Source organism: Rhamphochromis longiceps, linkage group LG4 (assembly GCF_057381845.1).
Source record: "Rhamphochromis longiceps isolate RC_006_pf linkage group LG4, R_longiceps_female_GT1.1, whole genome shotgun sequence".
In the NCBI taxonomy this organism is placed as follows: Eukaryota; Metazoa; Chordata; class Actinopteri; order Cichliformes; family Cichlidae; genus Rhamphochromis; species Rhamphochromis longiceps.
The window spans coordinates 38761004-38874248 of NC_140560.1; the positions used below are offsets into that span (position 1 = coordinate 38761004).

Below are 113245 nucleotides of genomic sequence, written 5' to 3' on the forward strand. Positions count from 1 at the left end.
GCTGCACGCGTGTGAAATTGCGCACTGCTGGCACGGTCTCTGCGCACAGAAAATCTGCGCTGTGCACATAAAAATCGAGCCTGAATTGAAGTTAAAATTAAAACGTTAACAATTCTGTTCTGCAGTGTTAGTCAGTAAGAGACTGGCTGCTCCTGTATGGGATTAGAACGATGCCACCTTATCCCATAGTCCAGCCAATGATGCGATTCACATTCGTATATACGCAGCTAATCAACGCGGTTGACAGGCTCTGACAGCGTCCTTATGTGCCGACACCGGTGTTTTAGCGAGCAAAGCTGATGTGGAGTGAAGCCACGTTAATGACAACGTGTACAACCATTGGAGATGTGAGCAGGACAGACGGAACAACTGACGGACAAAGTGTGGACTTTATACCAGTTTTTAAATTGTGTTGATCGGCCACGTAAAACCAGAGTTATGATAAAATATCTGCAATGTTTGTTTTTCTTCCTGAATACTGTCGTTGTTTATATTTACTGCGGGAAGAAACGGTAAAAACGGCGTTTTATAAGGAAAACGCTCGAAAGGCGAAAGCACTCTCCGCCTGGGGAGGGGGGTAGGAGTGACGGCGGTGTTTTGAGATGTGAAAAATTTGCGACGTTTAGTGCAAATCTTGTGTAGTTAGTGTGTAGTGTAGTCAATAGTTTTGTTGTGTGTCAGAACAATGAGGCGCCTGCTGAGTGTTACAGGTGTTACAGCAGTGACACATCTGCTGCTGTCAGGCCTGCAGGTATCAGGCTGTTGTTCTCCTTCATCTCATAGTGGACAGAAATTATTTTTGGAGCGGCACAAATAATTTGTGTGGCATCAGATTTGATGCAGAACAGCTGATTGTTCTGTAAATAGTTTGAAATGTTTATTTAAAAATCGCCTTGGCTGCATTTTTAGGTAAACAGCTGCAAAAAACTTTGTGGTTTGCATAATTCAGTTACTTTTTTGAAGAAGTAACTATATAATTAATTGCCCAACATTGGTCATTATTTACTGTATGTTGCAGACAGAGTTACAGACTCTCTCCCAGACCACAGACTCATAATACAAGTCAGAGCTTTATTAAAAAAAAAAAGGAAAGTTGTGTTTTCAAAATTGGAGTTCAAGTTATTTTTACTTCCAATAGTGTTAACATGCTGCACAGGTCATGAACAATTGTTAAAAAAAATTTCATTGTAAGTGGGATAAAGCAGTTAATTAAAAGTAGTCTAACATAAATGTAAATGCTGTAATTTCATTATTTTAAGAAACATGCAACTTGGATGGATTCGGTGCTGGCGTGACCACAATGACCACGCCTGCTGTTGCTCACAGTGGTCCAAGTGTCCGCTCAGGGAGTTTGCGCGATTGCTCAGACACATGAAACATTAGAGGGAACATTGCCTCCAAGGTATGTTCCCCAGAGGCGGAGCCAGACATTTGAAACACCCGGGGCTTAGCCCAAAGAGTAGTATGCATGTGGGATTTTTTTTTTTTTGGGGGGGGGGGGGGGGGGGGGGTGTAGAAATGACTGAAAGATTAATAGGCTCTGTTCAAAAAAGAATGACTTCATATAGGGAAAAATATATATCACATGTGCAGGACACCTTAAACTAGTTTTTTAATTAAGCAGCAAGGCAGAACAAGGTCAGGGCTGTATCAAGACACGAGGACTAAACCCCAATTCAACCAGACCCAGAACTGATCCGGAAATAAAACAGGACTACAACAGTTCAAAATCAGGACTACTGAGGACTTAACCAAGACAGAACCAGAATCAGAACTAGATGATAGCACTAAAAATCATCATAGACCTGCACTACACTTATTTTTTAATTCTACCAAAGTCCACTATTTAGATTGAGAAAAGTTTATATAATTATTTAGTCTTGTTGTGCAAACAAGCCTGCATAACTTAATAAATATAGAATTTGAAAAATAACAAACCTAAAAAGAAACACTAGGTACGAGATACATGAGGACCTATGATACGGTGATACTTTTGGTAAACAACCATTTGACTAACATGTGTGTCTCACCTGCTCTTGTTCATCTGTTCTGTCCTCGTTCTCCTCTCTCTCCCTCTTTGTGCTGACAATCATCAAATATACAGTTGAAACCAGATATTTACTCTTCAGATAAAAACACTTTTTTAATTGTAAGATCAAATCAGACTAAATGTTTATTTTTTTAGATTGATAAATATAAAAACATATTTGTTAACTTTAAGAGTAAAGAGAGAAACTGTCTGTATTTCTTAATTGCAAATGGCACCAAATTGTATTCAAACTTGAGCCACATTTATGGAGCTCCACAGTTCTGTTCCTGGTGTTTTGGTTGATATCTCTTGATTTTCCCATGTCAAAGAAACAGGCTCTGTGTTTTGCCTTATATGCATCCACAGCTGTGCCACCAATTTACTCACATGGACTCTACGAACCAATCAGAAGCTTCTTCAGCTCAGAATGGAATCGTCTGGAGTTTCTTATTAATTAACAATAAACTTAGTGTATATGTGCTCCTACATTTGATGAAAGTGATAAAAATAGCTCTGTCTCTCTTTATTCTGAAATTTAACTAATTCAAAATATATTTCAATATTTATCTAAAACAAAAATTTACTCTAAATTGATGTTGTGCAGTAAAACTGTTTTATGTTTTCTCCCTAAAGTGTATGTAAATATCTGGTTACAAATGTGAATATCCTGCTGTGTACTGAAATCCCTCTTGTTTTGCATAGAAATATACTGAACAACATACAAAGCATAATATATAAAATAACATTTACCTGAGTTTTTTCTTTGAAAGAAGCCTCGAATGTCCATTCTTATGTTTCAGTACATAACTGAAACCGATTTAGTCAGGGAGGGTAAGAACTGAAAATATGAAATAAACACACGTAAGCTAAGACTCTAAAAAAAAATAGCATTTGTTCGGCTTTTCATTTCGCCATTTGTTGATTCACTTGAAGAGCAAGTAACGTAATATTGGTCAAGTGATCAGTTTCATATCAATCTTTCGTGATGCACCGTCATATTTACATTATTTGTACGGTACGAATGATTTGCTTTGGTACCTGGTCAAACTTAAGCTCTCCTCAGTATGGCTGGCTCCGTCTCTCCAACAGCGCACTCACGGGCAGCAGCTGCCCCGCCCCCTCGCTCAGTCGCTTAGTGCCTGAGCTTGGATCATACCAATATCAGGGGGGGATTCACGCACAGTCGTAAATTCCCACAGTGTGCACTATGTGCTTCGAATATTGTGTGTACTTTTTGTTTTATACAGTTGTCAGCCAGGCATCTAACTATGAAAAAATTACACTCCAAAATACCCCGGGCTTCTGACAAAACAACCCGGGCTTAAGCCCCGTAAGCCACCCCCCCGCTCCGCCCCTGATGTTCCCTCTAAACTGAGCGCGTGAGCAATCGCACACTGCTGACATGGTCTCCCCACACAGAAAATCTGCGCTGCGCACACAAAAAAAAATCCAGCCCGAAATGGAATTAAAGTAAATACGTGTATTTATTTTATTTCGCTGATTCGCGATTGCTCCCGCGCTCAGTTTAGAGGGAACCGTCTTCATCAGGGTTTGATAGGCAGGCTCACCATCAGCCAACACCTGACTCTTTGAACCCCTAGAGGGCGCCAAAGGTTAAAAAGACAGATGTCTGTACACAAGAAAACAATAAACCTCAACAATGTTGTATAAAATTATGCAAGACATACAAAACAATCTGTGAAAAGGGCCAAAGGTCATACATTAAATCCATCCATTGTCGTTCGCAGGTCTAAACAAAAGACAATCCAGACATTAAAATTCTGCTTGTGCACAAGAGTGGCATCAAAATTTGATCCTATATAATAAAAAACAATAAAAAACAGAGCGTAATAGTATAAACTGGGATATTTTACTGGAATCACAAACTGTGTAGAGAAACAGGGTGTGTAAAACTGTAAGGTCCCCCTCCTCACTGCATCCTGCCCTGTAACATTTTCCACCCACTTCGGGTGTTATCGGTAACATTGCTGCTAATAACGCCCACTGAATGGACCAATAGCATCCCAAGTGGGTGAGTCTCTCCCCTAACTTACTTCTAAAGATCTGGGGTCCCATGTCATGCTTGGTAACAGCGGACCACCCAAGTCTCACCCTTAACCCCCAACATCGAAATGTGCTCAGGGCACTCGAGACGGCTCTCAACGTTTGTTTCATCCCATACGTCCAGTTAGGGAACAACAAGAATACGATTTTAAAATGGCCCATAAAGGTGAAGTTTTATCTGCAGTTAAACTATTAAGAAACAGACATACGAGGTGGAACCAAAGAGAGTTCATTTTAAAACTCCCACGTTTTCTCACTTCTCGTGAATAAGACAGAAGTCTTTCTTATCTGGTTACTTTTAAAAAATACTTTATTTGGCCTTTGTCAGCTTTATTTGATGAAGAGAGGACAGGAGAGCAGGGCAGAGAGAGAAGGGAGACAGCTCGACGCACTGAGCTAAACCCCCTTATCGTGTTACTTTATCAGATAATGATTAATCAGTAGATTACGGAAATACCTGATAGACAACTGTGAAACTGTGTGTCTCAGTCTTTGCCTCCCTGCGGCTCATCTACGCTTCTTAGTCTACCGAGCTGGACTTTTTTTTTCATCAGAGCCGCTTCACGACTCAGATTCTTCAAGCTGTTGGCGACCTTTCTCAGAGATTATGAGCCATGTTGACATGACATCATCGTGACATCATCACGACCCTCCACTTCCCAAAGCTGCTGTGTTGGACTGAGATCTGTGACGGTGGAGGCCATCCGAGTGCAGCGGCACGTTCAGGAACTCGGTCTGAGATGATCTGAGCTTTGAGACGTGGAGCTTTATGACCAAATCTCAGAAGGATCATAACGGGACAGACGTGGTCTAACCGTGGTCTAAGCCCACGCCATCAAACCAGCAGCCTGGGCGCTGATACAGGCAGGATGGAACGTGCTTCCAAACTCTCACCCGACCATCAGGAAACCTTTTTCACCTCCTGTTGTTCAGTGTTGTGGGTCTGTGTGTTTTCTGTCACGGTCCTGGGTCGGTGACCACGTGCTTTGTGTTTCTTGGTTATTTGTTGTTCATGGTTGTTGCTGTTGGTGTTTTGGTTTCTGTCCTTGTATTTCTAGCTGCTTAGTTCTGTAATATTTCCAGAGTTCTAGTTCTTAGCTTTTGTTGTTGACTTCCGTGTGTTCTGTGTTAAGTTTACGTATCTTGAGTTCAGTCAGCGTGTTTCCTGTTTTACTTTGAAGGTCTGCGTGTTATGCAGTGTTGGTCAAGTTACTTCAGTAACTAATTACTGATTACTTCCCCAAAAAAGTAATCCAGTTACTTTACTGATTACTTATTTTCAAAAGTAATTAATTACTTAGTTACTTAGTTACTTTTAAAAACACGATTTACAACCTGAAGAGGTGTCAAGAGGAAATTGTATTTAGTAGTCAGTATAATCTTTTTAGTGATATAAGTTTGCATATGGTAGAATACTGCATGTAGTGATTTGTATTAGGAAATATTCAACCATGTATACTTAGAGGCATATAATCAATTGTGTGTGATCTCTAGCAGGCTGCAGGCTTGGCGTGCACCCCAGGAATGCACCCCCACATCCTGGGAGCATGGGAGAGATCGTACCTTGTTTTATTGTTTTATGGCAGGATTAACGTAGTTACGTTTGTTTTAGTCTAAGTGCTTTAACTGCTGGACTTCCTCACCCTTCTCCTGACCAAGGATGTACCTTTTATGACCCTTTGATCAGCAGGACACACACACACACACACACACGTTCAATGGAGTATAAAATAAAAACCAGGGGCAGTGCTCAGGGCGAGTCTCAGTCTGGAGGCTGCCCTTGCTAGCAAGAAGTTCTGTGTGTTTCTCTTCTCTGAGTCTTTACTGAAGAAGTGTTTTAGAACATTTTCTTTAACAAGAGGTGATAAAGCGATAGATCTTTCAGCCCAATTCTACTTTTTCTGCATAATCCATCATACAAAATGTAATCAAATGGAAAAGTCTCTTTTTAAAACTTGTTTTATTAGTTTTAATCTTTTAACTTTATGCATCAAGCAAAGATTTAATTATATTCAACATTCTCTGACTTGAATAAATTAGTTTAACATTTAAACCTATTTTCTGCACATTCCAGCACATAAAATAAAATATTTTTTGTGTTTACACTCAGTCTTTCAAACAGATGCAAGTAAAACACAGCAGAAAATAAATAAAGTCACAGACTCAGCGGTCCTGTTGCTCTATTTTCACCTGTAAAGCAGGAGTGGGGTAGGCGGAGGTTTACCCTGGTGCAGGTGTGCCGCGGTCAGTGGAAGAATCCACGAGTTTCTCTGTGAGTTTCCCATTACGTCGTAGCTACTCGGTGCTTGCTCGGAAGTTTAGGGGTTTTTTCGCTGTAAAAAGAAGTTTTCTTCCCACGCACGATGGACACTAATGTTTTTGTCTCTTTTTATGGAATCAAACTCAAAGTAAGGTCAGCACTTCCACGCTTTAAACGCTGCACGCTCATACTCTCGCTGCACTCGATACGTTACTTGAATAAAGTAATCAGATTACAGTAATGTAATCCGTTACTGCCCATCTCTGGTGTTATGTCAGTGTATTGAGTTTTGCAGGCAGAACGACCCGAATGTTGCATTATTTTTATTGCGTTAAAATTAAAAAGTCTTTAATTATTGCTCACATGTGGGAGGGACTGGGAGGCAGCATATTTAATGAGGAACAGATTAATGTTGCACAGAGTTCATGTTAGTCTGAGAATGGCTCGCAGATGAGCCGCTCAAAGGCAGCTGCAGTTAGTTTGGCATCAGAGCAGTGGGGTCACCCTCAGGGGTCAGGGGTCAGGGATGGTGACCTGTGTGTTTCAGGTCAGTTTTTTCAGTCTTAAAGGTTAATTTTTAATCACTTTAATAATTCGTCAGGCATCAAACACGTGAAAACTGATTCTACTGTCAGTAGATCATCTTTAGGTGCAGAGAGGACTCAGATGTGTGTGCATCATCTGTCTACGTTTATGTCTTATCCCTGCACAGTTAGTGTGGAGGACCCACAACTCATTAAAGACATGAAAGGGCTATTCAATTCTATTCTATCAGAAACAGCACATCGTGTTTCATGTTTAAACACACTGCTGATCATCGGTAACATGTGATGGGAGCTTTCCGATGAAGCGCAAACTTCCTGCGGCTGGAAGCAGAATCAGTCATTCGAGTACTTTAGGGTAAAAGCTGCCTCGGCCTCGGCTCAGTGTCGCTCTGACTCTGCAGCTCGCTTCAGTTTCAGCGTCACTCGCCCCGCGCTTGGTGACACTGAGCGACTCGTCGAAGCTGAAGTGGAAAACGAAACACTCGCCGAGATCTCATTTCTCCACAGAGGAGCTCCACGCTTCCTTCCTTCTTTCTTTTCTGTCTAAATGTGACTGAAGCTGCACTTCCTGCCTCTCTGCTGCTCTCTCTTCTTCTCTGTAAACATAAACTGAAGCGTTAAACCGCTTCCTGTGACGAAACTCACAGGTTTTACTTTGATTCATAGACGCAAACACAAGGACGAGGACAGTTCTGTCCATGAACACTTACTGAGAAACTACAAGAGACATCATTGTTTCCATGTGACTCAAAGGGAACAAGCAGCAGGAAATCAAAGTGTTTGTTTGTTTCATGAAAAACTACAAACTGCATATTAATCCTTTATTTTCTGAATGAGAAACATGGATCATTACAGAGCAATCGCTTCAAACAGCACATCTCTGAACTGCGTCTCCGATTCAAATTCAGCACATAAGCATCAACAAAACCAAAGTGAAACCACCAAAATAAAACAACCATCCACCCATCGACCATCCATCCATCCATTGATCATCCACCCATCGACCATCCACCCATCGACCATCCATCCATCGACCATCCATCCATCGACCATCCACCCATCGACCATCCACCCATCGACCATCCATCCATCAACCATCCATCCATCGACCATCCACCCATCGACCATCCATCCATCAACCATCCAACCTTTGATCTGTATTTTATCTCCTTACTTTTGACTTTCGGCAAAACTCAGATGTTCACAAACTTTTGTGTTTAATGAGGAGTCAGCATTCCAATCATCCAATCAGAATCAGGCGATGACAGTGCACTTTATTTTTGAGTTTATAACTGACTGACCACTGGAGGAGTTTTACAGGACACACACACAAGGACAGAAAAGTGAGGAGAAAAACTGCAGGATACAGAATAGTCCTAACACCAGCTGGTTGACTGTGTAACAGTAAATTAACTACAGATTTTTCCTGGCAGGTTCGATAGCTCGCAGTTTAAACCAAACTGAGTTTTTTGGGGCAATAATGAGCTGATTCTCAATACTTGGTCAGTTTTTTAAGTATTTCACCAGCAAAAACAACATATAAGAGAAAATGAACAATAAGTAATTACAAAGGTCTGTGTTTGTCTAATATGTATCTGCTTTGATGACATCAGGCTACAGATTAGTACTTTTATTTTTGACTTGTTTGACTTGTTACCTCGTTCATTTACATCATTATTTTAAAAGTGTATTTAATTCTGTAGTTTTGTTTATTTTGTAGTTTTTCATTTAAGTTTCAACTGAAGTAGTTCTAGTTTTTATAAGACTTGAACATAATTATTGTTGCACTTTAACCAGCTGCACACTTCTGTCACAGTTTGTTTCAAAATCAAATAAACTAATGAAGCAGCTGACATATTTACAGTTTGTGAGTTTGCTTCTGTTTCTCCTTTGTGTAGATTTTATTGATATAGTTTTCCAAGTTTATAAAATCGTTTCATTGAGTTTCATTGTTTTTAAAACTTTTAATGTTATTTTAGTGTAGTTAAAAACATGTTCACATCAAGTCTTAGTTTGAGTGAACAGTAATGATCTTGTGGAGCTAACATCACATCAGAGCTTTTGATTCTTCTGCCCATTTGAAAACTTTTTGCTTTGACACTGCACACTGAAGTGTTACTGCAGTAATGTGATTACTTTTTGAAAGTGCTCTTTGAGACACGGAGCACTTCATTAAAGTGTCTGGGGCCTCCAGCTGACGACACATGTAGCTGACGTCAGCTGTCCATAAACTTTTGACCGTCAATGTTTCCATATGTTTTGTGCATCTCTGCTGTTGCTGGATTTCTTACCATGTTGAGTCAGCAGTTGCAAAGCGAAGGCTCGCGCGCCACCTCGCACCCTGAGGGGGTGGCCAGGATGCAGTGGGGCCTGAGGTTGGGAAATTTCCAGAAGTTCTTAGAAATGTTTAATTTTTGTTGAATGCATCAGAGTTTCATTTACTGCTTTCCAGGATGAAGCTTTATTTAAACCACAACATAACACAGACTCTCATCAGAACCACAACAACCACCAGAGGAAGAACCAGATCAGCGCAGACCTCCGACACCTCCAACACCTCCAACCCTGCAGCACCCCTGCCAACGGTGAGTGTCTCGACTCAGATATCAAAGCACTGAAGCAGTTTTAGATCAGCTGTGGGCTTTATTGATATCCTCAGATTAATCCTCAGACTTCTGGATTAAACATATTTCATTAGAACAACAGCTTGAAACCTGATGCCATTATTGATTTTCTATTGCTCAGTCAGCTGTTGAACTTTCAGTTACTGTTTCCTAAAATCTTTGATCATTTATGTCTGCGACAGCTTTATTTGTAATTTGATGAATGAAGTCTGCAGTTTGGATAAACATCAGCTGGTTTTTAACCCTGTGAAACAGAAATGTGGCAAATATGAAACATTTTTGTGTCACAGGGTTTCAGAGCTCTACATCATCAGTGCCAAAAAAAACCCCGATCCTTCAAAAAATACCAAGTGAAACTCAAATTTATAATGATTTTGTTCCTAATTAGTTAGAAGATTTAAAAGAGGTTTTGAGGGTTTTAATAAAGTTTGAAGACTTTTTAGCGTTATGCCCTGGCTGCCTGCGAGCTCTGTGCTGTTGAATGAAGTTGCATTTTGAACAATTTGGCTTCGGGTCCCTCTGTGCCGGTGATTAAAAGCCCCTGATGATTAGCAGTAAGGCGCTAACGAAGGCGCTTTAAGTTTCATTTCAGGGCCAAAGCTTCAGATAAGTGACTCATTGACTTTCAGGACTTTTCTTCTTCATTAGAGTCAGAACGTGAATTTTCCACTCATGATGCGAGACGAGAACGTCAGCTGACGGTTGGCGCCCGATCGGGTCTCGTAGCTCTGACGAATAATTCCACCAACGCTCCGAGGCGCGGCGGGAAAACCTGCTGACTGGAAAGAGTGTTGTGTTTTTATGTCTGATAGGAGCTGAGCGAGCGACACGTCACCTCGGCACACTACAAATACCATTCGCTCAAAGCGCCCGGTATCAGTCCGGCCGATCGCTAACAGGTCAGAGTTCAGCTTTGGTGACTGTAGCTACCTTTACTTCTCTCAGAGCTGTGATGTCACATCCCGTTTCAGGCATTTAGATGGGTAGTAAGCGTCAGGGAAACTGTTTGGGATGTTTTACGTATCTGAAACCAAAGATATGACCATAAATATGCGGACACGTCTAACTACTCACCGATGTTGTTTTTTTTTTCATAAATACCTGTTAATGAGCTTTACACCACTCCTCTAGTGACTCACCTGGCAGTAGAGGGTCCAGGTTGTGCTTTCAATCAGATTCTTAGTGGTTTGTGAGTGAGTCACACAGGTAGATGTCCTCTCATTGGCTGATGTGCTGACATCCAGCCCATCTGCTTCTCTCTGTTCCAGGTTACCTGCCGGCTCACACAGCACACACCTCAGACCAGACAAGGACCCGCTCGGCTCTCATGGCGCCCTCCACCGTCCTCCTCATTCTCTTGCCGCTCTTTGGTCTCCAGATGATGCTGGTTGCCAAGCCAACGCCGCGGTGCCGTCCTCTGACAGGAAGAGTGGTTACGGGAGCCCACCATCTACTCAACGCCACGGTAGGAACGGAAACCCTCAGACCTTAACATCAGCTGCTGTTCGTCGGTCATCTGTCCATAAAAATTTAGTGATTCCTGTTTGTCCTGTAGGGACCGAAATTTCCTCTCCACTGCCGGCCAGTCAACGCCAATATCTCCTTTCCAGACTCCACCCTCCCCACCACTGCAGCCAATCGATCTCAGGTAAACTTCACCGTGGCCTGTCGGCTCTCATAGAGCTTTGTTTTCTATGTCTGGATATGACCTGATTTCTCATTGGCCCACCTCAGTGTCCCCGAGTACTGTGGGTCGTCTACAAGTTACTCGAAGGCATGTGGCTGACGTACGAGGAACACGAGCTACCTGTGGGAGATGGCGGAGTCAACTGGGACGAGAAGAAACTCGAAGAATTCTTCACCCTGCAGGACCGTCTGCAGGATGAGGGTCGCTGTGTGAGTACCAGAGCCCATCTCAGTAGAACCGCCTCAGTCATTGTGGTCTCTGTAATCTGTAGTTTCTGTAGAACTGGTCTAAGGTCTGATGGTCTCTGTAAAACCAGCCTATGTAGAATCAGCCTGTGTAGAACTTGTCCCTGTAGAACCAGCCTCCTGTTGCTGTGATTTGACGGTCCGTGTCTCCGCAGCTGCCCTCGGACGAGGAAGCATCAGGTCTGCTGTCGTCGTACTTCAGTAACGTCACAGCAGTCATTGAGCAGCAGGTAAAAATTGATCTCTGCAGTCTGATTCATAAAACGTCACGAGTAATAAATATATTTTTATTAAATCAATTCAACATCAAATGAACGATATAAAATTATTAAAGATTTTATTAAAGCTTCGTCTTAATAAATGACATGTTTGAGTCACTGTGTGTGGACCAATGAGAGCTGAGTGTGCGTATCTTGTCGTGTCTCACAGGACAGTGCAGCGTGTGGTTGGGAGGCTCTGAGGAGAGATGTGATCTGGGTCCTAAAGTCCACCCAGCAGATACACAGGTCCTGCTTCAACTGGAGCCACGCCCAATGAAAAAATCCTTTGCCACGCCCACCAAGGAGTACTGATAATCATATATTTTATTTATACCTTTATTTATTTATATGTATTTATTATTTATTGTTTTTGTACTTTTTCTGATTTCATTTTTTCTTATTTTTTATTGTTCAAATGTTTCATTTCATCAGAATAAAGCATCAAAAAATGCACTCTCTTCTTTTCATTATTATTATTATTTTTATAAGTCTGGGTTAAACCGGGGTTTGGCAGGGTCTGTAATATCAGATGTAGGAGTGCAGCGAGGGTAAAACAAGAACTTTGAAATGAATGAACGTGAGGCTCTGATCAGCTGACCTGCGCTGCCGCTCTGATGCTCTTTATGGCTGACTGGAACACGCTCAGCATGAGTTGTGTGCCTGATTTTAAAACAGTCTATGCTTTTCATATGAAGCTGAAGTACAGCGACCTCAGCTCTACGTCTGCACCACGAACGCATCACAGGGAGGAGTAGAAAGGATGTGCTGAGGCTGTGAGCGCCGGTGTGATGTCATTATTTTGGTATTTCTGAGCGAGCCTCCGTGTGGTCACTGGAAGCATCACCAGCAGCACATGAAAAACAGTGAAAGTGAACTACAGTGGGGAAAAAAAGTATTTAGTCAGCCACCGATTGTGCAAGTTCCCCCACCTAAAATGATGACAGAGGTCAGTAATTTGCACCAGAGGTACACTTCAACTGTGAGAGACAGAATGTGAAAAAAAATCCATGAATCCACATGGTAGGATTTGTAAAGAATTTATTGGTAAATCAGGGTGGAAAATAAGTATTTGGTCAATAACAAAAATACAACTCAATACTTTGTAACATAACCTTTGTTGGCAATAACAGAGGTCAAACGTTTACTATAGGTCTTTACCAGGTTTGCACACACAGTAGCTGGTATTTTGGCCCATTCCTCCATGCAGATCTTCTCGAGAGCAGTGATGTTTTGGGGCTGTCGCCGAGCAACACGGACTTTCAACTCCCGCCACAGATTTTCTATGGGGTTGAGGTCTGGAGACTGGCTAGGCCACTCCAGGACTTTCAAATGCTTCTTACGGAGCCACTCCTTTGTTGCCCGGGCGGTGTGTTTCGGATCATTGTCATGTTAGAAGACCCAGCCTCGTTTCATCTTCAAAGTTCTCACTGATGGAAGGAGGTTTTGGCTCAAAATCTCACGATACATGGCCCCATTCATTCTGTCCTTAACACGGATCAGTCGTCCTGTCCCCTTGGCAGAAAAACAGCCCCATAGCATGATGTTTCCACCCCCATGCTTCACAGTAGGTATGGTGTTCTTGGGATGCAACTCAGTATTCTTCTTCCTCCAAACACGACGAGTTGAGTTTATACCAAAAAGTTCTACTTTGGTTTCATCTGACCACATGACATTCTCCCAATCCTCTGCTGTATCATCCATGTGCTCTCTGGCAAACTTCAGACGGGCCTGGACATGCACTGGCTTCAGCAGCGGAACACGTCTGGCACTGCGGGATTTGATTCCCTGCCGTTGTAGTGTGTTACTGATGGTGACCTTTGTTACTTTGGTCCCAGCTCTCTGCAGGTCATTCACCAGGTCCCCCCGTGTGGTTCTGGGATCTTTGCTCACCGTTCTCATGATCATTTTGACCCCACGGGATGAGATCTTGCGTGGAGCCCCAGATCGTGGGAGATTATCAGTGGTCTTGTATGTCTTCCATTTTCTGATGATTGCTCCCACAGTTGATTTTCTCACACCAAGCTGCTTGCCTATTGTAGATTCACTCTTCCCAGTCTGGTGCAGGTCTACAATACTTTTCCTGGTGTCCTTCGAAAGCTCTTTGGTCTTGGCCATGGCGGAGTTTGGAGTCTGACTGTTTGAGGCTGTGGACAGGTGTCTTTTATACAGATGATGAGTTCAAACAGGTGCCATTCATACAGGTAACGAGTGGGGGACAGAAAAGCGTCTTACAGAAGACGTTACAGGTCTGTGAGAGCCAGAGATTTTCCTTGTTTGAGGTGACCAAATACTTATTTTCCACCCTGATTTACCAATAAATTCTTTACAAATCCTACCATGTGGATTCATGGATTTTTTTTTCACATTCTGTCTCTCACAGTTGAAGTGTACCTCTGGTGCAAATTACTGACCTCTGTCATCATTTTAGGTGGGGGAACTTGCACAATCGGTGGCTGACTAAATACTTTTTTGCCCCACTGTAACTGCCATCACACTGATCGGCTCATATCCAAAGATCAGGATCACTTTACTGATTATGAGCAGAAGTAATTTTGGTAGTAGTAACAGTAACTAGAAAGCGAAAATTTCTGAAGAAATTTTAAGTGTGCCTATGCCGCCGCTAATCAATATAGTTTGCCATTCAAACGGCTACAGAGAGCAAAACTCAGAGCAGCCATTCTCCACCATGAACTATGGTAAAACCAAACACCGCTCGCGCCTCACAGATGACAGCTTACAGTTTTGTGTAAAGATGAGGTGACTTCGTACAGCCCCAATTTGTAGACGCTGTGCGCAGAAGTTCATAAGCAGACCCGACAATGTTTGCATGAACACACTTTGAAGCATTACGTTATGGACCACTTTTCACACATAGTTGCTGTACCCACACAGCCGGCTGTAGCTTTTCATCTCACAGCCCGACACATACACAAAAAAAAAAAAAAAAAGCAGAGAGAGCACAGACTTTACACCCGAGAGGCGTGATTGCAGATGCCGCTGAGGTGGGTCCACCTCCCCTGCAGCGGCACTGCAGACCACGCCCTGCCACACACATCAAACACGTAAAATAAATATTTATGCACTTTTCATTCACTTTTTGTTTTTTGTTATTTTTACACGACAGCGTGAGCGGGCCTGGGTGTCAGCCAGCCCAGCCTGGGTGTCAGCCAGCCCGACCTGGGTGGCAGCCAAGCCGCGCTAGCCAGCTAGCCGGCTAGCTGCCATGCGGCGGTGAAACGTGAGCGTGAGCCGGCCTGGGTATCAGTCAGCCCGGCCTAGGTGTCAGCCAAGCCGCCCTAGCCAGCTAGCTGCCATGCGGCGCTAGCAGTAACATCGTGAGAGATATGGGACTTCTTGATAAAATATGGGACTTCTTGATAAAACGAGCAGATATTTGAAGTTTACACCCCTACATTCTCGCCTGAAAATAGGGGAGGCTGTCATAAAGTTCAACATCAATAACTTAGCGCGCACAGCTGTATAGAAACTCCGTCGTGCTAGCTAGCACGCAGTACAGTTATTGTAACTGTCAGCACAACGAAAATAAACTACACCTAAACTCGGTTTATATCTGACCCAAATAGAGTGCAGTTAATAACGTCTTACCTGAAATTCAGTTCACCAGCCGCCTGCTTCTCCTGCATTGGGTTTCCCTTATCCACGATTGAGCTCCGCGTTAGCCACCACCGGTCGATCGGTGTTTCTTTCCCCGCATACGAGGGGAAGAGACATATACCGGTGGCTAACGCGGAGCTAGCTAGCCACCGGTATATGAACAACTCAGTTATTTTTTCCACATCGACCAGCATCATCGGCCCATATAAACGAAAAATAAGTCCAGCTAAGACAAAGACTGTTTGCGGAGCGATCGGGGGTGAAAGGAGTTAGAGACGCCTCACTGAAAGCCAAGCCTGGGTGCTTTTGAGCGAAGCGGCGCTAGCTAGCCGAGCTAGCTAGCCGGCTAGCAGCAACATCGTGAGAAATCTGTTGCTAATATGGGATGTTTTGACAAAACAAGCAGATATTTGACGTTTACACACCTACATTCTCACCTGAAAATATCTTAAAAGTTTACTTTGTGACCTAGAAACACAAATAAGAGGAATATATTAAACCAAGTGGCAGCCGCCATTGTTTGACTGGTAGAGGCGTGCTTTGAATTGTGGGATATGCAGTTTTCCACCAAGCGTACACCATTGCCGTTACCGTAACTATTCAATGCTTCGTGCAACCTTAAGAATTCCAATGGTTCCTGAAAGCACCAACGCTGTGCGCGCCGTTCGTATTGTTGTCATTATGGTAATCCAAATACGGGGACATACCACTAGAGTGAGCCAACACACCACAAATTAAGTGAGTGAGCAAACACACCACAAAGTAAGTAAAGTTTCACTTTCGTTCGTTCCCATTCATTTGAATGGGCAAAAACTTGCATTAAAATATTCATATTTAAAAAACTATAGAAGTAATAAACACCAAAAGTCATAGCAACTCATTCCAGCTCCAGCCGCACACAATGATATATCATATGTGAACCTTGTCTCAAAACTGTGGGGCGAGTTAAGGTCCAAAATTTCAGGCGGAAAAAGAATAATAATAATAATAATAAATCCGAGCAATAGTAATAAGTGTGCCTTCGCATAGGCACACTTAATGACATCAGAAGCAGAAGTATCATCTGAGATGTTTCCAGTGAAACTGTTGTGAGCTTTGACTGGAGCTTTCAGGTGAAGCTGATGGTGAGCAAGCTGATTTTTAACCTTTTGTGACTAGAGTGAGAGGAAGGTTTAAAGACAGAGGTGTGACCCGCTGTGATGGATGGCTTGGAGACAAAGTTAGAAAGGCTGACATGGTTTGCACATGTGCAGACGAGGGAGAGTGGATTTACTGGAAAAAGGATGAAGATGGGGCTGCCAGACAGGAGGACAGGAGGAAGACCTCAGAGGAGGTTGATGGATGTAGTGAAGGAGGATATGCAGAGGGCGAAGTGACACAGTATCTCCACCTACTCAGTCACATCATCCCTCAGCCTCCTCTGACATCAGAGTTGAGGCTCGGGTGTGAAATTTATGGCTTTCAGGGTTTCCCTGGGTCTTTTCCCATGTTGTAGTTGTGTGTCTTATTTCGAGAGATGAATTGAACGTCTATGGATTTCACGGCCTCGCTGAGCTTCTCTGGGACTGAACCCTGTGTGATGAACTGGCTCCAGGTCACAATCAGTGACAGCAGGTTTTGGCTCTGCAACAATGACCTTGTATCTATTTTAGTTTATGAACATCTGAAGCATCATCACAAACATTCCTGATGAATGAATGAAGCGCTGCTGAGTCAGCGCGTTGGCTGTGTTTACAGTCTCATCAGGTAATCGTCTGCTGACAGGTTGTGGTTTTCTTATTATACCGAGCTCTTACCTGAGGCACGAGCGTTCACATCCAGACATGCAGCATGAGTTGTGTGCCTGATTTTAAAACAGTCTATGCTTTTCATATGAAGCTGAAGTACAGCGACCTCAGCTCTACGTCTGCACCACGAACGCATCACAGGGAGGAGTAGAAAGGATGTGCTGAGGCTGTGAGCGCCGGTGTGATGTCATTATTTTGGTATTTCTGAGCGAGCCTCCGTGTGGTCACTGGAAGCATCACCAGCAGCACATGAAAAACAGTGAAAGTGAACTACAGTGGGGCAAAAAAGTATTTAGTCAGCCACCGATTGTGCAAGTTCCCCCACCTAAAATGATGACAGAGGTCAGTAATTTGCACCAGAGGTACACTTCAACTGTGAGAGACAGAATGTGAAAGAAAAATCCATGAATCCACATGGTAGGATTTGTAAAGAATTTATTGGTAAATCAGGGTGGAAAATAAGTATTTGGTCAATAACAAAAATACAACTCAATACTTTGTAACATAACCTTTGTTGGCAATAACAGAGGTCAAACGTTTACTATAGGTCTTTACCAGGTTTGCACACACAGTAGCTGGTATTTTGGCCCATTCCTCCATGCAGATCTTCTCGAGAGCAGTGATGTTTTGGGGCTGTCGCCGAGCAACACGGACTTTCAACTCCCGCCACAGATTTTCTATGGGGTTGAGGTCTGGAGACTGGCTAGGCCACTCCAGGACTTTCAAATGCTTCTTACGGAGCCACTCCTTTGTTGCCCGGGCGGTGTGTTTTGGATCATTGTCATGTTAGAAGACCCAGCCTCGTTTCATCTTCAAAGTTCTCACTGATGGAAGGAGGTTTTGGCTCAAAATCTCACGATACATGGCCCCATTCATTCTGTCCTTAACACGGATCAGTCGTCCTGTCCCCTTGGCAGAAAAACAGCCCCATAGCATGATGTTTCCACCCCCATGCTTCACAGTAGGTATGGTGTTCTTGGGATGCAACTCAGTATTCTTCTTCCTCCAAACACGACGAGTTGAGTTTATACCAAAAAGTTCTACTTTGGTTTCATCTGACCACATGACATTCTCCCAATCCTCTGCTGTATCATCCATGTGCTCTCTGGCAAACTTCAGACGGGCCTGGACATGCACTGGCTTCAGCAGCGGAACACGTCTGGCACTGCGGGATTTGATTCCCTGCCGTTGTAGTGTGTTACTGATGGTGACCTTTGTTACTTTGGTCCCAGCTCTCTGCAGGTCATTCACCAGGTCCCCCCGTGTGGTTCTGGGATCTTTGCTCACCGTTCTCATGATCATTTTGACCCCACGGGATGAGATCTTGCGTGGAGCCCCAGATCGAGGGAGATTATCAGTGGTCTTGTATGTCTTCCATTTTCTGATGATTGCTCCCACAGTTGATGTTTTCACACCAAGCTGCTTGCCTATTGTAGATTCACTCTTCCCAGTCTGGAGCAGGTCTACAATACTTTTCCTGGTGTCCTTCGAAAGCTCTTTGGTCTTGGCCATGGCGGAGTTTGGAGTCTGACTGTTTGAGGCTGTGGACAGGTGTCTTTTATACAGATGATGAGTTCAAACAGGTGCCATTCATACAGGTAACGAGTGGGGGACAGAAAAGCGTCTTACAGAAGACGTTACAGGTCTGTGAGAGCCAGAGATTTTCCTTGTTTGAGGTGACCAAATACTTATTTTCCACCCTGATTTACCAATAAATTCTTTACAAATCCTACCATGTGGATTCATGGATTTTTTTTTCACATTCTGTCTCTCACAGTTGAAGTGTACCTCTGGTGCAAATTACTGACCTCTGTCATCATTTTAGGTGGGGGAACTTGCACAATCGGTGGCTGACTAAATACTTTTTTGCCCCACTGTAACTGCCATCACACTGATCGGCTCATATCCAAAGATCAGGATCACTTTACTGATTATGAGCAGAAGTAATTTTGGTAGTAGTAACAGTAATGACATCAGAAGCAGAAGTATCATCTGAGATGTTTCCAGTGAAACTGTTGTGAGCTTTGACTGGAGCTTTCAGGTGAAGCTGATGGTGAGCAAGCTGATTTTTAACCTTTTGTGACTAGAGTGAGAGGAAGGTTTAAAGACAGAGGTGTGACCCGCTGTGATGGATGGCTTGGAGACAAAGTTAGAAAGGCTGACATGGTTTGCACATGTGCAGACGAGGGAGAGTGGATTTACTGGAAAAAGGATGAAGATGGGGCTGCCAGACAGGAGGACAGGAGGAAGACCTCAGAGGAGGTTGATGGATGTAGTGAAGGAGGATATGCAGAGGGCGAAGTGACACAGTATCTCCACCTACTCAGTCACATCATCCCTCAGCCTCCTCTGACATCAGAGTTGAGGCTCGGGTGTGAAATTTATGGCTTTCAGGGTTTCCCTGGGTCTTTTCCCATGTTGTAGTTGTGTGTCTTATTTCGAGAGATGAATTGAACGTCTATGGATTTCACGGCCTCGCTGAGCTTCTCTGGGACTGAACCCTGTGTGATGAACTGGCTCCAGGTCACAATCAGTGACAGCAGGTTTTGGCTCTGCAACAATGACCTTGTATCTATTTTAGTTTATGAACATCTGAAGCATCATCACAAACATTCCTGATGAATGAATGAAGCGCTGCTGAGTCAGCGCGTTGGCTGTGTTTACAGTCTCATCAGGTAATCGTCTGCTGACAGGTTGTGGTTTTCTTATTATACCGAGCTCTTACCTGAGGCACGAGCGTTCACATCCAGACATGCCACCACAAACCTTCAGCTGACTTCAGGTCAGAGGCTTCCAAGCGGTTTGTGTCCAAAGATCAGGCTAAAAGAACACCCAGGCTGACAACCTGTTATTAGACCCTTTCACACACAAACGGTCTCTACCTCGGGTCCAGATCCTGCTGAGACAGGGTCTGAGGTCAGTTTTCTAATCTTGGTTACTGAGCACTTTTTCAGCTTAGCTCAGAACCATGAAGTTGGAGCTTCATGTTCTTCTGATATTGTTCTACAGCTGAGACAGACACTATCTCTACTTTCAAGATTAGGCTTCAAACTTTCCTTTTTGCTAAAGCATATAGTTAGGGCTGGACCAGGTGACCCTGAATCCTTGGTCATGCTGCAGTAGGTGTAGGCTGCCGGGGATTCCCATGATGCATTTTCTTCTTCAGTCATCTTTTTCTCTCATCCATCTGCAGACTCACCTGTTTGCATTCAAAGATGGCTGCTTTTCTCTATGAGTGTGCTGTCTCTGTGTGTGGCTGTAATGATGTTCATGGTTAGTATGTCCAAAGCTTTATTTATTCACAGCACACAATGCAGACGTGACAACTTTGTCTGTTTGCTGAGGGCAAAGATGACAGTGTGAATGTATGGAGCTTGGAAAGGACGCGACTGGACTTCTTTCATTTGTTGAAGACAGATACTTCTTCAGTCTGGGACTGAAGTCTGGGCCTGGGACTCTCCACCTTTTAGTTTTGAACTGAACAAGCTTCCTGGATGAAATGTCTTTGAAAACCTTAAAGAAGGGGCTGGATTCTATGCCAGCAACCATCGGGTGGGACCTTCAACCAGATTTTAGAGCCCTTGTTCACGCCTGAGACAGACTGGATTATTATCACTGAACAGTTAAAATGAACTAGAAATCAGTAATCCCTGTTAATATACTGCAAACTTCACTTTCAACGCAACTCAGGTTTGTCATGTGGCCCCTTTTAAGAAGAATCGCCCACCCAGGTCAAATGTGACATCACTATGAGACATTTGGAATCACCATATAGCATTATCATTTTATAAATAATGCCAACACTGTCAGGGGGCTGGGCCTGTGACCAATGTTCCCTCTAAGCTGCGCACATGTGCAATTGCGCACTGCTGGCGCGGTCTCTGCATACAGAAAATCTGCAGGACAGACGGAACAACTGACAGACAAAGTGTGGACTTTATACAGGGAGTGCAGAATTATTAGGCAAGTTGTATTTTTGAGGAATAATGTTATTATTGAACAACAACCATGTTCTCAATGAACCCAAAAAACTCATTAATATCAAAGCTGAATGTTTGTGGAAGTAGTTTTTAGTTTGTTTTTAGTTTGAGCTATTTTAGGGGGATATCTGTGTGTGCAGGTGACTATTACTGTGCATAATTATTAGGCAACTTAACAAAAAACAAATATATACCCATTTCAATTATTTATTTTTACCAGTGACACCAATATAACATCTCCACATTCACAAATATACATTTCTGACATTCAAAAACAAAAACAAATCAGCGACCAATATAGCCACCTTTCTTTGCAAGGACACTCAAAAGCCTGCCATCCATGGATTCTGTCAGTGTTTTGATCTGTTCACCATCAACATTGCGTGCAGGAGCAACCACAGCCTCCCAGACACTGTTCAGAGAGGTGTACTGTTTTCCCTCCTTGTAAATCTCACATTTGATGATGGACCACAGGTTCTCAATGGGGTTCAGATCAGGTGAACAAGGAGGCCATGTCATTAGTTTTTCTTCTTTTATACCCTTTCTTGCAGCCACGCTGTGGAGTACTTGGACGCGTGTGATGGAGCATTGTCCTGCATGAAAATCATGTTTTTCTTGAAGGATGCAGACTTCTTCCTGTACCACTGCTTGAAGAAGGTGTCTTCCAGAAACTGGCAGTAGGACTGGGAGTTGAGCTTGACTCCATCCTCAACCCGAAAAGGCCCCACAAGCTCATCTTTGATGATACCAGCCCAAACCAGTACTCCACCTCCACCTTGCTGGCGTCTGAGTCGGACTGGAGCTCTCTGCCCTTTACCAATCCAGCCACGGGCCCATCCATCTGGCCCATCAAGACTCACTCTCATTTCATCAGTCCATAAAACCTTAGAAAAACCAGTCTTGAGATATTTCTTGGCCCAGTCTTGACGTTTCAGCTTGTGTGTCTTGTTCAGTGGTGGTCGTCTTTCAGCCTTTCTTACCTTGGCCATGTCTCTGAGTATTGCACACCTTGTGCTTTTGGGCACTCCAGTGATGTTGCAGCTCTGAAATATGGCCAAACTGGTGGCAAGTGGCATCTTGGCAGCTGCACGCTTGACTTTTCTCAGTTCATGGGCAGTTATTTTGCGCCTTGGTTTTTCCACACGCTTCTTGCGACCCTGTTGACTATTTTGAATGAAACGCTTGATTGTTCGATGATCACGCTTCAGAAGCTTTGCAATTTTGAGACTGCTGCATCCCTCTGCAAGATATCTCACTGTTTTTGACTTTTCTGAGCCTGTCAAGTCCTTCTTTTGACCCATTTTGCCAAAGGAAAGGACGTTGCCTAATAATTATGCACACCTGATATAGGGTGTTGATGTCATTAGACCACACCCCTTCTCATTACACAGATGCACATCACCTAATATGCTTCATTGGTAGTAGGCTTTCGAGCCTATACAGCTTGGAGTAAGACAACATGCATGAAGAGGATGATGTGGACAAAATACTCATTTGCCTAATAATTCTGCACTCCCTGTACCAGTTTTTAAATTGTGTTGATCGGACACGTAAAACCAGAGTTATGATAAAAATATCTGCAATGTTTGGTTTTCTTCCTGAATACTGTCGTTGTTTATATTTATATATATTTTTATAAGGAAAACGCCTTGGCTGCATTTTTAGGTAAACAGCTGCAAAAAACTTAGTTGTTTGTATAACTCAGTTACTTTTTTTAAGAAGTAACTATATAATTAATTGCCCAACATTGGTCATTATATCCTGTATTTTGCAGACAGAGTTACAGACTCTCTCCCAGACCACAGACTCATAATACAAGTCAGAGCTTTATAAAAGAAAGAAAGTTGTGTTTTCAAAATTGGAGTTCAAGTTATTTTTACTTCCAATAGTGTTAACATGCTGCACAGGTCATTAACAATTTTTTAAAGAAATTGTCATTGTAAGTGGGCTAAAGCAGTTAATTAAAAGTCGTCTAACATAAATGTAAATGCTGTAATTTGATTATTTTAATAACCATGTAACTTGGATGGATTCGATGCTGGCGTGACCACAATGACCACGCCTGCTGTCGCTCACAGTGGTCCAAGTGTCCGCTCAGGGAGTTTGTGCGTTCGCTCAGACACATGAAACATTAGAGGGAACATTGCCTGTGACCCAGCATTTTTATACTGAGAGAATGTTCTAGTGTTATTATTGTGAGCTGGTCTTAGTTGAGCTTTAGTTTATCTTTATTCCATCTCCTGGTTTCTTTTCCTGTCCTCTGTGTTTCACCTTTAGTTATGTCCGTGCTTTCGTCTGCTTTATCTACGTGTCTCTCGCGTGTCTCCCCAGTCTGTCATGTGTTTCATGTCTGTGTGTTGTCATGTCTACGTCCCATTACGTTTCCTTTTTTATTTTGAAGGGTCCAGTGTTTCCGTGTTCAGTGTGTTTATTTTTGCTTCCCCTGTGGCGTTCATGTTCATTTGTGTCGACTGTGTTTCCCAGGTGTTTCCACTTCTCTCATTACTCTTCTGTGTTTTTAAGTCCTCTGTCTCCCTCTGTTCGGGGTCGGGTCGACTGTTTGTATCAGGTCATCATGATTACGTTCATGCTGTGCTTCAGGTTCATGTTTCTTATCACAGTTTTTGCATGCACATGTTCTGATTCCTGTTCATGTACCATGTCATAGTTAGTTTTAGTTTATCCCAGTTTAGGTTTTAGTTTAGTTTTTCCCCAGCTCGCCTTGTTGTCTGTTTGACATCAGCCTTAATAAACGGCTCGCTTTTTTTATACTTTGTTTTCTCTGCCGTGTCTGCCTTTGGGTCCACGACACAACACCTCAGCTGCTCAGTCATGAAAAACACAGACAGCAAATTTTAAGCAGCTTCAAAGATAAAAGACATTTCATGAAAGTTTGACCTTATCTGACCTTGATGAAGAGGTCAGAGGTCACATGTGACATGATAATTTAAAGCTCTATACAATGACAGGAGCGTGGATGTATGTGTGTGGGGTGTCAGTAATTATAGCCGCTGACTCAGGTCGGTGCTTGTGATCCCACCAGACGCACCGCAGCGTGTTTCAGAAGCAGTGCTGCTAAAACTAGCAGCAGGTGTAATTTTCACCGCAGTCACGTCAGAGCAGGTGATGACAGGAAGGCAGAGCCAGGAGCAGAATCCAGGATAAACACTCCGGCGTGGTCTGCAGCGATGGAAGGTACAACAGTGTCAGAGACGTTCGTCTCACAGTCAGCTCAGACGCAGCGATGACTCCGACTCTGAGTCACAGAGCTCCATCAGGCGTCCATCCTCTGTCTGCCCGGCAGCACCCGGCAGGTGGAAACAGGTGGGACAACTCTCAACACATTGACTTTGCTGTGTGAAAATGCTGCATCGCTGCACTTCAGTACCTCTCAATACATTTTAAACTTAACCTGAATTATCAGACTGCTCAGGGCCAGGAAAACAAAAAATATACACGTTTAATCACTTTCTTTGCCCCCCCGAGTATAAATTCTAGATGTTCATCTAGAGTTTATACTCGGGGGGTTAAAGTAGGCTGTCTGAAGGTGCCTGTCAGCTGTGTTTGTGGTACCTTAGAATACAATTCAATTCAATTCAATTTTATTTATATAGCGCCAAATCACAACAAAAGTCGCCTCAAGGCGCTTCATAGATACAGAGAAAAACCCAACAATCATATGACCCCCTATGAGCAAGCACTTTGGCGACAGTGGGAAGGAAAAACTCCCTTTTAACAGGAAGAAACCTCCGGCAGAACCAGGCTCAGGGAGGGGCGAGGCCATCTGCTGCGACCGGTTGGTGTGAGAGAAGGAAGACAGGATAAAGACATGCTGTGGAAGAGAGACAGAGGTTAATAACAGATATGATTCAGTGCAGAGAGGCCTATTAACACATAGTGAGTGAGAAAGGTGACTGGAAAGGAAACACTCAATGCATCATGGGAATCCCCCGGCAGCCTACGTCTATTGCAGCATAACTAAGGGAGGATTCAGGGTCACCTGGTCCAGCCCTAACTATATGCTTTAGCAAAAAGGAAAGTTTGAAGCCTGATCTTGAAAGTAGAGATAGTGTCTGTCTCCTGAATCCAAACTGGAAGCTGGTTCCACAGAAGAGGGGCCTGTAAACTGAAGGCTCTGCCTCCCATTCTACTTTTAAATACTCTAGGAACAACAAGTAGGCCTGCAGAGCGAGAGCGAAGTGCTCTAATAGGGTGATATGGTACTACAAGGTCATTAAGATAAGATGGGGCCTGATTATTTAAGACCTTGTATGTGAGGAGCAGGATTTTGAATTCTGGATTTAACAGGAAGCCAAAACAGGAGAAATCTGCTCTCTCTTTCTAGTCCCTGTCAGGACTCTTGCTGCAGCATTTTGGATTAGCTGAAGGCTTTTCAGGGAGTTTTTAGGACTTCCTGATAATAATGAATTACAGTCGTCCAGCCTGGAAGTAATAAATGCATGAACTAGTTTTTCAGCGTCACTCTGAGACAGGATATTTCTAATTTTAGAGATGTTGCACAAATGGAAGAACGCAGTCTTACATATTTGTTTAATATGTGCATTGAAGGACATGTCCTGGTCAAAAATGACTCCAAGGTTCCTCACAGTGTTACTGGAGGCCAAGGTAATGCCATCCAGAGTAAGAATCTGGTTAGATACCATATTTCTAAGATTTTCAGGGCCGAGTACAATAACCTCAGTTTGATCTGAATTAAGAAGCAGAAAGTTAGCGGCCATCCAGGTCTTTATGTCTTTAAGACATTCCTGCAGTTTAACTAATTGGTGTGTGTTATCTGGCTTCATGGACAGGGGCAGAGACAGGTGAGAACTTTCCAGCGCTTGCGGTGAATTATCGCGAGGCCGCTGCCCTTCCCGGAGTTGCGAGGTATTAGATATAAACAAACTCAGATGGAGTGGAGTAATTAAGTGAAACAAAATCATTAGGCTGTTGCCTCGTTTCAGTCAGGCAAAAGAAAAATCCAACTTACGGTCCGAGAGGAGATCCTGGACGAGATGCCCCTTACCAGTAAGAGAGTGGATGATTAATAGACTGCAGTTGATGCTGGAATTACCATGTGTGACAGTAGGCTTAGCTGCCCTAACAAGGTGGACCAGCATGTTGTGGACAACACCCCGATCGGTTTTGCAGGGAGGATGACAAGTTTTGGACCAGATGGACACTATTGAGTTAGTGTCATTGGTATTGAGGTTTCGCTGGAACCCACGGTGGATGTACCTGCAGCGGGGCTTGAAAGCGATTGTACGTGTTTTGGTGTTTGTACGTGCTTTGTCTCTAGGGGCCACCGTAAATCTATTTTTATTTATTCACGCCACATAAAATGCAATAAAACAATTATAAAATACAAAAAGCAACTATTTAGATTTCAACTTTTAACTATTTAAATTTTCAGCTTTTTCTTTTAAACAAATTTAGAGTGAAACAACACAAAACACTGCAAACCAGTGGCGGCTGGCCCATAGGGGGCGCTCGGGCTCCGCCCCCCCAAATGTGGAGGAGTAAAAATATATATTTTTAAAAAATTCATCAATGATAGTTTTACTATGTGTGTGCCCATATACAGCCAGGCGTATTTTAACATTTTCACCAGCTGACTCATTAAAGTTCAACCAACAAACGGTGTTTTTCTTCTTCTGGGGCGCTCGTCAAAGCGCCCTTGATATGCAGCGAAATAGCCTATCATTAAATGGTTGCCAGGGGAAAATAATAAATATTTGACCTATCAGCGTCGCTGAATTAAATGGTTTGGGGGCGCTTAAAATTGCGCCCCTGCAGAAAACGCGCGAAGATTTGCTGTTCTAGAATTTTACCTCAGTCAGTAGCCTAAGTGAGCTATAAGGTCAGAGAGAGACGATGGCAGCGGTATTGTTAACGGTTGAGGCACAGCCTCCCCCAAATTCGGTTAGATCGCTTCTAACCTACCCTTTTGCCAGAAGGACAATGGCAGAAAAACTGCAAGTTAAAGAGTTGGGACCTGACAAGCCCGAAATTCAACTAACCCAGGCAACGAAGGAGAAGTCAAAAGCATACAACAGGACTTTTTGTCGGAGTTGGTTCCAGCGCAAGTCGTGGCTGACAGGCTGTGGAACAGCTAATGCACTTTTTTGTTTCCCGTGCATACTGTTCAAAAGTGACAAGTGTGATTTGACGTGGACACAATCTGGACAAACCGACTTAAAGCACCTCTCCGAACGAATCAAGAAACATGAAAGCTCACGAGTTCATATGGACAACAGTGTAAAGCTAGCTGTGCTAGGGAAAACTAGCATAGCGGCGCAGCTAGATGATGGACATCGGATTGCTTTAAGAAGGCACAACGAAGAGGTAGATAAAAACCGTCATATTTTATCTAATCAGTTTACAGTTGTTGTTTTCAATAGTTATTTTTCATTCATTCAAAAAAAAAAAAAAAAATCTGTTCATGTTCATTTTTACAAATCTATACAAATGGCCAGAATATGGTTGTTCATTTTAAATTTAAATTAAAATTGTGTTGTTTGATGTACTCATTAAATGGGTCATTTTAGTCGATATCATAAAAATTGCCCCCCCTGAGATTTTTTTCAGGAGCCGCCACTGCTGCAAACCACAACACAGTAAAATATAAATTAAAATGTGCAAAACAAAAAGAAGATGCACATTCTCTGTCATACAGGCCTGGCATGATTTTTGGGAGAATGTTTTCCTGCTTGGAACTGTATACATAGGATTCAGTGCATGAATAAACTTTCTGAATCCTTTATCATCCGCAACTGAAAATAGTTGTGGATGATTACTATACCTTTCTAATGTGACGTTGTTGTCCCTGCTCTCTTTCTCTCTCTCTCCCTCCCGCTCTGTTCCTGTGCTACTGCGAGTGTAACTACCGGCCCTCCCCCCTCCGCTCAGCGCAAAGCACAAGGCTCGCGTGCGGAGTGAAGCGGGAAAAAATGCGACAGAGAGAGGGAGGGTGAGAGAAAGAAAAAAAACACGGCTCCCAATAAGGAGCCGGCTCGCGTCGTTCACTTCAAAGGGTCGGCTCTAAGATCCATTTCGTTCGCAACCAACACATCACTAGTGCTTAGCTTGGTGCAGCAGCACGGGGTGCTGTGACTGTTTTAACCTCCTAGGACCTGTGTCCACATATGTGGACATCACATTTTGGGTTATTTAGACCAAACTACTCAATTTTGCTCTACAAGGGCCTGATATTCACTTACGAGGACATTATACTGCTACTGTTCTATCAAAATTTTAAACGAATATCCTCGTATGCGGCTCTTATTTTTCTTAAAAACAAAAATAAGGTAAAAAAAAAATCTGGTAATTCTTTGTTTTTACATTCATCGGGCCCCAATATGCCCAAATATCAAAGAGAAATTAAAAATGCATGCCATGGAAGAGTTCGGGTCTTAGGAGGTTGAAGCTAAAAATGGGCAGAAAAGTCTCTGAAAAGTGTAGTAACTGTGATCAGCCTTTTACCATGAAGCTGCTTGTACAACAATGGTAGTGATTTTTCAGCAGGAAGTGGAGGATTTAGATCATTTCTGGCCATGTTGTTTCTGTTCATGTTCTGGACTGTGATTGGCTGCTGATTCAGAGGAACTCATTTTCAATGAAAGTGCCTATGTTGAGTCCCTGAATGCACCATAAGAACAAAAATCCATCGAACAAAAACTACCCAGCACATCTGAAGGGATTTATTCAGTCCTGGGTGCGGCCTCCATGGGTTCGTGTGGATTAGGATCCACGTAGTCTTGGTTGAACATGACGGTGTCGGCTCCCAATTTGAACCTGTGGATGGCAAGCAGGCTCTGCAGCACCTGCAGACACACAGCATGCATGTTAGGGGTTGTTAAAAGCAACCACAATAATCAGATAAAAATTCAGAGAAATCTCTGTGTAAGGCCCAGGTGGACGATAGATGATAACAAGTAAGACTGGTTTCTGAGTTTTACAGCTGGGGTGGACGAGGCTAAGCATCAGGCTTTCAAATGAATTAAAAGTCTGTCTGGGTCTTTGGTTGATTAACCCTTTAAGACCTACCATAGAACCAAGTCCGCCAGAGCTTATATTATATTTTTACATGCTGTGGAGCCATTTTTTGGAGCATTTCAAGTTGCTATACATCAATACAACCATTATAGCCCAAATTTTAATAATATGTCTGCATTAAGTGCATAGTAATTACATAAGTTGCAAAAAAGTGCAATAAACTACAAAAAAATTTAAAATCGTTTTTGTTTTTTTAACATATATTTCTAGTTAGAGAAATTTAAGAGGCTTATCCCTCAAAACTGTAAATACAAAAAAGTTGCACAAACTAGTTTCCCACCAAAGGAAATTTATTTTAAGTGTCTTCATAGTTTTATTTTTGAGATACACCAATTTTCATATACTGCAGGAAAAACGAAAAAATATATTATAGTGCAAATTTGCAAAATAACAGCATATGCATCAAAATAAAATATTTCCACCAGTGCAATATGAGTCCTAAGCATCCCAGAAACGACACAGAAAGTCATAAAGTCAAACATAACTTTTAAAAAACACAAGTATAGGCTCATAAGGCCACGATGGTAAAAAAAACTACATTTCCTCAAAATGACGTCACTTCCGGTTTCGGGCAGGTCATGCCGGACATGCGATAGTTCACGCTGATGGACGTAGGAAGTGTTACAAACAGCTGATCGGATCGGCAAAGCGTGTTTCTGGAATATTATGTTTTTGTTGCTGCAAGTGCTTTTTATGCAGTTTTTGCAAAGCTATATGTGGAAGGAAACTGTGACCGAGGACAAGCTGATGGCATAAGATGTAAGTACAACTCCTCCGGTTTTATATGCAAAAAAAATTATTGCGCTAGCTTACGTGGTTGCACTGCTACCGGGATTTAAAAATAGTTACGCAAAACAGAGCGTGTCCGCTCCGACCGGCTCTAAAGGGTTAATAGGCTGGTGTGAAAAATTGCTGCCACACCTCCCCCTCGGCCTGTGCTTCGAGGTTTCTGGTAGTTAGAATGACTCGGGGGTGTTGATTCATTTAAACTAACATAATCATCCTGCTGCAAGCAGGTTTCTGTAAGGCAGAGTAAATCGATTTGTTGATCAATTATTAAGTCATGTACTAACAGAGACTTGGAGGAGAGAGACCTAATATTTAATAATCCACATTTCACTGTTTTACTCTTTGGTTCAGATGTGGATACTGTATTGTTCTTTCTTTGTGATTGTTTATGTTTAAGTTGTTTGTTGCTGGTTTTTAGTTACTTTGTCTGTTTGGGAGCTGACACAGTCTCTATGGAGATGGGTTTTTGGGGGGGGGGGATAGCAGGAGGAGAGAAGCTGCAGAGAGCCGTGTAAGACTGCAACTCTGCTTCCTGGTCCCAACTCTGGATAGTCATATTTTGGGGGGTTAAATAAATTTGTCCATATTTCTAGAAATGAGAGCTGCTCCATCCAAAGTGGGATGGATGCCATCTCTCCTAACAAGACCAGGTTTCCTCCAGGTTTGCCAATTATCTATGAAGCCCACATCATTTCTGGGACACCACTCAGACAGCCAGCAATTTAAGGAGAACATGTCTGTGAAGGTTCTCAGTCATCCAGGCCATCGTAGTCTAAGTAGCTGTCATGGTCCTGAGTCTGGGGACTGAGTGTTTTGTGTTTCTTTATATTATTTTATGTTCTTGTTTATTCTGTTATGTCTTGTTTAGGTTTGCTATGTGTTAAGAGTTTTGTTTTATGTCTGCCTATGTTCCCTCTGTCTGTCCATGGTGTCACTGTGTCTGCTCGTGAGTCTGTCTGTTAAGTTCAGTGTCTTGTCTGGTCCTCTGTGTCTGTAAGTTTCCTGTTTTATTCTGAAGGTCCTTGTCTTATGTGAGTGTGTTCAGTTTACAGTTCCCTTGCCACGTCAGCTGTGATTTCTCCGAGGTGTGTTCCTGTCCTGTCTCCCATCCCTTGATTACTGCTGCGTGTATTTAAGCCCTGTGTGTTCTCCTGCCTGTTGCTGGCTCGTCTGCGTTAATCTCCTCCGTCATCCTTAGTGGTTTCCCTGCGTCTGTCTGCATCTCTCTGTCCTTTTCCACGTTTGGTTATCATTTCATGGTTTGCTCTTTAGTTTTCCCAGTTTAGGTTTACCCAGTTCTGTTTTTCGCCACCCTTGCCTTGTATACTTTCCACCTCCTTTAATAAAGCTTCCCCACATCAGAAGTGCCTGCATTTTGGGTACTTTAACAATTCCACACAGCTCATCCTACGAGCCATGACAGGAGCTTGGAAAGAAAAGCGTCTGGACTTCTTTGAGTTGCTTGAAAACGTTTCACCTCTCATCCGAGAAGCTTCTTCAGTTCTAAGGTCAAATGGTGGAGAGTGCCAGATTTAAACCCAGTGGGAGTATCCCCCCAAAGAGGGACAAAGGACCCCCTGATGATCCTCTAATCACATGAGCCAAGGTGTAAAAACGGGTGTGGGTCACATTCAGCCAGGGTTTCGGGTGAGCTCATTGTGAAACCTGGCCCCACCCTATCATGTGATTTCCTGAGGTCAGAAGGCCCAGGATGTGAGTGGGCGTTAAGGCGTCTGGGGAGGGAACTCAAAACTGGATTATAGATGGCAGACAGTTGGTGTCGTAAGCCCCGCCTCTGTTCAAAGATGGTCGCTCACAGTGGACATAGATGCTTCTTTCACTCCTCTTTCAAACCATCTGTCCTCTCTGTCCAAAATGTGAACATTGGCATCCTCGAAAGAGTGACCTTTGACCTTTAGATGCAGATGGACTGCTGAGTCTTGTCCTGTGGAGGTGGCTCTTCTGTGTTGTGCCATGCACTTGTGAAGTGTCTGTTTGGTCTCTCCAATGTAGAGGTCTGGGCATTCCTCGCTGCACTGTACAGCATACACCACATTGTTAAGTTTGTGTTTAGGAGTTTTGTCTTTCGGGTGAGCCAGTTTTTGTCTGAGTGTGTTGCTGGGTCTGAAATGCACCGGGATGTCGTGCTTGGAGAAAACTCTCCTGAGTTTCTCTGATACACCGGCTACATAGGGGATGACAATGTTGTTGCGTCTGTCCTTCTTATCCTCCCTCGCTGGTGTCTGGTCTTCTTTTCTGTGCCTCTTTGCTGACTTTATAAATGCCCAATTAGGATAACCACATGTTTTAAGTGTTTCTTTTACATATAAAGGAAATCAGACCCAGATTTCAGACCCAGCAACACACTCAGACAGAAACTGTTTCATCCCAAACACAAAACTCCTAAACACAAACTTAACAATGTGGTGTATGCTGTACAGTGCAGCAAGGAATGCCCAGACCTCCCCAGACGCCTTAACGCCCACTCACATCCTGGGCCATCTGACCTCAGGAAATCACATAATAGAGTGGGGCCAGGTTTCAGGATGAGTCCACCCGAAACCCTGGCTGATTGTGACCCACACCCGTTTTCACACCTTGGATCATGTGATTAGGTAGAGGATCATCAGGGGGGTCCATTGTTCCTCTTTGGGGGGAAACTCCCACTGTGTTTAAATCTGGGACTCTCCACCATTTGACCTTAGAACTGAAGAAGCTTCTCGGATGAGAGGTGAAACATCTTCAAGCAACTCAAAGAAGTCCAGGCGCTTTTCTTTCCAAGCTCCTTACATTAAGGAGAACATGCGGCTAAACATGTCACTCCTGGTCTGATTGGGGAGGGGACCAGGGAAAACTACAGAGTCCGACATTGTTTTGGCAAAGTTACACATGGATTCAATATTGATTTTAGTGACCTCCAATTGACATAACCAGGTGTTCCGTCAATCGGCCGACGTGAATTATGATTTTACTGAATTTACGTTTACCCTTAGCCAGCAGTTTTACATTTCCGCCAATGTCACCTGCTCTGGCCCCTGGAAGACAATTGACTATGGTTGCCGGTGTCTCTAGCTTCACATGTCTGAGAACAGAATCGCCAATTACCAGAGTTTGACCCCCGGTGGGTGTGTCACCAAGTGGGGAAAAACTGCTACATACATGAACAGGTTGGTGGTGTACCTGGAGCTTCTGTTTAAGACTATGCTTCTTCCTCACCGTCACCCAGCCGCCCTCTTTCCCCAGCTGCTTGGGGTCTGCCGAGGAACAGCTAGCAGGACCTACGCTGTCTTTGGGTGCACCGCCTGCAGGGGCCTGGCTAGCTACAGGTGTATCAAGGGTGCAAAGCCGAGTCTCCAATTCAGTGATCTTAGCCTCCAGAGCTGCAAATATGCTACATTTGTTACAAGTATCCTTACTGCTAAAGGAGGCAGAGGAGTAACTAAACATCTGACACAATGAGCAGGAAAGTTCAGGAGGGACAGGTGAATAGGCCATGCTGCTAGCGACTTTGCTATGAGCTAAGCTAAGCTAGTAAAACTCAAAAGAGGCAGTGAGTGAATACTGTGAATGTAAATTAGCGAGTGAATGCACAGAGAGTGAGCTTTGGATAAAGCATGTTCCACTGTTACCTTCTCCCTCCACATCTCGTCCAGCTCTTTTCTGAGCCCTTGGTATTTCTCCTGCTTCTTGTCTTCCTTCTTTCTGATGTTGCTGTCATTGGGAACTGCTACATCTATCACTACAGCCGTCTTCTGATGTTTGTCTACCACCACTATGTCCGGTTGGTCAGCCACCACCATTTTGTCTGTCTGTATCTCGAAGTCCCACAGGATATTAGCTCGGTCATTCTCCACCACCCTTGGGGGCATCTCCCATTTTGACCTCGGGACTTCCAGGTTATACTCGGCACAGATGTTCCTGTACACTATGCCGGCCACTTGGTTATGGCGTTCCATGTATGCCCTGCCTGCTAGCATCTTGCACCCTGCTGTTATGTGCTGGATTGTCTCAGGGGCATCTTTACACAGCCTGCACCTGGGGTCTTGCCTGGTGTGATAGCCTCTATGGATCTTGTGCTCAGAGCTGCTTCCCGTGCTGCCATAATTAGTGCCTCTGTGCTGTCTTTCAGTCCAGCTTTGTCCAGCCACTGGTAGGATTTCTGGAGGTCCTCTATCTGTCTTCTGTCTGGTACATGCCATGCAGTGGCCTGTCCTTCCACGATGGCTCCTCCTCTTTCTTGGGTTTCTGCTGCCTGAGGTATTCACTGAGCACACAATTGGTTGGGGCCATCTTCCTGATGTACTCATGGATGTTTGTTGTGTCATCCTGGACCGTGGTGCTGACACTCACCAGTCCCCGGCCTCCTTCCTTCTGCTTAGCGTACAGCCTCAGGCTGCTGGACTTGGGGTGAAACCCTCCATGCATGGTCAGGAGCTTCCTGGTCTTGATGTCAGTGGCTTCCATTTCCTCCTTTGGCCAGCTTAATATCCCAGCAGGATCAGTGGCAGGGAATAGGTGTTGATTGCCCAGATCTTGTTGTTACCGTTCAGCTGACTCTTCAGGACTTGCCTGACCCTCTGCAGGCAGTGATTGCCCGTTTGCCTGTGGGATTCTCAGGTACTTGTAGGTATCCTCCATGTCCGCTCATTTCTGATTGCCCTTTCCTCTCTTCGATACTATCCAACTATACTCCATGAGTACATCAGGAAGATGGCCACAACTGACCATCTGTTCAGTGAATACCGAAGAAAGAAACAGGAGAAAGAAAAGAAGCAAGGGGTAATAGGAGGGGCCATCATGGAAGGACAGCCCACTGCACGGAATGTACCACCGGCAGGTGGCTGACATCCAGAATCCTACCAGTGGCTGGACAAGGGAATTATGTGGTTACAGTTGCTCCAAGACAATACAAGTAACAGACTGAACTAAATACTGCAATATATTACAAAGTTTAAAAATTAAAAGAAATAGCTCAAATATACAAATAACTCAATTATAAATATCTAGAATATTACAGAGGAGCACAAGATCCATAGAGGCTGGGGTCTATCACACCAAGACCCCAGGTGCAGGCTGTGTAAAGATGCCCCAGAGACAGTCCAGCACATAACAGCAGGGTGCAAGATGCTAGCAGGCAAGGCATACATGGAACGCCATAACCAAGTGGCCGGCATAGTGTACAGGAACATCTGTGCCGAGTATAACCTGGAAGTCCCGAGGTCAAAATGGGAGATGCCCCCAAGGGTGGTGGAGAATGACCGAGCTAAGATCCTGTGGGACTTCCAGATACAGACGGACAAAATGGTGGTGGCTAACCAACCGGACATAGTGGTGGTAGACAAACAGAAGAAGACGGCCGTAGTGATCGATGTAGCGGTTCCGAATGACAGCAATATCAGGAAGAAGGAACACGAGAAGCTGGAGAAATACCAAGGGCTCAGAGAAGAGCTCGAGAGGATGTGGAGGGTGAAGGTAACGGTGGTCCCCGTGGTAATCGGAGCACTAGGTGCGGTGACTCCCAAGCTAGGCGAGTGGCTCCAGCAGATCCCGGGAACAACATCGGAGATCTCTGTCCAGAAGAGCGCAGTCCTGGGAACAGCTAAGATACTGCGCAGGACCCTCAAGCTCCCAGGCCTCTGGTAGAGGACCCGAGCTTGAAGGATAAACCGCCCGCAGGGGCGTGCTGGGTGTTTTTATATATATATATATATATATATATATATGGATTGATTACAAGAAGGCCTATGACTCAATGCCCCACAGCTGGATACTGGAATGCCTAGAATTGTACAAGATCAATGGGACCCTAAGAGCCTTCATCAGGAACTCAATGGGGATGTGGCGTACAACACTAGAGGCCAACTCCAAGCCCATAGCACAAGTCACCATCAAGTGCGGGATCTACCAAGGAGATGCTCTGTCCCCACTGCTGTTCTGCATAGGCCTGAACCCCCTCAGTGAGATCATTAACAAGACTGGCTACGGATACCGACTACGGAACAGAGCAGTTGTCAGCCACCTCCTGTACATGGATGACATCAAGCTGTATGCCAAGAGTGAACGAGACATCGATTCACTGATCCACACTACCAGGCTATACAGCAATGACATTGGAATGTCGTTCGGACTGGAGAAGTGTAGTCGGATGGTAACAAAGAGAGGGAAGGTAGTCAGAACTGAGGGGATTGAACTACCAGAAGGCAACATTGCAGACATAGAGGACAGTTACAAGTACTTGGGGATCCCACAGGCGAATGGGAACCATGAAGAGGCCGCTAGAAAAGCTGCAACCACCAAGTACCTGCAGAGGGTCAGGCAAGTCCTGAGGAGTCAGCTGAATGGTAAGAACAAGATCCGGGCCATCAACACGTACGCCCTGCCCGTGATCAGGTACCCTGCTGGGGTAATAGGCTGGCCAAAGGAGGAGATAGAAGCCACTGACATAAAGACAAGAAAGCTCCTTACCATGCATGGAGGGTTTCACCCCAAATCCAGCACCCAGAGGCTGTACGCTAAGCGGAAGGAAGGGGGCCGGGGACTGGTGAGTGTCAGCACCACAGTCCAGGATGAGACAATGAACATCCAAGAATACATTAGGAAGATGGCCCCAACTGACCGAGTGCTCAGTGAATACCTCAGGCAGCAGAAACCCAAGAAAGAGGAGGGAGACGAGGAACCATCATGGAAGGACAGGCCCCTGCACGGTATGTACCACCGGCAGATAGAGGAGGTGGCTGATATCCAGAAATCCTACCAGTGGCTGGACAAAGCTGGACTGAAAGACAGCACAGAGGCACTAATCATGGCAGCACAAGAACAAGCTCTGAGCACAAGATCCATAGAGGCTGGGGTCTATCACACCAGGCAAGACCCCAGGTGCAGGCTGTGTAAAGATGCCCCAGAGACAATCCAGCACATAACAGCAGGGTGCAAGATGCTAGCAGGCAAGGCATACATGGAACGCCATAACCAAGTGGCCGGCATAGTGTACAGGAACATCTGTGCCGAGTATAACCTGGAAGTCCCGAGGTCAAAATGGGAGATGCCCCCAAGGGTGGTGGAGAATGACCGAGCTAAGATCCTGTGGGACTTCCAGATACAGACGGACAAAATGGTGGTGGCTAACCAACCGGACATAGTGGTGGTAGACAAACAGAAGAAGATGGCCGTAGTGATCGATGTAGCGGTTCCGAATGACAGCAATATCAGGAAGAAGGAACACGAGAAGCTGGAGAAATACCAAGGGCTCAGAGAAGAGCTCGAGAGGATGTGGAGGGTGAAGGTAACGGTGGTCCCCGTGGTAATCGGAGCACTAGGTGCGGTGACTCCCAAGCTAGGCGAGTGGCTCCAGCAGATCCCAGGAACAACATCGGAGATCTCTGTCCAGAAGAGCGCAGTCCTGGGAACAGCTAAGATACTGCGCAGGACCCTCAAGCTCCCAGGCCTCTGGTAGAGGACCCGAGCTTGAAGGATAAACCGCCCGCAGGGGCGTGCTGGGTGTTTTATATATATATATATATATATATATATATATATATATTAGTGCTGTCAAAATTATTGCGTTAATTGTTAAGATCAACGCGAAATGTTTAATGCATTAAAAAAAATTTAACGCTGATTTTGTTTTTTTATTAATTTCCTGTAATCTAAGACCTTTAAATTCATGAGCACCTCTGGAGGAGGGGGCAACAGTGTGCTATGCTGGCGTTTGGCCTGACAGAAATGATTAGAAGAAGAAGTGACACCATGCTACTATCTAGCTAACACTAGCTAACACACGCAAGCATGGACGAGGGCGGACTTTTGGGTGGAAAGTTTCTCTTTAAGAAGTTGCCTGATGGCTTGTTGGACAAAACGAGAGTAAGATGCACAATTTGCAAAGCTGAATTCAAGTACCACAGAAGCAGTTCATCACTGGCGTATCACCTGAGAGCAAAACACCCAACTGAATCCACCTCTACGGGACCTCGCCAGTCTACGCTTCAGGAGTATGGTGCTTGTGGACGAATAACAAAAAATGTGAGAGAAAAGGTAACCAATTCCTTGGTTGTTTGGATAGCTAAAAACTGCCGACCAGTTAGCATAGTAGAAGATGATGGACTGAGAGAAGTCATTCGTGCTGCATCAGGAGATGAGTGTTACAATCTGCCCTCGAGAGGAACCATTGTGTCGAGACTGCACACTTTGTATGGGGACCAGAGGGCTCAGCAGTCCAGCAAGCTTGTGCAAGTAAGGAATGTCGCTCTCACCGGAGACCACTGGACTTCGGTGAACAACGATAATTACTTGGGGGTCATGGCGCATTTTATTGATAACGACTGGACTATGCAATCGTTTGCACTAACAGTGAGTAAAACTGAAGAGAGACACTATGCTGAGGCGTGTGCTGACCATTTTCTGAATGTTGCAAACGAATGGAAAATCAAGGACAAGGTAACCACGCTTGGCACCGACAGTGCTCGTAACATGGTTGCAGCCGCCAGACTACTTCCATTTGAACACATGCCCTGCATGGCCCACATTCTGCAAAGAACGGTCACAGTTTCTCTTAATGACAGCGCATTTGAAAGGGCTCTGGCCAAATGTCGCAAGATTGTTGGACATTTTAAGCATAGTCCAGCAAACGCTCAGGAATTAAAGGCACAGCAAGCTGCACATGGACATCAAACAGAACCGCTTGTTCAGGACGTTCCAACAAGATGGAACTCCACCCTAGAGATGATCAAGCGGATCCAGAGAAACAAATTTGGGCTGACCACCATCCTGACTCAACAAAACAGCAAGGTGACTATGTTGACTGACCAGGAGCTTGACAGACTGCAAAAGCTGGAGGAACTACTGGAACCTTGCAGGTAAATCATTTTGTTTCTCATGATTGTGTGTCTATCTTTGCATTCTAGCTTTGTTTTCAAGTATGTTCTCCACCTCCACCTCTCTGTGTATTTTCATATGTAGTTTTTATGTTTGTCTCTGTGTGATTAATAGAAAAATACAGACTTGATCTTTCTATTGCAGATATGTTACCGAACTGCTGGGAGGAGAGCGGTATGTCTCTTGTTCCATGGTGTTGCCAGCCTTGTGTCATTTGTTCAGGATTATGGAGCCCTCAGATGATGACCCAGTCTACGTTTTGAGGTTTAAGAAGATTTTTACCACAGACCTAGCTCAGCGGAGGGACAGCAGCAATCTCACATGGCTGAAGATCGCTACTGCCCTTGATCCCAGGTTTAAAGATCTTAAATGCCTTTCCAAAGATGAAAGAAGAGAGGTGTGGGCATCAGTACATGACCTTCTGATGTCAGAGACGGATGCACACCAACCATCTGCTCAGACAACAGAGGAACCCTCACCAAAGAAGAGCAAGATGTCCATCTGCTTGCTGGGTTCTCCTGATTCAGATAAAGAGGAAGAGGAAGATGCTATAGACTGCTGTCTGAATCTGTACAAAGCAGAGCCCAAAATTGACATAGGAGAGTGTCCACTACAGTGGTGGTTAAAGAGAGAAGGAGCACATGCCAGGCTGGCACCTATTGCACGCAAGTACCTGTCAACCCCTGCAACCACAGTGCCTTGTGAGAGATTATTCTCACTCTCAGGTCACATCATTCAAAAGAAGCGTGCTTCTTTGTCATCAGACAATGTAAACAGAATAGTCTGCCTCAGTAACTGGCTGAGTGCAAAGAAGGACTAATCCAGATTGCTCCTTTGAAGTGAAAAATGTTCAACATTCTGGGTTTTCAGCTGTGTCTTTTTGTGTTTTAAATACTGAGTTTTGTGCACCCTTTATTGTTATGATATTCACTTTAACCTGTAGGCCTGGGTTCAGTCACTGTTGATGGCCTTAAAGGTTTTTTGTAAGTTTTCACTGTGTTAAAGATTGATGAAAACTATTAAAATTCTCTTTGAATTTCAGCATACATTCTTTGTGTTTATTCTGCATTTACTTCATTGTGTTGCATAAATGTCTGTTACAATCTTAAAATATAAAGAATAAAAAAAATGTAATTGGAGCCAGGCTATTAATAAAGTAATTGAGATTAATCGCAATTAATAACAGAAAATTGTGAGATTAGTTAGTTAATTTTTTTTAATCTATTGACAGCACTAATATATATATATATATATATATATTAGGGGTGCAACAATACTCGTATCGATATTGAACCGTTCGATACAGTGCTTTCGGTTCGGTACGCATATGTATCGAACAATACAAAATTTTTAATTTATTTTATCAACTTTCCTTCTGACGATGCTGTCTGTGTTGAGCGCTCAGTGGATCTGCGCTCGACAGTGCAGCCTAGGCGGAGTAGTCGAACGCAGATTCACTGAGCGCAGGGCAAGCTAGCGAGACAGAAGTTAAGCTCTGCTTGCAACATGGCAAATTGAACCTCCCTCACCCTCATTCAGATCTGGCGTTTGGAACTATTTTGGTTTTCATGTGACGTATGACCCTGAAGGTAAGCGCGTCATGGACAAAAGTAAAACAGTATGTTGGATGTGCCACGCAATGCTCAATTATATTGGTGGGAACTAGTGCGTTAGTGCAGTTAGCTCGTTAACGTGTTGGCCGTCCAACCCCCATGCACGGGGCGATCCGCGGTAGCTCGTTAACGGAGATTTGCCATGTTGTGGCGTTAAGGTCATTTCAGATTAACGCTGACAGCACTAGTGGGAACACAACAAATATGACTGCACATTTACTCCGACATCATCCTAGTGCAAAGACAAGTGGAAGCAGACAAAAACAACAAGCACGCCTGCTACTAACTTTACCCAAGTCATTTAGACAGCCGTTAGCACAGGATTCTCCTTATGGGGACCTGATATGTTTAATATGCTGCTGAGAATATTGCCCAGAAGAAGCGTATAGTATAGCTTTTATTTTGGAAAGAGACATTTCTCTGTAATAAACTCTGTTTTCCAAAGATGAGTGATTTCTCCATCAGATAGATTTATTTTTTTATTACTCTGTTATTTCAGCAACATTAAATTTAAAAACTGTACTTTTGAGTTAAAATATATATTTATAATTTTAATAAATGAGAAATTAAAAAGGCATGAACCTTTTTTTTTCTATCGAAAAAATATCAAACTGTGATTTGTCTGACTGTATTCTTTTTCCTTTTTTAAAATATTTATTCTTGTTCATCGGGCGATCGTGGCTCAAGAGTTGGGAGTTCGCCTTGTAATCGGAAGGTTGCCGGTTCGAGTCCCGGCTTGGACAGTCTCGGTCGTTGTGTCCTTGGGCAAGACACTTCACCTGTTGCCAACTGGTGGTGGTCAGAGGGCCCGGTGGTGCCAGTGTCCGGCAGCCTCACCTCTGTCAGTGCGCCCCAGGGTGGCTGTGGCTACAATGTAGCTGCCATCACCAGTGTGTGAATGTGTGGATGACTGGATGTGTAAAGCGCTTTGGGGTCCTTAGGGACTAGTAAAGCGCTATATAAATACAGGCCATTTACCATTGTTCTGTTCATTGCACATGTTATAAGGACAATAAAGATATTCTGATTCCATTACTGAAGCAGCGTGGAATCACCCTGACAGAGGACAAAAGGCAGAAACATCCAAACAGGAGCTTTGAATGTCCTTCTGGAAGCCTGGAGAGCTATTTCTGAAGATCCTCGTAGAGATGAGAGAGTTGCTTAGAGAGTTCAGATGGAGCTGAAGGATGAAGCTGCTCACACCAACTATTCACTTTCAAGCTCGTTAGAATCATTCAAACTCATTTACTGTATTCCACATACGTTTGCACAGGTTTCAATAAATCACCGCATCTATTCTTAGCTATCCTAAGAATGACTCAAGAGTTTTGCTTAGTACAGTAAGTTTGTTCTTTAGTGTTGCACATAAACCCGACCAGGTGACAGCCAGCAGCAGGGAGCAGTCCATTGTCTCTCCATGGACCATGCTTCTACTTTTAATATGTTAATCTTAATGTCACTTTATTAGATCTTCATACACCAAAGTACATGGTGATATCACATCACACACAACGACATCACTGCAAAAAGAAAACGCACAACATAGTTCATGAATGACTCAGTTACCGCAGCGACAGTAAGGCACTTAGAATAAGAGTTCAGACTGAGCTATGAGGAGGAAACAGAAAGCACATGAAGGCTCGCCCCTGATTAACTAAAAGAGACAAGTCAAGTAAGGTTTGAGTTTCAGGCAAGAGGAGAGCTGAACAGTTTGTTGTATTCTTCCTCAAAGGAGACTCTCTTCAGACGCTCCAGAGACAGCAGAGTGAGACCGCCCTACATACAACACGTCACATCACATGACATGAGGCACATCACATGACATGGGACACAACACACATACGACAACACAGACAGAAGGAAACAGAATCATATGAGTTGTTTGTTACATGTACACAACATATCTTATACATGTGCAAGGGTTTAAATATTTCTAAATAAACGTGTTTGTGCAGTAGTCTGACCAGCAGGTGGCAGCAGTGGAAGCCTTCACATACTTACCCAGGTGAAGATGGAAAAGAAGGAGAAAACAATGGTTGCTCTGGCTGCGTCGGCTCCTTCGTTCAGAGGATTGTCCTCTTTTTTAGAGACCTGCCACTGATTGGCCAGAAAACAGAAGCCCACAAACCAGATGAAGGCCCATAGAGCTGCACACAGCACGGAGGAACCACATTTAACAAAATGCACAAAACACACGTGCCTAATCCCACCGACTACAAAGCACAGGAGATGGACACTCACCTGACACTACAATGTCAGCCATGACGGCCTTCTTCCTGTCCTTCACGCCGCTGATCTGGGGGAAGTAAACATCCAGTGCCAGGAAAGCAGCGCTGCATAGGAACCCCAATGTTCCCATGGTGATGCCATAGTTGCAGGCGTTCTGGTTGCGGTTGAAGATGCAATACGGCTCCACCTCCTCTGGCCTGTTGACATAGCCCTCGTTAGCAACGCAGCCGAGGATGACGATGGAGAAGAGCTGGAGCGAGGAAGTAAAGTTTATTAATGAGCAAGTTTAAACACAGCTTTTACTGATCAAAGTGTACTGACCTTGTTAGAATGTAATTTTATATTTAAGGCTATATATCTCATAATTTGTTCGTTTTGCCTCTGAAAACACTACATCCACATGAACAGGATTTGGTATGGTAATGAGAGTGTCATCTCCACATAAGGAGATGTCTAGAAAGGCGCAGAGGAAGAAACATGAGCTGACGTCAGATGTCAAGGCCACGCTCAACAGTTTTGACCAATCACGTTAACGTTCTGTTTCTGTGACCCGCAGTAACACTGTTTACTGGCTGGGTGTGGGGCTCTTTCTTTCTTTTGGGTCTCCTGAGTGACCAAAGAGACACAGCAGCCATTTTTATCTTGAACCTTTATCTGCTTAATATTCTTTTTTATAAATGCACTTTGAGCATATTTGTCTTCTCTCTCAAAAATAAACCCAACAACCTATAAACATGCATGAAATTACATATTACATGAAAAAGCAAACGCAGACACGGAACCATTACCAGGCCATCAACAGAGGACAGCAGGGAGCAGACAGAGTTTCAGCGGGAACAGCCAATGGGAGATCAGTGGCTCAAAGAGAGAAATGGTGGATTCTTTGAGGCACACAGAATGTCTTTTTCCATGGCCTCTCCGAACTCCTCCCACACAGGAGTTTTTGCGTCGGCCACTGCCCAAGCCACTTTCTGCTAGGCCTGTCGGTACCTATCGACTGCTTTCGAAGTCCCACAGGCTAACCGAGCTCCATACAGCTCCTTCTGCATGATGGACTCCACCACCTTGTGGATGCAGCTCAGTGCAGCAGCTCCAGCAATGTGCTGAACATGGTCCATTTGGACTCAATGTCCTCAGTCTGCCTTGGAATGCTGTCGAAGCTTTACTGGAAGACGGAGGTGAAGATCCTGTGGACTGGGGTCTCTCCCAAGCAAAATCTCGGGTGTGGGAGGAGTTTGGTGAGGCAATGAAAAAAAAATAAACTGGAACATAAAAAAACCCAAATCTATTAGCAGCAACCAACCAACCCAGTGATGTCACACTGTGCTGTAACACAAGATGGCACTAATCACGGTTTAAAAATGTTAAGCACTTATTTTTTAGATCCAGCAGGGTTATCTATGTCAGTTTTTGAGAGCAGGACTCCTTGGTGTGAATTTGCTTTCATCAGAGATAGCAAAGTAGGAACATTCTTTATTTAAGTAGAAGTACGGCAGCACCATTGCTGGAGCTGCTGTACTTCTACTCGAGCTGCTGGAGTATTTTGAACCTGTGTTAAAAAATACTCCAGTAAAAGTTTAAGTACTGAAGCAACTTTTTTACTCAAGTAAAAGTTTAGGTTTAAAGTACAGATTTAACAACATGAGGACTTCCATGTGAGCTTTAAATGAGCATCCTTCCTTTGACTCTAAGCTCTCTGCTTCCTCTCCTCCTTTCTTATCTGTCTCCATCTCTGAGTGAACGTAGCTCTCTGTCTTTTCTGTCCCTGACAAATAAGCAGCTGGACGTTAGCTGCAACACACTGTGGGACAAACTGCACACACACAGTTTGTGTGTTTGCTGATGTTTGTTGAGCTGCTTTGATTTGATTTGACAGTGTTTGAGGTGAGCTGAGAACACTTTATCATCCGTGGTATCAGTCAGAATCAGCTTTCTATTTTAACCTGACTATTATGTGAGTAGCAGGTCACTGTTAACAGTTTCGGTGCTATGAATGGCTCTGAGGCCCGACTGAAACAGTTCCTGTTTCTCGCCTGAGCTGGGACCCGACTGCTGTTGTAAAATGAAAGTTAACTTAGCAACAGGACGGTATGTCCTTGGCATCAAGGTTTGATGTTTTTGTGCCATGGCTGGATTCTGGAAGCAGAGTGGGCATGATCACATGCAGTCTGATGACTTCCTCAAAGAAAGCACTGCAGTCATTAAAAATGCTATCAACACAGCGCAGCTCGAGTGGATACACGGCTCCTGTCACACTTTAATACATTTATACAAAGACAATCACAGTTTTGGAGAGTGTTTTATTTGTGGTCCTTGAATAGCGTCTGTAGATCTGTAAATATTTCACATCAGAAACCTGTTAATAAAGGAAGGTTTTCAGCTTTTAAACAATCAATCATGTACAGCTGGACCTAACAGAGCTCCATGTGACCTTTAACCAGCAAGCAGCTGTTACCCTGCAGCATACACCTCCCAGCTCCACAATTACCTCTTCCATCCTGTGCTATGGAGGCGTGGAGGACTGCATGTTTCTATCCAATCATGGCAGTCTCTCTCCTGAGCTGTCCAATCAGAGTGGCTGCAGAGTCAAACAGTGAGGTTTTGTTTGAGCAGTCTTGTGTTGAGCTCCAGGAATTTTAACACCAATCTCATGACTGAATCACAAAGGACTCTCAGGACCCAGCAGCCAGTAAAGTGACAGCTGACCCCAAACAGAGAGAGAACCGACCAGAACCAGAGCCCCTCAGTCACACATTAACACAAAGGCTGATCACTTAAACATCAGAACAGGCAGACATTTGTGAAGATGCTGATCTCCTGAAGTTTTACTTCCATCATCTCTCAGGTCAGAGGCACATCAGAGGAGGATGGACATCAGCAGACCAGGTGGACCCAGACTCACCTGAACTGGATCAGAACGACAGATCTAAGAGGTTCTGTCAAACCTCAGACTTCATTCAGAATTCGGACAATTCGGGACTCCATTTAAATTTTTTCTGCCTCACTTTGCTGGATTTACTCTAACCTGTCAGACATTCATCCCCCTGCTGGAGGGAGCTTAAAACACGTGTTGGGGAACATGTGGGGCATGTTTTGAGAGGAAGGCATTCAGGGAGGGGGCCAGGCACCAGCGCGGATGTGAGACTGTGCGTTCAGCAGATGAGACTCTGAAAGAACGTGAACTCACCTGAACGCTCTAAGATAAAACAGGTGAGCCTGTCACATGACACCACAGCTTCTTGGATCTGATTGGATGGCACCGTGAGACCTCTCAGGTTTGTCCATAACACTAATGATTGGTTTGTTTAGAGACCCATCTATGACATAATTATGACATCACAGGACTTACCCAGCACAGGATCCTAACGACAGTCTGCGGCTGCCTGATGAAGGTCGCAGGGTCGAACGCTCCGCCGGCCTTCCCCGCCCCGTACGCCTGGAAACCATCCATCCACTTCCTCTTCCTCAGACCACTGCAGTCCACCCCAACCCTCCAGAACCCAGCCAAGTCCAGTTAGTCGCAAACAGACTGGTTCCAGTTCACTGCATCAGGACAGGCCCAGTCAGGCCAGTAGGCTCAGTTGGTTTGGGTGTGCCTCTCTCTTCTTCTTCTCTGCTGTTATAAACTACTCTGTAATCTGTAGTAATCCTCTTCATCCTCCCTCACTGCACAACAGCCTTTAGCCCCCCCCGCACCGACTCACAGGGTGGCCACTGCTGCACCAATCAGAGGAAGCGGCCACAGCTATCCAACCATAGTGAAGGAGGCGTTACTCTGCCTGAGAGGAGGAGCTGCCTGTGAGGCAGAACTCAGGGTGGAAAACTACTCATGTCTGTCTCCTCTTTCCTTCCTTCCTTCCTTCCCAGTAGCTTTGTAAATCCCAGCGATTAGAGGTTTGCAGTGATGAACTCACAGACCGGGATATCATGGCGGCGGCTCTGAGGAAGACCTCCCATCTTCATTGTCCAGTCTGGAGATCAACCATCAGCTTGATTGTCCCTGATGGTGTGGTTGAGGGGTGGGGGGTAGCTGTGACCCCTGTGAAGGCCTCATTAATTAAAAGTACATCTGCAGAGCAACATCTGCTCCTAACCCTAACACCTCACTGAGCTCCATTCCTGACCTGAGTACAGCCCAGCCCCAGACCATCACCCACTGAAACATCTGGAGCTTCACAGAACCCAAAAACCACAAAAACATCTGATTTCAACCTGCAGAAGCTGGTCTCCTCAGTTCAATCAGAGCTGTGGCCTGAACAGCTACAAGTTTTTTATATTTAATGATTGTTTTGATCTTTACTCTTTGACCCTGAACCAGCAGCGATGCTGCAGCTGAGAGAATAAAGACTCCGAGTTTCCTCTCATTCGTTCATGTGCAGCTTGTTCCTGAAAGCAGGAAATGAAGCTCCAGCTGCTCAGACTGAACATCCATGTGATAGTGCGCTGATCCAGACCATGGTTCTGATCTGCTGCAAACACACACCTGAGTATCTGTTCAACCAATCACATTCATTCACTCTGATCTGCGACATACTGCAGCGAGTTCCACTTTAAAGTCTGAGCGCTCTGATGGGGGACGCTGTCAGAGTGGCTGTAAGCATCACAAGAACTTTTTTCTGCCTTGGTCTGTATCAGCTGTTCCTCTGATGATGTTGCCTTGTTTGATGTGAGCATGCTCACCACGGTGACCCCTGTTAACCCCTGAAACAGGCTTTAGGCTTGGTCAGACAGCACAAAGACAGCACAAGGTCAAGGTCAGACCTTGACCTTGACCAAAGAAAGCCTGGGTGAAGTTTCAGTTCAGGGTGACTGAGTGTCCTCACAACGGAGGAGAACAAGTGTGTGTGTGTGTGTGTGTGTGTGTGTGTGTGTGTGTGTGTGTGTGTGTGTGTGTGTGTGTGTGTGAGATCAGTGGGAGCTTCGTGTGTCATCTCATTCTTATTTCCTGTTTGTTTGTTTACAGATGGAGACGTTTGTTGTTGAGTTTTACTGAAAGTGAACTTTATTGATAAACATGTTGCAGTGCAGACATTTATTAAGATGTCGATCAATAATTAGAGCACCTCCCGCTTCATCAGTGATCATGTGACACTCGGTGTTATTCAGTCATAAGACCTTCAGACAAACACTGCTCATCCTCATCATCGTCTTCATCTTTGGGGAGAGTTCGCCTGAAGAAACCAAGCTGCACACACACACACACATTTTACATGTGAACACAAAACAAAGACGAAAACTAGCTGAGGCGACTTCAGCGTGGTCGTCACGGTGACTGAGGATACCTGCACAGGTACAAACTGAATTTAGTTCAGTAATCATCACATTACTGTGGAGCTGACAAACGGAATGTGACACGAACCGCTAATTAATCATAAACATCCTCCAAATCAGTGGTTCCCAAACTTTTTTTGCTACGACCCCTATGTTTTACAAGAACCCCCCAAACCACACTCACACACACATATTTTGTTTTCAAACTCTGTTGCAGTTTATTTCACACCTCAAACCTTTTGAAAACAGTTCAGCCAATAAAAGTCACTGCAATACGTTACAGATTGCTATTAAACAAGCCACAGAAAAACAAACCATCTTTATGGTGTAATTATTTTACATATAGTTGTTTTTGTTGTTGTTTTTTTACTGTGTAAGAATATTCAACAGTGCTATCAACACATTTTTAAATAATGTCTCTCTGTGCAAAATGGGTTTAATATAGTGCTGTCAGCGCTAACGCGTTAATGCACCTGACCCGTGTTAGCGCATCAAAATGGTCAAATCCCCGTTAACAAGTTTACGCAGTTTAGTCTGTGTGAGGGTTACTCGGCGTTAACGCATTAATGCAGCTTAAGCGCGTTAACGCCGTCATCACAACTAACGCGATTAACATTTAACTGGTCTATAACGCAGGAGACTCAAAATCACTGGAGGCAGTTTGTCCGAAGTTTGTTCATTCTGCGCTCCAGACGCGTTAAGCACATTAACAATTTTAATCGTGTTAATCGTGATGATCGCGCTAACACATTTAGCTGTGTTAACGGCGTATTAACGCGTTAATATTGACAGCACTAGTTTAAAAACAGAAACACCTGTGGGATACTGTTTGTCCGTGATTTGAACCAGGGGAACAAACTGTGGCAGGATCTGTGTTGCACCAAGGTACCGACAAAATGTGTTCCCCTGCCTAGCGAGCATTAGCACAGAGTGCGGATCCAGTTCACTCCGACTCCATTACAGACATTAGACGTGGGAGTAGTGATGTTTTAGTTTTGTGAAAAAGTGAAAATGAGTGTCGTTACATTACCTTTCAGTTTGAGGGTTACAACAGAAAGTGATATATTTATTGTTCTTACGTGGTATCCAATCGGATTATTTTACCTGATACTTATTTTTATTAGAGATGGACCGATCCGATATTACGTATCGGTATCGGTCCGATACTGACCTAAATTACTGGATCGGATATCGGAGAAAAATAAAAAATGTAATCCGATCCATTAAATATCACGAAAGCACCTCACAAAACTTGCAACACGCCGTAACTCACCTCAGAACGTTAGCACGTCGGAGCAGTATGCATCACGTGATACAGTGGCTGTGGCATGCAGGACCTGTCGGTGGTCTGGATAGCATGTGGAGCTTCGCTAGCAACCCGGCATTTCATCTCCGACAAAGTTATCCCGAGAGAAGTAAAGCAAGTGTGTAAGTCCATCTCTGAATGTTTGTAAAGCATTCCTGCATTAAGCTTAACAAGCGACTGCCTCTCCTGCTGCTACTTCAATCATGAAACTGCTTAACGATCAGCTGATCGGCTTTTCTGTCGCAAGTCCGTGTCTCTTGTTTGTTTTTGGCCCACTTTGCACCAGAAAGAGGAAACCAGCGGCTGAACAACAGCAGCACGTTTAAGCTTGATCAGCTGTTGTTAGAATTTATTTAATATTACTTTCTACTTCAGGATCTTTTTCTACGTAGCTGACGGCTGGTAACTGTGCAGGGGCGGATCTAGCAAAGTTTAGCCAGCGGGGCCGATAGGGCATTAACAGGGAAAAGGGGGCACAAAGACATACTTTTCTTTCTTATTCTCATTTAAAATGTCGAGCTTTTAATTATTTAATATTTATCTGAATCTTACACCCAAAGTTTTAATCTGATGTAAAATGTATAGAAGTCCATTATTGTATATAGTAACTGTTAAGTCTAATATACCCTAGTAAGCTATAGTACTTTTTCCTTTGGGAAGGTACCATCTGTGCAGTCTGCAATTTTGTTGAAGAAAGATGTTGAATCTATTTAATATTTCTTGAAAAATAATTGATTTCTGTGCATTTTTTTCACACTGCATCAAATTAAGGTTGATTACGTCGATTAAGCATCATGAGGTGGAGCGTGAGGGGTGGTTCCCTATTTTTTATTTATTTATTCTTGTTGTTGCTGGGAGTTGGAACCCTATTAGTTAGGTTGCTTAATATTTATGCTAAGTACTCTTTAAAATACCAGAATAGGGAGGATGGTGCAGGTTTGAGTTTATTAGATTGATCAGTATTGCTGAACTATGAAATATTTTTTTTGCATACAGGTATAACAGAATAGCTTTAGTGTAGTTGCTGTTTTAAACTTGAGTATGAACTTATACAAAATGCAGCAAGATATTTAAAAAACAGTTTTGTTGATTAAAAAACACTATATCGGATTCATATCGGTATCGGCAGATATCCAAATTTATGATATCGGTATCGGTATCGGACATAAAAAAGTGGTATCGTGCCATCTCTAATTTTTATCCTCCTGCAACTTTGCTGTATAAAGAGCTAAAACCTCCAAAGTTTCAGGAGTAGTTAGTCGTACAGGAAGTGTTTGTGAACTAAAAATCAAGAATGTGGGATACTTTCAAGCAACTTAAAGAAGTCCAGACGCTTCTCTTTGCAAGCTCCTTTGACTACGATGACCTGGATGACTGAGAACCTTCACAGACAATGTGGGATACTGTTTGTCTGTGATTTTGACAGCCCAGCGTGTGCTCTCGATGCAGGGGAAAGTAATTCTGCAGGGAGACCTACCTACCACGACAGCTGTTGTGCAGGTGAAGCCAAAGGCAAGATATGCTTCATCATATGTTCTAGTCTTTGACTTGGAAGCATATATGGAGATGCTTCATCCTCTGCTTTGTGTGGGAGCCCCCATCAAAAACCTGTCCATTATGCTAGCAGTGTCCAAGATTTCTTTTCTTTTTATTGTACATACCCCCCCCAAGTGTGTCAGAGCTCTAACACACACCTGACACACCGAAATTCACAGACAGGGAATGCTCAGTCAGACCAGCTGTGTCTCTGTTGAATGCTAGACTAGTCTGTACTAGAGATGGACCGATCCGATATTACATATCGGTATCGGTCCGATACTGACGTAAATTACTGGATCGGATATCGGAGAGAAATAAAAAAATGTAATCCGATCCATTAAATATCAAAAAAGCACCTCACAAAACTTGCGACACAGCGTAACTCGGCTCATAACCGTAGCACGTCGGAGCAGTGTGCTCACGTGAGAGCGGCTGTGTATTTGTAGCCTCGCTACCAAACCAGCATTTCATCTCCGAGGAAGTGATCCCAGAGAGAAGTAAAGTAAGTGTGTAAGTTCATGTCTGAATGTTTGTAAAGTATTCCCGCGTTAAGCTTAACAACCGATATATGAAGCGACTGCCTCTTTCTCTCTCTCTCTCTCTCTCTCTCTCTCTCTCTCTCTCTCTCTCTCTCTCTCTCTCTCTCTCCTGCTGCTACTTCAATCATGAAACTGATCAATGATCAGCTGATCGGCTTTTCTGTCGCGAGTCTCTCTTGTTTGTTTTTGGCCCACTTTGCACCAGAAAGAGGAAACCAGCAGCTGAACAACAGCAGCACGTTTAACCTTGATAAGCTGTTGTTAGAATTTATTTATTATTACTTTCTATACCAGGATCTTTTTCTAAAGTTGACGGCTGGTAACTGTGCAGGGGCGGATCTAGCAAAGTTTAGCCAGGGGGGCCGATAGGGCATTAACAGGGAAAAGGGGGCACAAAGACATACTTTTCTTTCTTATTCTCATTTAAAATGTCCAGCTTTTAATAAATAATTATCTGAATCTTACACCCAAAGTTTTAATCTGATGTAAAATGTATAGAAGTCCATTACTGTAGTAACTGTTAAGTCTAATATACCCTAGTAAGCTATAGTACTTTTTCCTTTGGGAAGATACCATCTGTGCAGTCTGCAGTTCTGTTGAAGGAAGATGTTGAATCTATTTAATTATTCTTGAAAAATAATTTATTTCTGTGCATTTTTTTCCACACTGCATCAAATTAAAGTTGATTACATCGATTAAGCATCATGAGGTGGAGATTGGGGGGTGGTTCCTTATTTTTATTTTTATTTTGCTGGGAGTTTGCAACCCTATTAGTTAGGTTGCTTAATATTTCTGCTAAGCGCTCTTTAAAATACCAGAATAGGGAGGATGGAGCAGGTTTAAGTTTATTAGATTGATCAGTATTGCTGAACTATGAAATATTTTGGGTGCAGTGTATTTTTTACATACAGGTATAACAGAATAGCATTAGTGTTGTTGTTTATTTAAACTTGAGTATGAACTTATACAAAATGCAGCAAGATATTAAAAAACTGTGTTATTGATTAAAAACACACTATATCGGATTCATATCGGTATCGGCCGATATCCAAATTTATGATATCGGTATCGGACATAAAAAAGTGGTATTGTGCCATCTCTAGTCTGTACATGACTGGCTGAGTAGTGGTTGATTGATTGATTGATTGATACCTTCCAGAAGATGAAACAGGGAATGCAGAGGAGGAGGAGCGCACAGATGACTGACAGAATGATGTAGCCAATGGGAACACTTTTCTCACCGTCTGGAGGACGCCACAATACTCTGAGCTGAGTCTGCACACACACACAAAGTTACCAAATTAGCACCTCAACTACGGAACTGTTGTGTGTGTGTGTGTGTGTGTGTGTGTGTGTGTGTGTGTGTGTGTGTGTGTGTGTAGTACCTGTGTGTGTCCACTGTCCGGCAGTAGCGGTTGGACCTTTGATGATGTGTTGATGACGTCATAAGATGCAAAGGAAACAAGCTCATAGTTCTGATAAGGAGTCTGTAAGGAGAAATGCAATAACATCACCACCTACACGTGTGTGTGTGTGCGCGCGCATACCTCTATAAGTGTATTTGTCCACAGTCGGGCTGAGATTCGGATAACCGCACTGAAACCCCGCCCAAAGTCTGTGACATCACACAAACCTGACACAGCCTGCCTCGCCACTGCTGCAGTTCTACACACATAAACATGATCAATCGATGATTGATTAGTGATGTTGAGTTGATAAGGTAATGTTATTGTTATGGATGTTGTGAGATGGTAAATGGCCTGTATTTGTGAGATCAGTAATAAAGTTTCTTCACCACATGAACAGTCTGTCTGTGTGAGTTTGGCTCCGCCTGCTGGACTGATGGAGAAACTGCAGACACACCCGAGGAGTTTCCAGCCAGCTGCAGGCGTGTGGAGGGAGAAAGAGGCATCAAATAAACTGTTTAAAATACAGAGTCCAACTACAACACTGAATATCAAAACTGGGAATTTTTAAAGTTTTCAGAGAAAACTTTTCTTATTTTGGATTTGATGCAGTGACTTGTTTCAATAAAGTTTCCAAGACCAGTGAAAGGTCTTAATGCTGCAAACCAAATACAGCATTGAAGGAAATATAAACAGGAAACGATAGACGAGCTGTGCACTGGTTAGAAACTAGAGGTCATATCAGGCTGCACCGGACCTCAGCACCTGGACCCGTTTCCTTCACTGCTCAGGCCAACAGAGACGCCAGGACATCAACATCATGCTTAGTGCTGGTACCAAAGAAAGCATCCCCTTCTGGCGACTTCAGAGCAGTTGCCTTGATGTCACATGTCACAAAGGTGAACCTAACACCGGTGCTTGCAGGTGAAATATGCTCTCGACTGTCTTCAGTTTGCCTCAGCCTCTCATGCAGGTGGATGATGATGTTATCTACCTGCTGCAGTGTGTTCACTCTCACCTGTGTAGTACTGCCTTTAACACCGTCCATCCACTTAGAATGTGCATCGCCATATCACGTTCAGTGTGTGAATTTTAGAGTATATGTGCACGGTGTTTATCATGAAGACAAGATGAGCAGAATATGAAAGGCAAGGCAAGGCAAGTTTATTTGTATAGCACAATTCAACAACAAGGTGATTCAAAGTGCTTTACAGAGACATTAGAAACAAGAACAAATAAAAAGCATGATTTAAAATTTATTAAAACAAGCAAACAAACTAACTAACTAATTAACAAACAAACAAAACAGTATATAAAATCAAAACAGATAAAATCAGAACAGTAGATAAAATCAGTAGTTAAATGTAAGTTTTGAAATTTAAGCTTAAAAGTGTGGATTTGGTGCTTTATTCAAATGCAGCTGAGAACAGGTGAGTCTTCAACCTGGATTTAAATAAACTGAGTGTTTCAGCTGATCTGAGGCTTTCTGGGAGTTTGTTCCAGATATAAGGAGCATAAAAGCTGAATGCAGCTTCTCCGTGTCTGGTTCTGGTTCTTATTCATAGCCTTTTCCTTTTTTGTTTTCTTTAGGTCACGAGCAGTTGTCCAAGCATTTCACTACATATCGTACTGTGTATGACTGTGTACGTGACAAATAAAATTTGAATTTGAATTTGAATTTTGACTCTGGGAATTGATAAAAGACCGGATCCAGATGACCTGAGGGATCTGGAAGGTTCATACTGGGTCAGGAGGTCATTGATGTATTTTGGTCCTAAACCATTCAGAGCTTTATAGACCAGCATCAGGACTTAAAAGTCTATCCTCTGACGGACAGGCAGCCAGTGTAAAGACCTCAGAGCTGGACTGATGTGGTCCACTTTTTTGGTCTTAGTGAGGACTCGAGCAGCAGAGTTCTGAATGAGCTGTAGTTGTCTGACTGATTTTTTAGGTAGACCTGTAAAGATGCTGTTACTAAACTGAATGACTGATCTGAAAACGCAGAATTGCCGATGACAAAGCAACGGAGGGAAACAGAGGGCTTGAATACATCGGATAAAGATGAAGAATAGAAACAGGTGACAACACCGCTTAACCAAGCCTGACTAACGACACAGGAAGTAGAAGTAACCATACAGTACACAGACAGATGACCGACACAATAAAACAGGAAACATACATGTGAAAAAAGACACTGGGTCAATGATCCAGGAACCCTGACAGCGCATGAGTCACTGATTGGAGTTTTGCATTCGCGAAAGAAACACAAGTGGATTATGATCTGTGAAAACTTGAACGGGCACGAAGCTAGACCCAATGTAGACCTCGAAGTGTTGTAAGGCTAGCAACAATGCAAGCGCTTCCTTTTCGATGGTGCTATAGTTCATTTGGTGTTTATTGAATTTCTTCAAGAAATAGCAGATTGGACAGTCCACACCGTGTTGATCTACTTGCAGCAGGACCGCACCCGCTACAGTTGCGCTGGCGTCCACCTCCAACTTAAAAGGAGACACGAAGTTAGGTGCTACTAAAACTGGGGCACTGCACAGTAAAGTTTTCACTGACTCAAAAGCAGTTTGGCACGCCGCAGTCCATGTGAAGGGTTTGGTCGGGCTGAACAGGTCAGTCAGGGGAGCGACTACAGAGGCAAAGGTTTTACAGAAACTGCGGTAGTAACCACACATTCCCAAGAAGTGGCGTAACGCCCTCCTTGTTTGTGGAATCGGAAACTCAATAATAGCCTCCACCTTTGCGGTTACGGGGCACACTCGGCCATGACCCACCTGCTTTCCGAGCTAGGTGATGGTGGCTTTTCCGAACTCACATTTGGTCAGATTTACAGTGAGCGATGCTTCCTCGAAACGCTTGAAAACAGTTAAGAGGGTTTGGAGATGACTGCTCCAGGAAGCAGAATAAATGACCACATCATCTAAGTAGGCATCACAGTTAGGGACCCCGGCCAAAACCTTAGCCATCAGGCGCTGAAATGTCGCTGGCGCATTACGCAAGCCAAAGGGCATCACGGTATACTGAAGGAAGTGATCGGGGGTAACGAATGCAGACGCTCTTGCGGTTAAAGGAACCTGCCAATATCCCTTTAATAAATCCAATTTGATCACACAAGTAGCGGATCCCACCCGATCAACACAGTCATCCATCCTAGGTAATGGGAAAGAGTCTGCTTTAGTGGCCGCATTCACCTTTCGATAATCCGTGCAGAATCGAGGAGTGTTGTCAGACTCGGGCACAAACACACATGGAGAGCTCCATGCGCTAGCACTTGGAACAGCTAAGCCATGCTCTAGGAGATAATTGACTTCTCTCTGCATTATTTCCCTTTTCACTGGATTCACCCGGTACGCATGTTGTTTAATTGGCTTATGCCCCTCCACATCAATGTCATGACATAAGACAGTCGCTTGGCGCGGGTGATCAGATAAAAGTGACAAATTATTTTTTATCAGAGTAATGATGTCAGTTTGAGCAGTTTCAGGTAAATCGGCAATGATTCAAGATCATTTAAAATTACTGAATTTTTCAGCCCACTACCTAATGCATCATCCCTCCCAGATAATCCGTCATCCGACAGTTTGTAAGCGGGGAGGATGGCAACAGCGCACACCGGGGGCGCTGCTGTATTTTGTTTACAGGGATAGAACAGTTTCAACTAGTGATGGGATTTCCGGCTCTTTTTAGAGAACCGGCTCTTTCGGCTCAGCTCACTAAAAAGAGGCGACTCTTTCGGCTCCAAACCGGCTCTTCAGGTTGTTTTGTTGCTTTAATTAATTTATTATTAACAATAATATAAAATTATGCAAAAAGAAATTACTAATGTAAAAAAAAAAAAAAAGTGGTTTTATTTATATATATATTTATATTTAAATATAAGCGGTGGCCCCCAGAGACAAAGCACGTACAAACTCCAAAACACAAACACGCACTTCTGTTGTCTTTTGTACGTGTTTTGAGTTTATATGTGCTTCTGAGTTTTTACGTGTTTTGGAGTTTGTATGTGCTTCAGGGTTCGTACGTGATTTGAAGTTTGTACGTGCTTTGTCTCTAGGAGCCACCGTAAATATACTTTTATTTATTCACTCCACATAAAATGTAATAAATAAATCATATAATACAAAAATCAACTATTCACATTTCAACTTTTAACTATTTACATTTTCAGCTTTTTCCTTTTACAAATGTAACAAGTGTCACCTGGCAGTTTGTTGCTCTCTGCCAGGTGATTGGCTGAAGAGCTGTGAAAAGGTAGTGGGTGTGTGGGGTGAAGTCAGCGCTCTTCTGTGGAAAAAACCAGAGGCAATTAATTCACTCAGGTGCGAGTGGGTATACTGTCGTGTGACCACGAATTTTAATAGAAGAATTGATCAAGCCCTAGATCGACTGCGCGCAGGGAAACTGATCAATATTCTGTGCTGTCTCTGCTGTCCTTTTTTTTTTTCTTTTGATTGATTTGTAATTTTGTTTTGGTTAGTCCGTCCAGCCGTAGAGGCGGTTATTGATTGAGAGTAAGTTTTGTAAGGGCGGACTAACCTCTCTTTTGTTTTTTTTTATTTTAATTGTTTGTGCCACTTCCCTTTATCTCTCAGATCACAGGCCATACATAGCACTGATTCCCAGCTGCGCTGAGACCCGAATTGTTTGCAGTGTGTGCCACGATTGCAGTGTCGCTAAGCGGGGTGTGACGGGTTGTAGTGTTATTTCGCACAGTTTGTGTGGTAAGTCTCATGTGCAGCTGGGATATCAGCAGGATGTGTTGTAAGTCCTGTCTGGAAACGACTGGGAATTTGTATGTTTAACTCATGTAATAAATAAATGATCAATTATTTCTTTGCCCCGTTTACTCATCCCTTGTCCTCGGTTACACAAATTTAAAGTGAAACAACACAAAACTCTGCAAACCACAACACAATTAAATACAAATTAAAATATGAAAACAAAACGAAGATGCATATTCTCTGTCATATGGACCTGCATGAATAAACTTTCTGAATCCTTTATCACCTGCAACTGAAAATAGTTGTGTATGATTACTATACCTTTCTAATGTGACATTGTTGTCCCGGCTCTCTCTCTCCCTCCTGGTCTGTTCCTGTGCTACCCCCCCCCTCTGCCCAGCATAAAGCACAAGGCTCGTGTGCGGAGTGAAGTGTGAAAAAAGTGCGAGAGAGAGCGAGAAAGAAAAAAAAAACCCCACGGCTCGCGATAAGGAGCCGGCTCGCGTCATTCACGCCAAAGAGCCGGCTCTAAGAGCCATTTCGTTCGTGAACCACACATCACTAGTTTCAACGTATTCACATGACAAACCCTGTTTTTTTTGCCGCCGATCTGGGCCCTATTTCAGGAAGCCGGTTTAGTGGAAAAACTGAGTAAGTATACCCTGAGTTAACGAAAACTCTGGGTTTTCGGTTTCACAAAGCGAGTTCAGATGAAGCCTCAGTGAGTCACTATGACGACACACTCCGTGAAGCTAACCTGCCCCCTAGCAGGTTTACTACAACTAACCCTGACTGTCTCCGCCCCTTTGTCGGAAACCTGACAGTAGGAAGTGTCGGACATGGCGTGCCACTTCCTTGAAGAGCCAGTAGATGTTGAAGCCCAAATTCTCCGCAGAGCTCTCCGCCGGGAGAGAGTGATCAGAGCGCGTTTGGACATTTTATCATTTCCTGATGATTTTCTGTGTGAACGTTACCGTTTCTCAGCACAATCTCTAAGTTATTTGGATAACATCCTCAGGCCATATATTACGCATGTGACACATCGCGGACATGCTCTCAGTTCATTACATATTATTTGTATTGCACTTCGGTTTTTTGCAAACGGGAGCTTTCTGTATAATATTGGTGACGCTGAGCACGTTTCCAAGGCTACCGTCTGTCGGGCAGTCAGGAATGTTACAGTTGCACTGAAACGTCTCCTGTACTCGTTTGTGGTGTTCCCCGGTCATAGACCCACAAGATTTATCAAAGAGGGATGCCACAAAATTGCAGGTATCAGGATGACCAAAACTTAATTTATGATGTGGTGATACTTGGACTACTACTTAAATTGTACATTTATTTTCAGGGTTCCCAGGCGTGATTGGCTGTATAGATGGCACTCACATTCCAATCATTGCTCCTTCAGTAAATGAAGGAGACTATGTGAACAGGAAGTCTTTCCACAGCATTAATGTACAGGTACATAGTTCCCTGTAGCATTTCAAACTAACAAATTATTTCATTATAGTAATGGATGCTAATTTGTGTTCTCTGCACTGTGAAGATCATATGTGATGCTGCCAACATTATCACAAATGTGGAAGCCAAGTGGCCAGGCTCTGTCCATGACTCACAAATATTCCGTGAATGTACACTGAGCACAAAATTTGGACATGGTGAGTTGAGAATACTTTAAAATATATAAAGACCAATTGCTACAGGGACATTTGAACTGAAGTGTATCCTTCTTTCTTAGGAGAGTTCACTGGCTACTTGCTTGGTGATAGGGGGTATCCATGTTTACCCTATTTGCTTACCCCTTACCCTGACCCTGAACCGGGCCCACAGCAGCGATATAATCTGGCTAATTGCAGGACAAGAGCCAGAATTGAAATGACTATCGGAATGCTTAAGGCCCGGTTCCAGTGCCTGCAAAGACTCAGGGTCACCCCAGAAAGGGCATGTGACATTATTGTGGCATGTGTGATTCTTCACAACATTGCCACAATTAGAGGAGAACACTGTCCTTCTGAACCAAACATCAGCAGTGATCCAAACCATGAACATCCTGACCCTCCCACGGACATACAAGATGGAAGAGCAGTCAGAGACACCATATGTCACAATCATTTCTTTTGACCCATCACCTCAACATGTTGAAAGAAGAATAAACAGATTTTTTGTTCAACTGGCTTTATTGGTCGCCTGTATTTCCTGTACACAAAGTATTAAAAGATGTAAACCTCATAAAGTGTCTCTGTTGCTTCCTCCTCTGTAACAGCTGTCAATGTTTCTTCATTATTTTCCTGTAGTAAAGAAATTAACAACATTGCTGTTCTACTGTAAACTCATATAATCTGTGGAGTATTACTCACAACTGCATGTTGGTCTGGCTCAACAGGAGGCTGCACCAGATGCAGTACACCATCACCATCAACTGATAGAATATGAGGTTCATACAGGTCACTTAAACTTACAAGGGACCAAATGGCAATTAACAAACATACCAAGCACCTTACACTTCATTGTCATTATGCTCTCAAAGACAACCAAGACTGAGGGAAGGCAAAATCAGTCGGAAAATAACTTCACTACAAAATAATTCATTATGGTAAAGAGTTTATCAAATGAATGAGCAGCACTGCAAAGGTGACTGTGAAGAAAGGATGTATGCACATCATGTATTATTTTGAATTTACCCCCTATGTAGGCACTTGTGTCTTGCGGGGTTATTGCCTCAGAGGATGTCCCCGCAGAGATGCCTTCAGTCACAGGGCGCCCACTGTTTTGGCTGAGGGCCAACTGCTCAGCCTCTGTGAGTGGTGGTGGTGGAGGACCCCCACCTGTTTTTCGGGCCTCCGCTTTTTTTCTGTTGGCTATAACGGGCCACATTTGAGCATACAGAGTAAGCAAATATGTACTTGTAATGTGCTCAGATAATTTCAATAAGTGCTTACAGAAGGAAAATTAATGTAGCCTCTAACTGCAATTGATTTACATGGGACAAACAGACCAAGCACTATGGCTCATAATACAATTACACCTTACCTGTTTGGACTATATTTTTATATTTCATTTTTACTTGCTGCCAGGAACGTTTGGGGCCTGTTGGGTTGCACCTGCGCTCACATCACGTCACAAAATAAAATGTATAAAATAACAAATAAAATAACATATGATAAAATAACGTGTTAAATGGGTGGAAATCCCTAGATCAATGTTTATATTAACACTCACGCATTGACTCTGTCGGCTATGTTTTGCCATGCATGCTCCCCGTCTTTTGCAGCTGTGGCTGTGTTACTTTTTTCCGCGGAATTTGCATGTTATCGGCATATGCTGCCATCAGAATTTCGGCCTCAAGCGCTGTGAAATACATTGACCGCGCCTTCTTTCCCTCCGTCTCCATGGTGACTCGCTTAATCTGTGCTCCGCTTATCAGGGCTTTATGTATCCTCGTCCGCGCGCTTCACTTGGGGTTAAAGCAACTCCGCGTTGACTGAACTAATTGTTATCAGCCTTTCTGAAACCGAATATTCCGAGTTGGACAGTTCGGGGTTACTCAACCCTGAGTATCGTTTTTCACTCTGAGTTTTCTAAACCGGCTTCCTGAAATAGGGCCCGGGTTGTTGTGTCCTTGGGCAAGACACTTTACCCTACTTGCCTACTGGTGTTGGCCAGAGGGGCCGATGGCGCGATATGGCAGCCTCGCTTCTGTCAGTCTGCCCAGGGCAGCTGTGGCTACAACTGTAGCTTGCCTCCACCAGTGTGTGAATGTGAGAGTGAATGAATAGTGGCATTGTAAAGCGCTTTGAGGTTCTCGAAAAGCGCTATATAAATGCAATCCATTATTATTATTATTATTATTATTAACCCCAAGTTAAGCGCGCGCACGAGGATACATAAAGCCCTGATTAGTGGAGCACAGATTAAGCGAGTCACCATGGAGACGGAGGGAAAGAAGGCGCGGTCATTGTATTTTACAGCGCTTGAGGCCGAAATTCTGATGGCAGCATATGCTGATAACATGCAAATTCCGCGGAAAAAAAGTAACACAGGCTCAGCTGCAAAAGAAAGAGAGCATGCATGGCAAAACATAGCCGACAGAGTCAATGCGTGAGTGTTAATTTAAACATTGATCTAGGGATTTCCACCCATTTAACACGTTATTTTATTATATTTTATTTTTTATTTCATACATTTTATTTTGTGATGTGATGTGAGCGCAGGTGCAACCCAACAGGCCCCAAACGTTCCTGGCAGCAAGTAAAAATGAAATATAAAAATATAGTCCAAACAGGTAAGGTGTAATTGTATTATGAGCCATAGTGCTTGGTCTGTTTGTCCCATGTAAATCAATTGCAGTTAGAGGCTACATTAATTTCCCCTCTGTAAGCACTTATTGAAATTATCTGAGCACATTACAAGTACATATTTGCTTACTCTGTATGCTCAAATGTGACCCCGTTATAGCCAACAGAAAAAAAAGCGGAGGCCTGAAAAACAGGTGGGGGTCCTCCACCACCACCACTCACAGAGGCTGAGCAGTTGGCTTCCACATTTGTGATAATGTTGGCAGCATCACATATGATCTTCACAGTGCAGAGAACACAAATTAGCATCCATTACTATAATGAAATAATTTGTTAGTTTGAAATGCTACAGGGAACTATGTACCTGCACATTAATGCTGTGGAAAGACTTCCTGTTCACATAGTCTCCTTCATTTACTGAAGGAGCAATGATTAGAATGTGAGTGCCATCTATACAGCCAATCACGCCTGGGAACCGTGAGAATAAATGTACAATTTAAGTAGTAGTTCAAATATCACCACATCATGAATTAAATTTCGTTCATCCTGATACCTGCAATTTTGTGGCATCCCTCTTTGATAAATCTTGTGGGTCTATGACCGGGGAACACCACAGACGAGTACAGGAGACGTTTCAGTGCAACTGTAACATTCCTGACTGCCCGACAGACGGTAGCCTTGGAAACGTGCTCAGCATCACCAATATTATACAGAAAGCTCCCGTTTGCAAAAAACCGAAGTGCGATACAAATAATATGTACAGAACTGAGAGGATGTCCGTGATGTGTCACATGAGCAATATATGGCCTGAGGATGTTATCCAAATAAATTATAGATTGTGCTGAGAAACGGTAACGTTCACACAGGAAATCATCAGGAAATGATAAAATGTCCAAACGCGCTCTGATCACTCTCTCCCGGCGGAGAGCTCTGCGGAGAATTTGGGCTTCAACATCTACTGGCTCTTCAAGGAAGGAGCACGCCATGTCTGACACTTCCTACAGTCAGGTTTCTGACAAAGAGGCGGAGAACGTCAGGGTTAGTTGAAGTAAACCTGCTAGGGGGCAGGTTAGCTTCACGGAGTGTGTCGTCATAGTGACTCACTCAGAATTAATCGCTGTGTGAAACCGAAAACCCAGAGTTTTCGTTAACTCAGGGTATACTTACTCAGAGTTTGCACTAAACCGGCTTCCTGAAATAGGGCCCTGTGGACCTGCCGGGCAGGGCAGGGACTCCACAGCCAGAGAAACCCCGATCAAAGAACAGACATAGCCATCGCCAGAAAAACAAAGAGCGGGGGAGCTTTCTTGGTTTCACCTGGACACCACCGGCCCTCGCTCACCTTTTCCGTCTCTTGGGGGTGGGAATCCCGAAGGTTGTGCACTCAGATAAGGAGGAAGAAGTTTTTTTGCAGCTGTCCCAGCCGCTCCCGACTGAAATGTTTAACAGTGAATCCCGATCATAACCACCAAACAAATCAGCTGACTGCGAGCGGTCCCAGGTCTCAGGCTTCCATCTCCTCTGGGGTCCGTTCTTCGTACCTCGCTTACTACATCCAAGATCAAATCATCGCGCTAACTTTGAGCTCGCTATTCCGGTTCTTCGAACATACCTGTTGTTGACGATTAGTACAGCTGGATGAAGTAATGTGAGATCACTGGGTGGCTTAACAGGGGCTACGCATCGATAGTAGAAACATTGATCGGCAACCCTCTGATTGGTCGGCGAAAATGTCGAAGGAGCGCGCTCGGTATTTTTCGGCAGCAGAGCAAGAACTCTTGATTGAGGGATTTCAGGAGTTTCAGAGTGTAATTAAAACGCAAGGGAACACTGCAAAGGCTGCAAAAGCAAGGAGAGAGGGCTGGCAGGAAGTTGCTGACAAATTAAACTCGTAAGTAATTTAATAATAACAATAATAATGGAGTGGATTTATATAGCGCTTTTCAAGGCACCCAAAGCGCTTTACAATGCCACTATTCATTCACTCTCACATTCACACACTGGTGGAGGCAGCTACGGTTGTAGCCACAGCTGCCCTGGGGCAGACTGACAGAAGCGAGGCTGCCATATCGCGCCATCGGCCCCTCTGGCCAACACCAGTAGGCGGTAGGGTAAATCTATTATATTATATTACATTATATCATATTATATTACATTATATCATATTATATTATATTACATTATATCCTCTTTCACATTAGAGCCACAACAGGACCCACTAGAACATGGGAACAAGTAAAAGTGAAATATAAGAATATGCTACAGAATGGTAATATTTATCACTTATATTGCTTTTAGTCTCTTGGAAAGAGACCCTGAAATAATCTGTTTGTTTATAACAGCAACCAAGAAAAGGGCAGAGCAAACAAAGACAGGTGGTGGTCCTGCACCCCCTCGTCAACAAGTTGGTTAAGTAAATAATACCCTCACGGGAATATCGATATCTCTCTATGAGCACACTGTCGCGCTGAGCTAAAGGATCCTGTCTGTCCCGCAATATACGCTGAATTCTGAAAACTCTCCTTATCAATCTTGCACCTTCCACAATGGGTGGCTCGCGTAAACGGACAGGACATGGCTGCGACAGACTTCCCAAATCCACCTTCGCTTTTATAGCCGTGGTCTCTCATCTTGATTACACAAAGTAATTTACTATTACTACTCTGAAATATGAATTACATCTGAAATAATCAAATACATGGAATAGAATGATTAATAGTACATTTCACTTTTTTAAGGAAATGACCTGTATGTATCTGTATGAAATCAATAAAAGAATCAAATACTGCATTAACTTCAGTTACATTGATAATATGTATTTATGGTAAAACAGTGGTAAAATATCGCTGTTGCTTTCGTATACATGAAGCGGACATACCTGCGTGGCCGCGATCTAATCCTGTTTACATAAAGTAAGCCTGCTCCCGACCAGGTTTACGCTTACGGATCTGTTGCTATGACAGCAAGTCCCGGATGAGCTTCGGAGAACCGAACGATCCAAGATCACGCGAAAACGTCAACAATCAAATCCAGCCGACTTACTTAGCGAGGTACGAAGAACAGACCCCTGCTGATGGAGACACACTGATGGTTACCTGCTGTAGCTCAGTATCCGTCCAACAGAGGGCAGCAGAGGCACTTCGCCAGCCTTCAGTTGGTGTTGAAGCAGCAGGAGAGAAACCATCTGCTCTTCTGATCAATAATCAATCACACACTGTGTCTGTGTGTGTGTGTGTGTGTGTGTGTGTGTGTGTGTGTGTGTACTCATGAAGGCCCTTCCTGCCACAGATGCCGTCTGACTGGTTGTCACAATGATTTTGTTTATTTGCGCATTAAATAGAAAAAACACAAATTAACAGTAAACATAAGGATGAAAGCCTCTAATAATAATAATAATAGCAATAATAATAAGAACAAGACCTGGAAAAGGAGTCCAGAACGACAGAGAGGAGATCTGTTTACAGAAGGATAAAAACGGGATCTTTGTTAGTTCCATATCTTAGATGATGAGTCTTAACATCGATTTTGGCTTTAGCCATGAGCTAAACTGTTGCAGTGAGACGACCTTCGATTGCTAAACAGAGGAAGTGTGACACGATGGGAGCTGGGAGATTCATAATTCAGTATTACTCAATAATATTCCTTTTTTGAAACACGCTCTGAGGCAATGTTTAACCATGAATGTGTCAGAAACCATCAAAGAAAGAAGCCTGAAGCTTTCACTGGTCGTTCTCACCCTCAGAATGAATCATTTGGGACACACACATCCAAATATGTCCTAAATCTGAGCAGTGACAATATCTAAGTGGTAACAGTGACGGACCAAAGCACTCTGGAACTTTTAACTCTCACACTTGTTCGAGTAAACGCGGCAAAAACACAAATGTAACCCAACAGAAATGTGGAGCTGTAATTATTCCTGACAAAATCATTTTGTTAATATGAGCACATCTTTGTATTTCCATCACCTGAGTCAGACTGCCTTAAGCTGTCAAACTTTTATGGACCATAAAACATTTCAGCCAATAAGAAGGAATGAGCCAATAACGTCCATGAACACTGACACAATCATCTATATTTTTGAGTTTGTCTCCTGTTAACGTCGCCGTGCTGTGAGAGACTTTTGGACCTTCGTCATCGCAGCTTCAGTCACGGGGCTGTTAGCTGCTGACGAGCTGCAGCCCAGCTGAATCCAGCTCGTACGTCTTAGCAGGTGGAAGTCTGAGGTCAACATATCTTTGCTGTCATGCTGCTCTGCATTCTGTTACCTGGGACGCATGCACAGGTGACACGCATGCAATCTGCATGGATGTGTCCATGAAATAGGCGTGGCCTCCACATGGAGCCGAAGAGCTCACGCCTGTGGTCCATCGCCTCATCCCTCGCCTCCTCCTGCGTCCTTCATCAGATCCATCAGTGATGACGTCACACACGTGTGAACGTCCTGCTGGCCGAGCCCGCTGTAAGCAGTGCCGACAGCGAGAAGACGAGGAGGAAGAGGCACGTCAGAGTAATGGGACAGATTCATGAAGCTAACATTAATCTGACAGAGAGACTGTGTGTTCCCTGCAGCTGAAATGCAGACTTATCACTGCAGAACCAGCACAACCCGACTGTGTGTGTGTGTATTGTATCCTTATTAAAGCTTATTAAATCAGCCCACATCCTCTCAAAGCACACACACACACACAGATACACACACTCACACAGGAGGGTGGGTGATGCCTCAGTGTGCTTTGGATCAGTTTACCCAGAATGCACTGGAACATGAGTGTGGTTTTAAGGGGGGGGGGCAGTACGGGGAAGGAAACCCCAACAATCCACTGAGCAGCGCTTGGTGGCAGCAGGAAAAGGCCTCCAGCAGATCCAGGATCAGGGAGGAGCAGCCCTCTGCACAGGTCAGCTGGAGGTCAACCTTACCTGAGCTCAGGTGTGGTGGCTCAGCAGGTGTTTCATGTGTCCCTGGTCGGCCAAATGAACAATGAAGTTTTGTTTCCCGAGACGATCCAAACACATTGCCTGCTGTCCCAGCAGCGCTCCGTTTACTCATCAGCAGTGACTCACCGGCTCAGTCTATTTACTGTGCGCCGGCTGGGTTTATTTCCTAACTCTGACAGGTATTTCTTTAGTGACTCAGCTCTGTCCGAGCCTCCGGCTGTGTTTTCTTGCTGCACAGAGAGCCACAGCAGACTCACGGAGATGACAGGTGAGCCTCTGCCTCACAGTTACAGCAGGCCCTGCTGACAGGATGTTCAGCTGAAAGTGCGGCAGCGACCTCTTTCAGCTGTAATGACTTCTGACAACCGATCTGCTTGTTAGCTCGAGGCTAATCTCTGAGCTGACTGAGCTGCTCGTTAAGATTAATAAACAGTGAGGGTGGGTGTTATTTTCTGCAGGTGAGCATAATCAGAGGTGACACTTGAGTAGAAAAAGAGCAGAACTCACCAGCAGCAGGAAGAAGAGTCAGAGGACCTACAAAATAAAACCCTAACATCACAGCAGCTCTGCAGCCCATGCAGATTTAGAAGCAACATGAGCTGCTGATTGGTCAGTTCTCCAGCTTCCTTCTGTAGACATTGGAGCAGGGCGATATGACCAAAAATATTTATCACGATATGCATTTGAAAATTTGAAATAACGATATAACTGACGATATAACTGACACGAGACAAAATACTTTACAACTCCACAACTTTATTAGTGCAAAAACATCATTGTATTTTCACTTAAACAAGCAGCTGTTTTTTTATGTGCATTAAAGTTATATAGAAATGTAACAGTGCAAATGCAAATTCTTTGCTGACAGTTTAACCAAAAGCCATTTCCAGTAGAAACTGGCCGACATATCCTCAGCATAACCATGTATAATATCCACAAAACTTAAAAAGAGGTTATACACACACAATACAGTAATATTATGTTGAAGCACAGTACGTCTGTGAAGGTTCTCAGTCATCCAAGTCATCGTAGTCAAAGGAGCTTGCAAAGAAATCCACTGTCAGGGGATACAGAGCAGACTTCATTCTGCAGAGAGCACAAAATCACCTTTAAAGTGAAAGGATAAGACAGGTCCATTTCACTATAGATGTCCTCCAGATCAAGCTCAGCCAGACTCTGCAGGAACTGGAAACCCGTCTACCCTCTCCAATCTTAGAAGAGGTTTACAAGTTTGTGGACAAGGCTCAGCGGGCCCAACACTCTAAAGGAAAAGAAAGACAACGCAGGAAATTTCACATCTTGCTTTCAAAGACACACACTCCTCATTCTGAACCTACACAACCCAGAGAAGAAAACACACCTGAAGACAGTCAGCAGAAATGGGTTAAGAACTTTTCAGACCAGAACCTCACTGAACCTGAAAAGAGAGAGTTAGCCAAAGGACTCAATTTTGCCATTTCTCCACAACAGTTGCCCATAGTGGACCTCATCACAGCCACAGAATCTGCCATACGGATTAATAAATTATCACAGACAGAAGCAGAGCAAATCAGGATGGAAGTCTCAGCCTCCAGTGCCAAAGTCCCTCCATCCAACCTCACAATACAGGAAAAGAAGGCCGTCGCTTCCCTGAGCAAAGACCACAACATCACTGTTTTACCAGCTGATAAGGGAAGATGCACCGTGGTCCTAAACACTACAGATTACCATACAAAGATCACTACTCTCCTCAGTGACAACAATACCTACGAAGCCTTAAAGCGAGACCCCACAAGCAGCTACAAAAAGAAAGTTATAGCTTGCCTTCAAGACTTAGAAAAGGACAAAATCATTGACCGCCTTATATATCACAGCTTTACCCAGGGGATGCCATACCCTGCATCTATGGACTTCCTAAAATCCACAAGGAAGCTGTCCCACTCAGACCCATAGTCAGTAGCATAAACTCAGCCACTTATAACATTGCTAAACACCTTGCTACCATCCTTGCACCTCTCGTGGGGAACACCCCACACCACATCAAGAACTCCACCGACTTCACCGACAAGGTCCAGAAACTTACCCTGGATCCAGATGAAACCATGGTGTCCTTTGATGTAGTCTCTCTCTTCACTTGCATACCCACCACGGAGGCCGTGGAGACTGTCAGAAAACGACTACAAGAAGACAGCTCCTTGGAGGACAGGACCAACTTCAACCCCGATCAGATCTGCACACTATTAGATCTCTGCCTCACCACACATATTTAAATACAACGAAGGCTTTTACTGACAAAAACATGGCTGTGCCATGGGCTCCCCCGTGTCACCTATTGTAGCCAACCTTTACATGGAGGAAGTGGAAAGGAAGGCGCTTGGCTCTTTCAAAGGAAGAGTACCCAGCCACTGGTACAGATATGTGGACGACACCTGGGTCAAAATCAAGACACAAGAAGTGGAATCCTTCACTGCGCACATTAACGCTGTGGATAAAAACATCAAGTTCACCAGGGAAGACACAAAGGACGACTGTTTGCCTTTCCTGGACTGCGCCGTGCACATTGAAGAGAACGGCAACCTCAACATCGAAGTTTACCGGAAGCCCACACACACGGACCAGTACCTCCTGTTTGACTCCCATCACCCTCTGGAACACAAACTTGGAGTAATTAGGACCCTACACCACCGGGCACAACATGTTCCCTCTAAGCCTGAAGGGAAAAAGAAGGAACACACACATGTAAAGGAAGCACTCAAAACGTGCGGCTATCCTAAATGGGCGTTCTTAAAGTCAGCAAAGAGGCACAGAAAAGAAGACCAGACACCAGCGAGGGAGGATAAGAAGGACAGACGCAACAACATTGTCATCCCCTATGTAGCCGGTGTATCAGAGGAACTCAGGAGAGTTTTCTCCAAGCATGACATCCCGGTGTATTTCAGACCCAGCAACACGCTCAGACACAAACTGGTTCACCCGAAAGACAAAACTCCAAAACACAGACTTAACAATGTGGTGTATGCTGTACAGTGCAGCGAGGAATGCTCAGACCTCTACATTGGAGAGACCAAACAGCCACTTCACAAGCGCATGGCACAACACAGAAGAGCCACCTCCACAGGACAAGACTCAGCAGTCCATCTGCATCTAAAGGTCAAAGGTCACTCTTTCGAGGATGCCAATGTTCACATTTTGGACAGAGAGGACAGATGGTTTGACAGAGGAGTGAAAGAAGCATCTATGTCCACTGTGAGCGACCATCTTTGAACAGAGGCGGGGCTTACGACACCAACTCTCTGCCATCTATAATCCAGTTTTGAGATCCCTCCCCAGACGCCTTAACGCCCACTCACATCCTGGGCCATCTGACCTCAGGAAATCACATGATAGGGTGGGGCCAGGTTTCACAATGAGCTCATTTAAAATGTCTCACTTTTAATAAATAATTATCTGAATCTTACAACAAACGTATTCATCTGATGTAAAATGTATAGAAATCCATTATTGTACATAGTAATTTTTTTTAGGGTCCCATCATAATTTCGTCAGAAGTAGCTAATTACTGTATATGATGCCAGTATTTCCCACATTTTCTAGATTCTGCACCAGTGCTGTGTGTAAAATGCCATCAAAAAGTCAATTGAGTTTTATTCTTTCTCACCTGTCTTTCTGTCTCCTTTCACTTTTTAAAGGTTGCCATGTGAGAAAAAATATTTTGCCCTGCCATGCTGTTTATTGATGTGGCAAATGAATGGTTTATGAAAATATATCTAAATCTGTCATCAGTAATCAGTAATGACCATGTCTCACCTCTTCTCTGTCTTAATTTCAGGTTTTCACCATGTGTTGTAGATAGTTCAGGAGGTTAACTCGACCAAGCAGTCTGCTTCCAGGTACTGTTTAGAATACCAGAATAGGGAGGATGGTGTAGGTTTAAGTTTATTAGACTGATACATATATACCAACAACACAGTGTACATCACTGTGACAACAGCGTTTGTTTTCATTCAAAGGCTTTATGGTTTTTCCTATAATACCTGGTGGGCCGGTCTCTGTCAAAATGCCCGGGCCGATTTTTTTGTCCCAGTCCAGCCGTGATCGGCACTCGGCCGCCAGCTCACCACGATCAGCTCAGAGAGAAGCGATCGATCAATAATCCATCACAATGAAAAGGTTTCATCCGGTTTCAGTTGTTTTCTATATCACACACACCTGACAAAACACACACACACAGACCCACTGGTGGTTGTTCTCTTTGATTAATCGATTTTTGATCTCTATGTTTGATGGTTTCTTAACCGCCCCCCCCATCTCTCCCTCTCGCACTATCCTCTGATTGGCTGGAGCTCTACAGCAGCCTCCTTACTGCCAGCACGCGCTCCTCAGTCGGTCAGTGTGGATGAGAGCACCTTGGAGCGGACCGGGACAGAGCCGTGCTAACCCGGACTCCTGGCCCGGCTCGGCTCGGACTGACATGTTCTGGGATCTAAACCGGACCGGAGCGCGCGGGGCACCAATGTGAGCTGCAGGAAGGCGCATGCCAGAGCGCGCGCGTCCGAGTAGATGAATGAGTGACGGAGATGGACCGGAAACTACTGAGTCAGGTAGGGGGCCGTGTGCGTGTGCACAGTTCCGTGCTGCGCGTGCACCCTCTCAACTTTAAAGTGTGTGCCAAAGTCAGCGACTCTTATTGTGAACGAACGGCCATAATTCAGAGGGGTTTCAAAATAAAGGTTTCCCCCATTAACGATATTTGTTTTTTTAATTAATTGTGGCTTTCATTTTGAAATTCTGACTATAATTTAGTAGCAGGATATCTTTGGAGCATGCTCAGTGTTAATTCACTGCCTGCAGGAGGTGAGCTGATCCTCCTCACAGCTGTCCAGCTGGAAACATCTGGAAAGTTGGGTGACATCAGATTTACTGATGTCTTTTTGTTTTCATCAAGTTTGAAGTTTTTTTTCCTAAACTCAGAACAAAGTTTATTGAAAGGAGGAATAATCTTTGTCGTGTCTCACACTTGTGTGATGCAAAGGTCAGAAGTAGGTTAAGTCTATGCACCTCCCAAACCCAGCAGCACACATGCGTTTCTGTCTGAGAAACACTGTGACGCTGCTGCAGGAAGTGATGTCAATGATCTGACATCAAGAGCGCAAAGCACTCTGATAGATGAACGCTCCATGTTGTGACTGAAGCTTCTGTGAAACACTGGAATGTGCAGCTCTACTCAAACTTTGGATGAAAACCAAACAGCAATTCAGGTTCCTGATGGGCGGGAACCAGCTGCGTCTGAAAGCGGATCAAACCGCGGCCCAGAGATGAGCCTCAGCGTCACGTCCTCACAGACCGAGTCAGATATTAGGAGTACTCTCACTGGTTGTTGCTTTAGTCAGTCTCATCTTTAATTATGTTGTTTTTGCTCCGCCCACTTCCTCGCTGATTTTCCTTCATATTTAAGAATCAACTTAAACATTTCCAACGATCAGGAGCTTTATTTATGTTTTCAATTTAATAAAACTACAATAATTCAGATAGAGCCAGAACAGTATGCATTTAAATAAAGAACACACAACCACACACACACAACTGAGAGTTGTAAGGACTCTGTGTATAGATGGAGGTGTGGCTTCTCTTCAGTGTACAGCCAGCTGTTTTTGTGTGTGTGACACAGTGTGTGTGTGAGTGTGTGTGTGTGTGTGTGTGTGTGAGAGAGAGAGAGTGTGTATATGAGTGTGTGTGTGACACACACTGTGACACACACACTCACACTGTGTGTCACAGTGTGAGTGTGTGTGTCACAGTGTGTGTGTGTTTGTGTCACAGTGTGAGTGTGTGTGTGTATGTGTGTGTGTGTTTGTGTCACAGTGTGTGTGTGTTCAAAGCAGCAGTAATGACAGTGAAGAGAGAGAGGATGTAGTGAGGGGGCGAGCGTCATGCATCACCTCCTGTCTCCATCTGTGTGCTCCGTCCATCATGCTCCACGCTGAAGGCGGAGGTCAAAGGTCAGATATCAGGTGACAACATGAAAAGTATAGGAAGTAGTTCCAGGCCACAAAGCTGATTTTCTGTCAACCACTGGCGAATGAAGGGTTAAACTTCCCACAGCTGCACTGTGATTGGTCGGCAGCCTGCTCCTTCACAATAAAAGCCTCCTGCTGTGTGTCCACAGTGAAATTTGAAGCTGTGACAGGAGGAGGTGGGCTGGAGGTGATAATCATCACTCCTCCACAGGGACATGAAGGAGGAGAGCGCCGATTAAAGGAGCAGTCTGCTGCTTAATGATGATGAAGGACGCTGAAGCTCTAAGTGGTTAAAGCTCCGTGTGTGTGAACCGTTATCATCACAAAGTCATCATCGGGCCCTCAGCTCAGCTCAGACGGCCGATCCTCAGGCATAGCAGGGAGGAAAACCAGCAGTGACACACAGCAGGACGTTCCAGGGAAAATGTTGTGAGCCCAGATGTGAGGCCGTCCTGTGTAAGAGCTCGGCTCTGTGTGACATTCAGATTCGAAGATGCTGAACTCTGAAATAAACAGATTAACTCACAGCTGGCTACAATGGCGGTCAGACGAGGGGGTCAGGTCTTTGAGCCTAGTGGCTGGCGCCATGCTGTGGGTGCATGTCAGCCTGACATGATTGCTGGGTTTTTCACATTTGTCAGCATTTCCATGTTCTCCATGGAGGAGGTTCAAGTACTGGCAGAGCAAACTGAGACGGCAAGGTGCATGCTGGGAGTCGTGTGACGCAGAGCGAGAGACCAGTGTCATTGTGCATTATTGTGCATTACTGTGGTCTGTTAGTGTGTGCTGGTGTGGTCCAGGTTGCTTTATTTACACCTGCAGTTAAATTTGTTTTACAGAGAAATGATGGCGTTTGTCGTCACAAAACACACCTATGTGAACCTGACACACACATGTTTGGTCATCAGACACGATGAGTCTAATACAACAGTTCTTATTAAGTTGAGTGAGAGGAACAAAGCTGTTTCTATAACGCCTCATCCTGCATCTTGAAAATCAGCCCACAGAGGATGTAGCCATTATTAAGAAGTGATAAAGCCATCCTCTGTACCTGAATCTATATTTCTTAAGGCTGAAGGAAGTGAGTTACAGAGCCGAGGAGCAGGGCGACTGAAAGCTCTTTGCCCCATAGTGGTAAGGCAAGCAGAAGGAACAACAAGATGAGTGGCGGATGAAGATCTGAGAGAGCGGGAAACTGTGGTGCTATGAAGAAGATCACAGAGATAAGGAGGGGCAAGGTTATGGATGGACTTAAATGTGAGAACTAAGATTTTAAAGTTTATCCTAGTTTCTATGGGCAACCAGTGAAGCTGTTGAAGAATTTGGGAGATATGGTCTCTTAAGAGAGTATGAGTTATGACGGAATTTTGAAGAAGTTGAAGTTTATGGAGGGACTTATTGGGGAGACCAAATAAGAGTTGGAATAATCGATCCGGGAAGCAATAAGACTATGGACAAGGATGGCAGCAACATGGGAGTAAGGAAAGGACGGAGTCGGTTAATGTTACGTAAGTGAAATTCATACCGGGCTATGTAAATGTGAGGCTGAAATGAAAGCGTACTGTCGAGTATGACACCCAAATTCTTTACCTGCGGGGAAGGAAGGATGGGGGGATTTTCTATATTAATGGAGAAACTGTGAGATTTGGTTAAGGTAGAGGCCGTGCCAACGAGTAGGACTTCTATTTTACTACTGTTAAGTTTAAGAAAATTGGAGGAGAACCAAGATCTCCATAAGACAGTTCAAGAGGGAGGAAGGTGGGAGGGATGAATTAGGTTTGGAGGAAATGTAGAGCTGGGTATCATCAGCATAACAATGAGAATTGACATTATATTTTCGGAATATATGACCAAGTGTGTTAGTGTGGTGTGTTGGTGTGTTGATGTGCTAGTGTGTTGGTGAGTTAGTGTGTTGGTGAGTTAGTGTGTTGGTGTGTGGGTGTGGCGTGTTGGTGTATTAGTTTGTTAGTGTGTTGGTGTGTTAGTGTGTTGGTGTGGTGTGTTAGTGTGTTGGTGTGTTGGTGTGTTAGTGTGTTTGTGCGGTGTGTTAGTGTGTTAGTATGGTGGTGTATTGTTTGTTAGTGTGCTGGTGTGTTAGTGTGTTAGTGTGTTGATGTGCTAGTGTGTTGGTGAGTTAGTGTGTTGGTGAGTTAGTGTGTTGGTGTATTAGTTTGTTAGTGTGTTGATGTGCTAGTGTGTTGGTGAGTTAGTGTGTTGGTGAGTTAGTGTGTTGGTGTGTGGGTGTGGCGTGTTGGTGTATTAGTTTGTTAGTGTGTTGGTGTGTTAGTGTGTTGGTGTGGTGTGTTAGTGTGTTGGTGTGTTGGTGTGTTAGTGTGTTTGTGCGGTGTGTTAGTGTGTTAGTATGGTGGTGTATTGTTTGTTAGTGTGCTGGTGTGTTAGTGTGTTAGTGTGTTGATGTGCTAGTGTGTTGGTGAGTTAGTGTGTTGGTGAGTTAGTGTGTTGGTGTATTAGTTTGTTAGTGTGTTGATGTGCTAGTGTGTTGGTGAGTTAGTGTGTTGGTGTGTTAGTGTGTTAGTGTGTGGGTGTGGCGTGTTGGTGTATTAGTTTGTTAGTGTGTTGGTGTGTTAGTGTGTTGGTGTGGTGTGTTAGTGTGTTGGTGTGTTAGTGTGGTTTGTTAGTTTGTCTGTGTGTTACTGTGTTGGTGTGTTAGTGTGTTGGTGCGGTGTGTTGGTGCGGTGTGTTAGTGTGTTGGTGTGTTGGTGTGGTGAGTTAGTGTGTCTGTATTTTGGTGTGTTGGTGTGTTAGTGTGTTGGTGTGTTAGTGTGTTGTGTTGGTGTGTTAGTGTGTTTGGTGTGTTGGTGTGGTGAGTTAGTGTGTCTGTGTGTTAGTGTGTTAGTGTCCAGCCCTCTTCTGGCGTCGGGATTCCAAACCAGTTCAGACCATTTAAACTGATTCTAGGAGCGTGGCTCAGTTTTTTCAAAATAAAAGTCTTTCAGGTCAATAGCACAGTGCTGTGTGCGTGGCAGCCTCGGATTGTTCAGCCTCTGCTTTGTTGAGGCTCAGACCTGCAGCAGGAAGTGCTTCCACTGGCTTTTGTTTAAAGGTTGTGCTGTTGTGTGAGTGGGTGGCAGCTTTCCTTTGTGTTTGCCGAGCTCATTACGATCCTCTGATTCTTTTTATGCTGCTCAGTCACGAGGCTCCGTGTCCTCCACACATAATTCATGTCAGAGTGCAGAGAGCGGGATCAAGACTCCAATCAAAGGAGTTTGATCAGACTCACACTCGGCAGAGGAAGCTCGTTACAGACTCATTATTGTCCTGAATGAGTCTCATTTACAGCGGCTTCATTTCTTCTGAAAACTCTGACATCTGTTTGATTTTAATCTGTTTTTGTGGCTCATCATTGATCAGTGAGGAGCTGCTATGTTGCCTTCACTGCCTTCTGTTCCTCTGAGCCTCCACAGTTTCAAGTCTCTCAGCTGTTGGCCAGTCTGCTGCTGTCTGTTGTGGACTGACGGAGCTTTGATGTATTTCAGGTTTCAGGTTTTGCAGTAAATTCTGTAAAATTAGAAATATCCTCAGAGTGACGCTGAAAAACTAGTTCATGCATTCTTCCAGGCTGGATGACTGTAATTCATTATTATCAGGAAGTCCTAAAAACTCCCTGAAAATCCTTCAGTGAATCCAAAATGCTGCAGCAAGAGTCCTGACAGGGACTAGAAAGAGAGAGCAGATTTCTCCTGTATTGGCTTCCCTTCACTGGCTTCCTGTTAAATCCAGAATGGAACTTAAAATTTCCTGAAACTCTGAAGTTGTGCCAGTCATAGGGAAGAGCACCGATCCTGCTCCACATCCAGAGGAGCTAGCTAAGGTGGTTCAGGATCCTGAGGAGCTGCAGGTCTGATCAAGTTTCTGGTGAATGATGAATTCAAGTGTGCAGGTTAGACAAGACACAGAGGCTCCATATCAGGAGACATATGGACCAGCAGCACCTCTCAACCAATCAGATCGCACACACACAGTGCACCCCTGTGTGTGTGTGTTCCAACTGATCCGATTTGCGGTGTCGCTTGGGCTGGACGAGGCTCCGGAGGCAGAGCGGGCTCAGATAACGAGGATGGTTTCTGCAGCAGCTGCAGGACGCTGACGTAACTCCTCCCACTGAGCTGCTGAACGCGCTGCCAAGATCCAAACATTCATGGCAAGAAGACGGAGAGTGTGCTGCACTCAGCTAGCGATCTAATTTTAGCTCAGAGACACAACAGTAGATCTCTGCGGCCGACACATTTACTGTGTGTGTACGTGTGTGTGCATGTGTTTGTGGGTATACCTGTTTAGGTTGCTCTGTTGGGACCTAAACTTGAATGTTACCATTCTTGTGGGGACCAACTGCCTGTCCTCAGAGTTTGCAGACATGTTTGAATCTCAAATGTGGTTTTCGTGTCAGGGTTACAGTTAGGCTGAGGGTTAGGGTAAGCATAGATGTCCTTACTAAGATATCAAAACGAGAATGTGTGTGTGTGAGACACACTGCCAGCTGAATATCAAACTGTGAAGTCATGCTGTGTGAATCATGGCGACATTAGTGAGGAATTAACAGAAGACTCCACCTTTTCGCAGACTGAGCAGCTGATTGATGATCAATCACTGAGCTGATTGATCAGTGATCACTGGAGCTGTAGAGGCAGAGATGAGCGACAGGCAGGTGAGAGCTGAATATTTGCTCAGACTGAACGCCCTCTGAGGAAACACCATCTGATCTCACACTCAGATATGAAGGAGTCGGCACATGCATTATTACTGCTGTCCAAACAAACAGAGCACCTCAGAGAAGGTCCTGAGACAGAACATGACCCAGCACATAGCTCCGATGAGAGAGCCACCTTGGTACCAATGTAGCAGGTCCACTGATTTAAACAGGCCTCGCCAATCGCAGTGCATTCTGGGTAGTTGCTGTCATGTTATTGTTCATCCAGAACCAAAACAAAGATGGACACCAACAGGAAATAAGAGGAAAACTCATGTGAATGATCAGCAGTTGATCAGATTCAGAGAGAAACAGCGAGGCGGTCCGATGTTCAGCCCGTCTGTGGTGTTTGTGGGCGTGGGCGAGTCACGGCTCTGTGATACACGTTTCTGCATCTCTGACTCTGCAGACAAACACTTTAGTTTCACTAAACTGTGAATCTGAAAAATGAAAGTCATTCATTGAAGCAGGCTTATGTCTCTTATTTTGGTGCAGTCTTCATTACTTCACTTCCTGTTCTGGTGCTGAAGGTGATCTGCCTCCTTCTTCCAGCTGATACCCAGCCACTTGTCATTGGATGGCTGACCTCAGCTGGTTGTTGCTGTGACCAATCACAGCTCAGCGACCTGACTCGCTGCTGTAATGGACGTCCGCTCCAGGCGTGCATTGCAGCAGCGTTGCATTCCTCCTCTGTGTTCCATTATCGCCGTAGAGGCGATGCAGTGCATTCTGGGACTGCAGCTGCATCATTAACAGGAGGATCCTGAGCTCCGTATCATATAAATGAGACATTATTAGTCAGTTAGAACAAAAACACAGAAAACACGCTGACGAACACTGCGCCGCTCAGCTGGATCATCGCCGACCGCTGGTCATGTGATCGATCTGAACCGAAACTCTGCTTTCAGGTGGTCTTCGTGTGCGTGGCGCTGAGCGGGCCAGTCTCCCCGGCTGAGTTAACCTGCGAAACTTTGATCCTGCTGTCGACCAACTTCACAGGTAACTTCCTGTTTGGGATTTCCTTTGACGTGCTCAGTGAAACCGGAGCGCCAACACCTTCTCTGTGTTCTGCCTCTCAGCAAGGACCTTAGTCCTGCTCAACCAGACATTTACCGTCAGCAACTCCTCAGGTCTGTATCACACACTCACCTTTGACTTTTGACAAGCATCAGCACCAGGATCACCATGAGGTACTCTGCTTTTCGCCATGGCTGTACTCTCAAGGTGTACCTGTGCAGTACTGTTTAAGACTCCAACAGGAAAATTAAGAGGTGCTTCCTGTTTGAGTCATTCTCTAACTTTCATTGTAGACTTCAATAATATTTACCAAAGGTGAGTCTCATGAAGTAAAGTTCCCTACAGGTCCTTCTGCCTCTCACCTATCGCTCTCTCTTTGCAGGTGTGTACTGTGACCTGTCGGTGGATGGGATAGGAACCTGTTGGCCTCGGAGTGCAGCAGGTGAGCTGGTCTCCAGACCGTGTCCTGAGCAGTTCAACGGGATCCACTACAACACCACCAGTAAGTGCCACCTGCTCAGATGTAGAGACTATCATGCTAACACGTTCACAGACAGTTTCTGATGTGTGAATGTGACGACAGCTACACACTTTCTCTCAGACACAGGCAGAGTTTTTTCTCTCATAAATTTAGATTTTTGTTTATTTTTTTACCTTTAGGGGCAACGACGAGCTGTTGACCATTCTCTCCTAGAGGGGGCATGTTTTTCACAGTATATACTCTGTCTCCATTGTCTTCAACTGATCTTTATCCACAGCCAATCAGAGGCTGCCAATTAAGTGTCAGCCAATCACAGTTTCACACTCTGTGTTCTCAGTGACGTCCAACACCCACTCCGTACCAGGAGGAGCTGACTTCTTCTGTGCCAACTGTCTTCATTATATCCACTGTGTGTGTGGGTGGCATAAATGTCCTGTTTAATTAAAGGTTTAGGTTGCCAATCGAACTTAATAGCATGAGTCATCTGTGTGTGTGTGTGTGTGTGTGTGTGTGTGTGTGTGAGAGAGAGAGAGAGACCAGCTGGAGCTCATGTTTCACTGGACCTTCATAATTTCTTCACACACAGAAAAAATCTTGCCTCTGATGTAATTTGGCATCTGATCGGGTAACATGTTAATAAAGCGTCTGTCTGTGGGCACTGATGTATTGATCTGATCAGACTGATGTAAATCAAACACAGCGTGCACTGATGAGGTGGGTGATCAGGGGCGTAAGGCCCTGATGACAGCTCAGTAGTTGCCATGGTTACACTGGAGTCGAGTTGGGTTGTGTTGTCTTCAGATTCTGATCAGTTCTCTCTAATAATGATTGATTGAGATATCGATGGATGATGAGGTCCAGTTCTGTTTGTGAGCTGTGAGTCTGAGGACCCAGAACCAGATCCAGAACCTGAGCTGGTTTATCGATGTCAGGGAGCAGACATGTCAGAGGGAATAACTGTGGATGAAATGCTGTTCCTAATTTAAATAAATTCAGATCAAACTGAGGTTATTGTACTTGGCCCTGAAAATCTTAGAAATATGGTATCTAAGCAGATTCTTACTCTGGATGGCATTACCTCGGCCTCCAGTGACGCTGTGAGGAACCTTGGAGTCATTTTTGACCAGGACATGTCCTTCAACGCACATATTAAACAAATATGTAAGACTGCGTTCTTCCATTTGTGCAACATCTCTAAAGTTAGAAATATCCTGTCTCAGAGTGACGCTGAAAAACTAGTTCATGCATTTATTACTTCCAGGCTGGACGACTGTAATTCATTATTATCAGGAAGTCCTAAAAACTCCCTGAAAAGTCTTCAGTTAATCCAAAATGCTGCAGCAAGAGTCCTGACAGGGACTAGAAAGAGAGAGCAGATTTCTCCTGTATTGGCTTCCTGTTAAATCCAGAATTCAAAATCCTGCTCCTCACATACAAGGTCTTAAATAATCAGGCCCCATCTTATCTTAATGACCTTGTAGGACCATATCGCCTCTGTCAGTGCGCCCCAGGGTGGCTGTGGCTACAGTGTAGCTTGACATCACCAGTGTGTGAATGTGTGTGTGAATGGGTGAATGCGTAAAGCGCTTTGGAGTCCTTAGGGACTAGTAAAGCGCTATACAAATACAGGCCATTTACCATTTTATATCACCGTATTAGAGCACTGCTGGTTTACTTGTCTAACTAGGGTATTTCACTAGCTGAGACCACATCCTCATTTAGATCTGACAACAGATGCTGAAGAATTGTGAACTGATGCTGCAGTTTGGGGAAGGCCTCATAATGGACTGACAGCAGCTACTCGGCGGATCCCCAAAGAAGGAAACCCCCTAAAAGTAGTAATGAAGTGCCTTGAGGCAACAGAATTGAACTGAATTGAACTTTACAAAGGTCTTGGAGATTCTTGCAAATATACAATTGGTAGGTTTGTAATGACCGGCCAATTACAAGCCTACCCATGGTCAGAGATTCCTTTGCTAGAAGCGGGTGTTGCTGCACTGATGCAGAAGGAATGGCCAGAGAAAAGATTAGGAGAAACTCCAGACAATGAGAGAACTTGATGAAAGTGTGAAAGAAACCAGGATCTGGTAGAAACGTGGATAAACACAATGATAAACAGTTTTTGAAGGTGAGGTGTGCTGGAATTTTCTAAGGTTGAGGTAATTGGTCAGCGGACCATGGGGGCTTAGACATGAGCTGATTTTGAAGAGAACCACCTTCTGCCATAATAACCACCAATGCAGATAGATGAAGGAGCAACATCTGTTTAGAGCTGAATGTGGTCAGGGTGGGACAACTGATCATCAAAACGAAAGTGATGCCATTCCTGTGAGCGAGACGTTGCCAGAGCGATTATGGCAAGGACTGATGGTTTAGATGCCGCAAGTGGTAGCAATTATGCACAGAGCAAAGTTTAGGTGTCCAACAGGAAGAGCAGCAGTCCTTTAGCACAAGAGGGAACAAGGAGAACGTTTTGAAGGACGAGATTGATACAATTAATGTGACATTAATACTTCTCTGAACAAAGAAGCCTGGAACTAAATGTTGTCAAGGGTTACGCCAAAAAAAACCTCCTGTTTCTCTTCTGACAATGGAACGCCAAGTTCAGTGAAAATTGACTTCAGGGTGGATACCTCAAGAGCTGGAGAGGTGATATGACCAGGAAATCGTTGAGAAGATGGACCAGATATGGAACTTTATGGTTGTTAGAGACATTCCAAAGTAAGTCTCCAAATGTTGATTCTGTTCATCTGGACGTAGCGTTTTGTGGGAGAAACGTTTCATCACTCATCCAGGTGACTTCTTCAGTCTCAGCTGACTGCAGGTTTCAATCTTATAAACAGTACGTTTGCATAATGACTGAAACCAGCCCACTCAAGGAACAATGGGCTGGGAGGTCAGTTCCAGGATCTAAATCAAGGATATTTACATCGCGGAAAACTAAACAACCAAACAGAAGAGCCACCTCGTCAGGCCAGGGCCCTGCAGTCTACGCTGGTTTGAGGGCAGAGTCAAGGAGGCCATTTACATGAAATGGGAAAGACCATCTCTGAATCGAGGAGGGGGCCCAAGGGTACATCTGTCACGATCGTACAATGCTGTGATTGCAGCCATTCTCCACCTCTCTGTGAATGGGTTAGCAGCAACTTTCCTCTGGTTCACCTGATGCTCCACCTCACGAGGCACGTGATCAATAGTGGGACAGGACAAGGACAAGTCCCAATAGGGCTTAATATCTGGGTCTCTCCACTGGCTGGTACTAGAACTGAAGAAGTTTCTCGGATGAAATGTCTCCAAGAAACTTAAAGAGGTCCAGACGCTTTTCTTTCCGAGCTCCTTACACCGTCTCACTGCATTCAATCATTACTTATTATTAACCTTTTCATGCATGAATTATAACAACCTCAATCAGGTTTTTTGTTCATCTTTAGGCATGAAAAAAAGATGAAAAAAAGATTTTTCAACTTCATTTTTTATTAAACACAATATTTACATTACTGCAAAGCAGAATACCAGGAACCTAAGGCTGGAGGGTTGTCTGCTCACTCATCCAGGTAAGGAATCCCAAAAGTTAATTCTGTTCGTCTGGGAGAAACTTTTCATCATCATCAGGTGGCTTCTCCAGTCTCAGGTGAACAGAAGCAACCTTTTGGGACTAAGTAGGGTTAATTCAAAAATTACTATTACTTCTATTACTAATTGGTTTTGTCTCGTGGGAGTGTCTTTATTTCCACAGTATTAACTCCAGTTTTCGGGCCCTGTTACATACATTTCAGGGTAATATTACTCAACTGTTAACATATTTGCTACTTCTATAGCACATTTGATTACAACAGCAACGATGACCAAAGTGCTGTACAAAAATGCAAAAATGCAAAACAACTAGTACCAAATAACTTTGGTACTAGTACTAATTTGATAGTAAATTACAAAATACCACAGTATTACGTTCTTGTTTAGCCCTCGTTAGCCTGCTATTACCACTTTATTACGAGCTGTAATGGAAAAAAGAAAACTTTATTCAGCTGTAAAGTCATAAACAAAGTCATCATTTGTTTGACATCAGGACGTGTTGTTTTAGTTAAGCGCTTCATAAGAGAGCAGCTGGATTCTGTGGTTCACATCTGTCAGAAAACTGTTTAACTCGACTGAAGGCTTCACGGCTCAGGTCATTACTTGGACAGGCTGACAGAAAAAACAGACTTTGTGAGCACGGGTGGGATCAGCTTTTTTAACCTGTAGCTCTGTGACTCGCGTGTCATGTGACTCGTATTTTACCTGTACTGACAGTAACGCGTTGATGTTTGTGTTCAGATCGGGTCTACAGAGAGTGTCAGGTGAACGGCAGCTGGGCGGCTCGAGGAAACTACAGCCAGTGCACCGAGATCATCGTCCTGGTGAGAAGCACCAACGCCAATCACTGATCAATATGCTCTGACCGTGTTTCTATTACTGATGAGCTCGTAAACCCGAACAGAGCCTTAACTAACACGATGTTTGGTAGTAATGCACAAGTCCTTTTAAAGGAGGAAATCATGATCAGTGTGTGGCAGTTTAAAAGGAGTTAGTGCAGGTTTCACTCGTATGTTTGTTATTGGGCCCAAAATGAGGGTAACGATGTGACATCACTAAAGCTCCGCCCACCCTCTGTCATTACTCTGACAGACCAAGGACGACTACGTCCCCAGATGATACATGGGACAGGAAAACACTTTCAGTGTGTGTGTGTCTTTGTGTGTGTTCACACGTCTGCTGGGTGATAATGGTCTTCTCTGATATTCTCATCAATATTGGATTTAGATTCACTCTGAGTGTTGTCTGATGACATCAGAATGCTCATACCACCCGCCCGTCTGTCTGTCTGCCTCAGGCTTATATACTGGTGTCATCAGAGCATGACACACATACCTACACACACACACACACACACACACACACACACACACACACACACACACACACACATATATGTTGGGTCTGTGTTTCCACATGCCCCGCTAGTTTAGAGACTTATTCCTCATGAAGAACGGAAAACAAGACAACATCTTCAACCGGCTTTTTACCCGCTAACAAGGGAAGTTTGGTCAGAACCAGCTCCTCACCTGTCTCTAGCCCAAATCCTTCAAAGAGTAGCTTCCCTCGCAGCTATTTATTCCCATGATAGTTACAGTACACAATACAACACAACACAAGTACCTCCCACCGTAAAACCCCCCAATGGTTACAAAGACAAGGCACTGTGTGTGTGTGTGTGTGCACGTGTATGCATGTGCAAGAATGTGTGTGTGTGTGTGTGTGTGTGTGTGTGTGTGTGTGTGTGTGTGTGTGTGTGTGTGTGTGTCTGTGTGCGTGACTTCCTGATCACAACATCCTTGGTCATAAAGGGGGTAATCTCCCCCACACCCAATATATGGTTCAATTCCTGTATTGGTTCTAGGGCTGCCACGATTAGCTTAACTAGTCACGATTACGTCGACTATCAAAATCGTCGACGACTAATTTAATAGTCGATGCGTCGTTTAAAGCTTTGTAAGAACACAAAAGACGCAGGAATAAGTAGTAGGATTTAAGAGTGTAATAACGGACTGAAACAGAAGATGGCAGCACTGCATGTACAAGGATGCCAGCTGCCGTTAAACCCCGAAGAAGAAGAAGAAGCTGTGTCCCAGAATTCATAGCGCGGCCCAGCTCAGTTTCCAAAAATGGCAGGAGCTAGTTAAGTGTGCCTATGCGAAGGCACACTTATTACTATTGCTCGGATTTATTAAGTGTGCCTATGCGAAGGCACACTTATTACTATTGCTCGGATTTATTATTGTGTGGATGCTTTAAGCATCCACACTATTGAGTTCCTCTTGGGACTTCCGTACACTTTTTGGCACTTAACTACTTCCACAATTTTCAGCCGATTTTCACCGTTCAAATTTTAAAATATTCTGCTATTTCTGCTAATTCCTGCTATGTCTTTTGGTATTTTTCACTATTATACTTTTTAAAATATTAAGCTTAATTTGTCCCATTGAAATGAATGGGAAACTTCTGCAATTCTGCTAAAATTTGCTTGTTTCTGAAACTTAACTACTTCCTCATATTTTCACGTAGAACAACCATTCAAACTTTAAAATGTTCTCAAATTATTGGGCTATTCAGGTATGATTCAGCTTTTTCAAATCTTTTACCGTTTTACCTTTATGCCTCTTAAAGTTTTCAGTTGCAAAATTGTGATTTTTCACAAAATACATGCGTTGTTATGGTTGCTATGCACTTGGCTTCCAGTCTGCCACTGAAGGTTTTGCAGTCTTCTCTTCATGTCCGAACAACTTCTTGCTACTTGCTCAATCTTCACTCAACTTCCACAAATTATACATCAAAACGTAGGTATTTTTGCTGGGTTTCCGAAAATGTCACTATCATTGTTGTGGGATTTATAGAATTTTGGCAAATCTCCTCAGACCAACACAAAGTCGCAAAACTCTCCATAGAAAGTCAATGGAGAGCTTGTTCAAAATCACCGCTTGATTTCTGTAATGAGAGGCATATTCGAATCGTCATATCTCCTCAACGAAGCAAAGTTAAGACATAAGGCTTGTCCCAGTATATCTTCAGACACTCCTGACGCTCACAATTCAAGAATTATTTTCTCACCTATTACCGTTCTGAAATGAGTTAGACTTGTTTGAGGGTAGGAAATTCGTCCTTCGCTCAGATTTCTTCAGATTTCAAACTCTGGAAATGAACCACTTTTTTCTCTCGTCATATCTTTTTAATGGATTTCCACAGAGACCTGAAAATTTCCATGATTGTTCACCAAAGCCTGCTGTCTCTTACGGTGAAAGAATGATATTGATACTCCAAATAGATTTAGAGTTAGAAAGCGTTGTTTGAGGGCAAGTCAAGGCAGTTTTTGCTTTGCTCTACTCAGTTATGGTGCATTAGAAGTCAATTATCTTTAATAATTCATATTTTAATGATAAATTGTCAACACTTTAAGATTCCCCCATCTCTTCTGAACAAAACGGTGTAAGAATGACCGTTCTAGCCCCTACGGTTAGGAAATTATGGTCATTTGTTTGAGGGGAGTCGTCATTATGAGAAATAGACTGCAAAAATCCTGTGTCTCTCTGTGCTGCATGCACCTGTTTTGGCGGGAAAAAGTGCACAGGCTCTCTGATTGGTGGATTCAAATTCAGCAGCTCCAAGGCTGCTTGACTGAGCTAGAAACTTACTTCTCTGTGTGTGTGTGTGTGTGTGTGTGTGTGTGTGTGTGTGTGTGTGTGTGTGTGTGTGAGAGAGAGAGAGAGAGAGAGAGAGAGAGAGAGAGAGAGAGGAAGCCTTTTTATGGGATGATCTCATTGTAAGATTCAAATTCAATATATTTAGACTGGTTGACTGAATTGGATCTTGTGTGTGTCTCTCTCTGTGCATGTGTGTTTCCATATGTGTCCATATTTGTGATTGTGTGGCTGTTATATTTTTTTTTGCCAATTTTTTTCATTTAACAAGTATATTTGAGGGACCCTCAGCATGTTCAGCATTTTTTCAGCTGTCCATTTTGCTTTTCCAATTTTTCTGTTTAAGTTATTACTATTGTGCTAAATCATACTATTTCTGCTATTTTATAAGATTTGTGCTAAATATAGTATTTCTGTCAAATTATAGTATTTGTGCTAAAACATAGTATTGATTTAAAATTACAATATTCATAGTTCATCACAGTGTCTCTGGTAAATCACAGTATTTCTGCTCTGTTGTACTATTTTTCTAAATCATAGTGTTTCTGTAATGCTTAAGTATTTTTGGCTAAATATATTCTTTCTGTTATCTTATACTATTTCTCCTAAATTCTTGTATTTTTGAGAAGTTATCATGTTTCTGGTAAGTTACAATATTTCTGCTAAGTTCTGCTATGCTATTGTATTTCTGCCAAGTATTATGATTCCTCTAAGATATTGCAGTTCTGCTAAGTTATTCCATTTTAGCAAAGTTCCTTTGCTTCTGCAAAGTTTTTACAATTTCTGCAACTTTTCAGCTTTTTCAGCTAGTTTTTGCATACAGCTTCAGCTTTAAAGCATCCACACTGCATTTTCGCAGGAAATGCAAATCTTTCTAGTTATTATTATTCTTTTTCCGCCTGAAATTTTGGACCTTAACTCGCCCCACAGTTTTGAGACAAGGTTCACATATGATATATCATTGTGTGCGGCTGGAGCTGGAATGAGTTGCTATGACTTTTGGTGTTTATTACTTCTATAGTTTTTTAAATATGAATATTTTAATGCAAGTTTTTGCCCATTCAAATGAATGGGAACGAACGAAAGTGAAACTTTACTTACTTTGTGGTGTGTTTGCTCACTCACTTAATTTGTGGTGTGTTGGCTCACTCTAGTGGTATGTCCCCGTATTTGGATTACCATAATGACAACAATACGAACGGCGCGCACAGCGTTGGTGCTTTCAGGAACCATTGGAATTCTTAAGGTTGCACGAAGCATTGAATAGTTACGGTAACGGCAATGGTGTACGCTTGGTGGAAAACTGCATATCCCACAATTCAAAGCACGCCTCTGCCAGTCAAACAATGGCGGCTGCCACTTGGTTTAATATATTCCTCTTATTTGTGTTTCTAGGTCACAAAGTAAACTTTTAAGATATTTTCAGGTGAGAATGTAGGTGTGTAAACGTCAAATATCTGCTCGTTTTGTCAAAACATCCCATATTAGCAACAGATTTCTCACGATGTTGCTGCTAGCCGGCTAGCTAGTTCGGCCGGCTAGCTAGCGCCGCTTCGCTCAAAAGCACCCAGGCTTGGCTTTCAGTGAGGCGTCTCTAACTCCTTTCACCCCCGATCGCTCCGCAAACAGTCTTTGTCTTAGCTGGACTTATTTTTCGTTTATATGGGCCGATGATGCTGGTCGATGTGGAAAAAATAACTGAGTTGTTCATATACCGGTGGCTAGCTAGCTCCGCGTTAGCCACCGGTATATGTCTCTTCCCCTCGTATGCGGGGAAAGAAACACCGATCGACCGGTGGTGGCTAACGCGGAGCTCAATCGTGGATAAGGGAAACCCAATGCAGGAGAAGCAGGCGGCTGGTGAACTGAATTTCAGGTAAGACGTTATTAACTGCACTCTATTTGGGTCAGATATAAACCGAGTTTAGGTGTAGTTTATTTTCGTTGTGCTGACAGTTACAATAACTGTACTGCGTGCTAGCTAGCACGACGGAGTTTCTATACAGCTGTGCGCGCTAAGTTACTGATTTTGAACTTTATGACAGCCTCCCCTATTTTCAGGCGAGAATGTAGGGGTGTAAACTTCAAATATCTGCTCGTTTTATCAAGAAGTCCCATATTTTATCAAGAAGTCCCATATCTCTCACGATGTTACTGCTAGCGCCGCATGGCAGCTAGCTGGCTAGGGCGGCTTGGCTGACACCTAGGCCGGGCTGACTGATACCCAGGCCGGCTCACGCTCTCGTTTCACCGCCGCATGGCGGCTAGCTGGCTAGCGCGGCTTGGCTGCCACCCAGGTCGGGCTGGCTGACACCCAGGCTGGGCTGGCTGACACCCAGGCCCGCTCACGCTGTCGTGTCACCCCTAGTCTTTCGTGATGACTCTTGGTTGGCTGCTGGACTTATTTTTCATTTATATGGGCTGGTGATTCAGTATGAGTGTCCGGTGAACTGAATGTCAGGTAAGACGTTATGTATATGTAAGGTAGTGACTGGAATAAGTCACAAGGTGTCGCTGTTGAGCTGCATATATGTTGTAAATTTTAGCAATTTTGACCATTTGTCCTCTGCAGGACACCGTAGTTCAGATTTCTCGTTCGCGTGGGCGCCATCTTGGTTCAGTGTTTACTGTGATGTGCAAAGGTAAGCACTGTCAGTGGCGAACTGCATTGGTTTTGTTTAAAAATAAGTGTTCCACTGTGTAAAATAGCGGTTTGTCATTTAAGCCGAGCAAATATTTTGTTTATTGAGAGGTTCATGTATTGTCTGATGAGAGTATGAGACAAAGATATACTTTTCTTTCTTACTCTCATATAAAATATTTAGCTTTTATTAAATAGTTATCTGAATCTTACAACCAAAGTTTGTATAATAATACACAAGATTGGCTGTAGACCATTGTTAATCATTCAGAACACTGTGTAAAAATAACAAAAAACAAAAAGTGAATGAAAAGTGCATAAATATTTATTTTACGTGTTTGATGTGTGTGGCAGGGCGTGGTCTGCAGTGCCGCTGCAGGGGAGGTGGACCCACCTCAGCGGCATCTGCAATCACGCCTCTCAGGTGTAAAGTCTGTGCTCTCTGCTTTTTTTTTTTTTTTTTTTTTTGTGTATGTGTCGGGCTGTGAGATGAAAAGCTACAGCCGGCTGTGTGGGTACAGCAACTATGTGTGAAAAGTGGTCCATAACGTAATGCTTCAAAGTGTGTTCATGCAAACATTGTCGGGTCTGCTTATGAACCTCTGCGCACAGCGTCTACAAATTGGGGCTGTACGAAGTCACCTCATCTTTACACAAAACTGTAAGCTGTCATCTGTGAGGCGCGAGCGGTGTTTGGTTTTACCATAGTTCATGGTGGAGAATGGCTGCTCCGGTGAGTTTTGCTCTCTGTAGCCGTTTGAATGGAAAACTATACTGATTAGCGGCGGCATAGGCACACTTAAAATTTCTTCAGAAATTTTCGCTTTCTAGTTAGTTTTAATGTTACTCTTATTATTCTTTCTGGGTCACAAAATAAACGTTTAACATATTTTCAGGCGAGAATGTAGCTGTGTAAACCTCAAATATCTGCTCAGTTTATCAAGACACCGCATATTTTCAAAAGCGCTCCGACGTTTTCGGAGACGTCTGTTACCCACTAGCTCGATAGCTAGCCGGGGGCTAGGCTAACTAGAGCCGTGAGAACAGCGGACTCCCCGCAAATCGTTTTCAAACCCACCGCTGTCTTTCGCTACTCAGGTTAAACATGATATATAAGTCACTTAGATAACTTAACAATGTTATTGTTTGGCTTTTTTTAGTATTTTATTTGTTCCTGAGTAAATCGGTTTGGCTGAGATTAAAGTTATAGTTTTTACACAGCGGAATAAACGTCAAGCAGACAGCTGATCATCAGAAGTGTGAGATGCTCCAGAATTTACTCCGGTGTCCTGTTATATTTTAGATAGCAAGGAGTTTATTAAACTTCACCGAAACAATCTGCAAATTTCATTCAAATTTACTAAACTATCATCTTGTCTTTATTTTTAGTTAGCACCTTAAACACTTAAAGATGTAAGCTAATGATAGTTATATAAGAGCAGATGCTGCTGGTGCAATAAGCTGTACGTTTTACGTCCAACGGATGCATGATCTGATTAGTCGACTAACCGCAAAAATAATTGGTGAGTAGTTGACTATCAAAATAATTGTTTGTGGCAGCCCTAATTGGTTCACCATATGCACAACACAGTGAAACCATAAAAAGGGCAGGAAGGTTAGCAAACATCAAACAGAATCTTCACATGGGATGAGCTTGTGATAAAACACTGCAGCCTCCCCCCAGAACCTCGAGAGGCTGGGGGGAGGGCCTTTGAACACAGAGTTTGAAACAATGTAGAGGTGGTAAGCATAAAACATTTAACAATTCACTTTAACAATATATATATAGGTACATATTTAAGAGAAACAGGAAAAAGTTTGGAAACACCTTCTCATTTAGTGGTTTAAACTGGATCTGCTGGGATCAGTATAACCGGTTTCTGCATCACCCCGCTGCAACAGTTCGGCCCAAACCAACTCCTCGACTCTGCTTTGTGTTTTTAAGAAGACAAGGAGTCTCTGATCGATCGTTGCCACTTTATTTCCTGAATGGAAACAACGGTGTTTTATCAGTGCAAAAGCTCGCCACACACCACTCCGCACAGCACACTCTCGTATGGCTACGGCAGACTGGCAGCGATTACTGCAGCAATATTACAATTTTTAATGTACAATAAAATAACAGCAACAACAAATGATGTACCTGAATGGAAACAACGGTGTTTTATCAGTGCACAGGCTCGCCACACACCACTCCGCACAGAAACACTACAGCAGAACATCCCATTAGCATTCTGCTTTAGCACACAGTTTTACACAGTAATAAACAAATGAAAAGTACATAAACTGGTGTTGGACATGTGTCCACTAAGCACTTATTACACTTGGTGCCCATCAGCTAATCAAACATGTTTTATGTTTTATGTGTACTACTTAGCTATATCGTGTGCCGAACAATACAACTCACCTCTCGTATGGCTACGGCAGACTGGCAGCGATTACTGCAGCCAGCCTCACCTAACCAGCCACACTGAGGGGGGGGGGGCTGTTTCCCCATTACACTGACATTTGTGGCAAGTGGAATAATACCACATAAACACTGTTACATCAGCACCTCACTGTGAAACTGGCTGCTGGATTTCCTGACAGGAAGACAGCAGACAGTACGGGTCAGCAGCATCACCTCCAGCACAATAACACTGAGTACATGGGCTCCCCAATGATGTGTGCTGAGCCCCCTGCTCTTTACTCTGCTGACCCACGCCTGCACACCATCACACAGCTCCAACCGTTTCATCAAGTTTGCAGACGACACAACTGTGGTAGGTCACATCAGCAACAACGATAGGGCCTGCTACAGGAGTGAAGTTAAACATCTGGCTGAGTGGTGCAGCAACAACAACCTGTCCCTGAATGTGGAGAAGACCAAGGAGATCATCACAGAAATCAGGAGAGCTCACACCCTGCACACCCCACTAACCATCAATGGTGCTCCTGTGAGGGTAAGCAGCACCAAGTTCCTGGCTGTGCACATCTCAGAAGATCTCTCCTGGTCAAGAACACAGCATCACTGGTCAGCGAAGCCCAACAGCTACTCTACTTCCTCTGCAAACTGAGGACAACGAGAGATTCAACCCCCATTATGAGCACCTTCTACAGAGGCGCCGTGGAGAGCATCCTCACCGCTGCATCACTGTGTGGTATGACTCCTGCACTGGGCCCTGCTGGAAAAGTTACAACAGGTAGTGAAAGCAACAGAGAGGATTGTGGGTACCTCTCTTCCCTCCCTCCAGGACATCTGCTGCACCCGCCTCATCTGGAAAAGCCTCTGCATCACAGTGACTCCACCCATCTGTCCAACAGCTTCTTCAGTTTGCTGCCACCAGGAAGGCGACTGAAGAGCCTCGGGGCCAGAACCAGCAGACTGAGAGACAGCTTCATCCAATTTTTATTTTTATAAAATTGGATCGTTGCACCCCTAGTATTTATGTATATGTATTAGGGGTGCAACGATACACAAAATTCACGGTTCGGTTCGGTTCGATACTTTGGTGTCACGGTTCGATATTTTTTCGATACAAAAAAATGTTCATGCCTTTTTAATTTGTCATTTATTAAAATTATAAATATATATTTTAACTCAAGTACAGTTTTTAAATTTAATGTTGCTGAAACAACAAAATAATAGTAATAATAAAAAAATCTATCTGATGGAGAAATCACTCATCTTTGGAAAAGAGAGTTTATTACAGAGAAATGTCTCTTTCCAAAATAAAAGCTATACTATACGCTTCTTCTGGGCTATATTCTCAGCAGCATATTAAACATATCAGGTCCCCATAAGGAGAATCACGTGCTAACGGCTGTCTAAATGACTCGGGTAAAGCATGCGTGCTTGTTGTTTTTGTCTGCTTCCACTTGTCTTTGCACGAGGATGATGTCGGCGTAAATGTGCAGTCATATTCGTTGTGTTCCCACTAGTGCTGTCAGCGTTAATCTCATTAATATGACATTAACGCCATAACCAGTGATGGGAATAACGCCGTTACAAGTAACGTTTTTTTGGCCTGTCCCATTTGGTTCTTTAGCCGTCAGAATTGTTGTCTGAAGACCAACAAGGATACCCAATGGATTTACTTTGCCAAGTGGATCATCACGGCCTTGCCGTATTGGTATTTGATCGACCTTTGTTGTTATTGTTTATAATATTTTATTTTCAGTTGTTACAGATGGGACAGACATGACTAGAGGATAGGAAAGGGAGAAAGAAAGATGAAGGAAAAGAAAAACAGAAGGGAAGAGGGACAGTGAGAAAGGGCACTAAAAAGAGAAAGAAGAGAAAAAAATCTCCTGGATCACCTGTTGAGAGAAAAAGAAGAGAAAACAAGCAAAAAAAACCAGAGCAACATACTAAACACAACACCATCACGTTAATCTAGCTAAGTGTAAACTGCAGTAAATACTAAATATTGAATGTTGTTGTGCAGCAAGCAGGACCGACAGCGCACAATGTGCTTTGAGGTAGCAGCCAAGAAAGGTGTAGTTTATGTCTATGAACAGTGAACACCTGTGTGCACACCTGTGTGGATCAGCGCGCTTGTATTCAAAAGGTTTCCCCATGTAATCGTCTGCAAGAGGGTGTAGAGAGCCATAGCCCCGCCCCCAGGGCATGAAGCTGGCATGGAGGAGATCCAGACATGTAGAGGCCCCAGAGTGCGAGAGCCCAAGGAGGAGCACCAGGGGGGCATCCGTGCCACCCTCCTGGGAAGAGCTGAGGAGAGCCCCAGACAAGGGGTCACCCAGTAGCCACGGAGCAGAAACCAGAGGGGGCTGCACTGGCGTGCCCGCCAGCTGTGCCAGAGTGAGCCGAGCCGCAGGCCCAGAGGCCGGAGGCCCGAGGGCCCCCTTTGCCCCGGAAGAGGCACCAGGACCCGCCAAGTAGCCACCGGGAGTGAGCTGGTACATACCAACGCACCGACCCCTGAGGGCATCAGTTACCGGCAGGGAGTAAGGTGTTACTAACGGCGTTACTTTTTTCAGTAACGAGTAATCTAACTAATTACTATTCCTGTCGTTACAACGCCGTTACAGTTACTAACAAGTAAATGCGGTCCATTACTATTTTTCAACAAACAGACGGTTGAAGCTCTGTTCAGCTTACCGCATCTTATATCAGTTGAACGGATTAGCTGACTACGTAAGTAATCTGGACGCTACAGCTGTTAAGAGATATACTCTAAAGCACTTCTTCAGTAGAGACTCAGAGAAGAGAAACACACAGAACTTCTTGCTAGCAAGGGCAGTCTCCAGAACTGGGACTCGCACTGAGAAACTGCCCCGGTCTTTATTTATACTTCAGTGGGTGCTTGTGTGTGTGTGTGTGTGTGTGTGTGTGTGTGTGTGTGTGTGTGTGTGAGACCCCATAAACGACTTCATCTAAACAAAAAGCACTTAGACTAGAACAGATATAGCTACGTTAATCCTACCGTAAAACAATAAGACAAGGTACGACCTCTCCCATACTCCTAGGATGTGGGGGTGAAGCCAGAACACCCTGGAATGTCACAGACCTCCTAGGATGAGACATTCTTTCAATATGCCACCAACTATATACTTCTAAACACAAATGATTACATGCAGTATTCTACCATATGCAAACTTACACCATTAAAAGATTATACTGACTACTAAGTACAATTTTCCTATTGACAACAGCCCACTCACATCCTGGGTCATTTCACCTGAGGAAATCACATGATAGGGTGGGGCAAGGTCTCACAACCTCGGCTGGTAGTGACCCACACCTGTTTTCACACCTTGGCTCATGTGATTAGATAGATTCATTCATTTATTTGTTCATTTCAGGCACAACAGAAATACATATATTGAACATAAAGTGCACAAAACAAAAACAAAAATTACCTGAAAAGGAGTGGGACGAAGAAAACTTATTAAATCCCACCCCTATACTCACTGATCAATAGTGGGTCAGCGACCCCCTTAGTGACTCTGCATCATTTGCTCTTAGAACTGAAGAAGCTTCTTGGATGAAACACCTTCAAGAAACTTAAAGTCCAGACCTTTTTTTACCAAGCTCCTCATATCACCATGAACCTTCAGCAGACCTACTGATCTCTAATCTAGCACATGACCTATACCAGGTTACTTCTGCAGCTTTAGTTACCATGGAGATGAGAACCGATGAGTTAAGCTGGAATGTACTCTGCTTAATACAGAGCTCAGGTGTTTGCAGGTGGCAGGAAGTCACTGAAGCATGATTTCTGCCCTCTCAGCCACACAGCATCGATTTGTAACCTTTGTTTGATTTTAACAAGTTTTCTGCATTCTCCTGATCCACACACCCTCTCACACACACAGAATAAACTGAAACAGTCAGTGACAAGTGTGAGAACATGAGTGATCAAACGTCAGTGTGAATGAGTCCTCAGAGAGCGAGAACCATCTGGAGCCTCTGTGTGTGTGAGCACTAAGGGGGCGGATCCCTTTGAGGTCCAGGTGGGAAGCTGGTTTCCCTGGGGTCCTCACAAAGGCACAAAGAACAACGTGTGTGTGTCTATAAGTCCATATGTAATGTCATGTGGTCTGCTTTGTGTGTGTGTGTGTGTGTGTGTGTGTGTGTGTGTGTGTGTGTGTGTGTGTGTGTGTGTGTGATAGAGAAAGAGAGAGAGAGAGAGGAGAGAGCATCTCCCACTGAGACAATCTGTCACCCATTTCCTGCTCTCCTGTGATTGGCCAGAAGAGCTGGCTGCTGGTCAATCACAGACCGTAATTAACAAGCAAGGTGTGCGTGTGTGTTTACAGTGCAACGAGGCTGAGCATGAAAGGAAAGTTGCATAACTGTTCATTATTATTACGGCACAAACACATAGTTGTTTTGATTACACGTTTGGCATAATTTTTAATCATCTAAATGAAAACAACATGTTGCTATGGAAACATGCACACAGAGAAAGGATGTGATTGTAAACTGATTATTGGATAGATTTTGTAAAGGGCATGACCCCTGTTACACCTCAGCATCTCATGTGAAAGCTGCGACTCTGAACAGAAACATAACCTAAACTAACCTCGTATTGTGGCGATACGGTCTCTCAATCACACCACCACACAGTACTGACCCACACATACAGTTCTTACACACACACTGGACTTTCTGGACTTTGGTTTTGCACAACACTGGTCACTATATTCTTCATTTCCAGTTAATACTTGTACAGCTGCTGTTATTGTGTATATATTTATTTATATTTAGATTTCTTCATACATTCTTATATAGTTCTATATTGTGTATTTTGTTGTACAGTTATTTTATTTTCAACTTTAATTTATATATTTTATCTTATTCTTCCCAGTTAAATTTACCCTTCATTCTAATTTGTGTTGTACAGTTATTTCATTTTTAACCTTAATTTATATTTTATTCCTTCCTAGTTAAATTTACCCTTTTTAATTTTTCATATTTATTTCCTATCTTATTCATAGCCTTTTCCTTTTTTGCTTTCTTTAGGTCACGAGCAGTTGTCCAAGCATTTCACTACATATCGTACTGTGTATGACTGTGTACGTGACAAATAAAAATTTGAATTTGAATTGGGTTATCTCAATTGTTCAGTTGTTCTCCTGACTGAAGTTTGGTCCGTGTACAGCGTCCTGCCATGCAATTGCATTTGTTCCTAACCCATCCAAACTTCAGTAACCCTACAAACGTCACTGCTGTTTAGTTTTCTGTCTTCATTTCATTTTAAATCCCTCACTCAGAACATGGTATTGTATATTATTTAATCTTAAAAAAATTTTTGGAGACCTCCCACATACCACTAGAGGGAGCCCACATACCACCAGTGTGGTATGAGTTTGAGAACCACTGCTACAGAGGTCTTAGAGAACATGAGCTCCTTCACCAGCTCCAGATAAAAACCTTCACCAACCAGGTGGGAATTATTTTTTTATAGGTCAAGACTATAGGATCCAAGGAGAGATCAAAGGTCAAAGACATGACCTCAGATATGCTGTGGTCGAGTCTCAGGGAGCTGTTTATGAAGAATGTTTACTAGTTGATGGATTGGCTGATTGATTTCATTCCAGCACATATTGAAGAAATATCCCATTTACACATACCTGACTGTGGGTGGGACTTCTTTGAAGCTCTTTCCTCCTTTGTTTCACTGATTAAGATAAACCTTCAGCTTTGTACCTTCATCTAGAGGAGCAGGAAAAATGTGAGCTCAGTGGGCGGGGCCTTTTCTCCATGACCTTTGAACCTGTTCTAGTTTTACTCTTTCAGACATTTTCATGATGGGGGGAGACTGAGCTCAGAATTTTATAATAAAGATGAAAACATGAAACTGTTGAACTGCTTGGTTGTTTCTGGAGTCATGGGTCAGATCTGACAGGTTGTCCTTTCTCGCTCTACTTCCTGTTTCAGAGGAAGAGTAAAGTTCACTATCAGGTGGCTGTCATCATCAACTATTTGGGCCACTGCATCTCTCTGGGAGCGCTGCTGCTTGCCTTCACGCTTTTCATGAGGCTCAGGTAATGCACCTGTTTGTCTGTGTGTACACCTGTCTGAAGACATGTCGCACGCTTGCTGTGAGGACAGCTGAAGGGTTAAGCTTCAGTTCCTGGTTCAGGTTAAAGGATCAGTTATGCGCATCCTCACAAAGAAAGGAGCACAGGTCCAGCCCCCTTGTGGACGGTGAGGGTAATGCAGGTGACTGTACCATGAAGAAGATTAAACAAACCCATGATATCCTTCCATCATCTGGACTCACCTTTACAATGGCGCTCACACAAAGCTAGTTATCAACTCACTAATCCTGCACATTCACATGGAGGGCATCTGACCAATCACAAAGGGGCATTTCGTGGGTCACATGACTCTTCTTCCACAGAAAATAATCCCTGTGAGCGCAACCTGATGTTACAACATGGTGATAAAAAAAATCTCTAAAGAACAGCGAAGTATGCAAATAAAATGCAACATTGTAGTAAAAAGGGTGAGATACGTGCCACAGAAAATTCTTAATCAATTTAGTGCACGCAAACATTTGAATTCCAGGTGATAGTTTATTACTGAGCACGCTCAGTGCTGCTGTTTGTTTCCAAGGTGATGGCTGGAACCACTGAAACATTGTAGCTTCCTGTCCCACAGCCCGATGAAGGAGGCGTGGAAATCAGATCAGAGTGAATGAATATGATTGGCCGATCAGGTGTTCAGGTGTGTGTTCCATGTTTCCAGCAGAGTGGCGAGACTCAGCATCATGTCTGAATGAAGCAGAACACCACATGCACATCCTGTGACAACACCATTATCGACCATAAATCGACAGTGCGTCTTAAGTATGAATTCTGGTTGTGCTTACTGACCTCAAACCAATTTTATGTGGTACACGGCGCTCAAAAATCTGTCAAGAAATGTTTTAATATGACTTTGGTAAGCTACAAAGCCGCACCGCTTGATGGATTGTCGGAGCATCACGGCTACCATAGTCAGGAGCCTCGTGGAGTGATACGTACTGTGCTTCAACGTAATATTATGGTGTGTGTATAAGGACCTGGCACACCTGGAACACCTAGCTGTTAGGATGCTACATGCTTATGAAGTAGATTTCAGACTTAAGGCTATCAGTCACTTTTTGTTTCGCTTAATGCACCTTATGTATGAAAATAGATCCGTTCATTGATACTGCACCTTATAGTCTGAAAAATATGGAAACTGAGAACATTACCTGCTCTGGACACTTTGAGTTTTTATTGCTGCTGTTCAAGGTTTGAAGCTAGATGTGATGACTGAATTCAGACCTCAGGTCAGCAGGTACAGTGCGCTGGTCCTGTTTAAGGATAGGATATTAGAGAGAAAAAAACTGTTGTAAATTTGTTTGCTGACAACAGACAAAAACCTATAGAATAAAAATCAATATGTTTATTATTTACTGATCATCAGGGAAGCACAAAGACAGTGCACTGTAATGAGGGGTTTTCCAGGAATGATGATGCTATTTTCTGGCGATCTGATTGGTCTATAGGTGGCGATGTCATACCAATTGATCTGTAATCTGGAACCTAAGCAGGTCTAGAGAAGGTTGGAGTCACAGCACATGTTACCATGGCAGTTTTTCCCAGTAAGTAATAAACTACCTACAGAAAGCCCAGGTTAACCCTGAAGTTATCTGGATAAGCCAAAACCCAGCTTATCTGTATCTATATATCTATATCTGTAATACAGACCTCTGAAGCTGTGATCCAGTAATTAATTACTAAGTAAAACAAGATCAGAATTAATCTGTGCGAACGAAGATGTATAAATCCTGGCAATCCCTCCTGCACTTAACAGCGTACACTATGTTACTCTGTGTCGGGGGACCCGATCCTTTGGGTGGTCTAATGTTTTGGCGCAGCGTGTTTTGGGGTTTAAAAGCCACAGAGACCCAGTGTTTAGAGAAAATGTGTCTCAGCTGCTCCGATACTCCTGACACGTACGGGATCACTACAGGTTTTCGATTAGGCAGCGGTTGTCCTTCTCTCCTGGAGCTTTCTTTAGGAGCCTTCCCAGCTTTGACAAAAATCCAGCTGGGATAACCACATTTACTCAGGGCCTTCTTGATGTGCTGTCCTTCTGCTTCCCTGGCCGCTGTGTCTGTGGGGATGGTGTTCGCTCTGCGTTAGGCGATATGTAAACCGGCAATCGTCAGTCCAATAATTGTCGATGTAATGTAATAATAATGTGTATGTTTTAGTCCCCATAGGGAAATAGTTCCTCTGCATTTAACCCATTCACCCAGTGAAGCAGTGGGCAGCCACTAATGCAGCGCCCGGGGAGCAGTGTGTAGGGACGGTACCTTGCTCAGGGGTACCTCAGGGTAGCCATTCAGTGGAGTCGAACCCCCGACCTTCCGATCATGGGGCCACCACTCTACCTACTGAGCTATCCCTGCCCCATCCCTGTGGTGACTTTTTGATGGGCGGAGCAATGTAATCATACATGTTTACAACACAAGTTCAAACATGGACGAACTAATTTCCCCCAAGAAATTAGGGCTGTCAGCGTTAATGCGGTCATCACGACTAACGCGATTAAAATTTGTAACGCTCTCAACCCATCTGAAGCGCAGAATGAACAAACTTTGGACAAACTGCCTGGAATACGTTGGCAGAAACATTTCAGGGATTGTAGCTCAGTCCGGTCCTGATAGGTTAGTTGTTAATCGTCTTTGTCATAATGACGGCGCGTTAACGCTGACAGCACTAAAAGAATATTCACATTCACTAACCACTCCCTTGGTAACGATGAGCAATGAGGGATGAGGAAGTGTGATTAGTGCTGCGGTTTGGGGAAGGCCTTGAAGGGGGACTGGCGATGGCTCTCGGGCCGGGCTGAACCCCCTGTACTAACGAGAAATAAAGGGAGGCAAGGAAGAGAGGAGAGGACAGGAGAAGAGAGAAAAAAAGGGGGGGCAGGGTGGGGCATGAAAATGAGATCAGCGTTTCTTCTCTTCACATTGGAGAAGGGAGGCTTTTATAGGCTGAGGCCAGAGGGGGCGTGAAGGAGGAGTGGTCCCGCTCATGAAATTCAGATGATATCTCCACTAAAGTCGCTTATTTTGGATGAAAGAGGTAAACCTAAGGATGTAACCAAAGCAGTGTGCCACTTGTGCAGACGTATAGTGCGAGCAAAGTTCTCAAAGGCGGCTAACTGGCATGAGCATGTACGTGTTCACCATCCGGCTGAGTATCAGCAGCTTCTGCAGCTCTGTCAACAAGCGTTTGGGCGCTCTCTGAGGAGGGGGCTGTTACAACAGCGCTATCATTGTTTTTTCTGTTGACTGGATCTATTATCGCCATCATTCTTAGCAAACGTACTCATGGGCAAATAAACAAATGAATCGCTGATGGGCTCAGCCTTTTGACGATAGTTGATATAGTCATCCTATCGCCCAACCCTACTCTGCATTGTAGCGTCCTGGTGACACCCAGTTTGTGCTCCAGTAGATGATTATTAATAACAAAGTGATTCTGTTCCCATTCAGACCGCGCAATATCACCCAACAGTTTTTCATCACGTTCGTTTCATCTCCCCGTCATATGCTACTACTCTCTTTTATTCATTGGCACAATACTATGCCACTTTTAGAATCACCTGCACTGATAGCTAAGCTGTTTATTTTTCAGGATATAGTTATATTGTTACTTCATTAGAGTTATTTAATATTATATTTGCACTACCCTACAGTATATTACTGTATACTAGTATTGTATATATTGTATATCTTATTCCTCCGTTCCTCTGTCTCTCTTGCTGCATTGAGCATGTGTATGACATAAAAATTTCCCTCGGGATAAAGAAAGTTCTTCTTATATTATGATGAGAGTCAAACCTTAAATACTGATCTGTATGTGTCGGTTTACGGTACACATCAGCTTTTAGATGTCCCCCATTACTGATGGAGATCTCACAGTCTAAGAAGGCTAACCTGCCACTTTGATGTGTCGGTCCACTGAGTGAATGTGATCCGTGAAATGTGAAACGTCCTGAGATTTGATTTTCACCCAGGTGTCATCCATATACCTGAACCAATGACTTGTTCCAGAGTAGGATAGCAAAGCCCTCTTTTCCACTTCTTCCATGTACTAGTTGGCCACTCTTGATAGTCCAGGGTCTATCGAGCAGTTTCAGTAGAATGAGCTTGTGAAATGAATGGACCCCACGCAGCCTCAGGTGACAGTTTTGTCATGTTTTGTTTGCACAACACGTCCTTTCTTTTTCCTTAGGATGGGAAGTTGGCTTTTCAGCTGCTTCTCCACTCCACACTCAGCTCCTCTCTCGAGCCCCAGCATCACTGAAATAGTCTGATTACTGAGTGGCAGCAGCTGTCCTGCCAGCCACCCTGGCACTGCCCCTCCACTGCATCGGAGCCAGATACCACAGCCCTGCCACAGAGCTCTGCAAAAGCCAGGCTGGAAGATAGAGGCACATTATAAGACAGTTGTAAATAACTAGTTTCCTCCACCTGTGTTTGGTGTGCAGCACACCTGCACCGTCGTGTATGCTCCCAGCGTCATGTAGCTTTGACATGATTCAGGTCCTCGCAGACGGGAGAGTTTTTCAACGTTAGAAATGACACCCTCAGGATGTGATTGATGTTCAGACCCTGATCTTCAGCCTGACCTATTAAACTGAACCATTTCAGCCGTTTTCCTTCTCAGCCTCTGATTGGCAAGCTCAGTTTACCTGATGGTCTTTCAGACTTCAGTTTGAACCCCCTGTGGCGAACCTGAACAATGAGCCGAAGCTTGCTGTTCTCGGCCATCGCCCTTCCTCCACTATGTCTACACTTCACGTTGGTGCTTCAGACCCTTCTTCGTCTTCTCTTCTGCATCACACAGGTTGGTTTTGTTTTCATGGGTCCACCGTTCCAGAGCTTGCTGCCTGGTCTACTTTGTCAAGTCTGATTTTTCTGTTCCTGAGCCTGATTGATGCTTTGAAGCTTCTGGATTTTCTCTGTGATTCTTAACTTGGTGAACAGCTGGGAAACACGGCATCTTCCTCCAGGAGAGTCTTCCTCACTTGACTGAATGTTGTCCTTGACAAACTGCTCAGCATTCTCGCTGATATGCTCGTTTCTTCAGCCCAATGATGACCTCCTTCACACAGCTCCTCTCCTCTTTGAAGCCGGTCACGATTTCTGATGAACGAAATGCTAATTTAACACTTGACTCTAAATTAGTCCTGAGAGTAATGAGAAAGCAGGCTGACTTGGACTCGCAAGTGCTTATTGGCTGATAGTTCTTTATTTATCAAAATGATGCGAATGAAAACAAGCTTTAAAACAAACTGAAAGCTCTCCAATTAAAACATGAGAGGGTGATGCAGGGATGGTGATTGCTGTTAAATATTCTGTCATAATGTTTAAATAAAACAAATTGAAGCCTGTTAAAATGTAATGTACTAAAACCACCAGAAGGTGGCAGCAATGATCTGAAAGGTGTTTCCTGATGCTGCTCTGAAAAAGTCTGATGTTGTGAGATTAGCTGCTCACAAACAGGACAAATGCACAAACACAAAGGTGACCAAAAAGGCGAACATGATGAAATCCAGTTTAAACGACTGAGCGCAGCAGGAACAAGCTGCGGAAAGTTCAGTCCTGAAAAGCTCACCTGACTGTATAGTGTGGAGGTGTTTAAGGAGGAGGCAATCAGTTCAAGTCTGTGTGTTTCAGGAGCATTCGCTGTTTGAGGAACATCATCCACTGGAACCTGATCTCCGCCTTCATCCTGAGGAACGCCACCTGGTTCATCGTCCAGCTAACAATGAATCCCGCTGTTACCGAGAGAAACCAGGTGCTCACGCACTCACACGCACAGACACATACTGACAAACACACTGATGCTGACCGTGACGCTGACTCTGGCCTCTGCAGGTGTGGTGCAGGCTGGTGACGGCAGGTTATAACTACTTCCATGTGACCAACTTCTTCTGGATGTTTGGTGAAGGCTGTTACCTCCACACTGCCGTCGTTCTCACCTACTCAACCGATAAACTCAGGAAGTGGATGTTCATCTGCATCGGGTGGGGTCAGTCCATCTGTCCCCCTTTCTGTCTGTCTACCTGTCCTCCTGTCCCTCTCTCTGCTCACCCGTCTCCCTCTCTGTCTGTCTGCAGGTATTCCATTCCCCATCATCGTGGCGTGGGCTTTTGGGAAGCTGTACTACGACAATGAGAAGTAGGTCATGTGACCAGATAAGACTTCTGCTAAATATAATGTGTTGCAATATTGAACGTGAGGAGTCATGTGACTGTGTTTTGATTGACAGGTGCTGGTTTGGAAAGAGGGCGGGAGTTTATACAGACTACATTTACCAAGGCCCCATGATCCTGGTCCTGCTGGTAGGAGCACAGCCAGTCCACCTTAAAAACACTACAGTCCTCCTTAAACACAGCCAGTCCATCTTAAATTCTGTCAGAGACTGATGCTGATGTTTTGGAGATTCCTTTGACCAGCAAGTGGTGCCGAAGCCTCCATCAGACAGTAGAAACCAGTAAAATCCCATAAAGTCTATAAATATCAGATTTGTTACAGACAGCTGAGAGGATGATTTATCGAGAGAGGAAGAGGAGTGAGATGGTCTGGTTTAACGTGAGAAGACACGTCAGCTGACAAGCTGTCATGTGATGTGGTCTCTGAAACCTGCTAACCTGATCAGACTCAGAGATGTACACACACTGTGAAGTCACATGTGTGTGAGAAACACCTGCACAGGTAACTTGGCTCATAGTCCAGCTGTGTATAAACCTGGAAGTCTTCTTCTCCTCAGATTAACTTCGTCTTCCTGTTCAACATCGTCCGGATCCTGATGACCAAACTCAGGGCATCAACAACCTCAGAAACCATTCAATACAGGTAGAAACACACCTGTAAATAGGAAGAGCGTGACAGCTGAGCTGGGTTTGTGATTGATTGATCAGAAATAAGTCATTGGTTTGGTCTTACAGACAGATGAGAGCAGGTGTGATGTACAGGTGATAGTTAGCTGTCGCCTCACCTTTGCATGTCTCTTTGGAGGTCATCAAACACTCACACTGGCCGTGTCTTTACGGTCTGTCTTCACTGATGTTTATGCAGCTCCTCACATAAACCAGCTTATTTTCCCCTCTTGCTGCATGAGCCTGTTTGCTGAAGGTAAAGAATGCCTGTGTGGGTTAATGTGCTTCTCTGGTGCTGCAGGAAGGCGGTGAAGGCGACGCTGGTGCTGCTGCCTCTGTTAGGAATCACCTACATGCTTTTCTTTGTGAACCCCGGAGGAGAGGACGAGGTCGCTCGGATCGTCTTCATCTACTTCAACTCCATCCTTGAGTCCTTCCAGGTTCAGACTGCCACCCACACCAGAGGGAGCCTAACACAGTTTAATCGATTATCAGAGAGCCTCGGTGTGGTCACTGAGCACTAATACATGAGCTGTTGCTGTCAGACCAGGTTCAGCTTACTAAATCCAGTTTACTATGCTGGTCTCAGTCCAAGACTAAATTGGCCGAGCTTTCTTAGCTCAGTTTACACAGACTGATCTAAAAAGAATCATAAACCTTTAGCTTAGCTATTAGCCAGAACGTTGATGGACACATCCTTTGATGATGTCACTTCTAGGCTGGACTCTTGTAGCTCCTCCGCCCATCAGTCGCTGTTGGCTAACTTGTCGACTCTCTGTGTCCCTGCAGGGCTTTTTCGTCTCTGTGTTTTACTGCTTCCTGAATAGCGAGGTTTGTCATGTTAATCAGGATTCCTCTTGGTTTCACATCATGTATGAATCGTATTTACATGACCGTTCTGATGTCTCTGTTTACCCGTTTACATATCTAGGTGCGCTCCGCGGTCAGGAAGCGTTGGATTCGCTGGCAGGACCGTCACTCCATCCGGAGCCGTGTCATACGTGCCACGTCACTGCCCACCTCACCGAGCAGAGTGTCCTTCCACAGCATCAAACAGTCCTCAAACCTCTGACAGACCTGAACTCACCCAATGGCGGTCTGAGATGTGATTCTCGTTGGCCAATCTGAGCTCTTATGATGCATGAGGACCAGACAGTTAGAGGGGGGGGGGGGGCTCTGTGTGGCCCCGCCTCTCTTCACCCTCACTAGACTCTCTGTCTCTGGACTCAACCAATCAGCTGCTTCATATGTTGCACTGAGCAGTAGGGATGGGTATTGATAAGATTTTCACGATTCCGATTCCATTTTCGATTCTGTTTAACGATTCGATTCTTTATCGATTCTTTTTAAAAAAGGAGAACACTAAGGTCAACTAGCTTAGAACTTTGTTTTATATCTTCTCTTTGAACAAGATAGAAATTTAGGAGTAACATGGCCTTACAAACCCAACAGTGAGATCTTAGATCCAGCCTACGGCTCTTCAATGGGGTGTCACAGGGTCCCCAGGAAAAAAATTGTAAATGTAAAATAATAAAATAAATATTCTTCTGTAGCAATAACAAAGTATAACATAAATTATTCTGTAGCAATTACACAAGAATATCCAGTAATGTCCCTGCCTACAATTAAACACATTCACTTACTGAAAATCATCTGCTGTGGCAAATGGGCCTTTCAAGCCTTTGACCACAAACTGAGTCTCTGCTCGGTGACATTCGTCTATCCTGGCCTGAAAGGAGACGCTACCGGTAGACTGCAGCGAGAACTGCCAGCATCTGAGCCAGACTCTGTGTGCCTCTCTCATCATGGTCACTAAATGCACAGTAATGGCAGGTTTTGTAATAAGGCAGATCACGCTAACATAATATGCACTGTTAGTTGATTATTTACCTGCCGCATTAACGGGAGAGGACGTGCAAACGTTACCGCTGCTGCTGGGTTGAGATTCACGAGTCCGGAGCGGAATTAAAAACACGACATTCATTTAAGGTCATCGTGTGTTTTGTGAGCAAATGCTTTTGCATATTCGTAGTGTTTCCTCCCTTAAATGAAATATCTACTTTGCAAATATTGCAAGTTGCCCTGTTGTCATCTGTTCTCGTAAAGTATAATCAAACTTTTGAGCGTTTAAGCTGCCGTGTTTCCTGCCAGGTAAATGACGCTCCGCAACGTGGTGACGTCATTCGGGGCAACTGGAATCAATAAGGGAATCGTTTGCAAAAATGGCAAACGATTCCAAGGAACTGAAACAGGGGGAACCGGTTCTCAACAAGAACCGGGTTTCGATACCCATCCCTACTGAGCAGCCAGACTGCATTTTATAATCGGTTTAGTGGTTTATTGATCAGTGTTTTATTTATCAGCTATTACTGTATGTATTACTGATCACCAGCTTTCTGCTCTTCACACACACGCACACTGATCATCACAGATTCAGAGGTGTGTGGTGAGAAACCTAACCCTAACTTAGACTGTCTGATAACCCTGACCCAGTACTCACTCTTTACTGCCTGGACGTCAGCTTCCTGCTCTACTTCCTCTGGTGAACATTTATTCAGATTAAATCTTCGGGCAAGTGGATTAAGGATTTGTACCATTTCCACCAGTGGCAGGAAAGTAAAGCTGGATTATCAGCAGGTTTTATTTTGCATCAGATGGAGTCTTTATAGCCACAAGAACGTCTGCTTGATGTTTGGTGTGAGTGCTCCGCCACAGAGACACTGCTGAAGACACACAGCAGCAGATCCAGGAGTGTGTGTGTGTGTGCACACGTGTGTGTACGTGTGTTTGTGCATGCAGTTTAATAAATTAACCCAAGCTTAACTTGCTGTGAAAGGGGCGGAGTTTACATCATGTGACCAATCAGAAACATGGACAGATCAGCAAACTGATCTCTGTTTATTTCCTTCATGAACAAATGGAAAAGAGGCCGTTTATACAATGATTTCCACCTGCAATCCCTGGCCAGGTAAAAATACGTGACACACACAAGTTGACACACAAGCCACCACGGCGAGTGGACTATGGAACGCCAGGACTGCCATAATGAATTAATTAAATACACCATTAAATAATTAATTAAATGTGTCAATAATTGATTAAAATTGGAATTAATTAAATAAATAGTTATGACACATGTAATTAATTAATTATTGACACATTTAATTAATTATTGACACATTTAATTAATTATTTATGTATTTCACATGTTAATTAATTATTGACACATTTAATTAATTATTGACACATTTAATTAATTATTTAATGATATATTTATTTATTTCATTTTGGCAGTCCTGACGCCTGGCTCTCATCATGAAATAATTTTATCTGTCAGCCTCACCCATCAAACTCAGGGGGCGGGGTTAACGCTGCCCATGCAGCTTCTCTAACATTTGATTGGTTGCCGTGCAAAGTAAGTCAAAACAGGTCGATCCTAGATAATCGATTGCTTGTGTAGACTTGGGGCAGCCAGGTATCCCAGAATGCAGATCAAATCACAGGCAGCAATGGTGGTGGTGTAGTTTTAAAATACCCCGTTTTTCTGTCACCAGCTACACTTTTAACAGTGTTTTAGCCGCGAATGTCGCGCCGTATGTCTGGTCAGGTTGTCAACATAGAACATGTTTGCAAAAGTGCTCAGATGTTGTCAGAGATTTCACTAGCTCTGCTAACAATTAGCATGCAGAGTGCACCGAGGGGGTTACGTTAACCGGTTTGTTTACATATTCCACTCTCCGTGTTCCACATGTTGCATTCGCAGATTCTCATTTTCACCGAACGATCGTCTCTTTCCGCCTGGTCTTGTGTCTCTGTGCTTCTGTAACATAAAGAACGAGCTGACATTTTTCTCACGAAACCAGCGATCAGCTCAACAGACCCTCAGTTTACCTGCATGCATCCTCCTCCTCACCTGTCAGCTGTTTAACACCTGCTGCTAATTCAAGAAACACGCCTACGTTACCTGGTGATAGTCACAGTTTAACTGGGCAGCCGGTGCTCGATATAAAGCAATGTCAGCGCATTTTTCTGCACAAGATAAGTAAATATAGTATTTTCCCCGAGCGCAGAGCTGCTGGAGCTTGTTTCCTTACAGAGCACTTTATAGGCGAACAGCTTCATCAGCGGCTGATGTCCAATCACCGGCACACAGCTTTGAAACCTCAGCTGAGTTTTAGCTCTCAGTGGTTAAACGCTGGACTTCATTCACTCAGGTTCTGTCTGTCGGGTCACGTTTACTTCGCTGTTTTATTTACAACTGAGCAAATCGGTTTGGCTGAGGTTAAAGTTACGTTTCATAACTGCATAGTTTCACAGACGTTTAATGGTTCACTGGCACATGTGTTAGACTGAACTATCATCTAAATATCATCTGTTTTTTAATAGTTATTCAACTGTATTCTAAGCACCAGCTGTCTGTTAGAATGTGATTTTTTTTCTCTCTCTGTTGGCAGAGGTATAAAAATGCGCAGGAAAATCTGACGTGCATGGCGAACTTCACCGACGATATTTAGGGAGGAATAAACACACGTCAAACATAAATGAACCATTTGCCTGTCTCCATAATTGAGAGCATTTTCTCTTCTTATGTCAACACTCTCTCTCTCTCTCTTTTTTTTTTTGCTTTTTCGGTCATGTTATGTTTACCTGTCAAAGGCTTGTTACAAACTATGAAACACATCGTGCAGACTTCTGGATGTTAGAAGAAAACGAATACTGCTCATGAATGAGACTAAAGGCAGGAAGGTGTCCTTTAAAACTAAACATGTTAATAGGACCTCCCTATTTATATCATAGTTTATGATATAGCACGTGTATTTCAGTAATAGCCTGCTGATTTCAGTGTAGTGGTGAACAGTCGCACAGCTCACGTAGGCGTTATCTGTGATACTCCTTAACTATAATTTATCCAAGTTAACTTCAGTTAACCATTCAGACGGTTCTTTTGCAATGAAAAACATAAACACCCATGCTGCCGGGAGGTTTCCTCAGTGCCAGCTGTTAACATTATAGCTGATTATGCAGTAACCATGGTAACCACGGACTCTGAGCGGCTGGATCGACGGAGGTCAGACAACAATTTTACACGTATGATCTTAAAACAGGACACAGCCACTATACGTGCTGGCCTCATATCAAATGTGAAGGCAGACTGAGTTTGACGTTTTTTTATATCTAATCTTCCTTTTCAAACATTTAAACAGCAGCGAGTCTGCAGCTGAGGGAACACAAACTCAGGTTTGCTCGTTTCTTGGATTCATTTGGTGATTTATTAAATGTATAACTGTTATTCTAATCTGTTGCTGAGTCTCTTACACTTTTCTTTATGCTGTATATTTTCACGTCTCTGGAATAGTTGGCAGTTAGATAGTCAGGTGGGAAACTTTGTGTTAACTCATGGAGCTGAGGATATCGTGGATATGCTGACCTCGCTGCGTGGTGTACAGAGCGAGGTCAGTATGATTAATATTCACAATAAAAATATTAGCCGAACATCATGAAGTCTGTATGTGGTTCATAGTGTCGAACAACCTTTGTACAGTTAAAGCCAGCAGTTACTACATGACGGAAACACCAACGTTATCTCTTTTATGTGTTTATACACAGGTCACGCTGATTACTGAACAAAAACCCAAAGATCAGATGTTAAACAGATTTATTTGCTCTCCCTCCTCCTTAAACATGTTTTTAATGTTAGTTATAATTCAGACTGAAACCCGTAGGACACATAAGAACATCAGGAAATAAAACACCGATAAATATAACCTCAGTAAAAGAAGTCAGCGGGGGTTACTACAGCTGTGTACCGGGGCCTGCGCTTTGTCGGTGGGATTGCTTGCGAGGCGAGCGGGTCTATCCCACGCTTTGCCGTGAGACTGGGCAGACATCTCCGAAATCATCGAAACACTTTTGCAAAGAGGCTGTATCTTGACAAACCGACCAGACACATGAAGATTAAACCACTACATTCTCGGCTAAAAAAATATTAAAACGGTATTTGGTGACACACAAACAGGGTTTTTCAAAGCTCAGTTCTGTTAGCTTCCACATGCCGGTTGTTGTGTGCTAGAAACAATGGCCACCAGGCCTAAGCAATGGTTTTGACTCGATCAGCGTTAACCCCGCCCCCTGAGTTTGATGGGTGAGGCTGACAGATAAAATTATTTCATGATGAGAGCCAGGCGCCAGGACTGCCAAAATGAAATAAATAAATATATCATTAAATGATTAATTAAATGTGTCAATAATTAATTAAATGTGTCAATAATTAATTAAATGTGTCAATAATTTAATTACATGTGTCATAACTATTTATTTAATTAATTAATTCCAATTTTAATTAATTATTGCCACATTTAATTAATTATTTAATGGTGTATTTAATTAATTCATTATGACAGTCCTGGCGTTCCATAGTCCACTCGCCGTGGTAGCTTGTGTGTCAACTTGTGTGTGTCACGTATTTTTACCTGGCCAGGGATTGCAGGTGGAAATCATTGTATAAACGGCCTCTTTTCCATTTGTTCATGAATATATATAAATATATAAATATAAATATAAATACAGGCCATTTACCATTTATTTAAGTAAAATTTCAAATCTACAGTAACAAAAATCATGCAGCCATTTTCTTCTGCTTGTCTGAAGTCGGGTTTGGGGGCAGCAGCAGGAAAGCCCCTGCCCCTTTCACCTCATCCTCCAGGAAAACAGAGACATTCCCTGGCCAGCCGATCAATCTGATCTCTCCAGCATATCCCGGGCCTCCTCACCCTAGGACATGCCTGGCTGAAACACCTTACCCCGGAGGCGACAGCGTTAGCCATCTCCTTTCGATGTGGAGGAGTTCCCCTCCTGAATGGCTGAAGTCCTCACCCTAACCCTAAGGGAGAGCCCATCCACCTTCTGGAGAAAACTCATTTCTGCTGCTTCAATCTGCATCTCGTTTTACAGTGTTCACAAAATGATATGTGCGAGATTAACAGATTTATGGCGTTTCTCAACAACAAAGTGCATTTGGTGCCAGATGGCTGCTTAGGACACTCTAACTGGGCATGAATTAAAAATATAATTCCATTAAAGCAGTAGTCCCCAACCACCGGGCCACTGACCAGTACTGGTCCGTGAGAGCTGAGACTCTGGTTGAAATTTATGGTTTTCAGGGTTTTTATTGTTAGCTCGGTTTTCCTGGGTCTTTTCCTGTGTTGTAGTTATACGTCTTATTTTGAAAGAAATATTTACACGTTACCATAGCGACCAGAGAGCATTAAGGGGCAGAGAGGAGGATGTTACTCTCAATGCTGTTGATGCATTTCAGGAGGATGCTAATAAAGTTACACAATTACAGAGTGATTTTGCATTTATTATTATATTTACAAAATCCCTCAGTTTTTGTCTCTGTCGTATTGTTTTATTTGTTGTATTTATCCGCCACACCGTGAAAATATTGTCTGACATCAAACCGGTCTGTGGAGCAAAAAGCTTTGGGGACCGCTGGATTAAAGCACTAGTAAGTCTGTTACTGACAACAATGATGAAGGGGAGGGAGAGCATGGTCCCCTGAGGGGCCACTGTGCTGCCTCACACATACGGTACAGAAGCCTCACATACTGTGGTTGAGGTGGTAGATCGTCTATGCAGTCAGGTGACTGAAAATCAATATGATATCAGCATTAGGGAGCGTTGCATTCTTCAAGTAAAGCCCTGGCTCATCTCTTCGCTTTCATTAAATAAATTTAGAGTTCTGATTAGACGTTGACAGGTGTGTCATCCAGGTCATGGCAGCTATCCTGTGGACTATCCTGTGCTGGTAGATGTTCTGCAGAGAGGCCACTGGACTCCTAACGATCTTTTTGGCAGCCTTCACCACTTTCCAGGCATTTGCAGTCCATAGGATTGGTGTTGCCGTATCACGATGCAGAAGGTCAGGATGCTCTCAGCTGCTGCAGCTGTAGAAGTTTCTACATATGAAACTCATCGTCCTCAGGAATCACAGCCACTGCTGAGCCCTCCTAACCAGTTCTGTGGGGTTAAATGTCCCACTGAGGCCCTCACTGATGTAGACACTGTTGGGATTTGTTTTTATCTTTAAGACTAATATCTCACAATTAGAATCACATATTTGTCTTTTACTACACACACTGTATTGTAGAAGAGTTTTGGATTCACTCTGATAAAACAGACCATGTTTCCTCGTCATCTCCACACAGGAATGTGGCCTCGGGCGTAAATCAGGTGCTGCTGGAATGCACTCCACAGCTCTTCTTTAACTCTACAGGCCTGGCCGGAGGACCAGAGATGGTTGTCATGGTAATGGGAGCATCGCCATAGGAAGGGTCATATCCAAATAAGGAGATGCCAAGAAAGCTGCAGAAGAAGAAACGTGAACTGGATCTCAGCCAGATAAGCCAATGACCTTAGTATCCTGTTATTACACATAATGAAAAGTGCTGCTGCCTGTGCGCGATGCATCCTATCACTGCAGTGTCATCTGCAAACTTTAGAATAGAATAGAATTCAATACAATAATACATACAGAGAAAAACCCAACAATCATATGACCCCCTATGAGCAAGCACTTTGGCGACAGTGGGAAGGAAAAACTCCCTTTTAACAGGAAGAAACCTCCAGCAGAACCAGGCTCAGGGAGGGGCGGGGCCATCTGCTGTGATTGGTTGGGGTGAGAGAAGGAAGACAGGATAAAGACATGCTGTGGAAGAGAGACAGAGGTTAATAACAGATATGATTCAATGCAGAGAGGTCTGTTAATACATAGTGAGTGAGAAAGGTGACTGGAAAGGAAAAACTCAATGCATCATGGGAATCCACGGCAGCCTACGTCTATTGCAGCATAACTAAGGGAGGATTCAGGGTCACCTGGTCCAGCACTAACTATATGCTTTAGCAAAAAGGAAAGTTTGAAGCCTAATCTTGAAAGTAGAGATAGTGTCTGTCTCCTGAATCCAAACTGGAAGCTGGTTCCACAGAAGAGGGGCCTGAATGACTCATCGACTATCGCCCTGTAGCCCTCACCTCAGTAGTGATGAAGTGCTTTGAACGCCTGGTCAGAGACTTCATCATTTCTTCACTACCAGACACACTGGACCCACTACA

The 113245-nt window shown here is 43.8% G+C and overlaps 3 protein-coding genes across 10 annotated transcripts; 2 read left to right on the forward strand and 1 right to left on the reverse strand.

Annotated features, from left to right (window-relative positions):
* Nucleotides 1-28728: 28728 nt before the first annotated feature.
* Nucleotides 28729-64326, reverse strand: syngr1a (synaptogyrin 1a). 7 transcript variants are annotated; one of them, XM_085404957.1, is made up of 8 exons: nt 63082-64326; nt 53104-53190; nt 52942-52973; nt 52694-52795; nt 52461-52583; nt 42666-42850; nt 42426-42571; nt 41112-42200 (listed from the first exon to the last, which is right to left on the reverse strand). In XM_085404957.1, the coding sequence occupies exons 4-8, from the start codon at nt 52777-52779 to the stop codon at nt 42111-42113; spliced, it is 630 nt and encodes a 209-aa protein (XP_085261083.1). In that variant the 5' UTR covers nt 52780-52795; nt 52942-52973; nt 53104-53190; nt 63082-64326; the 3' UTR covers nt 41112-42110. The 7 variants fall into 7 exon arrangements, with proteins under 7 accessions (XP_085261089.1, XP_085261083.1, XP_085261082.1 ...); XM_085404956.1 differs by lacking the exons at nt 52942-52973; nt 53104-53190 and having other exon boundaries at nt 63082-64325; XM_085404962.1 differs by lacking the exons at nt 52942-52973; nt 53104-53190; nt 63082-64326 and adding an exon at nt 46003-47838 and having other exon boundaries at nt 42666-42903; nt 52694-52709.
* Nucleotides 37682-39716, forward strand: LOC146672367 (E3 SUMO-protein ligase ZBED1-like). 2 transcript variants are annotated; one of them, XM_085405331.1, is made up of 3 exons: nt 37682-38178; nt 38368-38792; nt 38956-39716. In XM_085405331.1, exons 1-3 carry the CDS (start codon nt 37726-37728, stop codon nt 39629-39631), a joined length of 1554 nt encoding a protein of 517 aa, XP_085261457.1. In that variant the 5' UTR covers nt 37682-37725; the 3' UTR covers nt 39632-39716. The 2 variants fall into 2 exon arrangements, with proteins under 2 accessions (XP_085261457.1, XP_085261455.1); XM_085405329.1 differs by having other exon boundaries at nt 37682-38792.
* Nucleotides 64327-71057: 6731 nt separating the features above from the next.
* On the forward strand, nt 71058-107162 carry crhr1 (corticotropin releasing hormone receptor 1). Its single transcript, XM_085404964.1, has 14 exons — nt 71058-71257; nt 78290-78380; nt 78461-78511; nt 78781-78900; nt 83194-83276; nt 97139-97245; nt 102930-103050; nt 103131-103284; nt 103373-103433; nt 103525-103597; nt 104026-104111; nt 104436-104574; nt 104924-104965; nt 105066-107162. Exons 1-14 carry the CDS (start codon nt 71234-71236, stop codon nt 105204-105206), a joined length of 1293 nt encoding a protein of 430 aa, XP_085261090.1. The 5' UTR covers nt 71058-71233; the 3' UTR covers nt 105207-107162.
* Nucleotides 107163-113245: the final 6083 nt, after the last annotated feature.

What these genes read in the sequence shown, in the direction of transcription:
- LOC146672367 (XM_085405329.1), top strand. Translation starts at nt 37,726, where the DNA reads ATGGACGAGGGCGGACTTTTGGGTGGAAAGTTTCTCTTTAAGAAGTTG. An exon ending in GAACTACTGGAACCTTGCAG is followed by an intron (nt 38,793 to 38,955) that starts GTAAATCATTTT and finishes TTTCTATTGCAG; the next exon opens with ATATGTTACCGAACTGCTGG.
- syngr1a (XM_085404957.1), bottom strand. Translation starts at nt 52,779, where the DNA reads ATGAGCTTGTTTCCTTTGCATCTTATGACGTCATCAACACATCATCAA. An exon ending in CCTGTTTCATCTTCTGGAAG is followed by an intron (nt 42,851 to 52,460) that starts GTATCAATCAAT and finishes CTATGTCAACAG; the next exon opens with GCCAGAGGAGGTGGAGCCGT. An exon ending in GGCTGACATTGTAGTGTCAG is followed by an intron (nt 42,572 to 42,665) that starts GTGAGTGTCCAT and finishes TGCTGTGTGCAG; the next exon opens with CTCTATGGGCCTTCATCTGG.
- crhr1 (XM_085404964.1), top strand. Translation starts at nt 71,234, where the DNA reads ATGGACCGGAAACTACTGAGTCAG. An exon ending in CCATGATCCTGGTCCTGCTG is followed by an intron (nt 103,598 to 104,025) that starts GTAGGAGCACAG and finishes TCTTCTCCTCAG; the next exon opens with ATTAACTTCGTCTTCCTGTT. An exon ending in CCATCCTTGAGTCCTTCCAG is followed by an intron (nt 104,575 to 104,923) that starts GTTCAGACTGCC and finishes GTGTCCCTGCAG; the next exon opens with GGCTTTTTCGTCTCTGTGTT.